Consider the following 102,741-nt stretch of genomic DNA (forward strand, 5'->3'; position numbering starts at 1 on the left):
TACTACAAATGTAATTTTTCTTCCGTAACATTTTCTTTCCTTTCTCCAGCTTAATTTATTGTAAGCACATAGTACATAACACATAGGACATACACAATATGTGTTAATCGACTCTTTATATTATCAACAAGTAGGCTTTTAAGTAGTTCCGTTGTTGGGAAATCAGAAGTTATACACAGGCTTTTTTATTGCACTAGGGGTGGGCAACCCTAACGCTCACTTTGTTTAAGGGTCACCTGTATTTGGAAATAGTTGGCTAACCCATGTACCACAGAAAGGGAACATGTCAGCTTCCAGAAGCATCCAGGTGGTAAAGCCTCCTGGGCCGCAGCACCAACCCCACAGCCTACTGGAAGGGTGATGTGTGAGGGGCTCAGAGTTCCCCAGAAACAGAAGAAGCAAGCATCTCTCTCCTGTTACCTTTGAAGGCCTTTTCTTTGCCTTCACCATCACCATCACCATGTTTGTGACTCTCTGGATTGCCAGAAAAGCGTGGCACCGGATTAGATCTCTAGTAGCCAGATTCTTTAGGAAAAAGTTTTTTCTTTAAACAAATTAAGTTTATTAAAGAGTATGAAAAACAGCAAATGGTTCTGGACACAGGGTCTGTTGAGGCTGAAAGAAATATTTCCGCCGGAGAAAGATTTAGGGGTCTTCACAACAGAAAATAGAGCATAGCTAATATCTGCAAAAAAAGACTCTCATGCTCTGGTATTTCGAATGTTGGTAACTGTTCGGTTGAGTTGGGTTTTGCTTACTTGGTGTCATTCCTGCAAAGCTGTATGTCTCTGATCTGCTCATCCCCTGGAACTGAGACTGATGAGGAAAAAATCTAAGCATTTGCAAGTTCTTTTCTATCCATTCCTCAGCTTTACTGAGTTAGAAGACACAAAGGATAAGGAGATGGAAGCAGGAGGTAGTCTGTACACATTAACTTCTTACCCAACCAAGGCCCAAAGACAGTGGTTCATCAGCACCAATGTAGGGAGACCTCATTTCAGCCTCGAGGTTCCTTGGCCAGCAGAGAGGGCAGAAAGGGCTTTGTGTCACTCTGGTGGGTGATCCTGCCATACGTGTCCAGCCTGGCAGCTACTGGCAGGTGCCTCACTTACATGACATGACCAGATGCCCGAAGATCCAAGGCCAGGCTCCAAGCTCCCACTCCCAGTTGGCTACAGCCTGGCCTTCTGCATGAGGAGCTGTCACACAGCCAGTAAGGAAGTTCAGGGACAGTGGGTGCTGTAGAAAAGAGGCAAACACCCATCTTGGTGAAGTCAGGACTCTCTGCTCTTCTACTCTCATCAGAGGGGTTTTTTTAAATTTTTTTAAAGATTTTATTTATTTATTTGACAGAGAGAGAGTGAGCACAAGCAGTGGGGAGGGGCAGAGGGAGAGGAAGAAGCAGGCTTCCCGCCGAGCAGGGAGCCCGACACGGGGCTCGATCCCAGGACCCCGGGATCATGGCCTGAGCCGAAGGCAGACGCTTAACCAGCTGAGCCACCCAGGCGCCCCTCTCTTCAGAGGCTTTAAAAAGGTCTCTGGCCTGGGGCACCTGGCCGGCTCGGTTGGAAGAGTGTGTGTGACTCTTGATCTCAGGGTCGTGAGTTTGAGCCCATGATGGGTGTAGAGATTACTAAATAAAATAAATAAACGTAAGGCACAAATAAATAAACAGGTCTCTGGCCATTAAGGTCTTCTTTAAAGTATGGACTTTAGGCTGTACTTATACACAAATATCTTTTAAAGACTTCCTTAAGCATAAAGGATAACTGGAAACATAAGGACTTACTGCAAGAAGCGGGCTGGGGTGGAGGCTCTTGAGGAAAGTAGAGCTGCTGTGCCAGGACCAACTGGTGTCACCAGACGGTGAGCCTGAGCCCACCTCAGACTGACAGGCAGCTGGGGGGCAAAGCTGGGAGAGGAAGAGTGTGGATGGAGTAAGACACACAGGCAGAGGCTCCTCACTTAGGAGGCAATCAGTCAATTCTGATCATGGGTCATTAACTGAAAATAAGGCTAGGAAAAGAGGGAAGAAGAAAGCTAAGCAGCTGCTAATTCAGCAGTTTCCCACCTTAAAATGTTGAAAATAGCCAGATGAAGTAGAAGGCTCCCTTCCTTCAAAAACATAGTAGAAAACAGGGAAGTCTATTTTATCAATATACGTTGAAGAAGGCCGTCCGATGAAAAAAACAAACCCAGAAGCCACAAAGGAAAAGACTGGCAGATTTAACATTAAACATTTGAGACTTCCTTGTGTGAAAAGACCACATAAGTGAAGTTTAAAGAGTGGCAACTGGAATAAACTGTTTGCAAAGTATGTAAGAGATAAAGAATTAACATGCATAATAGATAAATTATTTATATTGGTAGGAAAAAGACAATTAATAGAAAAATGAACAAAGATGGGGTGCCTGGGTGGCTCAGCCATTAAGCGTCTGCCTTCGGCTCAGGTCATGATCCCAGAGTCCTGGGATCAAGCCCCACATCGGGCTCCCTGCTCCATGGGAAGCCTGCTTCTCCATCTCCCACTCCCCCTGCTTGTGTTCCCTCTCTCGCTGTGTCTCTCTCTGTCAAATAAATAAATAAAATTTTTAAAAAAAAAAAGAAAAGAAAAATGAACAAAGAAAATAAACAGGCAATTCATAGAAGACAGACAAAATACAAACACACACACAAGTGTGTGTGTGTGTATACACACACATTTTTTTCCAACTTCCCCCACAACTGACAACTGAGGGAAACAAACTGGAGAAATGTATATGCATTTTTACCATCGAGTCTTGTTGTTTGCAGTAATTATGTTCTATAAAGTCACCACAAACTCTGAATTAGTGAAGACTAAATCATTGTTCCCAGCAGAAATACCAGGGTCAGGTTCCTGTGACCCTCTGGTCACAATATTTTCAACAACCAATCAATATGTCACCCTGTCTTAGGTGCATTTCTATTCAAGACATCTTATTTAATATTTATTGTTGACTCGTGAACATTGAGCTCACAACCAGCAGACCTCTAACTCAGGCCTGGATGAACCATCTACACACGTATTTTCTCCACGAGGCTCATCACAGTCTTTTTGTACTTAGGATCGCTAGACAGCACTTCAGCACTAGGCTTGAGGGCCACTTTAAATGATCACCAATAAACGCACAATCACCAATAAAAAGCACAAAAATGTGAAAACGTGGCACTAACTAGGTGGCAAAAAGGATCCTTCTTTACAGCGAGAGCTGAAACAGGAAGGCAGAGTGTCACCTGGTTCCACCTCAGCTGGGAGCATGCACACGGCTGACTCACTTTCCCCAGCTCTGCTCTTGTCCCTTGCGACCACGGGGTTACAAAGAAGTCTTAGCAAGCAAGCAAATGCACAAATACAGCATCAGTGAGTAATGAGAATTGCCTGTACTCATGAGTATGTGTACACGTAGTCTCTTTGCGTGTAAATATGAATTTGTACACAAATGCAGGCTTCACTGGTTTTTAGTGTATTGCTCTACACTGGTGTTTGTTCCAAACACTGGGACAGAGTTGCTGCCTCCAAACGGTTTAATCTAATGGGAGAAACTGATTATCCTCAAGTGGTATGAACAAATAATTGCAGATGGTGCTAATTACTAGGAACACAATAATCAGTTTGCTGTGAAAAAGAATACTCAGACAGGGTAGCTGAGAGAGATAGAAGCTGATACCTGCGGAGCTGAGGGACGCTTTTCTAACAGCATGAATACATCCCATCTCAGAAGGGAGACAAGCCTGGGAAGCTAGGAGCCTGGAGATATGGGGTGGCCTGAGAGCTACAGACCCAGCATGCAGTTAGTTCTGGAGAGAATAAGGCTGTATGTGAGTGGTTAGTAGAATTTTGACTCATCATATAATCATGGACTCCTTTTCGGTGAAAAGATATCTCCATGCAGTGTAATATAACATAAAAGCCAAGTATTTCCAGCTTTCTTCAAGAGTAGCCTTCTGATCCCTGAGAATCATCCACAGCTAGAAGATGGAGAAAAAAGGGGAAGGTACACAGGAGCAGCTAGTGAAACAGGAGAAACACAAGGGAATATGGCATCACCAAAGCTAAGACCAGAGGTTGCTTCAAAACAGAAGGCAGTGGTCAAGCAAGAGATTTCTTCATTAGATTTTGCCCAAGTAGATCAAAAGTGCCCTGACGAAAACACTTCAGGGGTTAGAGGCAAGAAAGAAGGAACAGGAAAGGAAGAAGTGGGACCAGCATTTATAGAAAATGTGTTTGGGAAATTTGACTATAAAGAGGATTAGTGTAAGGAAATAGTAGCTGGAAGGGAATTGGGGGCAAGAGAGGTTCTCTTGTTTCCTTGTGATGGGATATACAAGAGCACATTAGTTTACTGGTAAGAATGATCAAGTGCTGGGGCGCCTGGGTGGCTCAGTCGTTAAGCATCTGCCTTCGGCTCAGGTCATGATACCAGGGTCCTGGAATTGAGCCCTGCATCGAGCCCCGCATCGGGCTCCCTGCTCAGCGGGAAGCCTGCTTCTCCCTCTCCCACTCCCCCTGCTTGTGTTTCCTCTCTCGCTGTGTCTCTCTCTGTCAAATAAATAAAATCTTAAAAAAAAAAAAAAAGAATGATCAAGTGCTAATGAAAGATCAATTGTACATGACAGAAAAGGGAATAATGGAAGGAAAGACATCCTAGACAATGTGAGAGGGAATGGGATCAAAAACTTCTGTAAAAGGATTGATCTTTGTTAGGAGGAAAGACACTTCTCCAGTTATATTAGGATGGCATAAAGAGTGACAGGTGTAGATAGGGTTATAGATTTGGGAGTAGGAATATGAAGGAAGTCTACTGTGATCTTATAATATTTTTTCAATCATGAGTGAGGCCATCAAGGCAATACTCAACTGGAAGATGAAGTTGGAAATACAGGCAGGGGTCATATTATACAGGACCCCATATGTCATGCCAACGATTGTTCTAGATGCTAGGGAGCTTTTTAAAAACTAATGAAGATGCAATAATAAGAAAATAAACAATTTATTATAAAAATAAGCAAAAGATTTTCAACATTATTAGTCATTAGTAAAATGCAAATTAAAACTACAATGTGATACCACTACACACTTAGCAGAATGGCTTAAAAAAAAATAGTGTGACAATATCATATGTTGGTGAGATACTGAAACAACAAGGATTTTTTCTACCACTGACAGAGATGTTAGAATCATCTGACAATGATTTTTAAATCATCATAAAAATGCTTCAGCAAGCAATATAAATGCACTAAAAATAAATGGAAAAAATACAAAATCTCAGCAAAAAAATAGAAGATATAAGAAGAATCAAATGGAAATTTTAGAACTGAAAAAATACATTAAAGAAATAAAAAATTCAACGGATGGATCCAAGGGCAGAATGGAGGGGATAAAAGAAAGAATCACTGAACAAGAATATAGAAAAATAGAAATTATCCAATCGTGGCACCTGGGTGGCTCAGTCGTTAAGCATCTGCCTTTGGCTCAGGTCATGATCCCAGGATCCTGGGATCAAGCCCCACATCGGGCTCCCTGCTCCACGGGAAGCCTGCTTCTCCCTCTCCCACTCACCGTGCTTGTGTTCCCTCTCTCGCTGTCTCTCTCTCTCTCCCTGTCAAAATAAATAAATAAAATCTTTAAAAAAAAAAAAAAAAAAGGAAATTATCCAATCTGAACAACAGAAAGAAAATAAGTTTTTTTTTAAAAAACAACAACAACAACAACAACAGAGCCTCAGGGACCTGTAGGACCATAGTCAAAGATCTAACATTCATATCATTGGAGTGTCAAAGAGAGAGAAGAAAGAGGGTGGGACATAAAGTACTAAATGATGATGATGATGATGATGATGATGGTTGTTTCCCAAATTTAGCAAAAGATATGTAAATCTATAGATTCAAAAAGTTAAGTGAACCCCAGACAGGATTACCCCAAAGAAATACACATCAGGACACACCATAACTCAACTTCTGAAAATTAAAGAATAGGAAAAAATGTTGAAAGCAGCAAGAGAAATGACACCTTACCTATAGGGGAAAACATTTCAAATGACAGTAGATTTCTCATCAGAAATCAAGAAAGCAACACATTTTTCAAGTTCTGAAAGAAAAGAACTATCAACCAAGAATCACATATCCAGAGAAAATATGAAGGGGAAATAAAGACATGCTCAGATGAAGGACCATTAAGAGAATTTGTTGCCAGCTGACCTATCCTAAATTAATGGCTAAGGGAAGTTCTCTAAACAGATAGGAATGAAGAAAAGAAGGAATCTTGGATCGTTATATAAATAATGTAATAAGTAGAAACACTATATAAAGAGACACAATTTAAAAAATTTATATAGACTAATCAAAATGGAATTGTAAAAAAAATGGTAATCTACAAAAAGTTAAGAAAAAAAAGCAAAGAGACAAAACACAGAGAGAACAAACAGAAAATAAAAAATAAGCCGGCAACTTAAACCCTAACATCAACAATTTAATTACTTATAAATGGTCTAAACACTCCAATTAAAAGAAAGATTGGTAGAGAGGATTAAAATGCATAACCTCACATTATGCTGTTTATAAGTACTTCAAATATAATGAAATAGGCAGAAAGTAGAAAAGTTGAAATATATATATTGTGCAAATAGTAATCAAAGGAAAGCAGAAGTGGTTATATTACTATCAAATAAAGTAGACTTCAGAGCAAAGAAATTACCAGAGCCCAAATAAGTCATATATATATAATGATAAAAGGGCCAGTCCACCAAGAAGACATAGCAATCCTAAACTGGTATGTACCAAACAACAAAGCTTCAAACTATATGATGCAAAACTTTTAGAACTGAAAGGAGAAACAGACAAATCAACTATTACAGTTGGAGTTGAGAACATCCCTCTCTCAACAACTGAAAACCAGCCAAGAAGGTTTAATCAATATTTATACAACAGTCCCACCAACAACAAGAGAATACATGTTCTTTTCAAGTGCCCATGGAAGATATACCAAGATATCTGGGAGGGAAAAAAGAAAGAAAAGACCTCAAGAAATTTAACAGATTTAGTTAGAAGCATACACATAAATATGGTATGCTGTACATCATTTTTATTTAGATCAATGTATTTGGTTTATTTTCCTTATGGCTTCATCTTTGAGATTTTCCTGTTATTTTTCTTTTTTCTGTTATTGATTTCTAGTTTGAGTCTACTGTGTTTGGAGAACACGTTCTGTATGTCTCAAATCAATCATCTAAGCTCCCATTTCAAGAACCTAGAAAAGAATAAAATAAACACAAAGCAAGCAGGAAGAAGAAAATAATAAAGAGCAGAAATCAATGAAATTTAAAACACTAGGAAAAAAACCATTAAGACAGAAACTTATTCTTTGAAAAGATCAATAAAATTGTCAAACCTTTAGCAAAACAGAGAGAGACACACAAATTACCAATATCAGGAATGAAACAGGCAATGTCACTAAAGACATCAGACATCACATAGATCAAAAGTAACACTATGGACAACTCTACACACATAAATTTGACAATTTAGATGAAATAGACCAATTCTTAAAAAACACAACCTCCCACAACCCATTCAATATGAAATCAATCATTTGAATAGCCCCATAACTCTTTTTTTTAGATTTTATTATTATGTTCAGATAGCCAACATATAGTACATCATTAGTTTTTGATGTAGTGTTCAATGATTCATTAGTTGCATAACGATTAGCTCTATAACTCTTAACTTTGAATTCATAATTTAAAAACTCCCAAAGAAATCCCCAGGCCCAGATGGTTTCACTGGATAATTCTACCAAATGTTTAAAGAAGAGCTAACACCAAATCTGTTCAATATCTTTCAGAGAATAGAAGAGGAGGGAACACTTCCCAATTAATTTTATGAATCTAGTATTTCCCTTATTCAAAAGCAGATAAAGACAGTACTCAAAAAATGAAAATCATAAACAAATATCCCTCATGAATATAGGTGCAAAAAGCCTTAACAAAATATTAACAAATAGAATTCAGCAATACATGAAAAGAATTATACACCATGACCAAGTGAGGTTTATTCCAGAAATGTAAGGCTGGTTCAATACTAAAAAATTAATAATTTAAAAATATAATTTAAATTATATCAATTATATCAAATTATATCATTTTTAATTTGAAATAATTCACCAAATTAACAGGTTCAGAAGAAAAGTCATACTCTCATATCAAATGATGTGGAAAAGCATTTGAAAAAATCCAACACCCATTCATGATTAAAAGGTCTCAGAAAAATAAGAATAGAGGGGTCTTCCTCAACTTTAAAGAACATCTACAAAAAAACCTATAGCTAACCTACTTCATGGTGAAAGACTAAATGCTTTCCCTCTAAGATTGGAAATAAGGCAAGAATGTTTGTTCTCACTACTCTTACTCTACACAGTACTGGAAGTTCTAGCCAGTGCAATAAACCCAGAAAAGGAAATAAAAGGTATACAGGTTGAAAAGGAAGAAATAAAACTATCTGTACTTACAGACAACATGACTGTTTACATAGAAAGTATCAAGGAACCTGTAAAAAGAAACACCTAAAACTAATATGGGAATTCAGGAAGGTTGCAGGATACAAGACAAATACACAGAAACCAATAATAAGTTCTATATACCAGATATGAATACTTGGACACCAAAAGTAAAAATACAGTACCATTTGCAATCACTTAAAAAAATTAAATACTTAGGTGTATGATTCCATTTATATGATATTGTGGAAAAGGTGAAATTAAAGGAATGGAAAATAGATCCATGGTTGAGGGAGAGGTCGCAGGGGATTTTTGTGAGGAGAAGCAACTCTTCTGTATCTGGATTGTGGTGGTGGTTGTTACTAAGTGTATGCATTTGTCAAAACACATACAAGTGCACATAAAAGAGTTAATTCTATTGTATGTAAATATTTTAAAGTGAGTAAAAACAAGAGCCACGAAGAATTTCAAGGAGGGAAATGGTAGGTCAGATTTGCATTTAAGCAAGAACACACCTGTTGCCCTGTGGGGAGCAGAAGGGGTGAGGCAAAGATGTGAAGGCCAGGAGATTGGTGAGGAGATTACTGGAGTCATCCAGGTTCAAGACAAGCAGGGTCTGCACTAGAACTAAAGTAGCAGTGGAGACAAGGAAGAGAAAATTGTTCCCATAACTCCTCGGACCATTGTAGGCCTGGGAATAGAAAGATGGATTCCAAGAAAGTGGATTTTTTTTTGTAGGGGTGTGTGTGCATGTGTGTGCGTGCGTGTGCGTGTGTGTGTGTGTGTGAGAGAGAAGCCTCTCATCTAGCAAACCAGTATGCAAAATGGTAACTTACACATGGTGGGTAAAACTGGAGAAGACATGGGGCTCCTGGGTGGTTCAGTTAGGGGTCCGACCCTTGGTTTCAGCCCAGGTCATGATTTCAGGGTTGTGAGATCGAGACCTGTAGGCTCTGTGCTGAGCGTGGATTCTTTCCCCTCCCTCTCTCTCCCCCTGCTTATGCTCACACTCCCCACCTCCTTTCTCAAATAAATAAATAAATGAAATCTTTAAAAAAAACAAAACGAAAAAGCCATATGCTTGGGAAAACTGATTTCATGAGATACTGAAGGATAAGGACCCACAACTAGGATTTTATCATTTTAGTTCAAATACAAGATTATTAAACACCAATTAAAAATGAAGTTTTGGGGTCTAAAAACAGTCACCATATCATACTGGATCATTTACTCCATTTTACACATATGGAATTTTAACTGCTAAACAGAGGCAGAAGGTTGAGAGGAGCTGTTCCCAAATCTCAAGACTGTAGGCAACAAAGTGACCCCAAGGGACCTTAGGGAGTGGCCAGGGGCTGGAGGCCAGCTCAGAGAAAGCCAACAGGGGCGCACGCCTGCTGGAGGGGGGACGCTGATTCAGGAAGGGTACTGGTCAGCTGCAAAGCCCTGTATCCTAACCTTCTGTAGCAGCTGCTGCTCCCTAAGCTCAGAAACAAATGCTTAATTTGGAGATCAAGCTTCTGCTGGGATGGGAGGAGATGCTAGCTCAGTAGTTCCTCAAACTTTCTACACCAAGAATTCTTTTTATCTTTTCCACCCCACCCCCACTGATCCACACAGTGTTGGGTAGGGTTTTCCTACAGAACTGGATTTAGTAACAATGAATTCTTCAAGAATCAAAGACATTTATAGTTGCCAGCCAAAGCTTTATCCAAGAAACCACTAAATTGATGTGATTAACTGGTTCAACAGTATTTATTAAGCAATAATGGTGGACATGGATCTAGAGCCAGGAGTGCAAAGCAGGTGAGGTCCTTGCCCTCTGGGCTGATGGTGGACAACACATGCAGGGTCACCATCTGCAGAGCATCTGCACAAGAGGAGAGAGGCAAGTGAATTAGGAGGTGGGGAGGGGTCAGAGGTGGCTGCCCTGAGCCACAACTTGAGGGATTTGAAGGGTACATAAGAGTTTCCAGGCAGGTTGGGGTGGGGAGGGCTGTAGTCCCCTCTGGAGGGCAGGAATACTATTGAGGTCCTAATCATAATAAATGTAATTCCCCGAGTATGTACTACCATGTGTCAGGCCCCGGGCCGAGCACTTACACACATTAGTTCATTTACTCCTCACTCTGAAGAAGTACCCAGAGATATGGGGATATAACCCCATTTCACAGGCGAGGAAACCACAGCTTCCCCACGTCCAGTACTTTGCCCAAGGCCACCCAGCTGGGAAGTGATAGGATTGGACTCCAGAGCCTACAGCCAGCAACCCTGCAGGTGTCTCTGGGCAACAATAAGCACGGTGTTGCCAGAAAAGTGAGTGGGAGAAAAGGCACCGCAAGGTGAGCTTGGCTGCAGCACAGCAGTTCTCAGTGTTCAATGTGGCAAGTGTGTGAGGGGCAGACCACAGCGCAAACCTGAGGAGAGGAGCCCCAGGGGGACTGACTCCACCACAGTTCTTGGGCCCTATTTCATGTAAGTGTCCAATCTCTGTTAGATTTTACAAAATATTGCCTGGACCCCACTCTAACCTGATAGCTTATAAACACCCAGGAGCTCATTGGACACCTTGAGCTCCTCTTGTCGTCCAAGCCTGCCCAGGCTGCTGAGTGAGCCCAGCTCAGACTCTCTGGATGGAAATTCGCATAAATTCACTTCCAATCTGAAACTTTTCTTTGTATCCTCCCTAATTTGACCTCCTGCCACATGCATTTGTCACAGCTATAGTGTGGTAGAGAAATGGAGTGTGGCTGTGGCCCAGCCCAGGTCATTGGCCACATTTGCATGGAATATTCTCCCTATAAAAGCTTATTTTGGACTGTAGTCATGAAAGTGGGATAACAATTCTTTGAGATGGAACTACTCCAAAAGGCAAGATACTTAGTTTCTGCCCATACACTGAGGTCTCATGGGTGACCTGTGTTCCCCTCCAGTACACCAACTGAAGGTGTCTGTGACAGTGAATGGTCACCCTCAATGTCAGCTGGACCCTCCGAGGTACATTCACAAGTTGATGGGACTCATGACATTCCATGTAGTCCCAGGTCATAGAGGCAAGAGGACAGCCCTAAAAGTTAAAGACAGCTTTAGTTTTAGGAAAACAAGGGAGAAGAAGAACAAAATGGCTCAGGAATGATAGTTTGAATTCATCGGCTCTTCCTGGTGGCACCAAGATAAAATATAAATAGGTTTTCAGTGGCTTTACATAGATTGTGGGTGATTGATTCATGGCAGGCTATTAGGGAAGTTCAGGACAGCCAGGCTATTTTGAGGCCAGGCTCTGGGAGGATGCCCTCTCGCGCCCATGAACCGTTCCCTTGGCACTGCCCTCAGGGAGAAGCGCCGGCCTGTGCAGCCCGCGGTCTGACTCAGGGCAGCATTTCCCAAGTCCTTTCCTTTTAAGGCCGTCAGGGATCCGAGTCACCGCCGCCAGCAGGGAGCAGGCGTGGCAGCTGGAGTGTGAGGAGTCATCACTACGAATAGCTTGACTCTGAAGTCTCTAAAAGGGAATCTGGACCACCTGAGCCTCCCAGAAGAGGTACCAGTCACACTTACCCTGTTGCCACTTGTGCCCAGGCAGAGCCACATACAGAAGCTGGAACATGAAGGGCGTTCTGTCAGACATTTCAGCAGGTTAAATGTGTCCCACAGCTGTCACTGAGGCACTCTCCCGAAATAGTCCCAACACAGCGGTAATACAAATAATGGCAGAGCTGAGATGAGACTAACGGGGCCTTATTACTACCACCCCTTAGGAATAAAACGTGTAAATAAAGGTGCTAACCAAAAGCAAGCTCAGGAAACACTGTCGAATAGAGGGGCTGAACTGTAAGAGGACTCACAAGATCAGGCAAGTGGATCAGATAGGCTGGAAAGTTTGCTATTTGAGAAAGCAAGTGACTTTTTTTTAAATTTTATTTTATTATGTTATGTTAAAGGGACATTTATATTATTGACACCGAGCAGGGTAACAAGATAGAGTAGAAACCATGTTTAAGAGCAAAAAGCAAGAAACCTTGGAAGGAAAGGCCCTGCTGGGAAGCAGCAGCTGAAGGGCTTCCTGCGTAGCGCGGGGGACTGGCGCAGCGAGGAACTGCTCCTGCAGAGGCCGAGTGCCCCCCCAGCCCCCCTCCCCCACGAGGGAAGGGGCATCCGCCCTGCCTGCGGGGGGTGCCACCTGAGAAGGAACCGAAGGCTATCTTATCATGGCATAAACTGAAAAATCAGTAGTACTCTGAGATATGTGTCATATCACTTGTTATAATGAAGATAATGGAAAGTTGAATACTTCAGTAAGTCACTACAGGAGGAAGAGGGGCTGTTTTTCAGTACCGCCTGTATGTTCACTACGAGATCTTTCAGAAAGCCTGGTAAACTCAGCAGCTGGAGAGAACAGGTCTTATGTTCCAATATTAAGAACAAACATACGTGCTCCTCTCGTTTCTGTGATGTCCCTTTGGTCCTGGGCTTTTGAATCCTCCCCCTCCTTGGCTGATGAGCCACCCTACTAAGAGGTCAGAGTCTCCTGAGTAGTGCTGGAAACTTGTTGATCCATTTCTGCCAAAATTGCCTGGAAAAGTGACCAGTGGCCCAGGTACACTGGTGCATTAGTTTAATAGAAACATCTAATTTGCTCATCTAAGCAATAGTAAGACTCATAAGCGTCTATTGCTCTGTTAGTGGAAAATTGAACTGAATCTGATCAAGCCTCTAAATGTACCAATTTACAAGAAAAGACATTTATAGAAACTACAGAATTGCAATCAGTAATGTCCAGAGAGCAGGGAAGTCAGCAGGACAAACCACCCGGCCTCTTTGACATCTAAATTTCAGGTGAATGAGAGAGAGAGATGTATTTCGCTCCTGACTTGAATGAACTATAAATAGACATTTATGAAACAATCAAGGAAATTTGAACATAGACTGGAAATTTGATTGAGGAATCAGTTAATTTTTAAAGCTCTGATTGTGATACTGTGGTTATATTTTAATATATGGTCATTATCTTTTTACCTTTTTCAGGGCTGAAATATTTACAGATGAAGTTTTATAGAATTTCTGAGATTTGCCTCAAAATAATCTGGGGGGTGGGAAGGATGAAATAGGCTGGCCATGAGGAGTTATTGAAGTGGGTGAGGGGCACATAAGGTTTCACCGTACTGGTCTCTCAACCTCTTTTGTGTGCATTTGAAATGTTCCGTAATAAAATCCATGGATGAATGGATGAAGCAGTGGAGGAATTCAAGGAAAATATAGCTTGTACTTCATAATAAACCAAAGCATGCAGTCACTTCAGATCATAAACAAAGATAAGACCTTGCCCTCTAGGAAAGTTCCTAATTTAGGACAGACACATCAGCACCCAGGCCCACAGCAAAGGCAGTGTCAGAATGAGAGGGGTTGAAGTATCAGGAGGGCCTAGCTCCAAACTGGGTGTAAATTTTGAGCCACTGAACAGCTACTTAGGTTTTCTCTGCTGTAAAATTCCAAAATTATTTTTCTTATAGCATTATGAGGGACACGGAACGATGGAAATTTATTACAGGGATAAGAGAAAGTAAAAGTGCCTCCAAACCTACACCAAACTTCCTGATAAGTTTTGACTGGTCAATGTTTCTGTCCAATTTGTGAAAACTGTAAGAAGGAATGTGACATTACTCCAGGCTTCCAATGGAGCAATTTCTGAGGGAAATTCTCCACCCTTCAGCATCATTTGCCTTGTCAGAATTTTGTAATGTGCGTATAGGTTAAAACTCCTTTCACCTTCATGAAGCCCAAGGGAAGTCATAATTCTCTGTGGTTTTCTCCAAACAACCCAAAGACTGTGTGCACATCTGTCTAGAAAGTCTGGGGTTTGAGGGGCACCTGGGTGGCTCAGTCGGTTGACCGTCCAATTCTTGGTTTTGGCTCAGGTCATGATCTCGGGGCCATGAGATCAAGCCCCCATGGAGTCTGCTTGAGATTCTCTCTCCCCCTCCCTCCACCCCTCCCCACAAGCACACACGTGCTCTCTAAATATGTAAGTAAAATCTTAAAAAATAATAAAATAAAAAGCCTGGGGTTTCAGTTTCACAGTCCGGCAGACAGTTGCTCTGGCCAAGCCACCATCTAGCTGTTCCACAGTCTTTACACACAGTAGGCAGCGCCAGCTGGGCTCATGCCCTCTGCGGGGAGCAAGTCAACACAGCTCCTCCCAACCTTGTCCATGCATTGCCTGAAAATACTTGTGGCTTATGGAGACAGTACTCACTTTATTTCTTACTAATTAGGAGATGATCAGGTATATGTATTGACGTCATCATGGCTGGTTAAAAGTGAGATACTCTGTCAAACAAACTGATTTTTTACTAACTCAAACCAAGTTACCCCTTAGATCTTTTTTTCTATTAAGTTGATTACTATGTTGCATCTACAATCAAAATAAAATATTTTGAGAAGTTTGACAAAAAGGGAAGAGGAGTGGGGCACCTGGCTTGGCTCAGTCAATGGAGCATGCGACTCTCAATCTCAGGGTCAAGCCCCAGGTTCAGCATAGAGATTCCTTAAAAAAAAAAAAAAGGCAGGGGAGAGGAGAGAAGAGTTATTAAACTAGAATTCTAAACTACAAAGCTTTGTCCTAAAATTAAAGATAAATAAATAATAAAAGTCCATTATGGAGATCCATAAAATAAAGAAAACCACACATATCAGGCTACCCTGCTGTGTTAACGTGGATGTTTTTTCTTCTGCATTATGACATTCATTTTTTCACACACCCATAGTGTGATGCACAAACAATGCTGTATTCTGTTGATTTTCAGTTAGTGTTCTGTCCTGATATTCTGCCATGTTACTTACAAGGACTTCATAGTTACCACTTTTTTTCTTTTTAAGATTTTATTTATTTGACAGAGAGAGACACAGCGAGAGAGGGAACACAAGCAGGGGGAGTGGGAGAGGGAGAAGCAGGCCTCCCGCCGAGCAGGGAGCCCAATGTGGGGCTCGATCCCAGGACCCTGGGACCACGACCTGAGCCGAAGGCAGATGCTTAATGACTGAGCCACCCAGGCGCCCCTGAATAAATAAAATCTTTATTTTTTAATTTTTTTTTAAAGATTTTATTTATTTAACTGACAGAGAGAGACACAGCGAGAGAAGGAACACAAGCAGGGGGAGTGGGGGAGGGAGAAGCAGGCTCCCCGCGGAGCAGGGAGCCTGATGCGGGGCTCGATCCCAGGACCCTGGGACCACAACCTGAGCCAAAGGCAGATGCTTAATGACTGAGCCACCCAGGTGCCCCCATAGTTACCACTTTTAATGGCAGGGTAATATCCGATGTACTGAGTATTTCAAAAACTGCCTAACCATTTCCCAATTGTTGGTTATTTAAGGAATTTGAAACTAAAACACCCTCTCTTGTGACAAGTTTTTATTTACCCAGATGTGCTGCATGTCACCACCAGCGACAGCGCTGCTAACTGATGAGCCCCACACAGGCTGTGTCCATGCCCTTTCGTCAAAGAGAACCAGGAGCACAGCAAGGAGCCTAAGGCAAGGAACGGTTTCAGTGTCAAGACTTCAATCTCTTCTGAGCTATGCTTCTGTCTCAGAAAGAATCAGAAGCATCGTCTCATTTCTGTTCAGCTGGAGGAAGTTCCTTCCCCAGATACCTGCCCTACCCACCCCCACCCCACAAGACCCCTGCCTGTTTTGTCTTTCTCCCCAGCACGCATCACCTGGTAAGTACAACACACTAGAACTCTGTGAGATACACTTTCTCTTGTGCTGATTGTCACACTTTCCCCACTATAACACGAGCTTCCCGACAAGAGGTTTGGAGTCCATTCTGTTCAGGTCCGGACCCCAGGGCCTGGCACAGAGACGGTACTCAGCTGGTATTTAGGGAACAAATGTGTGTTGCAAGCTCATCCCCATGACCCTCAATTCCTTGGCTTGTTCTTGTTATCAAGCCTCAGTTTGCATGTCACCTCCTCCATAACCCCTCTAAAGTAGACACCTGCCCACTCTGTTACCTCACAATTTTGGTTTTCCTCATAGACACCTGAAGTGTTCTGGCTATTTGCTATCTACCTCAAGAGAGCAGGGACTTCATATTTCTATTCACAGCTATATCCCCAGGACTTAGAAAGTGCCTGGAACATGATAGGAGCTTGAAGACTACGGTCAAAATAATGGATAGATTGAGCACAGTGAGTGTCTCAACAAATATCCTAACCCCACCTCTAATAAACAACATAAATAAGCAAATTCTGATTTCTCAGAAAAATCATACTTTAGTGTCTATGCTCTCATAATGTATCAGTGCCAGCCCTAATGCTGACTTATATTCTTTTGAGAGCCTACAGAAAGGATAGTTGCGAAGCACACGGGCTCCTCAACACTACCCAGGTTATCCCCGGCCCTGTTCTTGTCCTCTGTGCCTTTCTAGGCCCACATCTTCCCCTCAGAAATGCTGGCCTTGCTAGTGATGTTGTAAATAGCTTTCACAGGGAAACCACAAATGGGGAGGGAATACTTTATGACATGTAAGGCTTTCAGAGTCTCAGTGTCCAGGATCAAGACTTCCCTAAGCCTGACAAGGTTTCAGAGAAACTGTAAATAGCAGCACTCCCAGGAAGCAGGAAGAACAGAGCAGGTACAGTCCAACAGGTTGGCTTCCCGAGAAGCTCACCAACATCTTGGTGTTTGTAGATGATTATTCTTAAAATTGTAAATGAGAAGAAAAGCAGCAACACCAACACAGATGGACCAGCAGTGTCCTCACCTTCTAGGCCACTCCTATGGTTCTCAACAATCAATTCTAATAGTAAATGAAAAACTGCCAATATGAGAGAGTCAAGAACATAAAGGAAATCATAATCCAGTTGTAGCTTTTGAAATAATTAAAAATAAACATTTAGAAAGAAAAACAAAATTAAATAGGGACTCCTAACAAGTCTCTTACAACAGTTAATATTTCAAAGGCAGACTTAAATTCAAATATTTGGTCAGATCCTGTATTATAGCATGTTTCAAACTTTGGTGTAGGAAATACAGTCATAAATAAGGACTTTCCGTTTATCTCCAAGTAGGGTAGGTCTGTCTTGGACTTACTTGATTTCTATTCTGAGCAAAAGAGAAAAAAGGCAGAATTACCCGTGAGACACAAGAAAAATACATTTACGTCTTGCCAGTGGTAAATGAAAGCAGTACAGACCATATCCTTTTGAGTCAAAAGGCATTGAGTTAAATGCGAGAAAAGCAAGTCTTCTCTTGGGAGACAAACCATAAGAGACTCTTAACTACAGAGATCAGGCTGAGGGTTTGCTGGAGGGGAGGCGGGCAGGGGGATGCGCTTGATGGGGGATGGGCATTAAGGTGGGCCCTTGCTGGGATGAGCACTGGGTATGTGGGTGATGAATCACTGGATTCTGCTCCTGAAACCAGTGCTGCACTGTATGTCAACTAACTTGAATTTAAATTAAAAAAAAAAAAAAAAAGCAAGTCTTCTCTTGCATTTTCTTGGAGTGTAACAGAACACTACATGAAGCAAGCAGCCTGCTCGCTGGACTCAGAACTCCGTTAATCAGAGATTAAGCCTCATGATTTGTGGATAAATTCGACTATAGCATCCATACAAAATCCTCAACCAAGAATCTCAATGGCATTCATAGACTTGAGTCCTCAGCTCTTCATATGATCAAGATTCATTTGAAAGGAATTTACCAAAGTACAAGAAACAAGAAGCCTTGCTGGTAGAAAACAAAGAAAACCCAGAGAGAGAGACCAGTAGAATAAAATGAATACTGAGTCTTAAGCTCATCTCTGCTGCCAGTCAGTCGCCTGGGAAAACCCCATAAATTTCTCTTCCAAAGAAATTGTTTTGATTTTTGTTTCTCCAAACCACAACCCTTCTCCCCCCTTTCTCTTTCTCCCCCCACCTCATTACCCCGATCCCATGCACACACCCAGGATCTCCAACATGGATTACCACTTACCAACTTTTTGGTTTATCCCCTCTAGTGTAGATTACTACCAATTTTGCTGGGTTTACCCCCTGTCCTTTCCACTTTGATATGAGGATGATCTGAGATTTAGAACACCAACAAGGCATCCCTCCTTCCAGGTATGAAAGAGGATTTACAGTTAGGCTCAGGGCTCCTTCAAAAGCTCAGCAAAGTCTGTGCACTGGCAGAGCACGGACCAGCAACCTGCTTCCTTACAGATCAGATCTACGGCGGGTTGGCTAGCCTGGGCAAGCCAACACTGCCACCTGGCGGCCCCTGAGAGAGTGATCTCCGCTGAAGAACGTGTGTTGGACCTCTCTCTTCCCTGGACCACAGCCAGCTCCTCTTCCAACCCCACAAGCTTCCAGCAGAATGCTCTCCAGAAGCAGCTCACCACAGAAGAGGCACAAGTTGTAGGTCTGCTTGAGGACAAAGTGGTATGAGATCACACTCTGGATCACCTATACTTCCTAAGTCAGCCCCATGAACATCAATCCACACCACGTTGTGTTTTGAACATTTATTTCAATGAGAGAAAGAGAGCGAGCACACAGGGGGGGAAGACAAAGAGAGAATCTCAAGCAGACTCCCCATTCAGTGTGGAGCCTGACGTGGGGCTCAATCTCAGGACCCTGAGATGAGACCTGAGCCAAAACAAAGAGTCAGACGCTTAACCAACTGCACCACCCAGGCACCGCCCCCCATGTTGTGTTTTGAATGGAGATTTTCCCATTATCGAAAAAATGCTTTTCAAAGATGATTCCAAGCTCCAAGAAGCCACTCAGACACGAGAACCACATGGACACTAATCTAGCGCTACAGGATAGAGGACAGCACATGCCTGGGAAGCACCTTCAGGACAGAGACGATAGGCACCTGTTCAGAGAGGGTGATCATGGTCCAGGCAGGCAGGGTCTCTCCCTTCGTTGGACATACCCAGACTCATCACCTCCGAAATGCACACACATGCTGTAAGCCCTTCCCTGTCGAAGACAGAAAACAAGCCCCAGGATGTTTAGACAAACCCTAGTGATCCTGTGGGTGAAACTTCCCTTCAAGCCATTTTCATATCCTCTGTCCTGGTGACAAACGAGCTAACTAGCAGAATGCAGGAATGAAGTTCCTGTAACTCCAAGTCACCCTGCCTTCAGGCTCCAGCAGCAGTCCAAATTACCCACGGAATGAGCTACCACCACCTCTGTAGAAGCAACAACATGGGAAGGAACCTGAAGCTCCTTCCCAAGTTTAGGTGGGGCCTGCTGCTGGGAACCCTGGAGGAGGGCTGGCAGGTGAGGGAGCTGAGGCATCAGCCATCCTGCTTTTGTGCCCGCCTGGAGGGGGCATGGGCAGTGCCTGGGCTCACAGCACCTTCAGCTCCTGCCTTACTCTAGCTTCTCCCCAGCTGCTGGGCCAGGTGAGTGTTTAGCCCGGTCCCTTGTCCCCATCCCTGAAGTGGGCTATCTGGAGGTAGTGAGGCTGGCACAAGTGTCCTCATGGCCCAAAGTCACAAATTCCAGTGCTCCTGCAACCTCCGTTTCACACCTGTCATCCCTTCCCAACAGCCTGCACTGTGGAGTTTAGGCTCCAGCACCACACACAGACCAGATCCAGCTCCTCTTAATCGTACCAGGTCAAACCCTGTAATAATTCCCTTATTATTTGTCTCCTAGAAGTTGTTTCCCTGATTGAACCTGTCTGAAAAGGAGTTAAGGGAGTTTTTTAAATTGTGTATGCATCACCTGGGTATTTGATTTAAAATATTTTTAGGGCTCAGTTCAGAGACTACAGTATGTCTGGGGTGCGCCCAGGAATTAGTTTTTAACCAGTGTTCTATGTAATTCTGATACAGGAGATTCCACCAGTCGTACTCTGAAAGTCACAAATAGAGGGAATGCAGACCTCAAGTCCGAGAGCAAATTCGTAAATGCTGTTGGCCATGAGGGGCGCTTCTAGGTATTAGGTACAGAAAGGCAGGGTCAAGACATTTTGGTAATAAGGACACTGTCCTGGTAACTGGTCCATATTACTCTCAAGTAGGCTTGCAGTTGGTCTCGTAGCCTGTTCTTTCTGCAATTCGAGCAGAAAACGAGGCTGTGTGTGAATCATGGAGGCCTGCGTGGCACCTGCCAGTCACAGGCTCAGGCAAGCCAGCACAGCCCCACTGGGGAGTTCCATGGAGCAGACTTCAGAGAAGTATTTCTGCCCTTTCTGATTATTAAAGAGAAAACAAAGAGGGGTGCCCGGGTGGCTCAGCCATTGGCATCTGCCTTCGGCTCAGGTCGTGATCCCCGGGTCCTGGGATCGAGCCCCGCGTCGGGCTCCCTGCTCCGCGGGAGGCCTGCTTCTCCCTCTCCCGCTCCCGCTGTTTGTGTTCCCTCTCTCGCTGTATCTCTCTCTGTCAAATAAATAAAATCTTTAAAAGAAAAAGATCAGACACATACACAGCACTCCAACTCACTGTGTGTAAATCCAGTGACAGCTACATCCACAGAGTAAGCACTGGTTTCCCAGCACTTCTAGTAGCATCAAATTCTCAGTCCCTTTCATTCTGTGCAGCAGGTGCAGCAGGCAGAGATGCAAATCTGACATAGGAAGGGAAGTCTTAATGTAATGGCCGTTTTTCAACCAAAAACCAAAGGCTAACCAGAAATTAAACCTCTAATCTACCAAAGTGCTAAAGGGCTGCCTTGTTCAGGATGGGAACTGTGGTTAAATGATCTATAAAAGCCACCCAAATAACTAGAGTCAGAGTCAGCTCTGAAAGGACCCACATGACAGTGTGTCCTGGACAAGGCGGTATTGACCCCAGCCTCCTGCAGATACAGGCCTACAAATGAGACCACACCCAAGGTCTAGAAACACCAGGTTACAAGAATTCATACCTGAAGCTGAGAAAGAGACATCATGAATTTGTAAAACTTCCCTAGCAATCTTTGGAGGTGGGGACCTTACAGAAAATTCTAGACTGATTTATATAATTTTTAAATAGAAAGTTGAATCCCAAAATCAATGGAACATCCTTTGAAGAAAAAATATACCTAGCTTATAAAACTGTAATGATTAATTTAATGTCAACTTTCCCGGATCACAGGGTGCTCAGATATCTAGCTAAATATTATTTTGGGGTGTCTGCGGGGATTTCTGGGTGAGATTAGCATTTGAATTGGTGCACTGAGTAAAGCAGGTTGCCCCTCCCAGTGTGGGCATCATCTAATCTGCTAGGGGCATGAATAGAAAAGGTACAAAGGAAAATGTGCTCTCTGACCAACTGTTGAGCTGGGACAGAAGTCTTCTCCTGTCCTTGGAGACAGGGCCTTACACATCCTCTCCTGGGTCTCCAGCTTTCAGGTGACAGATCAATGGACTTCTCACCAAATTTTAAAATACGTATCTCGGGGCACCTGGGTGGCTCAGTCGTTAAGCGTCTGCCTTCGGCTCGGGTCATGATCCCAGGGTCCTGGGATCGAGCCCCACATCGGGTTGCCTGCTCAGCGGGAAGCCTGCTTCTCCCTCTTCCACTCACCCTGCTTGTGTTCCCTCTCTCGCTGTGTCTCTGTCAATTAAATAAAATCTTTTAAAAAAAATAAAAATAAATAAATAAATAAAATAAAATACATCTCTCTTAGGGTTTTGGTAATTTTAATTAAATTAACAGTAAGCCAACAGGAAAACCCCACTGTTATTAATATGCCACAAAACCAATCACACCCTCTAGGTCACACTGTATCATCTGACTTGTTCGACATCAAGGAAATTGCTCCACCATTTTATGGAGTGGAGATAAAATGTATTTAATAGTCATAAAACAGAAACTACTTTAGCTCTATCAAAATTTACGTCTTGAGTATTTTTTTTTTTTTTCAAAGATTTTATTTATTTATTTGACAGAGACACAGCAAGAGAGGGAACACAAGCAGGGGGAGTGGGAGAGGGAGAAGCAGGCCTCCCGCCAAGCAGGGAGCCCGAAGTGGGGCTCGATCCCAGGAGCCTGAGATCATGACCTGAGCCGAAGGCAGACGTTTAACGACTGAGCCACCCAGGCGCCCCTGTCTTGAGTATTTTTTAAGTAAGCTCCACCCCACATGGAGCCCAACACAGGGCTCGATCTCACGACCCTGAGATCGAGACCCGAGCTGAGATCAAGACCTGAGCTGAGATCAAGAATCAGACACTTAACCAACTGGGCCACCCAGGCGCCCTCGGATTTAATATTCTTCAAGTGTTTATAAAAATTCTTCCTGCTGATGTCTGGCTAAAGCCGATCTAAAGGGCTATTTCCTTTTGTAATTTTCTTCTATTCTGGTTGATGTGAACATTTTTCTCCCAAACAACGATTTCAGACTGCTTAGCAACTCCAAGGATGAGAAATTTTAAGACAGTCCATTCACATTCGTTAATAAAACTGAAATGGTTTTAAAGTTAAAAGTGGTAATACTCCACCCTTCAATATAATCTGGGTGGACTTAATAAATTCCAAAAACACTCCTCCTAAGATGGGCTGGCAATCATGCAACGAGAAGCTGACCGAAACAGTCATCTTTTCCAGATAAATTTCTTGCTCATAAATATAAGGAAAAGGGGCGCCTGGGTGGATCGGTCAGTTAAGCGTCTGCCTTCGGCTCAGGTCATGATCCCAGGGTCCCACATCGGGCTCCCTGCTCAGTGGGGAGTCTGCTTCTCCCTCTCCCCCTGCTCATGCTCTCTCTCTCTTTCAAATAAATAAATAAAATCTTAAAAAAAAAGAAAAAGAAAAAAGACAAGAAAATGAAAGGAAAAAGAAATTCTACTTTCTAGATCTGTCCTGCTTAGAGAACACAAGTTGTAACAAATGATTACTTCAGCCTTTATTTTTTAATAAAACACATTAGTCAAATAGTTCCAAGATACAAAATTAACCAATTCTGAAGTGATTAATGATAACAGCACACAAATCAATCCTTCCTCAGGGGAACAGTCTCCTCCCTGATGCCCTCCTTGGTCACAATGCAGATTCTGAGTGCATCCCCAGTGTATACATCCCTCTCAGCCGCAGAAACGAAGACATCTTTCACAAGCCGCATGGCTCTGTCCAAAGACAGTGGGACATGCTCCACGTTCTGCATGTTCTTAAAACCAACCTGGCGGGACAGGAAACTTGGATGAGGCATCATGTGACAGTACAAAGGTGGTTCCAGCCTCCCCAAGGCCTTCACATGTCTGAGGATTCGTAATGAATAGCTCACACAAATTTGAAATGTCTCCTAACTGAAAAGCTTCCAGACCTGGATGAATTACACATTCCTAAAACCAGACAAACATGCACTGAGACAAAGCTCCCGATCCTGAGAAGCATGCATCATCTAGAGAGGAGAACATACGAAAGCAGAGTACCATTACACAATGTGCTACCATTAAGAAGAAAAAAGAGCCAGGAGAGCCCCTAGCGGGCATAACTAAGTCTACCTGAAGAGAAAGGCTTTGGCAGAAGACACACTTGAGTATAGGAGTGTGAAGGATGAGCCAGAGTCAGAGGGGAGTAACGCTGCAGACCAAGGGTGTGCTATGACCCCAGGCCTGGTGACAGGACAGGCACACCACACTGGAGGTTTGGGTGTGAAGGAGAGTGACGGGAGAGGAGGCAGATAAGCAATACACACAAGTTGACTACACATATATAATACATTTCAGAAACACAAGGAAGGAAGCTTGGAGGCAGAAAGGATGTTGGGAAATACAAGGCCTGAATGCAGGCAATAGTAACAGAAAAGGGGGTAAATTAAAAATGTACTGGGAAGTTAGAATACAAAATTAGATGACAGAAAAATGGTGAAAATGGGGAGAATTCAGGTAAAGATGGCAAGAGAACTGAAAACATGGACCAACCATTGTAGACACGAGAGGCCTGGACATCGCGAGGACACAGGAAGATGCTAGAGCCATGGGAGCAGGTGAGAGGCCACAAGACAGCCAGCAGAACACAGACAGACCAGAAGATTGGGGTAGGGAAAATCAGCAGGGACATACAAGAAAGCCTGGATTTCTCCACTCTCCTCAGCGGGTGAATAGGAGAACTCAGAGGAAAGCACTTTATGCCAATGTCACAGCCAGCGTGGATGCAGTCTCATTACCTGGTTGTCAAGCAGGGGCTGGAGCATGGCACTTGCTGAGCCTCCGGCCTTGAAAGAGTCTCTCTGGTAGGACCCTACCGGGTCAAAGCTATACACAGCTCCCTTCCCTGAAAGAATAAAACAATCTCCATAAGGATGCATCCTGACCACAATCCCAAATCACAGTAAAAATAAATCAAGTTGAAGTGTGACACAGAAGAGACTATGAGCTAAAATTTCAGCCAAATTTCACTGTTCTACCCAGCAGTCTGCTCACCTCCTCTCAGAATTTGATCAGAGGCACACCTGCCCACTCCTGTCTCCTTACATGCTTTTGCCACCTGGAGCTTCATGCTCTCATCAGGCTGACATCATCGACCACCACCCAGTGGCCTCACAGGCACACTGGTTAGCAGTCACAGGTTCTGCTCTGAGTTCTGCACCAAGCTCCTCACAACATTCCTAAAAAATGAACTAGTGTAGTTCTAGCATAGACTTGAGTTTAAAATTCTCCTACTGCTGAATGTGAACAGTCACAAGGAAGATTTACTGTGTGTTTTTAAACTTAACAGTAAGCACGCTCTTTAGCATCAACACCATAAAAAAACCAACTGATTTAATAAAGGTAAAATTCCAGAAAAACACAAATGCCACATGCAAAAGGTTAGTTCTGCCTAAAATGTAATCACTTGCTTTGTACTACCAGAGTTAAGAATCACTATTGCAAAAACAAAAAATAACAACAAAAAAACCCACCAAACCAGAATCTGAATGTACCCATTCTTTTTCTTTTTTTTTAAATATATTATTTATTTGAGAGAGAGAAGAGAGCACATGCACATGAGCAGGAGGGAGGGGCAGAGGGAGAAGCAGGCACCCCGCTGAGCAGGGAACCTGATGTGGGACTCGATCCCAGGACTCTGGGATCATGACCTGGGCTGAAGGCAGATGCTTAACCAACTGAGCCACCTAGGTGCCCCTGAATGTACCCATTCTGAACAGTTACAGAGCACCATGAGGAGAAGGATAAATGGGCCTCTCAGGCTCTCCTGAAGGGTGCATACATTGCTATGCCTTTTTCAAGAACAATCTAGCAGTATAATCTATCAAAATGTAAAGGTACAAACCCTATAACCCAGTAATAATCTCACTTGTAGATTAGATCTACCTATAAGGCTTATTTTCACCAGCACAAACTGGAAGGGAAGAGGAAGATGGGACTGCCCCCAGTCCCACAACCACAAGACAATATAAAATGAAGAGCTCTGTAATATGTATGACACAGTTCTATACTGTTCAAAAGCATAAGAAAAAACATACATATTTGTATAAGCACACAAAAAAGTATGGCAAGATAAACTGCAAACACAGTTATCTCTGCGGGACTGGAGGCAAGAAAAGGGAATTGCTTTGTAGGCTTTGGTACTGAATCTGTTACAAAGCACACATGCCACTGTAATTTTTTAAAAAACAAGTGTGTTTTGGGTGTGAGAAATCATGGGTCATTTATGACACAGGTCTTAAAAGTGATATAACTCATCTTGAAAACATATTATATCATAACTCAAACACCTCAGTAGTTAACCTGGGAGATGTGAGATGAGGACAGTTGTCTTCCTATCCATGGACCTCTGCTACCCTTAGCTGTGTGTGCTTCTTCTATTGCAGAATTACTTAACAATTCTCTGCTGAGAAGGCAGCATCTAAGGTGCTGAGGCTGCCCAGGAGAATCCAGGGAAGTGTTTTTGTTGGAAGCAACTATGGGACAAGATCGAGATCCCAGTGCGCAGTTCACTAACCTCAACACACAGAAAAGGGACAGGCAGTACAAAGTGAAAAGAACAAGTGATCTCTCAGGATGCCAACAGGCCACAAGTAAAACGAGGCCCAAGTTTTAACCAAAGGCAGAACCAATCTTAGAAAAACCACACACAATACATTTGAGGAAAAGAAGAGTGGAATAAATTGAAGACCAGAGCTTCAAAGACCTTCCCCTCACTTAGCAAAGGGAAAAGAGACATTTGTAACATCAGAGCAGAATGGCATGAATCTTGACTGTAGACATAGAGTGCTTTTCCTCACCAAAATAACTTTTTTTTTTTTTTAAGATTTTATTTATTTACCTGACAGAGACATAGCAAGAGAGGGAACACAAGCAGGGGGAGTGGGAGAGGGAGAAGCAGGCCTCCCGCCGAGCAGGGAGCCCGATGTGGGGCTCAATCCCAGGACCCCGGGACCATGACCCGAGCCGAAGGCAGACGCCCAACAACTGAGCCACCCAGGTGCCCCAAGAATTCTTAATTTTAAAAAAGCACAATGGCTTCAATGTAAAAAATAAAGTCAAAACAAGTCCTAGAAAGAAATACAGGTAAACCCTGGATGGGAGAGTCCTTTCTAACAAAGTAGGACACTCAATGTCATAAAGAAAAGACCATTAGCCTGGACCCTATGCAATTCAGAAAATTCTGCCATAGCTAGACACCCCCCAAAATGTAAGAAACAAAAAACATTCCTGGGAGGCATCCACTGCATACATTACAGAGTTAACACAGTTAGATGGCATTCTTATAAATTTTTAAAAAAGACTAATGTGCAGATAAGGAAATGAGCAAAGGTCAGCACATAGGTCAGTCTCCAAAAAACTGAAAAGGTCAATAAACACAAAAAAATGCCCAACTGGAGTATACAAAAACTATACGTAAATTAAAACCACAAAATATTAACTGGGTAAAGATCTTTAAAATGTGTTAATTCTGATAGTGGTAAAGGATGCAAAAAAGCCCAGGTACTCATACCCCAGCTAGGAGGCCCTTTCTGAAGGGCAAGCCAGCGATGGAATCAATATGCCAAAATTATATATTCTCTGACACAGCAACTCAACTTCTGGGAATGTTTACCAGGGAGGTACACATGGTTGAAGAAGTATACAAAATTGTATGTACAAGAATGTTCATCATATTGTTTCTATTAAGGAAACTACAAACAACCTAAATGACCTTCAGAGGACTGCTAGGCAAACTATGGTGTAACTACATCCTATGCAAGTCAGTCACTGAATCGTTATGCATCTTTACTCACTGGCATGAAACTACCTCCGTGACAATACATCCCATGTAAAGATGCATACACTATACATTCTACTTACATAGCGCACAAGCACGTATGACCACCAAGATACTTGTAAGCATGTTCACCAGAAGTTTAATAGTAATTATCTCGAAGTAGAAGGTTGGGGTGATTACTACTTTCATTTTTGTATCTTCTTGTACTATTTGAAACTTCTACAGTACTACTGTTTTTGTTACAGAAAAACTAAAGCCATTATTAACGGGGGGCGGGGGGGGATTTTTTAAAGCATGACTGTAAGTAGAGAGTTAAAGGCACAGAGGTCAAAGCAGACAGCTACTTAACCGGCTACCCTGAAAGGCAGCTGTTGGACCCACTGTTCTAAGGATAACCAATGATCCCAGTGTCCTGAAGGACAGCTATTGACCCAACTACCCTGAAGATCTCAATAAGGAGCACTGCTCTCCAGGTCTCCATTTCCACAAGGGAGGAAAAGAGGAAACAAGGTCTCTTGAGACATCAGTGGAGACTCTGGATTTGGGGACACCAGGCTTATGTATAGGCTGTGTAAAGAGCAGGAATGAAAACAGAAGCATAAGATCTGAAAAGTCTCAAAAAAAGGCCTCCTGATTTCTTTTCCAGAAATATCTTGAGAGATGTACACCACCAAAGCAAGGAAATAAACCAAGAAAGAGGAAAGCACAGGTAAAAGCTGGAGTATCTTGGGGAACAGACAAAAAGGACTGCTTTATTATAGGAATTTATAAATTCCTCTAAGAAATAAAAATAAACATAAAGGATAATCAAAGCAGACCAGAGAAGATTTAAAAAGACAGTTGGAAATGCCTGAGAATACCACCAGAATATCAAAGAACAGGGCTTTGAACTCAAAACAGATCCAAACCCAAACCTGAGGTTTGCCCTTTAGCAGATGTGAGCATTCCTAAATTGGTGTCTCTGTCTCTCAGTAAAACTCAAAGGACATTGTCTGGCCTCCTAAAATTCAATTGTAGCTATTATTAATGTTGCTAAACCTGACTTTATTTATCTGACATTCAAGTCAGACATAATTTAAGTGAAAAAAACGTGACCAGCATGCTGGGTTAGGCAAGGTAATCTTACCTTATCAAGGGTAATTAATTTCTTTTGACTATTTCCATGCTTTACAAAATTTTCTCTTAGTTTTCAAGTAAGGTTGAAAGCCTCAAAATACACTGTGTCAACCTAATTTGTCTACATCTAAATCACTGTAGATAAAATGACTGGAATGCTCCCAGAGGCCCATTAAGACAGAGAGAAAGAACAAAGGAAAAGCCTATGGAACAGAAGGGACAGCAGTAAAAAGTGGAGAGAGGAGATGAGAGGAGCCCAACTCCTTACTATCCAGAAATTTTCCCTCTCAGTTGATATATTTCAATATATTGTTATCAGCCAGACATTTCTATAACTTCTTTTTTCAATGGGCTACTGTAAATGGTGGCACAGATCTGTCCTGAGACAGAGTATCTGGTTTTTGGAAGCAACTGAAAATCAATCCAAATGAGACCCAGTGAAAACCATCAGTGTCCCTGCTCCATTAACAGAGCTTGGATCAAAAATAGGATGGGCATGTCAAGTAACAAGACTGATTTTCTTAGGCCCTCCTGGTTTGACTCTGACAGGAATTCAAAGAGGTGCTTCAGAATGTCCTGAATACACTGTTGGAAATGCATACCTTTCTTTTAAGGCATCGCTTTTTAAAAACTTAAGTCAAATACGTTTGTTATGTAGAATGATAATTAGGCTAAGCTTCTCCAAGTCAGCTTTCTTTCCATAAGATTGAAATGCTATTTATCTACTACTGAACTCATGCAAGATCTTCAGAAAATAGTAAAATAACAGCCTGCCCATCAGTCATTATTAGAGCTTTAGTATACAACTTGCAGCGTGCCTTTGGATCATCTCTTTACTTCCCTTTTAGCTTCAGTTTCTTATTGTTTTAATTAACAAATATAAGACTGTTGGGCAAGACAGTGTTTATGGTTCTTTTCAACTGTAGATGGAAACACACATATCTAAAATATGCCACCCCTCCTTCATTTTCCAGAAAGAAAGAATTCTACCTTCTTCATCCAGTCCCCCGATGATGTTGTAAACGTAGTAGGGAAAGAAGCGTCTTGAATAGAGGATTGTAGACAGCATTGCAGCAATCGCCCCGGTAGTCATGGTTTTGTTATTAGAATGCTTATACATCTGCAAGTATTAATGAAAGTAACAGGCATTGAGAGGCAGAATATATTACAGACTAGAATAAGGAACAGTAAAGTTAAAGGGTGAGCAGCTATCTTGGTGAAAGGATGCCTACTTCTTTCGTGATCACACAAATAATACTACCATACCATTTGGGGGGCTATAAAAAATTTTTAAGGGAAAGAATGTTAAATTTGCCCTCAGCTCTCTATTTTCCATGCTACCTTTATCTCAAGAACTGCTCATTCAAGAGCAAATGCACACACATCAGGCATAAGTGTGGTGACCTGGGAGGATGATTTAAGTCCAGCTCTCCTTTACCTCCGCCTCTAGACCAGGGTCAGCACACTAGAGCTCATGGACCAAAACCAGCCCATCAACTGTTTCTGCAAAAAAAGCTTTATTAGAACATAGTCTTATTCATTCATTACATATATCTACATCTGCTTATATATTACAACAGCAGAGTAAATGGCCCATAAAGCTGAAAGTAATTACTCTCTGGCCCTTTACAGGTAAAGTGTGCTGACTCTTGATCAGACCCAGATACAAGCCCTTCTCTTTGCACAGTAGATACCTGTGAGAACAGAAGGTTTGAGGACAGGACCCTTATTCTGGGAAGTGGTCTTGCTCCTTAAAGCATCTATAGTGGAGAACAGAAGTATCCAAAGCAAACCTTATTATGATTTTTGAATCCTAGATTTACTGCAGCCTTAGGGAATCCTAAATTATCCAACAGAGAAATTCTACAAAAATTACAAACATAAAATAAATTTAAGTTCACCAATTTATCAGCCACAGAGCAAGCATCTCTAAAGATTTACTTAAGAATACAGGCTAAAATGATTAGTCAAAATACCAAAAAAAAAGATTAGGAAAAAAATCTTCATTTCATTTCAAAACCAAGCATCAACACTTTAATAACCACACCATTTATGTGATAATGTATGAAAGAAAAATTTCAAGGATTGTGTAATTATGTTGAATTCACTGTTTCTTGCTATATTTTATTAACACAGTACTATTCTGTTGGTCGTGTACTTTTATACTGTAACTTTCATTTACAAAATATGTACCAGGAATCGTATAAATATGTCAATAAATGTATGTCAATGAAGCTTTCAATGTAAAGATTTTAAATAACTATTAACAAGTGATAACTATTGAATGAAATCATTTTTACATTCTAACAAGCAATTTCAAAATTATTCAGAAACAGATGTCAGTTAAATTTATTAAATATTCCAGTACCTACAACATCATTAATAAGTGCATATAATCTCAAGTGTTATTCACAAACAGGCAAAGACAGAATGTGACCACCTCTGCTAACTTCTTCACATTTTAGGTGTCTTTACCAACTATATAAAAATGTGACACATACCGTATAAAATTAAATCCTACTCCAGCCTTGTATTTTTGCCAGCTAAGAGTATGTATTTACTAGTTATTATTACAGATAAAATCCATTTTATTTATTTTTTTTAGAGAAAAAGAGAGCATGCACACACATGCGGGGTGGAGGGGTTGGGGGTGGGGAGGGGAAGGGTCGGGGAGAGAGAAACTTAAGCAGACTCCCTGCTGAGTGTGATCTCACGACCCTGAGATCATGACCCGAGCTGAGTCAGACACTTAACCAACTGCACCACCCAGGGGCCCCTAAAATTCCATTTCAATACAGTCTACATTACTCCTAGCCTACCTCCTTGAAATTACTGGAAGTTACATTATGCTTAATATACACAGGCCACAATAAAAATCCAGATGTGCCTCTGCTTTCATTAAAAGTTGGTATTCCTTTATTCCTCATGCCTACCCATCTAGCACAAAAGACATGCAGGCAGTGACACTGTCAGCCCCTTTAAAAACTGCAGAACAGGTGAGAACGGCTCTTCCTCTCACTTCCTCCTCATACCACCCTTTCCTGCTGTTCCAAGCCCACCCATCACGGGTCAAAACTTCCTCAGCTGGCAGTCAACCAAAGCCTACCAAGGTGTTAGGTGATGACAGCTTCGGTTGTGCCTCTCATCCAAACTCCTGCCTTATCTATTCTGGTTGCTGCCCACGTGTCCTGTTGACTAAGAATGCAATGCTGTAAAGAGGGAAAGCATGTCAGCTGGTGGTATTCCAAACCAAGCACCTGTCTAAAAGTTTGCCACCTCCACAGAATTTTTGTTTTTGAAGGAAGATTATCTTCAGAAGAAACCCTTTGCATGCTACCTTGAAAAGGGTAGAGAACCTTTATATTGTATGGAGATTTTAACAAAGGGAATATCCTGCAGTTTCACATTATGCTACTTTCATATAGCTGTATTAACAGTATCATTTCATTTCTAGAATGGGCTGTAGTTTCATCAGCTAACCTAGAGCTTCTCCAGCTATTCTGTACAACAGTTCTGCTATATGCTTCAAACAATCTATGAATTGTTATTAACTTTCCATAGCACAGACATGTAACAAAAGCATCTACCTTTAGTCTTGCTTCAATAATCTTTGTCAGGGTCAGACAGTCTCCATGAAAACCGCTGCATCCAATGACTGTTTGGTCTGTTCTGTAAAAAGCACATTTCGGGAAACTGAGCTGGTTAGACAATAAAGTAAAACATGCCTTGGGCAATTTTAAATTTAAAACTCCTATTCCCATTATTTACCCAATGGTAATGGGACCAGTTAGCCCTTTGTTGGCAGGGGCGGGGGGGGGCATCACTTTATTCCCAATACTAAATGAATTATAGGCAAGATCAAAGACTTACAGAAAAATGAAAGAATGAATGGCCTAAAGAAAACACAGTTGAGACAATCTTGGGTTAAGAGCCACCTATTTAAATATGATACAACCCAATGCCCACATAGAAAAGTTTCATAAATTTGACTATGTACCAATTTAAAACCTTTCTTTTTAAAGATTTACTTATTTGAGAGAGCGAGCGAGCGAGCGAGCAGAGGGAGGGGCAGAAAGAAAGGGAGAGAGAATCTCTGGTAGGCTTCCTACTGAGCATGGAGCCTGATGTAGGGCTTGATCTAATGACTCCGAGATCATGACCTGAACGAAAACCAAAAGTTGGACACTAAACCCACTGAGCCACCCAGGCACCCCCCAGATTAAAACTTATATAGAGAAAAATGATAAAAAAACCCACAAAACTGTAGTAGATATAACCAAAGTCTAATTTTAACTTCCTTAGTCTAAAAGGGCTCTTATAACGATGGACTCTGAAAAACAAACAGGGTTCTAGAGGGGAGGGGGGTGGGAGGATGGGTTAGCCTGGTGGTGGGTATTGAGGAGGGCACATTCTGCATGGAGCACTGGGTGTTGTGCACAAACAATGAATCATGGAACACTTCATCTAAAACTAATGTTGTAATGTATGGGGATTAACATAAGAATAAAAAAAAATAATAAAAAAAAAAAGTACATAAAAGGGCTCTTATAAATACCAAAAGCATTAACACAGTGTATCATGGGATGTAATGTATAACATGATAACTACAATTAATAATACTGTATCAAATGTTTAAAAGTTGCTAGGAACAGATCTTAGAAGTCTTCCACAGGGGGGTGGGAGGATGGGTTAGCCTGGTGATGGGTATTAAAGAGGGCACGTTCTGCATGGAGCACTGGGTGTTATGCACAAACAATGAATCATGGAACACTACATCAAAAACTAATGATATAATGTATGGTAATCAACATAACAATAAAAAATTTTAAAAAAAAGTCCTCCACAAAGAAAAAATTTTGTAATTACGTATGGTGACAGATGTTAACTGGACTTGTTGTGGTGATCACTTTGCAATACACACAAATACGGAATCATTATGTTGCACACCTGAAACCACTGTTATATGTCACTTATACCTCAGTTTAAAAAAAAAAAAAAACCCACAATGGAAAGACTGATACAGTTATATGAGTCCATAAAAAGAGACACAAGTCACCATAAACATGAAGAGCCTTCATGTTGTTCACAAATCCAAATCTACATTTCAATATATTAGACTGGTTAATAATGCCTAATGCTGGTGAGGTTGTGGAAAATGGATATTCTTAATAAATAACTGGGCAAGAGTATACATCCATTTAACTTTTTAGAAGGGTCATTTGGCAGTATCCAGTAACATCACTTTTACTCCATAATTCCACTGCTAGAAATTCACCCTGTAAATATACTCACTTAAGTTTGCAAAAATATACTATAGGCTTACTTGTGAAAGTGTATGTATTATGTTAATGGCTCCCTAAAACAAAACAAACAAAAAGCACTTAAATGCCCACCATTGCAGAACTGATTAAATTTTGGTATAGCCAAACAAACTGAATTAGGTCTCAAAGATTTCTAAACTTTAATACCAATCTATAAGGAAACCTACACCAATCTCATCAAGAAACATAGCAGAAGTCACATGATAAACTCTTCCTTTCAGAAATTTATGATTCACACAAACCATACCTGTCCAACTAGGGGGACCACTGACAGCCCTGGGAGCATCACCAGCATTTCCTGACCTATCCCTACAACCAATCTCACTGCACTGAGTTAAAGAGCTCCGATCTCCCATAAGGCTGCAGTGCCTTTAGTACCAAGATGGGTGAATAATACCAATAGGGAGCTTTAAGATGCTCTTCCCAAATATTCAGGTGTACATATAAGGAAGAGGAGTTTGCATGCAAAGAACAAAGACTAAATGTAGAGTCTCAAACAGGTGGGGAGGAGGCAAGTTTGGCTCTAAGTCAGCCCCAAAGGGTTTGGGATTAGGTGTATATAGGCAGCTTCAACTCTATGTATGGTTTAGTGCCGAAGATGGATGATAAGGACAGAGGAAGTTATTAATTTGCTATCTATATGCCTATAATGTTTCATAATAAGAAAAAAGAACAGGTACTCCCTTCAGAAACACACACACTAAAGTAGAACATTACAAAGATGAGCAGAACCTTGCGTAAGAATAGTATTTGTAAAGTTATGTTCTTAAATTTTATCTGTGACATTTACTACTTCCAAATTATGAAACCCATGCAATAATTTTTCTTCTCCTAAGAAGAAAAAAGGTAGCATCCATGCACTGTGAAGCAGAGAGAAGGGGGTATCGAAAGATGGAAGAAGAGTACGTAAAGAGGGGCGTCTGGGTGGCTCAGTCGGTTAAGCGTCTGCCTCCAGCTCAGGTCATGATCCCGGGGTCCTGGGATGGAGTCCTGAATCTGGTTCCCTGCTCAGTGGGGAGCCTGCTTCTCCCTCTGCCCCTTTTGTGTATGCTCTCTCTCATGCGCACATGTGCACGCGCTCTCTCAAATAAATAAAATCTTAGAAGGAGAAAAAAGAGCATATGAAGAGAACTGGGAAGATGACAAACATCAACTGTACTCTAGGGTAGGGTGTGGGCTAGCCCAGGACCAGGAAAGAAGACAGAGCCCTCTTCTTTACCTACTCATAACACAGGGCCCTGTCCAAGGGACTTGAACCCCATCAATCCACTCCTATTACAATTCAGGTTTAATAGGCTCTTGTGGACTAATTTAGGAATTAACCACCATTTGCAACTCTTTCCAAAAATGTTAACTACAAACCATCACTTATCAGTGCATATTTCATTTTCATGTTTTAGAAAAAATACAGCTAGCCCATTAAGACTGTGGCTCACAGATATAGCTGCTTAGGTGATGGCTAAATGTTTTGGGTAAAAAAAAAAAAAAAAGTGGGAGATTAAAAAAAATGCAATGGGGCGCCTGGGTGGCTCAGTTGGTTAAGCGACTGCCTTCGGCTCAGGTCATGATCCTGGAGTCCCTGGATCAAGTCCCACATCGGGCTCCCTGCTCGGCAGGGAGTCTGCTTCTCCCTCTGACCCTCCCCCCTCTCATGTGCTCTCTCTCTCATTCTCTCTGTCAAATAAATAAATAAAAAATCTTTAAAAAAAAAAAATGCAATGGATTAACAGATAAAAGAATGCAAAGCTATGTGGTAACATAATTATAGTAAATGCTAACAAGAGCCACGTGATAGCATATAGGTGTTCACTACAAAATTCTTTTACCTTTGTTATATATTTGAAAATTTTCATGATAAAATGTTAAGGTAAAAATATTTCCTGCCAGTACAGCAAATATCATCAAGACAACATATTGAATTATTAGGAAATACTAATTCAGAAAACAGTTTTCTAACAAAAAGGCAAACTAAGCTCAAATACTCAATCTAAAAACTCATGAAATAAACTGTTTAGAAGTGAAATCTCTTACAGCAGTAAGTCATCACAAGATACTGGGAAATGTATCCCTAGAAATATTTACTTACAATTTGTAACACTTGGGGCTATCCCGGGTGTGAACTGAATACCCTTCACTCAATCGAGTGTCAGAAGCAACAATCGAAAAATCTTCTCCAGCGATTGCCAATACAGTACTGAGGAAAAAGAATAAAAAAAAGGAGACACAAAAATGGTCAATAGCACCTCTCTCTAGGGGAGAGTTATCTATAGCATATATTGGAATAAAACCCACTAGATTTAAGCAAGAGCAGGACTCAGATGAAAGATGAAAGATCAAAGGGAAAGGATCCCTGGCCACAAGTCAGCTGGGGGAAAAAATTTAAGTACTCCCTAAAAAACACAAGCCTAAGTCAGAGCAAAGGTCACTTAGCAGAAGGTAACAGAAAAACCACGGAATTATCATAACATCACCAAAAAATTAAATACTGACATTGTGCAAGGTACTGAGATCACAAAACTGGACCATACCCTGCCCATGGGGATCAGGTATAGACAGGGGTACCACAACCAAAGCTCTCTGAGCTCAAAGAAGGGTTTAATGTTTTTCATTTCTTTATATCCAAGTCCTTATCTACCACTCAGTAAACACCCAAACAGCTGTTGGAAATGAATGAATAAAAACCAACTTTTTCTTTTGTTGTTGTATGATTTATGCTAACAGTGTAGTGAAAAGGCTTAAAGCATGAATTCCCAAAGAAGTTCGTCCAGTTCTAAATTTGAGTCTCTCACTTACTAGATATGAGACTGTAGGTAAGCTGTTTAACTTCCCAAGATCTCAATGTCCTTATGTATAGATCGGAGATCCTAACAGTAACTACTTTATTAGAATTTTACAAGAATTAAATGAGCTAATAATTGTAAAGCCCTTTTACTTGTGCCTGAAACATATCTGGTCCTCCAGTATTAGCTTGATCGTCGTGGCACAGGTTCAAGACAGCAGAGTGTGATCACTGAGAACCTGGGCTCTGGAGTTACTGGAGACCTGTCCTTGCCACTTCCCAGCTCTGTGACCGCAAATTATCCAAATTCACGTTATTGGTAGTAACAGTTCCTGTGTTACAGGATGACCGATAGAGCTGAATGACATAGATCACAAAAGCACCTAGCACAATGCCTCACAGAACACAAGCATTCAGAAAACTTTATCCATTATTTTTACTGAGGTGGGACGTGCACTAAAGCTCTGCAGTGCAAAAGGATGGCACTCCAGTTAATATGGACAATGAATAAAAGGAAACAGGTAATAACCCAAATAATACATTCAAACAACTTATTAAGGTGTTCCTTTCCGTGTAAGCTAATGGAGGAACATAAGGCTAATGTGATGGACAGGGGTCTGACTCCGAAAACCCCTAACTAAAGATTTTAGAATGAGAACAGTTCCATATGCAAAGTGGAGTGGAGTTTTAAGAAGGCTACTCTGACAATAACACAGTATGTGAAATGGGATCAAAGCACTGTTCCAGTAAGATTAATGTAGTAGCACAGCGGCAGTGTGAACTGCAAGAAACGGGGATTGAAAAAAAACACAAACACACAAACTGTAGAAGTTTTTGTAACTACCAAAATGTGACAGAAGTGGGAAGAGCCAATTGTGATGTCCAAGATTTTAAACCTGGTTAAGCAGGATGATGGCATTAATTATGAATGCAAAGAAGAAAAGATGATTGAGGAATAATTAGCTTGATTTTTGTTTTCGTATCTTGAGTTATGGTGACGGCAGAAATGTTTCATTTAAGAAGCCCAGAAGGAGGAACTCATGAGAGGTAAAACTGAACAAACACATCTGGGAATTATCCTCCCATGAATGAGATGTGAGAATGTTTATAATGGGGTTTAGCTACATTTAAAGAGACAGAGTAGAAGATACGGAATTAAGCCTTGCTTTGTAGAAGCAAAGGCTGCCCAAGAGCCAGCAGCAACAAGAACTGAAGAAAACGAAGAAAAGACTGAAGAAAGGTAACTTAATAATCACAAAATCATAACTCACTAACGGTTAAGGCAGTAATGGCTTAAACTGGATTACAAAGGGTTAAAGAGTAATGAGTACTGAATACCCAACACCCTGAAAAGTCTTATACTTTATAACTGCCTCATGAATTGGGTCTAACAACCCACCTCGTCACAGAAAGTGTTTAGAAGTGCAATGGTAAATGCATACATAAAATCAGTGCAAAGAAACGACAGATTCAAGTCTTGGCTCAACCCCACATCTGCTCTATGACTCGAGCAATGTACCTTCTAAGAGCCCTGGCTCCTTTGTAAAAATGGAGCAAATACCACCTAACACTCAGTTATCCTGAGAATTGAAAAAGCTAACTGTTTACAATGTACAGAACGCTTCTCTACTGCTGACTAGCTAGGGAAGATAATGAAATCTGGGTTCAAGAAGTTGAAAGGTACCTGAACTTCAGTGGCAGAAACAAGGCTAAAATCGGAGCCTTCCCCTCTCTTTCCAACATACTTAAAAAGTCTGCATTAAAGTTTCCAATCCATAGGACATGATTACTTAACCTGGTTATCTCAAAGAGCCATCTGTTTGTTTGACCTGGGTGTGTATGTTTTAATGTACAAAGTTTGGGTGGTAAGCTACAACCACTGCTTCAAGAGGCTCTGACCTCTCCATTGGTCCGAAGTCCTAAATGCACGGTCTTCTTACATAACCACCTCTTTCAGTGCACTATGAAGGAAAGTGTTAAAGATAAAACTGCTAGTTTAAAAAAAAAAAAGACAACTTGAGTGTAACATGCAAGAACACACATATTAAAAGGTCTCTCTTCTGCCTACTTTCTCCCTGAACTTAAGCTAAACCTTGAAAACAAGCACTGATGTACGAAACTAAATCTGGCCAACTAACGCTGCCTTCTATTTAAACTAACAGAAAATGATTACGTTGATCAGACGTTCTAGCTGCAGACACAAACGTGATCAAGCACCTAACGACACTAACCAATCAATCCTAACTTTTTAACACCAGATGCTAACCCTGTGCCCGCGCCTTCTGGCAAGAGAAACCTACTCAGACCGTACGGAAAGGTTAGGTCTCCCCTAAAGCTCCTCCACACCGGAGCCCAGGTCTCAATGTCCATCTACTGTCTCACTGCAACAAAGAGCAGCCCACGCGCAAGTGACGGGCCTGTGCGGTGAAGCGCTTAAGACCGAAGCTGCCCCCGCAACCCACGGAAAGGGAGGCCTGCGGCTGGAGGGCCAGCGCGGGCTCCGCCGCGACCCCCAACAGACTTCAGCAGGGACGAACGACAGCCGAGGCTCTCTGCTCGTTACCCTCCGTTGAAAGCGTAGGGCGAGAAGCGCAGCCGCAAAGGGCCCGCGGTGCTGTGAGGCTCCATCGCCAGGTCTCGGCCGGGTACCCAGCACCCCACGACGGTCGACGACATCGCACTGCTGCGGCTTCGGCTGCGGCTGCTGCTGTCTCACGGCGAGATGGCGCCCGGCCGGAAGTCCCGCCACTTCCGGCTTCTGGAGACGCTCCTTCCGGCGCTCTATCTCGCGCCTGTCGTTGCTCCTGTTGTTGGCTAGCGCCCCCTATTGCAAGGAGACTGACAGATTTTTTTTTTTGCCTAAGAAAGGTTCTGCTTTCCTAAGAAAACATTCGAATTCACGCCTGACGGACAAAAATTTTAAAGTCTGACCATATAAAAAAAATTGGCAGAACTGTGGAGTAACGGAAACTCTATGGGAGTCGCCTAGCATAGTTGAAGATGCATGCAGTTTATGACCCAGCAATTCCCTGCCGAGGTTTGTATCCTAGCCAGAAGACAAGTGCAAGAATGTTCATATAGCATTGTTCTTCATGGCCCCGAGCTGGAAATGAGCCAAATGTCCGTAAACAGCAGAAGGGATAAACCAATTGAGGGATATGTCACAGCCAAGAGAATTGACTGACTTCACCTAGAGGGGGGACGCAGCAACGTGGATGTGTCTTACAAGGCTGTGCATAAGATACATGTTCCATAACTTACGAGTACACGGTGAGTAGGAAGAGCCTGTTTGGCTGGACTATGGAAGGGAGGTTCTGGCGCTGCAGCACTACGTTTCTTGATGTATAATCATCTGTTAATCTCCACATGTGTTTATGCACTTCCTTATATGAATATTATATTCTATGATCTTAAAAATAACATTTGAAAAAACAAGCTAACAAGCAATTGGCTCACATAGAGTGGACCACCGGATGCATGTAATTTGGGGACCAGAAAAGATTTTTTGAAAAGTATTCGTTTAATTAAAAGTTTCCCCATGTTTTACTGTAAACAAGGGATAAAACAGGATTTTCTTTTTTGCTATGGACAGAAAATTATTATACTTATTTAGATGCTGTCCTGAATACAAAACATGTATACAACATTTTTTATCCTTAAGGAGTTCACATCCTTACTGATTATATAAAATAGAGTTGATGCTTAAACAACACAGGTTTGAACTGCACAGGTCCACTTAGATGCAGTTTTTTTCGATAGATATAGTACTGTAATGTATTTTCTCTTATGATTTTCTTTTTTTTTTTTCTTTTTTTTTTTAAGATTTTATTTATTTATTTGACAGAGATAGAGACATCGAGAGCAGGAACACAAGCAGGGGGAGCGGGAGAGGGAGAAGCAGGCCTCCCGCCGAGCAGGGAGCCCGATGCGGGGCTCGATCCCAGGACCCTGGGATCATGGCCTGAGCCGAAGGCAGACGCTTAACGACTGAGCCACCCAGGCGCCCTCTTATGATTTTCTTAATAACATTTTCTTTTCTCCATCTCACTTAATTGTAAGAATCCAGCATATAGTACATATAACATAGAAAATATGTGTTAATCAACTGTTCATGTTATCAGCAAAGCTTCCCAGTCGACAATAGGCTGAACGGAGTCAAAAGTTATGTGTGCATTTTCATCTCTGTGGAGGTTGGCGCTTCTAGCCCCTACCTCGTTCAAGGGCTAACACTGCAAATGGAGCCAATTACAAAAGAATACGTAATTGTGCTTAAATGAACCATAGGAGAGATGGAGATACTCGGGTCCCACCAGGCATCGGGAAGTGAACGGAAGGAGAAGAAACGAGATGGAGATACTCGGGTCCCACCAGGCATCAGGAAGTGAACGGAAGGAGAAGAACCTACTGATGCTCTTGAAGGCACCTGGGCCCTCCTGGGCAACCTAGTACTCGGAGCTTTAGCAAGCACCCTCAGCCCGCGGGATTAACCTTTCTTTGTATATCTACACACCGTGCATCCTTTTTTAGAAAGAAAAGAGCACCTCTGCACGCCAGTAAAGAGAAACCAGACCCTCTTGCACAATCCCGGCCACTGGAACCAGACCCCCTTGTGCAAACTCTGAGCACTGCGATATTGTCGGCAGCCAGCAGCATCGAGTCTGCACCTAACCAAGAAAGGTTACGGACCACTGCCCTCCCTTTACTGATTACCTGCTCTAAACTCCTTTAAAAATCCCTGGGCCAGGCAGAAACCTTGGAGTTGGCCTTTGGACAGGAGTCTTCTCCCCAGGTGGCGGGCCTCCTGCATAAAGCTCATATTCCTTTCCAATCAAAGCTCCTCTCTTGAGTATTGGTTTTTTTTTTTTTTACTAGGCTCCACACCCGATTGGGGCTTGAATTCACAACCCCAAGATTAAAGGTCGGATGCTCTACACTCTACCGACTGAGCCAGCCAAGTGCCTCTTGGGTATTGGCTTTTCAAGCCAGGGGCAGCCAACCCTGGTGTTTGGTGGCAAATTTTGGTGAGCCACCCAGGAGCCAATGCTCCTGTGGCATCCAGATCCCCTGGGGAATCACAAGGCAGAGCAGTTTGGCCTTGGCAATGTGCCATGGCTTCCTTGGTAGTTTCCTGGGCTAGTAACTTGGAGGACTGCAGGAAGTTAGCTGCTTGGGGCTAGCTGGTCTCCAGGAGGAAATCTGAGGGATCTGTCCCTGCAGCTGAGGAGACTATTTTTGTCTCAGGGAAACTCCCTGCTGATTCCCTAACAGTCTAGTAGCCAAGTTCATTTTTTGTTTTGAGTGGAAAGGGAAGGAGCATTTGGGGAAGCTTACAAACTTCTGGACCAGTAAATCCATCGAAGTGCATGCTGATGCAAGTTTCTCATTTGCGAAGCACAGAGTGCTTCTGTTTCATTGTCCATGCTTTTTCCTTTTAGAAAGGCATGGCTTTCGGGAGAAACTAAAAGGGACTTGAATAACAGTCAATTTATTAGGAATTTGGAATAGATCTGATTTTGTGTGTGTTGGTGGGTTGTGTTGTGTTGTGTTATGTCAACTTTGTGTATAATGGGAAATTCCATCTCTATCCCACCAAATAGCCCACTGGGCCAAATTTTGAGTAAGTGAAAGGAGTATAGCCAGGAACTATGACTGTGAAAAAGATTATCTTTTACTGTAACACAGTTTGGCCAATGTACCATTTAGAGATGAAAGATGGTCACTAAATGGCTCCCTTGGATTCCTTCCTCCCATTCAGTTGCCTCTAAATAAAGGGTCTTGGTTTGGCTCTCTTAGGAAGCTGTTTGGTTCAGTTGGTGAAACTCCAACTTTGGGGAGAAACCAGAAACTAGGAAGCATTCAGTTCAATTGGTGAAGCCAACTTTTAGGGAAGAACAAATGCTGACGGAGGTACTCTAGGCTTCATTTAGTCATAGTCTTGTTTCTTCTGTGTTCTTTCTGAACTTTTGCCCAGGAAGATGGGGAATACTCCTTCTGTTCCCCAAGAAGGCCCACGAGAGCATATTTTATTTATTTTATTTTTTTTTAAAGAGTTTATTTATTTGAGAGAGAGAGAGAGTGCGTGTGCATGCTCTCACACAAGCAGGGGGAGGGGCAGAGAGAGAGGGAGAAGCAGACTCCCCACTGAGCAGGGAGCTGGATCCCAGGACCCTGGTATCCTGATCTGAGCCCAAGGCAACCATTTAAGCAACTGAGCCACCCAGGCGCCCATAAGGACATATTTTAAATAAATGGTGCAGAGAGCTGAAAAGCAACCAGAGAAAAAACCTGTTTTGCAGGAGAGAGAGACCCAGAGACAGACGGGGGTGGGTGGGTGGGGGGGGGTGTTACTCTAAGCTTTGAATCTGCCTCCAGCCTTTCTGGTGACACCCTTGCACCTCTGCCTTCACCTCCTGCTCCTCCTGTTTCTGCACCTCCATGGGCACCGCTCACATAGCTAGCTCCTCTACCATCCTCGGTGCCTGGGGTGCCATTGGCTTCTGCTCCTCCTACCCGCATTATCAAGGAGCGAAAAGCGCCCCAAATTGTTGGGTCCCCTCCTTATGAGGTTCAAGATAAAGCACCTCCCAAATCAACATGAAGGGATCCAGGGGCTCTCTGGACTTAAACTGCTTGCCTCAGATTTCCCCCACAGGTGCCCCAGGTAAAAAGTGACAGTGGGCAACAAATTAATGGTCTTTTAGCAGACACAGATGTAACATGTTCGGTATTAAAGCTAATTCATTGTTGTTGGTTTAATTAAAATAAACATGTTTTTGGAGTTATCTACATGGAATATGATACAGATAATCAGCTTTTATTCTACCTGAATTTATTACTTAAAATCATGTTGTGTCTGTTGCAATTTGTCAAAAAAAAAAAGACTTAAAAGGATGGTTGCTTTTGTCTGTCTCATAAAGTTTTCATAGGTAACTGTTAAGAACAAGTAGGTTGAATAAATAAAAAGGCATGTAGCTTTCAAAGTCTTTGGTAACCTGAAACTTTTGCTAAGTTAAATGATAAATTGGGTTGAACTCATTCGATATCTAATTCTTTTCCAAATAACATAAAATACTGAAATATTAATTGCTAAACATAGGCTTATCTGTTTCTGGCTTCTTAATGTGGAGAAACTAAAGATATTTGGGTCTGCTAATAAACACAGTTAACTGAAAGATTGTGGTATAAAACATATGTTTTTAGAAATTATGAAATGTACTCAAAAATTTGCCTCCTACAGAATCCTGGTGTAACAGACAGTTCACAGTTGGTTACTACTTAATTTTCACTGGAGACTAAGGTTTCTAAGAGTTAAAATTCTGCTAAATGTAATTAAGACTGATGGAAATAAGGAAAGCAACTCTGTATGTAGGAAAGAAAGAGATGTATAAGAAAGGTATAAGAAATGAGAATAGGGGTGCCTGGGTGGCTCAGTCGGTTAAGCATCTGCCTTTGGCTCAGGTCATGATCCCGGAGTCCTGGGATCGAGCCCAAAGTCGGGCTCCCTGCTCAGCGGGGAGTCTGCTTCTTCCTCATCCTGCTCGTGCTATCTCCCTCTCTCTCAAATAAATAAATAAAATCTTTTAAAAAAGAAGAAATGAGAATATGTTTTTGTTGAGGTAAAAGAAATTAATTTTGTCCTAAAATGAGACTGGTTATTTAGAAAGAAAAGGCTTAGGACAAAATCTGAATGAAAAAGAAAGTTGTAGAAGGTTTGTGAAGGGAAAACTTTGGGAAAGAATTTTACGTGTGCTCAAAACTAAGATGGAAATGAATTCTGCTTTTCTCTCTGTTAAAAAGACAGTTTTCTGGGATTGTTGGTCAGTTCTTGATAAGAAAGTATAAACAAAGTTTTTTTTTTCTTTTTCTATGCAGAAAACCAAAGTTTCTATGTTTTCCCTTTATCAGGTCTTTGATTACTTAAGAGAACTAAAACTTCTCAAATATTGGACTCTGACTACTGGCTAGCAAAGGGTTGCGAGGGAGGAATAATCCCCAAGAGACACGAACTGGTGAGGGGGCCGAAGAAGGTTGAGAAGGTTGACAAAGATGATGAATTAGAGGCCCAATGGAACTATTGTACTCTAAGTCAAGAAATATTAGGGCGACCAATAGTTGCCTGTGCTTGGCAGACTTTACAACAAAGATGCCCTCATCGAGTTTCTATTGGACAAGTCTTCCAAAAAGGCTCTTGGGAAGGCAGCATCTCACATTAAAAGCAGTAAGAATGTGACAGAACTAAGGCTTTCTGATAATGCTGCCTGGGAAGGGGACAAAGGAAACACAAAAGGTGACAAACACGATGGCCTCCAGCGGGCACGTTTCACCTGCCCCGTTGCGGGCTTGGGGATGCAAGGCCGGCACAGGTTTTGCTTCCTGCGGTGCTGTGGTTGTGCGTTCTCTGAACGAACCTTGAAAGAGATCAGAGCCGAAGTTTGTCGCACATGTGGGGCTGCCTTCCAAGAGGACGACGTCATCGTGCTCAACGGCACCGAGGAGGACGTGGGAATCGCCGAAGAGGAGGGTGGAGGAGGCCGAGGGCGAAGCTGGGGAAGAAAGCAAAGAAACCCAAGGCGGCAGAGCGTCTCAAAGCCGGGTGTCAGTGAAGAATCTCCAGGGCCCTCAAAAATGAAGACGGGCAAGCCGAAGAAACCAGCCTTGATTCCAGAGAGAAGAAAGCCAGCGCGGCTCCCAGAAGCGCAGCGGCAAACGGGAGCTCTTCCGGGAAAGTCGGGAAGCCTCTGCGCGGAACCCCAAAGAGGTCCGTGGCCGACAGCGAAGAACCGGAAGCTCACCAGCGCCTTTTCACGACTCACAGCTCCGCCCGGCGCTCCGAGGAGTCCGCTCCTGGGCCACCCAGCCGTCCTACTGTTTCGGAAGCCCTTGCGGCGCTCCACGCGCGCCGGCGCCGCCCGGCTTCCGCGGGCAGGTGGCGTGGGCGTGGCTGTGCCCTGTCGGCCGCCGCCTCTCCCTTTGCGTGCTCCCAAACCTGCAGCTTGCTTGTGAGGCGCGGGGGTTCCCGCGGCGCAGCGCCGGCCCTGCCGCCCCTCCCACGGGCTCATGCCCGCCCCACGGCCCGGAAGACGCGTTGGCTGCGCTTTTTGTGCTTGACCTAAAGACTCCAGATTCCTTGGGAAAACAAAACAAAACCAAAAAGCTTCTTAAATATTAAAGGAGCTGAGTTTTGCTAACTATATAACCTTGTGTAGCATCTCTTGTTGCCACCTTGGTTAAGTAGGTAATTAAATATTAAGTGTCATGATAATGCTCCTATTTAGGCCTGTGCTTTAGAACTTTCTGAGGTTTTTTAATTTATTTTTATTTACTTTTTTATTTTATTTTATTTTAAGATTTTATTTATTTATTTGAGAGAGAGAATGAGAGAAAGCACATGAGAGGGGGAAAGGTCAGAGGGAGAAGCAGACTCCCCGCTGAGCAGGGAGCCCGATGCGGGACTCGATCCCGGGACTCCAGGATCATGACCTGAGCCGAAGGCAGTCGCTTAACCGACTGAGCCACCCAGGCGCCCCTGAGGTTTTTTAAAACAAGCTTTCCCAGATTCAATTTCTAAGTGAAGTCTTTTCGACTAATTAGGCTTTTTTATTTGGTATGTTAAGTTACTGATAAGCCTGGTTTGAAACACTGCTAGTTCTCTAATGTTTGCTCTTCCAAATTTAAGGAAATTTTCTCTTAAGATATCTGTGAATTACGGAAATATGGTAAAATATCCCTTTGTGAACAAATTTAAACATTTAACTTTTCTCCCTACCCAAACCCTCGTGAATTCAGAAACTCTCAGTATTCTTTTTTTTCATGGCAATTATAATTATTTGCATAAGTTTGATAAAAATCTGTTCTCCTTGTAACAGGACACCATTGGAAATATTGGTTATACTACCAAGGGTTTGACTGGAATGTCATATTTGAGAGAGACATGCACAGAATCAGATATGACTGGGCAGCTTTAAGGAACTAAGGTTAACTTTATAGAGTCAATAAAGCTCCTTAGAGAGGTCAATGGGATACCCTGCTTACAAAGTCCCCAGCAGCCTTACCAGATGAGTCAAGAATGTCACTTTCTGGCAGGTGCAGGAAACCTCAGGATATTTGGGGGACCTCAAGAAGAGGAATTCACCCAAATCTACAGGTATTACAGGCAAATCTGATGACAAGTATTTGGCTTGGCGTCTGGCCTCAAGAGGCTATTAAAAGTTCAATCTAGGAGTGCTTTGGTGTCTCAGTGGCTCAGGTCATGATCTCAGGGTCCTGGGATCGAGCCCTGCATTAGGCTCTCCGCTCAGCGGGGAGTCTGCTTCTCCCTCTCACTCTTACTCTGTGCTCTCTCTCTCAAATAAATAAATAAAAATAAAAGTTCAATCTAGAGATTCCTTATAAAGAGTTCTAGCATAGCAAGTATTAAAGAATTTATATGGTCAGTCACTATTCTTGCTCAGCTTATGTAAATAATTAGGCCAAGGTTTTTAAAATTGGACTTGTTTTTCAAATGAATTAGTCTCAATTTGGCTATCTTTAGAAATAAGGGTGACTTTAGGGAGAAAAATTATGTTCCAGTAACACACTTTTGTGGATGTTAAATTCTAGTAATGATTATCTTTGAGTGTTTGTTGTTTGCCTATGCTAGACAACTTAAGGTACACTTCAGAGAAACTGTCACAAGAGCTCATGTATAGATAGTCTTCATGCTTGCTTCTCTGTGGGGATAATAACAGGACCCCATAGGACTACTTGAACAGTTGGACAATGGGATGGATTCCCCAACAATTGTATAATTCAACTATCACCTTGACCAATTCTATGTGGTTGGGATGACAAAATTGTTCCTTTAAAGCTGGAGCATACCCCATTCCATGGGATTAACTATGGGCTTGTGTAGCAATAATGGATCAGCCCACTTTCCTTATGATAGGATCGGATGATGCACTTGGGGATACCCTTATTTCCTGGAACAAGTCATCTCCCACTTCCCAGCAATTCCTCCTAATTAGGGTATTATTAAGGCTAGACATCCAACAAAGAAGGCTTCTTGATGCTTTTATCCCCTTAGCTATATTTGTCCCAGGAGCTGCCTCTATTGAATTAAAATTTCAAGTAGAGGCTTTAGCCAAGCATACAGCATCACCTTTAAGCAAACCTCACGCTCAGTCACTCACAAATTCAGAAGGTGGCTCTCTAAAACCAAATGGTTTTTCTTGATAGTTGACTGCAGCTCAAGGAGAACCTGTGCTCTCATTAAAAGAGTATTTGTTGTGTATATGTCCCAAATTACTCAAAAAATGTAACTGATGTTATGAAAGAGTTAAACACATCACCACCATAGATGCCCTAGCTGTAGATCCTTTTACAAATTGGCTAAATTTAACTCCTAAATGGAAACATACCCTATTAAGTACTGCTATATTTCTTGTTCTCCTTGTCTTTGGTTGTTTGACTTTTTGCATCTGTCAAGCAGGAGCTCACCCTATTCATACTAGCTTGGAGACACCTTTAGTGTTCCCCTAAATGGAAATGCCAGAAACAAGATCCCCCCACTCTGTAAAAAAGTCTTTACTCCAAAATCCTTACGTGGTCCCCAATCAGGAGGAAGTAGCTACAGAAGACGACCTTGACCTTTAATCCCACAGATATGGAATGATGAAATTGACAGTGGGGAACTGAAGCCTCCTCTGCCAGTCTGGCCAAACTACTACTCTTTGAGCTTTAGCAAGCGCCCTTAGCCTCATACCCCATGCATTCTTTTTTTTTTTTTTTTTTTTTTAAGATTTTATTTATTTATTTGAGAGAGGGAGAGTGAGAGCAAGAGAGCACAAGCAGGGGGCAGGGCAGAGGGAATGGGAGAAGCAAACTCCCCACTGAGCAGGGAGCCCGATGCCAGACTCAATCCCAGGACCGTGGGATCACAATCCCAGCGGAAGGCAGATGCTTAATCGACTGAGCCACCCAGGTACCCCATACACCGTGCATTCTTTACTAGAAATAACAGAGCATCTCTGCACGTCAGGAAACAAACCAGACCCTGGTGCACAATCCCGGCCACTAAGGAACCAGACCTCCTTGTGCAACTTCTGAGTAGCTGGTATCATCGGTCTGCACCTAACCAAGAAAGGTTACGGACCACTGCCCTCCCTTTACTGATTAACTGCCCTAAACTCCTTTAAAAATCCCTGGGCCAGGCAGAAACCTTGGAGTTGGCCTTTGGACAGGAATCCGCCTTCTCCCCGGGTGACGGGCCTCCTGAATAAAGCTCCTCTCTTGAGTGTTGGCTTTTCCGGCCACGGGCAGCTTAACTTGAGGTTCCCTAGCAGTCTCATTGTGGCAAGCGTGAAAAGAGTGCCTACGATGGTAGCAGCGTAAGTAAAATGTAATTGAATTTGTAAACCAGGCGCATTCTTCACTGAGAGCTTACCACGTGCCAGGCACTGCTCAAGCATTTCCTTAATCCATCTCGCAACTTCCTTAGAGGGTAACCGCTATTAGCGTTCCTTTCTACTGACTGAGGCAGAGAGGTCAGGTAACTTGCCAAGGGTTACACCGCTAGACAGTTTAAAAAGTCACCGTTTGAAAGTCCTTATCTTGCCTCCCCGCAGCAAGGACCAATTAGAAAATGCGCCGGTCAGGCGGCCTCCGCCCGGAACTCATGAAAAGCTCCGCCCGCCCCTTCTTCCCCTTAAGCCGAGTACCAAGGAGACAGCGGAAGTGCCCGGGCGCCCGCACTTCCCATGGCCGCCGCTCCGGTGTGGGTAGCTTGTTGAGGCCGAGGCTGGAACTGGCGGAAGTGACGCTATCAACGCGCGCCAGAAGTTTAGTCGGGTCGGGAAGGGGCGCCGGGGCGGGCGCTTAGGCCGCCTGCGGCTTAACTTCGTTTTCGCGGGCCAGCGGTGGTCTGCAGGGACTCCAGGTAACAGCCCCTTTTGCTTTTCCTCTTCTCTGAGGATTCGCGCAGGGGCGACCCCCTCAGCGAGGCCTTGGAGCCATGGCGGGGGAGACGCCGAGTGGGCGCAGGCCGCGGGGGGAGGGGAGCGGGGACGTTCCTCTGGCTCGTGCCGCCGCTCGGGCCTGTACCGGCCGCCCACCCAGCCCGGCCTCCTGCCCGACGCCCGGTGCCCTCGGCGGGTGTGCTTCGGAAGCGGCTTTCCACCCTTGGAGGGCCCGGGACAGAACAGCCCCGCACATCCCAGAGCCGGAGTCGCCCTGTCCTGCCGTCCTTGTCTCCTTGTCGATGTTGGAGGGCAGGTTCAACGTGGCCGGTGTCCACCTGCTTTGCCACCAGCCGGGGTGGTTTTATTACAGAGCTGTGCTTGAGACTTGCACGTTTTGTCAGAGGCCAGAGATTTCAGGCACGATAGAGCGTAAGGTGTAAATACCCAGCTCTCTGTTTACCAGGCCCTAGGTTTCTAATTTAAAAGCCTAGATAGGCTTCCGTGCGAAGAAGAATGTGCTTGGAGGCGATACAGAGTTGATGGATTCTTTTCCCTTATCAGCGATTGCCTTTTAAAAATATCAGATTTGGTGCTTCAGTTTCCAAAATGGGAACACACTCTGCAAGCAACTCTCTTTTTGACGGATAAGTTAGTTTTATAGGATAAGTTCCGAGTAATAACTAAGTATAGTAACTGCGGTTTAATGGCGAGGAAAGATGGTCCGTCCCATCACTGGGAGTGAGAGATGAGCTCTGAACAACCATAACATCAGGCCCCAACCTAGTGCCTCTACACCTAGTGTAGACTTGAGTTTGCCAAATGGGGTCTGGAGCCACCAGTTTCTGGATAAATCTCTTGTCATGTTTATGAGTGCTTTAAACCCCACTCTCCTTTCTTGCCTCAACCGTAGCAGCGACTGCTTTAAGCTGAACTTCCAGCCTCCAGTTTTATCTCTTCGAATTCATCCACACTTTTGCCAAAGTAGATCTGTTCACGCTGCACTTCAAAATCTTGTCACTGCTCTTTTGCCAGTGTAAGAATGGGTAAAACTCAAAAGCAGTGTGACCGCACTGGTACTTGGTATCTCCTCTCTTAAGCTTGTTGCTTGCATACTGCATGCTCTTTCAGTCTTTGTCCTCTTACGATTGATCTTTTGCCTGAAATTCTGATTTGTAAATTTCTGCTTACCTTGCTAGACCCAAGTTAGACAGTGCGTGCTTTGTGAAAATATTCCCCTTCAGAAACACTTGGCAGTTATTCTCTTTCCATAGCATGTATACGAACATGCTATGGAAAGAGAATGCGTTTATTGTATGTGTTTATTCATGTATGTGTTTATTCTTGATTACGTGCTATGTGCAAATAGAGATTGCGAAGACATTTGCTGGATTCTGCATTCAAGAACTTAGCATAGTACACCTCTGTTATTATAGCACTTCAGTTTGGCAGTAATTATTTGCATACCCTTCAAATTGAACTCTGATGCTAATGACTATATCCTCATCATTTTCATATTTGTAGCACTTCTGTTATAGGATAACAATTTTAAAAATATACTTTTTTTATATCTGACATTTTCTGAAACAGACTGTTCATTTTTTCTCTCTCTCTCTTTTTTGGTCTTTTACAGTGATGGGTATGTAGGATATATGATTTCTCTCATTCATCCAACAAATATCTGAGTGCTTGCTTTGTACCAATACATGCTTGAAGATCATATGTGTCTTTGATATATCAGCAAGTTCTATATGTGACAATATCTTAGATGATAATGTTTAAACTGAAATCTAATAATAATAGCAGCTAACATTTATCCTGTGCTTAGTATGTGATAACTAGATGCTGATCTTGATGTGTTAATCAGCCGGTCCTATTTGATTCAGTCAGTTCTTATAGCAATCCTCAGCAAGTTAAGGATCCATCTGAACGAAACTCAACAAAGGGTCTATCAGTAGTCACTTGGTTTTTTGGTCTAAAAGAAATAAAAAATGTGTAGCCAGTAAAGAGCTGATGAGTTAAGGAAAACTAGATAGAGCACAGTTTATATTTACAGGTTTTAAAGAGATCAACTAATAAAACATGTTTTATTTATTTTGGGGTCTGTAAAGCTTCTATCACAGTGTTCTATTAAATTAGTAGATCAAAAAATGATCACAACAAAGTGTATTGGATCCAATTCAATATTTATTGAACTTACACCCAAGACATTGTGGAGGATATAAAATATCTAATAGCACTGTGTATACAGTGCCCAATAAATATTTCTACTCAGATATGACAGTTTGCTTAGGAATTTGTTTTCCCTGAGTGTTTTTCCCCAAAGGTTTTTAACGTTGATTATGACACCTTAATTTTGAACATTCTAAGTATTTAAATATGTAATGAAACAATTTTTGTTCTATTGACAGTTTTACATGCAGTCACAATAAACATGGAAAGAATAACATTTCAGCATTATAAGGTTAAAAAAATATATTCCTAAATAGCTTCATTGTTTTTTTTTTTCCAGTTTTTGTGTAATCATGGAACTGGTTTATAAGACTACAGCCTGCCTGTGTTCTTATATTAAACTTTGAACTTTTTTCAAAGCAGATTGCTGTTTCTTGGTGTACATGAAGATAACGCAAACAGTTGAGGAAGTTGCTAAGAAGCGCGTACTGGGGATGCTCTAGGAAAAGACTGAATGCCGAGGCGAGTTCCAGTCCAAAGGTATTTGATTTACCAAGAAGAAAGTGAACATCATGGATCAGAACAACAGCCTGCCGCCTTATGCTCAGGGCCTGGCCTCCCCTCAGGTAATACAGCTGGAGGGAGGGTGTAGATGGCACAGAATCTGCATTGTTAGAGACAGTGTAAAAAGGAAGGAAGGGAATTTAACCATTTATTGTTGAAAATGGATTTATATGGTTTCAAGTTTCTCTTATTCTGTTGAGAAGTTCTGTTAGGCTTTGAGTAGGCATGATAGTGTTAAATTTTGGGAGTTTATTTGGAAGTTAAAATATGTATTTGTCTATAAATCTTAATCTTTCCATAAATGTTTATGAAACGTTGATTATCGGTTCTCTGATTTTGAAAGTAACTCTAACCAAATTATTTTCTGGTTTTATCTTTTTTATGTTTAAGGTTCCAAATAACATGCCTACTTTTATTTTTTATTTTTCTTAAGATTTTACTTATTTATTTGAGAGAGAGAGGTGGGGGAGCGAGAGGAAGAGAATGTCCAGCAGACTCTGCACTGAGTGCAGAGCCCGACACGGGGCTCGATCCCTTGACCCTGAGATCATGACCTGCGCCGAAACCAAGAGTTGGCTGCACAACTGACAGCTCATACCCAGGTGCCCCAAAACGTTACATTTTTTTTTTTTTTTTAAGTAGATATGGTATTTGTGGGGTGCCTCGGTGGCTCAGTCAGTTGGGCATCTGACTCTTGGTTTCGGCTCAGGTCATGATCTCATGGGTCGTGGGGTGGAGCCTTATGTTGGACTCTGGGCTTGGCGTGGAGTCTGCTTGGGATCCGCTCTCCCTCTCCATCTGCCCCTCCCACTCGTGCTCTCTCTCTCTGATAAATAAATCTAAAAAAATATATAGCCTATAAGTCAGAGAAAGGCAATTATCATATGGTTTCACTCATGTGGAATTTAAGAAACAAAATAGAGGATCATAGGGGAAGGGAGGGAAAAATAAAATAAGATGAAATCAGAGAGGGAGACAAACCAAGAGATTCTTAACTCTAGGAAACACAACTGAGGGTTGCTGGAGGGGAGGTGGGTCAGGGGATGGGGTAATTGGGTGATGGGCATTAAGGAGGACACTTGATGTGGGGCGCCTGGGTGGCTCAGTCAGTTAAGTGGCTGCCTTTAGCTCAGGTCATGGTCCCAGGGTCCTGGGATCAAACCCCACATCGGGCTCACTGCTTGTTGGGAAGCCTGCTTTTCCCTCTTCCACTCCCCCTGCTTGTGTTCCCTCTGTCGCTGTGTCTCTCTCTGGCAAATGAATAATAAAATCTTAATCCCCCCAAAAAAGGAGGGCATTTGATGTAATGAGCACTGTGTGTTATATGCAACTGACAAATCATTAAACTCTGCCTCTGAAACTAATAATAAACTATATATTAATTGAATTAATTGAAACTAATAATACACTATATATATAATTAATAGAATTTAAATGAAAGTTTTAAATAACCTTTAGATATAATTTTCATAAAATGAAAACACCCATTTTAAGTGTTTCAATAATTGTATGTATCTGTTTGTATACACCTGATCTGCTAATCCATAGCTAAAGATAGTTTTGCCTTGCCTAGAATTTCATACAAACTGAATATCAGTATGTGCTTTTTTGTGTCTGTCTTCTTTCCCCAATATTACATTTGTATGTCTGCAGATTCCTTTTTTTTGCCAAGTAGTACTCAGTTGTATGGATGTACCACATTTTGTGTATCCATTCTCCAGTTGCTGACATTAGGGGGGTTTCTAGTTTTGGGCTATTATGAATAAAGTTGCTGTAAACATTTGTGAACAGGCTTTGTGTATACGGTTTCTGTCTCTCGGGTAAATACTTAGGAGTGGGATTGCTAGGTCCTATGGTAAGTGTATGTTTCACTTTACAAGAAACAGTCAAACCATATTCTAGTTCCCCCAGCAGCATGTGAGAGTTCTGGTTGGTCCACATCCTCACTAACACTTGCGGCCTTAACTTTTAGCCATTCTAGTGGTTGCTTAGTAGTATTTCTTCGTGATTTGAATTTGCATTTTCCTGATGACTAATGATCTTGAGCATCTTATCAAGTGCTTATTGGCCAATTACATGTCTTCATTTGTAGAATGTCCTTCTCATCTTTTGCCCATTTGTTTATTGGATTATTTGTCTATCTTTTATTGAAGTGGAATTGCTCTTCATGTATTGTGGATACAGGTTTTTTCTCAGGTGTAGGTACTGTAGATGATTTCCCTCAGTCTGTGGTGTGCCTCACTTTTTAATTTTCTTTACTGATGTCTTTCAGAAAGTAGAAGCTCTTATTTTTTTTCTGAAGTCCATTCATCAGTTTTACTTCATCGTTAAGTGCTTTTGTGTTCTAAGAAATCTTGGCTTACCCAAAGTCTTAAGGATTTTTTTCTTCATAGTTTTAGCTTTTACATGTATGTCTGTGATCCATTTTGAGTTCATTTGTATATGTGACATAAAGAAAGGCAGACTTTTCAAAGTAACACAACCTGAATGTTTTCTAGCCAATATTTTATAGACCTGTTACATGCAGTAGAATAATGCCTATAATCTTAGGGCTGCAGTATACTTTTGATCCTCCTCCTCTCACATTCTTTCTGCCACTATGTTGGTTAAACAATTTAACGTAAATATCTTAGACAGTTTTGGTTTCTGCTTTCTGCCAGATAAAGTGGGAAAGGATCATGGCTCTCTTTTGGATCTTGCACCCATTTGAGAATCTAATGAAAACTATGGATTCCTTCATGCAGAAATATTGGATATAATTTTTTTTTTTAAAGATTTCATTTATTTATTTGACAGAGAGACAGCGAGAGAGGGAACACAAGCAGGGGGAGCAGGAGAGGGAGAAGCAGGCTTCCTGTGGAGCAGGGAGCTTGATATGGGGCTCGATCCCAGGACCCTGGGACCATGACCTGAGCCGAAGGTAGATGCTTAATGACTGAGCCACCTAGGCACCCCAATATTGGATATAATTTTCAGAGGTCCACAAAGTCACTGCAAGCTCTGCAAGCTCCATTGGCTCCATGGATTTTGGTGTTGGGTGAGAGCACTGGACTGGGTCTCAGGAAAACTTAGCTGTGATTGTGGCTTCTCTACTAGTGAGATCTGTGGTCTTAGGAAAGTCATTTAGCTTCTTCTGCTGGTGTCAGTTTTCTTGTTCTTAATGTGGGATGAACAGCATCTATTTTTCCCTTTACCAAAGGGCTATTTTGAGACTCATAAGTTAATAAATGTAACAGTGTCTGGAAAAGTTAAGCATTTGGAAAAATAAATTGATATTGTTCTGATAGATGCGTTGGATTTTCTTGATTTAAACTTTTTGGAGAGCAAATGATCCACCTTTTTGAATAGTAGTCTAATAATTGTCGTTATTGTTATTAACACTTCAGTGTTTTCTAGTGCCTGTCATTGCGTTGAATGAGTTAAGTGACATCTCTAGGGTAAGCATATATATCATCCAAACTTGGACAGATCCGTTGAGAGTGAACAGGGAACTCCCCAGGCAGTATACTAGGGTAATAGTTTAAACACGGACGGGCAGTCACTCCAACTATTTCCTTTATTCTAACGGTATTAGAACATTATTATCCTGTAGATATGCCTGAAGGGCTAAGCAACTTTCTCGAGTTTTCACATGTAGTAAGTCGCAGGGTTGGATTTCACACCTAGGTATGTATAACCCCACATACTGAGGTTTTACCTACTATGTTATGGTGAAGAGGAAAGTGATATGTGTAAGAACAGCAAATGCCTTTCTATTAAGGCGTCATAACGCCATTTATATTGGGAAGGCATCTGTCCTCATGCCTCTCACCTCCTCTTCTACCACACAAGTGCCAGAAACACCCAATACCAGCTGGCCTAACTATACTGTTCTCCTGACTTTGCACAGGGTGCCATGACTCCTGGAATCCCTATCTTCAGTCCAATGATGCCTTACGGCACGGGACTGACTCCACAGCCTATCCAGAACACCAGCAGCCTGTCTCTGCTGGAGGAGCAGCAAAGGCAGCAGCAGGCCCAGCAGCAGGCGCAGCAGCAGGCGCAGCAGCAGGCCCAGCAGCAGGCCCAGCAGCAGGCCGTGGTGGCGGTTCAGCAGTCGACATCCCAGCAGGCAGCCCAGGGGGCCTCGGGCCAGACACCACAGCTCTTCCATTCACAGACTCTCACCACTGCACCCCTGCCAGGCACCACTCCCCTGTATCCCTCCCCCATGACCCCCATGACCCCCATCACCCCTGCCACACCAGCCTCCGAGAGCTCGGGGATCGTGCCGCAGCTGCAGTGAGTACTGTGTGTTGTGTCTTCCCCCTCGCCCTGGAGGGGTGCCTCGACTGGGTGCTGCTCTTCTTTGTTTTCAGGTGGATTGGTTTGTTTCAGGGTGTAGTACCAGTGGTAATTGTGTGTCAGCATCTGCTCTCTCTCTCGCATGAGAAGGGGATGCTAAGCTGCCTGAGGGATTGGGTCCCCTCAGTAAAAGGCTCTCATAACATCTTCAGACATTTGGTGGCTTGTGTTTATAATTGGGGCCAAATACGTAGACACAAGCTACCAAATTGTTACAGACATTTTCCTGAAGCTGATTTGCTGACTCAAGCCTTATGTAGTCTCCTTCCCTTGTGAAGTTTCCGGTTTGGGGGGAGGGAAAATTAGTTACTTAGTCTTTGTTAGTTCATAGTGGTCCTTGTTTGTCTTCATCGGTTATTATGAGGGCTGCTTATAACTCTTTGGAGAGCTGTGTCCTTTCCACAAGCTGAGGATGTCTGTTCTTGTCCTAAATGGACTTTTCTCCATAAATGAAATGGGTTCTCTATGTGACAGCATTGGGTGCTGGGTGGGTGGGATGGGAAAACAATTCTGGAAAACATAAAATATTCTCATGCGATGAGAAGTACATAGCTTTTGCTTTTAGGAAACGGCCAAATGGAAGGGTCATTTGCAATAACTACATCATCCAGTTTTCTTTTAAGCCACCTCTGGTCATTTTTAGGACTAATAATATTTAATTGTGGATCCTGTTATCCAAATCTGGCCTTGGGTGTTTGACCTGACACAGTTTTAAGAATCAAACAGTTTTCATTTTACTGATTTAGAGAGATAATCACTTGTGAATTCACCTTTGTCAACACCACTCCCTGTTTTGCACGCTTGTCTGGGTCTTATGGGCATTTAAGTTTGCACCTTTGTTTAAATCATCAGTTATAACCACTTGTGATGGGGTGTTTGTTTCTTGCTGGCACCTTAAACTTTCTGGTATTCTACAAAGCATCTAGTCAGCCACATTACTGAGTTTCCATATCCACTAAGAGCCCTTCTGGGTGGGAATTTCAGTGGCCTCTAAATCTTACAGGCTTATGAAGATTTGGGTAAATAATTAATGTATAAGAATACATTTTTAAGGGGCTGGCTGGCTCAGTTGGAAGAACATGTGACTCGATCTCAGGACTGTGAGTTCGAGCCCATGTTTGGTATAGAGATGACTTAAATAAATAAACTTAGAAAAGAAAAGAAAGAAAAGGATTCTGGGGAGATGGCAGAGCAGGGGAAATGCCCTGGACCAAATGGCTTTGGTGAATTCTTCCAGACATTTAAAGAAGAACTAACACCAATCCTCAAACTTTTCCAAAAAAATTGAGGAGGGAATGCTTCCTAACTCATTCAATGACTATGCTGACACCAAAGCCAAAGACACTGTAAAAAAAAAAAATCTACAGACCAATATCCCCATGATCATTGATGGAGAAGTCCTCAACAAAATACTAGGAAACATCATTAAGCAGCATATTATACACCATGACCAAGTGGGATTTTTATTCTTAGAATGCAAGGGTGGGTCCGCATACAAAAATCAACCAGTGTAATATGCCACAACAATAAAATGAAGAAGAAAAGTGATCATCTCGATTGATGCAGAAAAAGAATGGACAAAATTCAACACCCTTTCGTGATAAGAACATAACAAAATAGGAAAAGATGGAGACTACCTTAACATAGTAAAAGCCATATGTAAAAAATCATAGCAAGCCTAATATTCAATGTTGAAAGATTTAATGCTTTTCCTGTAAGATCAGGAACAAGGCAGGGATGACCTCTTTCTCCACTTACATTCAACATAGTACTGGAAGGTCTAGTCAGAGCAATACTAAGAAATAAAAAGCATCCAGAGTAGAAAGGAAGAAGTAAAATTACCTCTCTTTGCAGGTGTTATGATCTTATACATAGAAAATCATAAAGACTCCACCAAAAAAAAAAAAATGTATTAGATATAATAAGGAAATTTATTTAGAAAAGTGGCAGGATACAAAGTTAACACTCAAAAATCAGTTGCATTTCTGTACACAAACAGTGAATAATATAAAAAGGAAATTACAAAAGCAATTCCCTTAACAACATGAACAAAAAGAATAAACCAAGATTAACTGAGGATGTGAAAGATTTAGAATGAGAACTATAAAACATTGCTGAAAGAATTAAGACCTAAATAAGTGGAAACACATCTCATGTTCATAGATTGGAAGATTTAATATTGTCCAAATCTTAATACTACCCAAAATGATCTATGTTTTCAGTGCTATCCCTATCAAAATCCCAATGATGTTTTTTGCAGAAATGGAAAAACTCACTCTGCAATTCATATGGAATCCTAAGGGACCCTGAATAGTCAAAACAATCCTTAAAAAGAAGAGCAAACCAGAGGACTGACACTTCCTGATTTCGGAGCTTACTACAAAGTTACAGTAATCAAACAGCATGGTCTTGGCATTGACACACACATATAGACCAATACAGTAGAACAGAGAATCCAGAAATAACCTTTGCATATATGGTCAATTGATTTTTGTCAAGGGTGCCAAGACTGTTCAATGGAGGAAAGATAATCTTTCAACAAATGGTGCTGGGACAACTCGATATCCGCATACAAAAGAATGAAGTTGGGCCCTTAACTAACACCACATACAAAAACTAACTCAAAATAGCTCTCTGGTGGTGACGACCTCCCCATGAAAGCATGCCTCTTGCGAAGGACCTCCTTTACCCGTTCCCGGAAGAGGAGAAGAGGAAGTACAAGAAGAAGCACCTGGTGCAGGCCCCAACTCCTACTTGATGGACGTGGAGTACCTGGGATGCTACACAATCACCACTGTCCTTAGCCATGCACAAATGGTGGTTTGGTGTGTGTGTTGGCTGCTCCACTGTCAGCCCACAGGAGGAAAAGCAAGGCTTCCTTTAGGTGGAAGCAGCACCAAAAGCACCAGGAATCAAGACGAGTGGGAAACTATCCCAATAAACGGGGCACCTGGGTGGCTCAGTTGTTGAGCGTCTGCCTTCAGCTCAGGTCGTGATCCCAGGGTCCTGGGATCGAGCCCCGCGTCGGGCTCCCTGCTCTGCGGGAAGCCTGCTTCTCCCCTCCCACTCCCCCTGCCTGTGTTCCCTCTCTCCCTGTCTCTCTCTCCGTGTCGAATAAATAAATAAGATCTTTAAAAAAAAGAAACTGTCCCAATAAACAGATTTTGGATATAAAAAAATAAAATAAAAACTAACTCAAAATAGATGAAAGACTTAAATGTAAGACCCAAAACAAAACTCTGGAAGAAAACAGGACAAAGGCTTCACGACATTGGACTTGGCAGTGTTTCCTTGGATGGGACACCAAAGGCACAGGTAACAACAGAAAGAAACAGATCAGTTGGGCTACATGAAAATTTTAAAAACTTGTGTATCAAAAGACACTGTTCACAGAGTAAAAATGCAACCCTCAAGGTGGGAGAAAATGCTTGCAAATCATGTAACTGATAAAGGATTATTATCTAGATATTTAGAGAACTACTAAAAACTCAACAACAAAAAAAGAGCCTGATTCCAAAATGGGCAAAGGACTTGAATACACATTTCTCCAAAGAAAATACATGACTGACCAATAAGCACATGAAAGGATGCTTGACATCACTAAACATGTAAATGCAAATCAAAACTGCAGAGAGATACCACCTCATACCCGTTAGGATGGCTACTGTCAAAAACAGCATATAGTAAGTGTTGGGGATGTGGAGAAATTTGAACCCTTATGTACTATTGGTTAAAAAAAGAGAAGAAGAATACCTGTAGCAATTATATGACTAAATTTGTGGTAGATGTACCACAACTTACTTGATTCAGTTTGTAAGGAGAGAAATGCTAAAGGTAGGTGTGTATATAAAATTGATTGGGAGAAGACAGATGATATAGAAATGAAAACATTCATTGGGTTGATCATTCTAATTGGTCTTACCGTTGTGTATTGAGGTACACAGCTATCCTCTTACCCAACCAAATTGTGAGCCATCAAGTTTTCAGAGTATTGCATTTTGACAGGACAGGAAAAGAATCAAAAGCAGCAATGAACTAGAAACAATTGGGGATGTATTTGCAGTCTGGAATCAGTATTTACAGGACAGTGATGTTCCGTGCCCATCCATGATGGTTTATGGGCAATTAGTTTCATTCAAAGGGCATATAAGGGCTTCACAAAAGGCTAAGGCATGGCTCTAGGGATAGATGGGTGTAAATCCTGACTCTACCACTTAGGAACCATGATTATCTGGAGCAAGTTAACTGTCCCATTTAAGCCTCAGCTTCATCTGAAAATGTGAGTATTAATAGTTACTACTTCATAGTACATTGTTAAGTATCAAGTGGGATAACCTGTGTAAGATGCTCACCGTGGTGTGTGGTAAACAATAAATGTCAACAAATTAAAAAAATTTAAAACTTAAATTGGTTTAAATTAAACTAATGTAATTAAATTTGTTCTAGTAAAAGAATCAGATTTCTAGATAATTATCTAACATCTCAACCTATAAAAGTTAAATAAATGATGTTTTCTTTTCAAATTTCTTGCAGAAATATTGTATCCACAGTGAATCTTGGCTGTAAGCTTGACCTAAAGACCATTGCACTTCGTGCCCGAAATGCTGAATATAATCCTAAGGTTAGAGCAATTTTAATGTATTTCAAACTATAATAATACAGGAATTTATTGTTAAAGGTCCCTAAACCAAAAGATGTCATGCTTATGTTCGTTGACACCAACAAAATGAGGAATTAAAGCAAAATGTGTATCTTTTTTTTTATCGAATAGCTACCATGTGAGAGACCCTAGAGTCATGGTAGTCTACAAGTTAAACTACTAAAATTTATGTACCCATTGTGATGGGGATCCTGTGACATTAAAGAACAAAATATGTGGTATGGTTTCATTTATGTTTTGAAATTGATGTAGAAGGGAATGATACGTTCTCTGGAATTTACTTCAAAATAATCCAGTTGGAGAATTGGGGAAGGGCACTTGGGTAAAACAGGATTGGCCAGAAGTTAATAATTTTCAGAGTTGGGTAGTAAGTACAAGGGAGTTTATTATATTTTTCTGTATTTGTATAACTTTTAAGCTTTTTATAATAAAAAGATTATGAGGTAAAAATACAAGATTTTTGATGTTAAGATGGCAGCTTGAGTACATGGTAAGACTCAGCATTAGTAGATAAGCTATTTTTTTAAAAAATAGTAAATATTTGCATTCACAAATGAGTGGACATTCTTTGAGGACTAGACCAGACAGACCAGGCATTTGAGTGTAGAAGATGATCAGATTGAAGACCTTCGGGACAGGGCCCTGCAGAAGACAGTTCCCCTAAAGTTGAGAACGTCTATTATTAGCATGCAGTTAACTTTCATACATGGGGAGCTGATAGTAAATTTATTTTGTCTAACAAAGGAAGAATAAGGTTTTATATAAGAAAGAAAAAAGCAAGCAGAAAGAAAAACTCAAGAATTTAACTGAATTATATGTGACAGGCTGTCTGTGTAATGTGTGTCAGTGTCTGCTTAGTGCCTCTCATTTTTGCCAGGTTAGCACCATTTCCTTTACCGAAATCTCCCATGTCCCCCCTTTGGTTAAATTCCCAGTCTAGGTTGCCCATGAGGGTTTTACTCCTTTTCTTATTTGGTATTATTTGAATGTCATCTTGAAAGAGTGGCCAAGTGGCAGCATTTTAGCACCGGATATTTGACAGTGGAAGAGTAGCAAAGAATAAGAAGCATCTTAAGTATCATAAGAATTAAGTGAAATTCACTTCATATATCCAGTTTTTGTTTTTGTTTTTGTTTTTGTTTTGTTAAGTTTTCTTATGCCTAACCAGAAGAATTAACTCCCAAGAATCAGTTGGGTCAATTATAAGAATGAAGTCTTCTTCTCAAGTGATTGTTCTGTTCTGCGTCCCCCCTCCCCACCCCCAATATTTATCCACTTAACTAGCAATTGTACCAGTACTACTTGGCTGGCCAATAAAATAGTTGAGGACAATTTTATTATCTGACTCTGTTTTAGCCAGTGAATTTATGATTGTTGGGGGAGTGGTTTCATTTGTTTTTTGAGCCACAATCCAGGAGCTCCTGTCTTAGTTCAGGAACTCCCCAGTCAGGGTAGAAATCTCATACACAAAGTGAAATCATGTTCTTGTACCACATTTTGCGAACAGCACAAAATGATTAAAACCAAGGGGAAGAAGTGAGAGAAAGAAAAGGCAGTAAATATACAAAGTCTGTTGTCCTGTCCTTGATTCAGAGAAGTCTTGGGAGGAAGCTGTATTTTCAGGAGTCATCACTTTCTGGAGGCCTTTTAGTAGATTTGGGGTTAGTCTTCAGGCAGAACCCATATCCATTTGGATTCTGAGTACATGCAAACTGGGGAAGGTATCCATGCATCTATTCCTGATGCTTGAGAATAGTATTTCAGGGAGGAGAGTCTGAAACACTTTCTTCTAGACAGTTTGAAGCCGACTTCCACTGATGTCTCTTTCCTGTTTCTGTCTGCCTGTATATCACATGGAGATGTGTGCAGTGATGTTTCCTCTGGAAATGTAGCTTACCTGTAAGTGGGCACAAGACTTTGTATATGACATGGGTTTGACCAGTCCAGATTTCCCATGCTATCCAGAAGTTTGCATTAAGTCACTTTGCTCTTATGAAGGACCTACATTAGTACCTGTTTTTGCTAACAGAAAGACATCTGAGAATTTTTGCTTTTACAAAATGGTAATTGTTTCCTCACTTTACTCCATTTTAGCGTACAAATGTTTCACAGGAATACTCCACTTTCCAGTAGCAGGGGAGACCTGTGCTTGACAAGACCAAGATACAGCAAATTAGTGGACCATTAGTGGTAGCCAGGACAATTTTCCTAGGTCTTTCAGGAACAGTGTCATAGGGTGAGAATTTGTGGGGATTTTGAGGTGTAACTCACCTCATCATTAGGGCTAAGAATGTAGGCCAAGGAAAATAAAACTCTTTTTGGAAACTTGGACTGTTTTAGCATTGGCCTTTAAACAAAGGAAAGCTTCAATCAACAGGAGAACTACAGACACGCTATTACTAAGCATATCTAAAGTTTTTGGTTTGGCTACTAGGTCACATCTAAGTGAGAGTTCAGAGTCTTGCCCTCTATTACAGTTTTTGTTGGCTTGTGAAGCAGCCTTTTGAACTTCTCAAGTTAAATATCCTCACCAATATTTCTGTAAAGTTTGAATCAATGTACATATTTGTCTTTGTCTTTGCTGGTGGCTTTTTGTTTGTATGCACATATGTGTGTGCACATGCCTAAGTATTAAAATTTGAAGATGATTTTGAGTGGAACCAAGCCATTTTGAGATATTTAAATAAAACAAAGAGAAATACAATGACTAAGTTTCTGCCTCCCACCTCAACTTGAAAACTATATATATTATTCTGTTGTCAGTGGTGGCTAACGCTAGTAAGAGCTGCTGTTTGCATATAGGATAGTGAAGCCCCTTTCCCTAGAGTAGGGTGTAATCTTACAGTGGATGTTGCCTTCAGAAGTCTGATTCTTCTAGTAAGTCACCAATTTATGTTTAATGATTTGAGATACTCAAAGATTGAAAACTCTTATTTTCCTCATGACATAAACCCAGATCTTATTGACTATTAATATTTACTCATGAACCTCTACTAAAATAACTATTTTAGTAGAATGAGCTGTTGTAACAGAGTGTTTCATAACAATATTTAGAAGTTAAACTGTATCAGTATAAAGTATACCTTGATTATGTTAAATATATGAATCATTATTGAATGAGGATGTCTAGGATGTATCATCAGGGTAAAACAGTCAGAATGAGGCAGGTTTAGATTTATTTTGATAGTTTACTAAAATAGTTTATTTTTTTTTAAGGGAAGGGAAGTAAAGTAGCTGGGTTTAGATTGGAGCATTATTTAACAGTTATATAGGAAGCAAAGTAATATTACAGAAGTGTAGGGGTATGTTTGTCAGCTGTAACAGATAGCTAAGTTGGATGGATAAATATTAGCTGTGGGTTGAGAAAAATGTTAAGTAATGGTCTTGGAGTGAGTTTCTAAATCTCTAAAACATAACCTTGTGTTTTATATACAAGTGAGAAAGATGTAGCCTAGGTAGAAATGTCCAAGATAAAAATTGCTGTAATAACTGGCCAAGAACAAAAATGACTCATTTAGCTATTGAGACTTTTTGGTCAGCTTGGTTGAGCTAATTAAAATATGGAATATCAAATGTGGCCAATTATTTTAGAACCCCTTCTTTTTATGGTACAAGAATAAATCTTTATGTTTACCCAGTGGCCACTTAGGAAACCACAAAGATATTTCGATGTAAAAACAGTTCTTTTTTGTTTTTTTAATTTAGAGTAAGAATATAAGAAAAAGGAAAAGTCAGAACTTTTAACTTTTTTCATCATTTAAAGCATTTTACCTTTGACTTTGAAATGTAATATCAGCATATTAAGTAAAATGATATATATGTAATGTTGAATTTGTGATGTTAATAAACTGTAACAATTTCCTTAATAAGAAGGTACAATATTTATTACCTATTGTGCCTAGGGGTATAGTCTTAACTGTTTATATTAGTTATTACCTTTAGCCAAAGCAAACCAGTGTTGTTGCTTACAGACACAAGGAAAAGTAGAAGGTAGATGACCAAGAAATGTCTCCATTGCTGTCTCTCCATCAGTGCACGATATATATCCCTTCTATAATTGTTTAAAGTGGTAAACATATATATCAACATTGTCCTTCCACCAAGAAATTGAATGGTTATTTATATAGCAATAAAAACTGTTTATTGACCTGTGTTTTTATCTTTAAGAACTTACCTAATATTAAAAATTTTTTTAAGTATTTGTCTAAGATCCCAAGGTAACTAAGGTCTGGAAGTAACCGTTTATCCATCGTGGCAAGCCTGTATAATGTGTAGCTTTAGAATAATTAATCTTTTATTATATTATTTACTTTGAATACATAATTTTACAATTTTATAGTCTCCAATGCAGTGATACTCTTTGATCAATAAAACCAGTAGAGGGGATTTAGGAAGTGCTAAATGAGTAAGCTTTTCCTGGGACTCATATAAACTAGAATATAGTGCTAGGAGTTTTGCATGATGGTAAAATCTGAGGGAAGACAGCAGTTTTAAACTAAAATTGCTAAAGCAGTCTAATTTGTTAAAGGGTCATCTTGATTAGAAATATATGAATTTTTTCTTATGTAATTACGCTAGTAATGGAGGCCATTAATTCAACCCATGGCTGAAATACGTTCCCCTTGAGTTACAATGTTAGCAATAAAAACATTGTTAAAACTTAAAAAGTAGAAATTAAAGATAAAAACTTTTTTTTCTTAATTTGTAATTTTGTAAGTGTTAATACTTTAATACTGTTTCTAGAAGCCAGTTGGAAACAGAAGGTCATTTTACTACATACTGGTATGTTTGTAATCTGATTTACTCCCTCTGGAGGTAGAGGTTTATCTTATCTATTTGCCGGGCTCCTGGGTGGCTCAGTCGTTAAGTGTCTGCCTTCGCCTCAGGTCATGATCCCAGGGTCCTGGGATCGAGTCCCACATCGGGTTCCCTCCTCGGCGGGAAGCCTGCTCTCCCTCTCCCACTCCCGCTGCTTGTGTTCCTGCTCTCGCTATCTCTGTCTCTGTCAAATAAATAAATAAATAAATAAATAATCTTTATCTATTTGCCAAAAAAATCATTAATAAAACAGAAAAGTTACAGTTTAGAAGCTAGCAAATCTAAGGTAGGAAAGAGACACTGGTATTTATTAAGGATGTAATAGGTAAGGTAAAAAATTTGAAAATATATTTTTTTTTATGGGGGGCAGGGGCAGAAGGAGAGGGAGAGAGCGAATCCCAGGCAGGCTCTGTGCCTAGCGCGAAGCCCGACGCGGGGCTGTATCCCACAACCCCCCCCACCCCCGCCCCGAGATCATTACCCGAGCTGAAATCAAGAGTCACTTGCTTTACTGAGTCACTCAGGCACCCTGCAGATATTTCTTGTTGCAATGTCTGAAAGAATACACAGATCTTGGCTCAACTTACTTAGTAGTTACTGTTTATTCTGCTCCCTGTGCAAAACCATGCATGCTGCATGGTGATGTAAGGGAACCCTGATAGGAACATATGTCAGATATTATGAGAACTCTGTGTGTAACAGGTCCTTCTTATCAGTTGTGATGTTGTTTGTCATTTTCTTGTTCTCCTAAAGGAAATCAGCCGTTTGGCATGACCTCATTAATGATTGTTTCTGACCATTTTAGCGATTTGCTGCTGTAATCATGAGAATAAGAGAGCCCCGAACCACTGCACTGATATTCAGTTCTGGGAAAATGGTGTGCACAGGAGCCAAGAGGTAGGTTTAAGGAGTTTATTCTCCTGGTCATATATTATTATGATTATTCAGTTGCATTTTATGTATGTTTGATGAAATGTAACATCCAAGCTATTACTAAGGATCCCTTTATGTAAAAAATTCTACATATAGCACAAATTCATCCCCAAGTGAAAAAAAAAATTGGTCAGGAATCACAGAATTTCAGAGCTGATGGTGTGAGAGTGTACAGATCTGCTTGGTCCTGGCAGTGGGACAGTACCATGTGTGTTGGTTACGGATGCCTGCTGCCCCTTGTTGTAAATAGTCTGCCTCATGAGGGTCAGGGTTATGCAGGTCTTAAGGATTGTACCCTTTTCATAAAATGGCTGTTGCCTACATTCTGCATCTGTTTGGAGTGATCCGGTCTATGAAGGTTAACGCTCTGGATCCTTGACTTTAAACCTTGTCTAACGGACTCCATGTAATTGGTAGAAGGCAAAGGTTGGGGAAAGAGTAGATATATCAGCTTCATAAAGCTTGAACAAATGAAGTAAATTAAACTTTTAAAATAAAAGATAATTCATATGACTTGGAGTTGTCCACACACGGGGCGGGGCGGGGGGCGCTGTGGATGCTTTTGCTTATTGGATGAAGGGAAGGCTATTGTAGATATTGTGGTTCCCAGTCTCTGAGTTTTTTTCAGAAGGCAAGATGTGGGTCTATCCCTGGCTTTCACATAAGTCTTCATTTAGGAGACTTGCTTGTTTCCCCTGGATGGAGCATCGAAAGCTTCTGGTTTATCAATAAATGCTAGATGGTTTTTTCTTTCCCAGACATGCTTTTCTTTCTTTTTTTATTATTTTTTTAAAGATTTTTATTTATTTATTTGACAGAGAGAGACAAAGCAAGAGAGGGAACACAAGTAGGGGGAGTGGGAGAGGGAGAAGCAGGCTCCTTGCTGAGCAGGGAGCCCGATGCGGGGCTTGATCCCAGGACCCCAGGATCATGACCTGAGCTGAAGGCAGATGCCCAATCTGCCGCCCAGGTGCCCCCCAGACGTGCTTTTCATGTGCACTGTTTAGCTCTCTTTGTCCATTTGCTACACACTGAATAGTGTGTATCTAGTTTATATCAAAATAGGAAGCTGCAAATAAATTTATTGTCCTCAAGAAAAAAAAAATCATTGCATGTATGTATGCTTAATTTTTGTCATTCCTGATCCCTGCACTTGAGAGTCTTTTGTTCATGATGGTTTTATTGCTTTTATTTTGCTTTTCTTACATAAGCTCTGTATTACTAAACCATAGTTTTATCTAACTGATGAGTTATAAGAATGGATGAGAGATTTGACGTAAAAGAGGACAGAATTAGTATATGCATTAGACAAGTATAAATCTCATCACTATTTTCCTATCAAAATGAAGTTGTTAGTTGTTAGTTTTCATCTCAGGATTGTGGGCTAAAATACAGTAATAGTAATGATAGTGGTGATGATGAGATACTCCACTTTTGTAAAACCTGGGCATATCAGTAATTTGGTGCAGGCCTGTAGTTTTCTGTCAAGGACATAGGAGTACTTTATAATAAAATAGTTAATGTCTTTTGTTCTTTTCTCTTACTGGAAGGGGGGTGACATTTTGTACTTTTTTAAAAAATAACTTTTCTAGTTTTGACTTTTTATAAAGTTACTCATCTGAATAATTATTTTAGGTGGCTTTGACTACGACTATCTGACTTTTTCCTTTCCCTAGTGAAGAACAGTCCAGACTAGCAGCAAGGAAATATGCCAGAGTTGTACAGAAGTTAGGTTTTCCAGCAAAGTTCTTGGACTTCAAGATTCAGAACATGGTGGGGAGCTGTGATGTGAAGTTCCCTATAAGGTTAGAAGGCCTTGTGCTGACCCACCAACAGTTTAGCAGGTGAGTCTGAAATGTATTGCCTGTGGTAACAGTTCATTTATGATCTGTGTAAACATTGTTCATGATAAAACATGTGCAAAACAGTATGTAAGCGCAAATGATGTAGTGACAGATGTATTTAATGTTGAAGTTTCTCCCTTATGTCTTGGAAAATATATTATTCTCACCATTCTCCTACTTCCCATTTCACTTATTGACATCTATAACTCACCTTGACTGGGATGAAATTGATACCCTGTTATTTTACTGCTCAATAAATGCATTTTAAATGCATGAATTAAATCCACAACCTCACCTATCAATTTTTATCCCCAGTTTTTTTAATTATTTCTTCTAGTGAACATTATATGAGCTCTACCTGCAAAGTATAAACTTGAGTGAAATGAATATTCTTTCCTCTTCTTTTCCCTGCCACTTACAAGGCCACTGCCCACCTCTCCAGCCTTTCTGCTCCCTGCACCCCTCAGATTTGCCTGGCCCCTCTTGGGCCAAGGCTTTTGTATAGCCCAGTTTTGTTTTGTTTTGTTTTGTTTTTTAAGATTTTATTTATTTGACAGAGACACAGCGAGAGAGGGAACACAAGAAGTGGGGGTGGGAGAGGGAGAAGCAGGCTTCCCGCCAAGCAGGGAGCCTGATGTGGGGCTCGATCCCAGAACCCTGGGACCATGACCCGAGCCGAAGGTAGATGCCTAACGACTGAGCCACCCAGGCGCCCCTAGTATATCCCAGTTTTATACCTGGCACCCTCTTGTTCCACTTTTCACCTAGGAAACTTCCACTTGCATTTCAGATGTCCACCCAAGTGTACCTTCCTCAGAGAAGCCTGTCCTGCATTTCCCACTAGGTTAATCACACATATCGTAACTGGTTCAGTCTGTCTGAACTGGGGAAATGAGGCTGCTGGGGTTCGAATCAGACTTGCCACTCACGACCCTTGATAAGGGTCAGACACTGCAGAGTATTAATCTAAAGGTCTCGTTTTTACAGCAGAAAATCCAGACTCATTAGAAATATAGAGTTTGTTAGTCTTTAAGTACTGATGACAGGTTGCCCTCACTGTCCTTAAGTTCTCTCTCCTTTGGGTTCACCTCCCAGTGAGTTTGTGGTTTAGTCAGTATTTTCCCTGTGCAGGTCCTCATTTTACCTAAAGCATGGGCAGATTTTAATTTCTAAACTGTTTTTGCCATTTTCCTCCTAGTTACGAGCCAGAGTTATTTCCTGGTTTAATCTACAGAATGATCAAACCCAGAATTGTTCTTCTTATTTTTGTTTCTGGAAAAGTTGTATTAACAGGTAAGTTGTAACAGGAAGTAGTGTCCGAAGGTTTGAAAGAGTTTCAAGAACAGCATTTTCTCAGTGCTGAGAAGTAATTTCAAAGACTGGGGACAGGTAGCTAGCAAGTGAGATGCCTTTGCCCCTTTCTTCTCCTCCACCCTAACACTCTGATGAGAAACATATCCACCAGGGGGAGTGAGAGCAGGGAAATCAGACCACAGCAAGACCTGTAGTGGGGAGAGCAGGGAAGGTGGCCATTACATTGGTTAAGAGATGGCATTTTAAGGTGGAAACCCTTCTGTAACTCTGAGATTCATCAGCAGTGCCGTTTGGAGACAATAGGGGAAGGTTCAGAAGAGCTTGCTTAAAGGCAGCAAGTGGGAGAATAATGGATGAGAATTGTGCTTATGGTTTTAAAGTAATTTTGTTTTAAAGTAATTTTACCTCTTTAACATGTTAAGAAAAGCTATTTCAGACTCTCTTCTCCGACTTGTCTTTATTAGGTGCTAAAGTCAGAGCAGAAATTTATGAAGCATTTGAAAATATCTACCCTATTCTAAAGGGTTTCAGGAAGACGACATAATGGCTGTTATGTACTCCTGCCTCTGCACCCACTTGTTTTTAAAACAAATCAGTTTTGGTACATTTAAATGGTGGTGTTGTGGATGGCCCCGATTTGGTGAGAAGATGGATGTTCTGTGGGTTGTAGCAGCCGGTGAAGCTCTCCAGCGTGCGTTCCCCGTAGGGATGCCGGGAAGCGGTCTTACTTCTGCACGGAGAACTCACAGCGCTGTGTAAGTTGCTCGTACTGTGCTCCTGTTTGTGCAGCGCTGCCCGTTTATTTATATTTAGATTTTAAACACATACTGCTGTCAGCAAGTTGGTTTGAGGTACAAAACTTCAAGTGTTAAAGCCACCTCTGCAATTGATTGGACTTTTTCTTTTGTTTAATTTCTTCCCCATAAACCACAGTTTTTATATTTCTACCAGAAAAGTAAAAATCTTTTTTAAAAGTGTTGTTTTTCTAATTCGTGACTCCTAGGGGTTATTTTTGTGCCAGACACATTCCGCCTTTTCAGTATTGCAGGACAAAGTAGCCGTATTAATGAGAACGAATGGCTGTACATATTTTTCTTCCTTCAGAGTACTCTGTACAATAAATGCTGTTTATAAAATTGTTAGATGGATGTTATAAATGATACCTTGTAAGATTTGTGTGATCATACTGTTAAAGCTGTATTTTAGATATAATTGCCTGGAACCATTTCAGTGTGTGCTTGCTTGCTCGTTGTTTGTTTGAATCAACATTGCATTGTATGTCGCAGTGATAATGGATAACTACCTGAAAATTTAAGGTTGCTCATGAAACATGGATTTATTATGTTCCATATATCGAGCACCTCCTGTTTCCCAGATACATTGCCTGTAATTCTCACAAAACCTATAATTCGGTTTTGTTCCTCTTTCCCAGGTGAGCAAACTCCGGCCTCAGCTGCGGTATTTGCCCCAGGGTACATAGCTAGGGAACGCAAAACCAGGCTCTCGGCCAGAGTCCTTCAGTATTAAAGCTGGGTATGTGTACAGCCTGGTGAGGTGTTTGTTTTTCTCATGAATATTACCTGGAAATTTGTAAGTTCTTGGATTTTATTGTTTGGGTTAATTTGTCAAAGTATATTTTCAAGCAGTTCAGAAGCACATAATCAGAAAGGAAGAGTTCTTTCCTTCTCTCCCTTCTGCTTACTTCCCCAGGTATCCCCCAAGCCCCGTTCTGTGCAGCTTCTTTCCTTCTGGGCTGCTTTTGATCCCAAATTTAGAAAATACTAAAGCATTTTATATTTTATAGCTTTGCTTTTATTTTCAGTCAGTATGTCGTGGAGTCTGATAGCATCACAGATGTACAACATCTTTTACGTACCTTTATGTATTCACCTGTTTCCTTAATTATCAGCAGTGTTTCAGCTGTAGGAAGCACCCTTATATGCCTGTTTGTGGTTCAGTGCAGACATTTCTGTAGTGAACATGCCTAGGAGAGGAGCCACTGCCATCCATCGGTCCAATATTATCTCCTTCCATCTGAAAAAGAAGTATCTTTCCACATGTAGGTCTTCTCTTAGTCAAGTTTTATAATTTTTTTCACATAGGGCTTATACATTTCATAAAAGTTAATTCCTAAGTGTTCTCTGGTTCCTGGTATTAATGTAATTTTTCATTACCTTTCAAGTCTTATTGACATATTTATCTTATTCCCAATCGCTTTACGGAATTCTGAGGCTTTCCCCTGTGAAACGGTACACACAGAAAACCTAACAAAACAAATATTTAGCAGAGTGTATTACTCAGTAGACATCTGCAACCATCACTCAGAACCTTGCCCGTGTCCCAGGGGCCTCTCCTTCTAGTGCAGCCACAACACCCCCGGACCAATAACCATGATCTTGAACTTTGTAGTCATTTTATAGTCATTACCTAAATTACTAATATGGGTTATTCTTCCATTTAAAAAAAAAAGTTGCTTTTCTGCCTGTCTTACTCCTTATATTCCCCCTCCCTGTCTTTTCCTTAAAATGTTAGGCCAAATTTACAGCTGGTAGTTTCTTACAGTATGTGTTTTGCTATTTTCAAACTCATGGTGTAGTTCAGCATGTTCCTGTGTTCGATTTCCTGCAAATGAGCAGCTACATCCAGAGGCTTCTCATTGATCTGTGAATTCATTAGTGGGTTGCAAATGATGAAATTCTACTTATTTTCCAGTCGTTCATTGGAATACTTTTATAAAGTGATACGCTTCATATAGCAGGATAAATGCTGCTTTCCCTTTGAAAGTTTTCGAGATTAAATACCTCATGAGTTCACATTGATATATCCAATTCAAATTCAAGACTACGGGGGTTTCATTTAATCACTTATTTTTTTTACACCGAGAATCCTTAATTTTTAGACACACGGAATGATGTTAGAAAATCCCATGGTCATTTACTTAATCTTACGTTATACATGCAACAGTCTTAGATTGCATTAACACCAAGGTGATTATCAAAAGCACTTAAACATACTTATTTTGCTGTTATCTCTGAATTGTCAAGGGATGATGAGACCAGCGTTCGTGTCTAATAAAAGGAGGGGTGAGCAGTCGGGTCAGGCAGCGTCTGAGCCAAACAGAAGTTTTGGTGGAGTACGTGGATGGGCAATAGTGAATGACATCCTCTACAGGAAGTTACTGGGTGAGACATGATCATTTTAGGATGTTTTTAAATGCATCTTGGCATTTCCAGAAGTAACTGAGTTGCTCAATGTTTTTATGTAAATTTTTGGTTTTAGGTTATTTTTATTTTGTATTATTTTTCATATGATGGATTATTTTTCAACATGGATGCTAGTTGACATTGTGACATTTTCTTTCTGTTGATTTGGACTAGTCTGTAAGTGGAAAGACCCTGTGAACCCTCACCCCAATTGCCAGAACTTGGTAGGGATACATACCTAAAGGATAGCTTGGCTGGTTATTCCCAACATACCTGCAAGAATGTCCACAATCATCTGGTGATGTCTCCAAACAGACCCTAATGGGTTTGCTTAAAGTCCTTAGCAGTCAGGGCACTATTCTGCTTTGGAAAACTTACTATAACATCTCCTGACTTTAAGAATCATTTACAATTGGCAATGTGAAGACCCCACACTAGTCCAGTTTTCTAGAAGCCACTGAGCTTCCTACCAAGTGTTGATTCTTGCCACCAGATGATGACAACTTATAATGTGTCCTCCAGTAGCAATGGGCTGTATCACCATAGTTGTAGGTCATTCTCAGACTTCACTCTCGCAGCTTGAAAACTGTGACACTATCCTCCCTCTTTACAGGTTGTATTTAAAAGTAGCCTAGTAACAAATCTCCCCGTCAGAATTCCATACTGGTTTCCCATATAGAGCTATGTTTCACTGTATTTCATACACATATCTCTATGAATAACATATATACCTATAATGTGGGCTAATAGACCAGGACTTTCTCATAAAAATGTAGTAAAATAACCAGGTAGTCAGTGACATTAATAATGGTGTTATATGCAAGAAAGATGCCCTTATGGGAGAACATGAGCCAACTTGGATTAGCTGTTGGTTTTTAAGCACTGATCAACAGCAGTGTCCCTTCAGGCCTCCTTCAGTGCTGGGCAGGCGTCACTGGTGTTGAAAGAACTGGGAACTGTCACAGCGTAATCGTGAAACACTAGGGGCTGGAAGGAGCCTTAGCACGGTTAACAGATTTAGCTGACCTCAGGGCCAGATTTCCCTAGGGAAATTCTAATGGCCAATTCCTGCCTCCTTACTTGGGTTTACTCCCCATGTGTACACTGGCATGAGATGGGGGGCGGGGGAGAGAGAAAGACCATCATTCTTGCCTTGCATCTCTCATCTGTGAGCAGTGCTATTGGCAGATCAAGGTCAGTTGTGAAGTAGAGCTTCTCTTCGAAGTCAGTTATTCATCACATTCACCAGCCTACTGGGGTTTTGTATTTTTCCAGTGTTCTGGACTTCCATGTGTCTTAGAGCCCATGACAATGACCTGATTACCAGTCACGTCTCTTTGGGTTTTACCCAAATAGTTTTCTCTTGGTTTTAACATTGCAAATGTTAGGAGGAAAAATGCTCTGAGTAATGGATTGTCTTAATGAGGAAATCAACCCATTTTTATTGTAGAAAGAAACAAACACATAGGTAAAACGATCATTTCATAGTCCCACCATCCATAGTTAACTAGTTCCCACCGAGTAGGTATCTTTCCAGATTTCTGTTGACATACATATGTATAAATACTTTTACAAAAATATGAACATACTATGAATATCTTGGTGTCAGTTTAAACCTGTATCTTGTACATATAGGTTTATATCATTAAGAGTGCATTACCTTCTGCTGTAGGAATTCACCAAAATTTCTTTAAATACCTGGTCACCAGACAATTTTTGTTGCACTAATATTTACACATTGTAAACTCACCTAAAACAACGTCTTTGTACCTTTGTCTCTGCTATAATTATTTCCTTAGGATAAAGTCCTAGAAATGGACTTGCAAGGTCTAAGAGATTATGAGCATTTTTAAGGCTTTACAACATTGTCTTTAGGGTGTATTTGTTATATCTTGCTTCCAAACAAATTCCTCTGTGTAGCCAATCCCCAGTCTACAGCTTTCAGCACAGGTGAAGACAGCCAGGACACCCCAGTCGACACTCCTGCCCAGTCTGTCGGCCTTTAGGTGGTTGAGCAGCTGAGGCATGACCTGAGAAGAGGATGACAGAATTAGAGCCCTGCGCTGAGGCAGGGAGCACTGTCCGCTTTCAACAGACCTTCCTTGCCAGGGCGATTGCAGGGACCCCGGTCTTTTAATCTCCAGCTTTGACACTAAGAACCAATTACTGTTGGATATAGTCTTCACAATTCCTTTTTTTTACCCTCAGCAACAAGTATTACCTACCACTCTGTAAGGTTAGCAAATCCACAGTTCAAGAACATCTCTACCCAACCCAAATGGATTGTGATCCTAACAATTCCTTTTGAAAAACCATTTCTCTTAATGATTATATCCATCTGTTTTCCTAACAAATCCACAAACTAAGACCAAACCTCACTAAGGCCTCTAAAACGCTCCTGTCACAAAGTACAAAGACCTTAATTGCCATAACAAGAAAAGAAAGAGTATTTAAAATTACAAGGTAATAAAATGCAGACACTAAAAATAACGATGTAACCACCCTGGGAGGTGGGAAGATGGTCCAGATGGTATAAGAAACTACATTTAAATCCTCATTATTGCACGTGCCAGTCAATGGATAAGGTCTAAAAACTAGTAAACTGACAAGTTACCAGAAAAAGCATGTTATTTAGAGAACTACCAGATAAAACTGTAGACCGTTCCCTCCAGGGAATAAGCTCTTAGGTGGGACAAGGCACTTTCTGTAGTAACAACAGGACCCATGTGCATATATTACTTCGGTAAAGTTTTGGAGCATTTAATAACATAACTTAGGGTGATTACACATATTAAAATACTCATTTAAGGTCATACCTGGAATTCAAATGTTCTCTTGGCACCACAGGGGCAATATGGAATATCCTTTTCTTGAGGGATATTTTCACCAGAGATCCAGATGGGTGCAATCCCTCTGCCGTATCTGAGAACCTAAAATCAACCAGGACCATGTGCAAATCACCCACATCTCACCTAAATTTCCAGTGGTAGCACGTGATTGGATAATAATCTGGAGAGCCTTGATGGAACACTCATCCGAAACACAGTTTATACTGTTCCCCCCCAACTCAGACCTGGCACCGTTAATGCTTTTTCAGTGTCATCAAATCAGTTATTTTAGCTTATCTGACTCAGGATATCAAAATCCTATTTCATACATGGTAATATGGTTAGAATCTGAATCCTAGGGAGTATTTTGTGAGGGTCCCACTATACTCCTGTTTCTCCATTACCAGTTTCTAAATCCAAAATGCAGCCCAGAGTCTGTGCTTACTTTCACAGATAAAAGGAACCTCAGTTAGGGACCAAGGGTGTCTGGGTGGCTCAGTCGGGTTATGCGCCCAAATCTTGGTTTCAGCTCAGGTCATGGTCTCAGGGCCATGAGATGGAGCCTCCACACACTGCATAGAGTCTGCTTGTCCCTCTCCCTGTCTCCCTCCCCCTGCTCAGGCATGCATGCACGCTCTAATAATAAAATCTTAAAATTAAAAAAAAAAACTCTTCCTTTGCTCCCCCGCCCCCACTTGTGGGCGCTCTCATATATTATTTTCATTTTAAAGAATTTTAAAGGGACAAATACCAAGTAATACACAGTTGTTTAGATAAATACTACAGAGATAAATCATCAACAGAGTGGCTTTCCTATGTTTTGTTAAAAGCATATGCATTGCTAAAAACTACCTTCACAGTGTTTAGGACCTAGGTCTATTCTTAAAATATTCTTCTCCTGGATATTTATTTGACTCAGTGACTGCTTTATAGGAGTTGAGCTGAACTTTCTTGAGTGATTTAGGTTTACGGTGAATGTCTTTAAGGGGAATGATATTAACAGAAGAACAGGGATGAAGAAGGGAAACATTTGCTGAGCAGTTATTATGTACCTACATTCTTCCTTCATCCTCACAACTGACCTCTAATTTTTTCACATTGTAGATGCAATTACCTCAGAGCACTTCGTTTAACTCTAGGATCCAGGCTTCTTCCCAACCCCAAAGCCCATTTTTTTTTCACAAAACCAGTGTCTGTGTTAACATGTCATGTTGGTTTTACAAGCAAAAGGTTCCTATTGGATAAATGGGCAAAAATATCTGTTCCTTTCTTTCTGCCACTGGTGCAAACTTCCTGTATTACAGGCAACATCTTACTCATCTGTCTCGGATGCCTTCTTTAAAATACAGACCCTACGTGATAAACAGTATAACCTGTAGTTTTTCAATAACTACTGACAGGATCAGCAGCCTATCTGTGTGAAGGACTCCTATAACGAGACTAGCTTTATAGTAGTTACTTCTCACGGACTGTACCCCAAAACCACCACCTGAAAAGAACACAAGAAGGAGTTGCAGGAGTTCTAGTTTACCTGTTCTGGCTCAAGGGCTATTTTAGTTTTAAACTTCTGGAAAATTTTATCTTCCTTGGATTCAAGTTTTGCCATGGAATCCAATTCTTCCTCAGGTGCTTCACCTGAAAAATATCAACACAACCATTACAGCAATAGGACTAGTCCCCATGACTTGACATTTCCTACATGCTGAGGGCAGGACATTTCAAATAACCAACTTAATGTTAAATCAGATAGTGAAAGCCAGATGTTCCCAAAGGCTTTCCCTATTTTAATTCATTATAGTGTTTCAAGACCATCTGATTTTCCAGGTACCCCACTTTACTGGACAGGTTCCTAGTGAGTGCTTCTCTTTAAATCTTCAAATGAAAAGAACAGACCCAAGTCCTGGGTTTAAGACTTGTGCCCGGTAGATGACAGGACACCCAACAAATGCTGAACCTTTTATTTTCACTACTGCCCTTAAGCTGCCTGGGACTGCCCTGGTTCTTCATGTCTCACACATGTCTTTTCCCAGCTGGTACACTCATTCAGCCATCACTCACTCACTGTGGACCTACCAGCTTGTTCTCTGCACACTCCTGCACACTCCTCTCCTGGAATCCCAGCTGTCTGAACCCCTGCTGTTCGCAACAGGATTTAGTCTGTGTTACATGTACCAAAGTATATTTTTGATATCACCTGAATATGAACTATAAACCAGTAAGCTGATACTGTAAAGTCTGATTTAGACTCTAAAACACAATTTTGTGGTAGTTAAGAGTTCAAATTCTGGAGTCAACAACATGGGAGCTCAAACTGCAGTTCTAAAACTTTACCAACTTTGGTTACATGACCAAACAAGTTACCCAGAAAACCTCAAATTCCTCACTTCAAAATGAGGTACAGTTTCTAACTCACTGTACTGCCTTCAGGATTTCAATGAGATCATGCACACATAGCCCTTGATGCAGAATAAGTGCTGGATAAATGTTGGCTACTAATCCTTCGCTTAGCTATCTGGCAGGCCTAGGCACTACATTAGCGTACCATCATCTAGATAACCTGTAAAATTGGGTATCTGAAATTAGCTGATGAAACATTTAAAGGGCCCCTGTCACCCGCCAAACACTATGCTAAGGGTCTCACATATTCTATATTGATCTGAGAAACAGATCTTGGATCTAGATGAACTTACCAAGTTTCCAGCATCCTGTGGAGGAGCCCTACCCAAATGACCACCTGGATACTTACCCTGACATGTCTTCATCAGAACCAGAATCTATCTGATATATATGCCACGGAGGAGAGGTACAGGAAGGATACTGTCAAATGACAGTGTTTGAAAATCATAGGCTACAGACTCCAAAGTGAGTTGACTTCCTGTCAGTACCTACCTCTCTTTTTGACATACTGAGCCTTCTCTTTCCAGCACTGTATTTAATCACTTAATGAATAAAGTTCTAAAAGTGACTCCTTACCCATGCTCCCTGTAATTTCTGATTCATTTTCTTTTTCAACAACTTCAGATGTAATTTCATCTTCTGTTTCTATTACAATTTCAAATTCTGGAAAAAGGAAGCTGTGGTCTGGAATTGTTCCATCCAAATAATCTGAAACAAGAAAAGGTAACTAGCATCACTACTAATCCTTTAGGTTTAAAAAGGATCCAATAATTTCCCATTTCTAAGCTATATTCTATGCAGTAACCCTAGTAAATTAATACACGTGGTTCCAGCAATTTAGGTCATAAATTAAACATCAAAATTAAAGCAAGTCTGGGGCATATCTGAGCAGGCAAGACCTCACAGCTCCTCTTTCATAGAGGTGTTCATGTTACCAGTTACTAAAATTTTGAGAAGTATAATACCTTCTCTAATCTTAACTTTTATCCTCAAAGCAAAAAACTTGGGTTGACAGATGCTTTGAAACTGAGCTAAGACTTAAAAAGAGTTGACTCACCCGATTGTGTACAAGCCTGCTTATGCCCAAATCTCCAGTCTAGAGTCTGATGCTCCTTACTGCAGTAATGTGCCTTGTGACATCTGGAGCATGTTTTGGGGCCTAAACAGCCGCAGACCCTGCAGAGATGAGCACCAGACTTGAGCTGGAGGCACACAGACTCTCCCGTCTCTGGAGGATCCTCACAAGGTGGCTCATAGGAGTAAAAGTCATTTTTCCTGGGCAGCTGATTTCTAAAAACTAAGAGAAAATGAGAAACGTTGTAAATATCGTAAATAATACAGCAATCCAAATATTCGAGCCTCCAGTCCACACAGGACTGAAAAGACACTAAATTCTTAAAAAGAGAAATAGAAGGAACTTTTTTATTTCAGGGATCTTATTTTCTGAAAGGGGAGGAAAAAAAACGTGCACAAGCACAAGAAACTAGTTGGGTACCCACAACAACCTGAATCGGGTCTTTGAGCTTGTTCAAAATAATCAAATAGTGAGACTCACAGTTAAGTCACACTGACTGCAGAAATTCGGAAACACTACGTGGGCCCAGCCTTCTAGAAACCAATCTGTATTCTGCTGGTATAAGCGCGCACTCTCCGCACCCACTGGTCAACCCAGAAGCTGGGGCCCCGTAATGCGCCAGGCAGCGCGGCGGCCGGAGGCAGGGCGGCGGGCGCGGGCGCGGCGCGGGACCACCCCCCACTGGCCCCGGGCGCGGCGGCCGCTCACCGCGCAGGCCGGCGCAGCACGGCGGCGCCCGGCAGCAGAAGAGGAAGAGGCCGCGGTGGAAAGCGTCGGCACGGTCGGGCAGCGGCGCGTACAGCTGCAGCAGGAAGGCCAGCGGGCGGCCGCACAGCGCGCAGGCCAGCTCCTCGGGCCGCGGCAGCCCGGCCGCGCCCAGCCACGCCGGCCGGCCGCCCACCTTGCTTGGGAACTGCTCGCTGCGCAGCCGCCACGCCGGCGCCGCCTCCACGAAGCCCAGCTCAGCCGGCCCCGCACGGGCGGCCGCCATAGAGCGAGGGGAACCGGGCGCTCCCGTGGTTACGCTTCGCGGCCGGAAGGCGGAAGTTGGCCACCGGAAGGCGCGCAGAACGGCGTTTGCAGGGGGAGGAGGCGGGACTAAGGAAATGGCCGGACGTCAGCTCGCTGCATGCGTCCCTAACTTCCGGTCCCGTGAGGTGGGGGCGGGGTTAGGGTTTAGGGGTTGGGGTTAGGAATTTACTGTAATGAGCCCGGAAGAGACGTGTGTATGTTCACCAACTCCTTAACTGTGTCCTTAGTTTTGTTTTTTCCTCCTCTGCCTTTTGGACATGGCTGCCTTTGTCACATCAAACACTGAGAGGTTTATTTTTTTAAGTAAAAATTGCCAAAGAATTAAAATTCTAAATGCAACAAGTCTGAAACTTCGCACTCTCCAAAGGAGCCCTTGTCCCCTGCTCCTTTTCCTGCAGCCTCCTCCGCCTCGCACGTGGCACGTGGCGCCGACGTGGCACGTGGCGCCGAGGCTGCACGAAGCGCTGCTTGGTGGGCCGGGCCTGCGCCCCTTCTGCGCGGTGAGGATGTTATTGGCCGTTTTTTTGTTTAAGTCTCAGTGAGACGTGAGCAAGTGTAGCTATGGCCCGGATGCTCCTATTTCCAGTAATGAGTTTATAGCAGAATAACATCTAACGTTTCCTTTCTTGTAAAACCTAAGAACAATCTCTTTCATCTTAGTGTTACCTCTGTGCTGTTGTTTCCCAAAGCACATGTTCATCATTCTTAGATTCTGAAGCAACTAAATTCAGTTCTGTTTTACTGAAGGGAAAATAATATGAGAATTAAAAAAAATTTTTTTTAAAGATTTTATTTATTTATTTGAGAGTGAGAGAGACAGAGCATTAGCAGGGGGAGGAGCAGAGGAGAGGGAGAAGCAGACTCCCTGCTGAGCAGGGAGCCTGACATGGGCTCAATCCCAGCACCCTGGGATCATGATCTGAGCTGAAGGCAGGTGCTCAACCCACTGAGCCACCCAGGTGCCCCCAAGAATGTTTATTTTAAAAAACTAAGTTCTTGAAATTGAGTAAGCCACATCCCTTATAAGATAGGGTATTTGTAGATGTGAATTGTGTTCTGAGGGAGAAAAACTAGTTTCTTCTCGGTCTGTTGAAGTCAGGAAACAGTGTGTAAAAGCAGATTGTGGAGGAACGTTCTGTTTCACTCCAGTGACAGCCTGCTCCAACTGAGTTTTACTCAACAAACATTTCTTTCCAGCAGTGGAGTCCCAGACTGCTTAGAGAATCCAGGGACTTTTTACACCTCAAGTCTGTGAAATACTGTTTTCTTTTGTGACACCCATAATCCAATCATATGAAGATGAGAATGCCAGAGACCCTCCTTCAAAACTGAAACCCATTTGGGAGATCTGTTTCAGTTCCAACTGTAGATCCCTCTGCGTTTTATTAATTACTGAACATTTTTTACTTGGAATCAATGTATTATGAATTCTAGCATATGTTTAGTGGACGAATGTTCAAATCTCTCTGTGTCCTTCTTTCCCCTGACTTACTGTCAGATCGGTTGTAGCCTATGGCTCAGCTTTAGTTCCTGTCTTTATTACAGTGGATCTGAAAACATCAGTTTTCATTTCAGGGATCAATACCACCTCCACTCCTCCCTCTTCCTAAGTCTCCAAGTGGATGTTTTTGGCCCTTGTGCCTCCTTCCCACCCCTCTGCTGAGGTACACATCTCCCCTCTGGACGTAATCTAGCAACCCCCAAACTGTTGTCTCAAGGCAATGGATTTTTTACGAGTCTTTATTTTGCTGAGGTTCAGCTGATGCCCCTGTGACTCACTTCATCGCCCCCTAGTAAAGGGAGCAAGCTGGCAGGTCAGTTCCTATGAGTCAGAATATCTGCATTGAACAAGCCCAGGCAAGGATGAGTCATTTTGCTGCTGAACACATGTGCTCCCGCACTGCCATTGGCGTCAGATTGCCTAGGCACTAGACTCTTCCACCTGCAGAAGGGAATTTACAGGGACCACTTAATAATTTTAGATCTATAAAGCACAAAAGATATTTTCCCAAAACACTGAGGAGAAAATGAAGCTGAGCAGAACTGCACGGAGGTCACAACTATAGGACAGTCTCTCATTGTGTGCTGCTCTTGGTGGGAATGGCTGGTTTATCCTTTGGAAGCCACCCAGAACAGGGACTCTTTGGGCCAAGTCTCCACCCATCCCTGGATGAAAAATTGTCATATTAGATATCCTCACCTTTGCTTAGGGTCTTTAGTGGTTTTGCTCAGCCATCACAGCTCCAAATGCTCAGCCAGACATTTGAATCTCCACAATACAAATTGGACCTTTCTTTTGGAGTCTAGTTTCTCATTATTCTCACTTGATAAACCTTATTTGTTGGACAGTATCAGGGTCATGGTTGAGGGTCAGGGTCAAGGACAGGATCTGGGTCAGGATCTTGGCCTGGGTCCAGGTCAGCCTCACATTCTGGGTCAGAATCAAGGTCAGTGTTTAGATCAGGGCCTGGTTCTGGGTCAGGATCAGGGTCAGGGTCAGGGTCAGTGTTTTGCTTGATCATAAGTGGCCCCCTTCCCTGTCTTTGTCTCTTCTCTATTTTCCTCTCTCTCAGCCTCTAGGATGGACAGGACTGTCATGGTCACATAAGCATCAGGAGATGGTCTGGGGAGCATAGTTTTTATACCCCTCAGTGTTGGGCTCTAAAAGCAGAGTAAAATGTGTGCCCTGGTCACTGACTTTCAAATCCAACTCAACCAGCTTTGCGTAGTGGCAGTCTCGTAGCCAAGGAGGTTTATCCGAGGCACGATTATTGCTAATCAAATCCAACTCAACCCAAATCATGGGTTGTGGATGGCCTCAGAGGTCATGCAGGATCCTCCCACCCTCCCACCTGGAAAGGGTGCTTCTGGCCCCACTCTGCCTGGGGATTCCCAGGTTCCAGCACAGGGCACTCAGTAGGTATGTGTGGATTTATATAGGATGAGGTGTGGTGGCCTACCAGCCCCTTTGTGCAGCTTTCTTGTGGGCTGGTGGTGCCCTCCTGGCACTGGCTGGATCCTTCATCCCATCCATGTGATCAGCAGTAGACAATGAAGTCTCAGACAGAACAGCCCTTGGCCTCCGACCATCCAGGCAGGCATCGGTGGTCCTCCAGGTCAGGCCAGTCTGGATCTTGACAACCTCCAGCCAGTTACTGAGCTGACTTTGCTCCTGGCAACATAACAGGTCCATAGACGGTGTAGACAGCTCCTTGGGATGTTTTCATTCCCAACGTCTGTGAGGTTGAGAAAAGTGCCTCCTCCTTCACAGCCTCTGAGCCTGCTAAGAGAGGTAATAATCCTCCAGATACAGAATGTGGCTCTGGCCACAGCAGCCAAACAGCAGACTGGCCCTGCAGTCCTTTGGCCTCCGGGTTATAATGTAAATATTTGAAATGCATACTTGTTAGGAATCAAGGATGTAGGAACAACTGTGTCTCCCAGGGGGTAGTATCTCACTGAGCCTGCGTGGTCTCAGAGAGCCTCATGCATGACCCAGGGTCTGTGGCCTTTGAACAGTGTGCCAAGTGTGGATTCCATGCTGTGGAATAATCTTGAGCCTCCCACTGCTTCAATGAGCAATCATTTACTTACCAGCCTCACATTTGGTCTCTGCTCTTTGTAAAGGTGAGAGAAGAGATTGGAAAATGGGCCAGTTTGTTCTTTGGGGATGGGTGATTAATGGTGTGATTAATGTGTGACTCCTGGGCTCCCTCCTCCCAGGGACACAAGTGAGGTCTGTGTGCCTTCCAGTCTCTGGGATGTGAGGACCCAATGCCCAGGGCAGGAATTTCCCTTGAGTTTCCCACCAACAGCAAACTTGCTTTTTCAGCAAGTGGAAGAGTGTCTTGCCATCGTGGGAGAACAGCAAGAACACTAGATGGGCGGCTGCAAGCCCCTGACCCTAAGAGACCTCTTCCTTCCTTGGGCTTCAAATTCCACAGCCGGGCAGTCAGCCACCAGTGATGTGGAATCCGTTGCCTTACCAGCCCAGCATCCATTCTCATGCTCAAGTCCAGCACTTCAGCTTGTCTTTGGGAATCACATCTCACCTGCCTCCCATCCAAACAGTTCCAGAAGGCAGACCCCACTTTCCACCCACCTCAGAGATGGACGTATGATCCAGGCCTACCCAACCCCTTCCTCCATCGGCTGGGTGCTCTGATGGCTTCAGGGATGAGAATGTGAACCAAGCCAGGCCAAAGACACTTAAAACCATGACTTTTCATGGAACTCCAGGGAAAGAGAAACCCTTCCCGGTAGAATAAATGGATGGTGAGTGGGTGTCAGCCTGGAGTTGTGGGAGGCCCCAGATGCAGTGAGAGAGACTGTGCCTGTGAATGGGGCCACCCCAGAGCACTTAGGATGGAGGGTTGGAGAGGGTCCAGGTCACATTGTGAGAGTGTGAGCCCCTGGGCCTGCCAGGTCCAAACCCACTCTTGTCTCTTGCAAGTATTAATGTATTTCTACCATTAAAAAATATTAACTTCTTTTAGTTCAGTAAGTGTGTCCAGTCCCTTGCCAAAAAAGAGCTAGGTGACACCATCAGGATCAATAATCCCTTAGACTCCCCAGGCACGGTGTCCTCACTGGGCAGGGCATGGCTGGGGGAGAGGAAGACAGTGAGTGGGGTCAGGTCTCAGGGCAGCTCCAGAACAGTTCTGTCCCTGTTCCTTCTCTATCCTGGGAGAGGAAAACCCCAGACCAGTGAGGGGAGAACCAACCAGCAGGAGGAAGAGGCCCTGGATGGCTAATTGGTCTGCTTGTTTTTTCCTTATTTTAGGGTCCATTTTGTTAATGTGCATTTTTATTAGGAAATCACCCATTTCCTGTAGGCTTCCAGTCTGAAGCAATAGGTTTCTCTTATTTGACCTTTAATGTCTACTCTCTTTCTCTTTCTTTCTTTCTTTCTTTCTTTCTTTCTTTCTTTCTTTCTTTCTTTCTTTCTTTCTTATTTTTTATTTCATTATGTTATGTTTTGTCACAATTAATGAACAAATATTGATACATTATTATTTACTCAAGTCCATACTTTATTCGGGTTCCTTCTGTTCCACCTTTTCTGGCTCCAGGATCCCATGCAGGGCACCACATGACAGCCTAAGCTCTCCTAGGCTGTGACAATCCCTCAGACTTAACTTGTTTCAATGACCTTGACCATGTTGAGGACCATGTTCAGGCATTTTATACATAGACTTGCATTGGGATTTACTTATTTTTCTCATGGTTAGACTGGGGTTGTAGGTTTTGAGGAAGCAGATCAAAGAAGTAAAGTGCTCTGTCATCACTGTACAACAAGGGAACACTTGTCACTGTCCGTGACCATGTTGGTCACCTGGCTGAGGCAGTGTTGGTCAGGATTCCCCGCCATGAAGTTACTCTTTCCCATGTGCGTATGGTGTGTCTTTGTGAGCAGGAAGACACTGTGCAGAGCCCACACACTTTGGGAGGGGGAGTTTGTTTCTCCTCCTTGATGGGTGGCTGAGTGTCTACATCTATTATTTGGAATTCTGTTAGGACAGGTCTATTTAACCCCAATTGTAAAAACCTGTGTAATCTGTTAATAAAAAATACAACTGAGTAATTTAAAAGATCACACTGGCTTTATTGAACAATTCATGAATTGGGCAGCATTCCATCTAACAAATAGAAAGGACCTCCTTTGAGCTGCGTGGAAGGAAAGGCTTTTAAAAGCAGACAGGGAATTGAAAAATGTAAATTATTAGCAAAGGATGCACTTTTTTAGGCAAGGTCACCCTCCTAAGGGGAACAGAAGGGGCCATTCAGTACATTTTCCAGGTTGACTGGTTAAAGTTTACATGGAGGTGGGGGGGTGTGAAACTGAAGTTGGGTTAGGAAGTAAGTCCTCGTTTGCTGACCTGGATCTCTTAACATAAGTGACTCCATTTTGGGCCTGTGGTTTCTTTTTAACAAATCATTCATTTTTACTAGCGCTTTCCATTGGCTCCTGTTTTCCATTGACATAATTCCATCTTTCTGGTTTTTTTCTTGGTACTTCCTTACTTTCTGATACTTCGAGGTTATCCTGGCTCCTACATTTACTGTCTCAGTCCCAGTGTCAGCAGTTTCTTCAAAGAAGCCTGGTTCCTTTTATTAGAGAATGGTATTAAAGTGTCACCTGTAGGAATTGAATGTGCTCAGTGGACAATGCAAGGCAATATATGCATGTATTCCCACCTATGTAAACACACCTAATTAAAGATTTCCATGTGGAAATGTCTGTGTCCATATTAAGCTAATGACGAGTTTATACTGATGTCTCCAACCTGGTCTGTCATCACATGGATATTGTGATTTTCTCCCTTTGCTGATGTGTAACTTCCTACTCCAACAGTGACAAACTGGCTCTCACCACCTGCCATTTATTTAATTCACTGCTCCATTCCAGATTACGGATGTGGTGTTTTCAGATCTGTTAGCTACCAGCCTGATGGGAAAGAACTTTATGAAATAGAGTTCACTGGGTACGTATAGTACATTTTTCCTTTAGTCTACAGATTCCACTCATTTCCAAAGTTACTTAGGTCGGCCTATTTTGCCATACAACCTGCAGTGAGTGTTTTTTCATACATTTCCAATACAGTTAGATTATTTGTCATGTTCTGTATTCCACTGAAGAGGCAGAAGAAATTTTGCGCATTTCAAGGTTCTTCCAGCTGGACTAGGAATTACATTGACATGAGACAGATTAATATGTACATGTGATTAAATGACCAAGGTAGGCAGGTTTTATACTTTGTGGATAAAGAGAAAATAAATCTGTGAGGAATTCACAGAAGAAGGAAAACAACCTTGGGAGCTTCAATTAGTAAGAAGTTCTAAACAGAATTTGAGCTGGGGTAGTAAATTAGTCAAAAGTAACAAGGGTTGTTTATGCAGCCTTCTGGGCTCTAAATTTCCCATCTCTGGTGATTAGGAAGTCTCTTCAACTCCTGGTACAGGGAGATCTTCACGTGGAAATTGATTTCCTACTTGCAGGGGGATAGAGGAGGGTTTTATTGTCCCTCCTACATAGACTGTCTCTCTCTTTTTTTTTTTAAAGATTTTATTTATTTATTTGAGAGAGAGAATGAGAGAGAGAGCACATGAGAGGGGGGAGGGTCAGAGGGAGAAGCAGACTCCCTGCCGAGCAGGGAGCCCGATGCGGGACTCGATCCAGGGACTCCAGGATCATGACCTGAGCCGAAGGCAGTCGCTTAACCAACTGAGCCACCCAGGCGCCCCATAGGCTGTCTCTTAAGTAGCTTTTATTTAAAATGATCAGCATGCCAAAGTGGCACATTTGGGGCAGTCTACCTTCGGCCCCAACATCCCACATCCTAAATGTGACACTCCCACATCCTAAATAACTTGAGTAGGTTATGATTTACTCTTTGAGATGTGAAAATGTTTGGGTTTTGACAAATGCACAGTGGCAGGTATCCAGGACTTAAATATCATGCTATACTTCAAACTCCCCACCCCATGATCCTTTTGTCATCTCTGTAGTTTTGCCTTTTCCAGAACGTCCTATAAATGGGGTCATACAGTGTGTAGCCTTTTCAGACTGGATTTTTTCACTTAGCAAAATACACATAAGATTCATCCAGGTCCTTGTATGGGGTGATGGTTCAGTCCTTTTTTATTGCCCAATAGATTAAGAGGAGAAAAAAGAAACAGAAGTTTAATAACATGCATACGTTCTGTATTCATGGGAGATACCCAGGAAAATGGAGTAGTTCCCCAAAGTGGCCCAGCCATCACCCTAAATGCCATATTCAGCTAAAGACACAAAGATTTTGGGCAGTGGGAAGGCCAGTTAAGGGACATTATCAGGCCAAGCACAGTAAAGGAGGGTATGGCTGTTATGCAGATTTAAGTCTGTGCCTTTTCCTTTGGTAAGAGTGTCTTGAGATTTAGTCATTCTTCTAATCCTGGTACAGACAGGGAGATACCCTTACAAATGGAGCTTTCCTTTATAAGTGTACATTTCACTCACCAAATGGCAACCTCTGTTCAGTTTTCAGAGATTCTCCTCTGTCTGCTGAATCTTAAAATTAATCATCCCCAAATAATCCTTGTGCCAAAGAGGCATATTTGGGGTGGCATATTCTGCTTTCTTCACATGGATGCACCCCAGTTTACTTATGGATTCATCTATTGAGGTACATCCTGATTTCTTTAAGATTTTAACCATGAGATATAGAGCTGTGTGCATAACTGTATGAGAGATTTTGTCTGGAAATAGCTTTTCAAAGCAGTTGTTTAAATACCAGAAGCATAATTGTTGGATCCTAAGGTGAGACTTATTTAGCTTTGGAAAAAAACCTGCCAAACTGTCTTCTGAAGTGGCCCTACATGCATTTCCCCAGCATGAAGGACAGTTGCTGTCAGTCCTCACTTTCTAGTAATTGGAATTTTTGTTTTTTGTATTTAGCATTTCTAATAGGTGTGCAGTGTTCTCATTGCTTTTTTTAATATTGTAATTATTTATTATTTTTTAAAGGTTTTATTTATTTTTGAGAGAGAGAGCCCATGAGAGAGCATGAGCACGAGCATGGGGTGGGGAGGGGCAGAGGGAGAAGCAGACTCCTGGCTGAGCAGGGAGCCCAACGTGGGACTCTATTCCAGGACCCTGGGATCATGACCTGAGCCAAAGGCAGATGCCTAACTGACTGAGCCACCCAGGCACCCTCATTGTTTTGTTTTTTAAAAGATTTTATTTATCCATTTGAGAGAGAGAGTGAGAGAGAGAGCACAAGCGGAGTGAGGGGCAGAGGGACCCCAACCCGGGGCTTGATCCCAGGATCCTGGGATCATGACCTGAGCCGAAGGCAGATGCTTAACCAACTGAGCCACCCAAGCACCTTGGTTTCTCATTGTTGTTTACATTTATAATTTCCTAATGATAGAGGATGTTGAGCATATTTTTTGTGCTTATTTATTATCTGTACATTGTCTAGGCATCTATGCAGATATTTATCCATTATCGATTAGGTTATTTCCTTTTTGTTGAGTTCCAAGAGTTTGTTTGTATCTTTTGAATACAAATCCTTTTCAGATATGTGTTTTGCAAATATTTTCTCCCAGTCTGTGGTTTGTCTTTTAGTTTTCTGAGTGAAGTTCTTCACAGAGTAGAAGTTTTAATTTTAGAAAGTTCATGTTATCAATTTTCTTCTTTTGTGGACTGGCCTGTGGTGTTGTGTGTTAAATCTCCTCACCAAACCCAAGGTCATGTAGATTTTATGTTTTCTTTTTGATATTTTTGCATTTAACATTTTTCTACAATTTTGAATGAATTTTGGTATAAGTTGTAAAGTTTGTATCTGCATTTCATTTAATTTCATGTAGTTTCCGATTAATTTTTCTTATTTCTGGAGATGTCAGGGGATATTGGGCTCGATTTAAGTTTGGATTTCCAAAAATCCAAAATAAATCCAAAATGTAATGGATTCAGCTGGGCCCGGGGAGGGGACAGGTGCCTCCACTGAACCCAGTGCACCACATATTGCACTGCCTCCACTGCCCGCAGGGGGGCGCCCGAGCCCAGCTCCCCGACCCGTGGGGGGCATGCGCGTCCCTTCTGACAGGAGCCCGACCTCCTCAGGATCCTCTGTGCGGGCCTGGGGAGGATATGGGGCTGCGACCATGCTGACAGGACCGGCGGTGGAGGACAGGACTCTGCGGGGGCTTCTGGAGGACGTGGGGCCTGTCCACAGTGATAGGACCCGGAGTGGAGGATGTGGGGCCGTACCCATGCCGAGAGGAGCTCAGCCTCTTCAGGACCCGCTGTGGAGGCTTCAGGAGGACGTGGGTCCGCGTCCACGCTGACGGGAGCCTGGCCTCCTCAGGACCCTCTGTGGAGGCCTGGGAATGATATGGGGCTGCGTCCACGCTGACAGGACCTGCTGTGGAGATTGTGGGTCCGCGTCCACGCTGACAGGACCGCCGCGGAGGTCGTGGGTCCGCGTCCACGCTGACAGGAGCCGGGCCTCCTCAGACCTGCTGTGGAGACTTCAGGAGGGCATGGGTCCGCGTCCACACTGACGGCAGCCGGGTCTCCTCAGGACCCGCTGTGGAGACTCTGAGGACGTGGGGCCGTGTCCACACTGACAGGAGTCCGGCCTCGTCAGGACCCTCTGTGGGGACTTCGGGAGGACGTGGGTCCGCGTCCACGCTGATAGGAGCCGGGCCTCCTCAGGACCCGCTGTGGAGACTCTGGGAGGACGTGGGGCCGCGTCCACGCTGACGGCAGCCGGGCCTCCTCAGGACCCGCTGTGGAGGCTTCCGGAGGATGTGGGTCCGCGTCCACGCTGACAGGAGTCCAGCCGCGTCAGGACCCCCCGGGAGTAGAAGGTGAGGAGAAGCCGCCTGAGCCGGGACTGCGGGGGAGGGGGGTGCGAGCTCCCGGGACCCCGCTGGGGAAGGGCGCGCTGTGTAGATGCTGGGGCTTTGTGTGCGCTGACGTGGGGTCCCTCGCGGGCCTGGGCGCGGGGCTGGCGGGTCTCCCCTTCCTGAGCTCGGATCCGCTCCGAGGTCCCGGGGTCGGTGTTTACGTGCCACTCGGATTCGGTTCCTGGGGCTGCTCAGACAGTCTGCAGGCAGGGAGGGGACACCCGCCGCGGGGCTCGTGCTCCTTCCCGCGTCCACGCGGTCAGGATCTGGGTAGGGCTCCGGCTCCGGCTCGGAGGTTGGCGTCTCTGCTTCTCTGGGAGGTGCTGACGTGGGTGTTCGGAAGAGTAACCGACCGCGGCGAGCCTGTCCCAGCAGCACAAACACTCGGTCTCCGCACTCAGACCCCCAGCTGTCGTTGGCTCAGCACATTTCCCACCTCACACAGGGCGCTTCGGTGCGTTGGACCCCGAACAGGGACGCCGTCCCACGGAACCGGCACATGACCCTAAGTGCGGAGATCATCCGGTTTCCACACTGTAACCCAGCCCGCAGGCCCGCTTCCACTGTCACCACCTGCCCCACTGTCTGAAGCGTCCTTTTCCACTCGCGTCCAGTTTTCTTCTTCTGGAACTGCTCCCGACACGTTGCCTTATGCGGGTAACCTTGGCGGATGTAAAGAGCAAGATGGTTGCAATCTGGCCTTTTCTGTCTGGCTTCTGTCACTGCGGCTGTTTTCAGTGTCCACCCACGCTGTGACCTGCCTCAGTCCCTCATTCATCTTTTCACTGCGACTAAACATAATAATATCGACCACTTACAACATTTCAGGTGCACAGTTCTCTGGCCTCAGCCGAGTTCCCCCGGTTGTCCATCATTCTCCAGCACTCTTTCCTTCTCCGCGAGGGGGACTCTGTGCATGAGACACCAGCTCCCCATTGCCCTTCCCCCTCGGCCCCTGCAGCCACATTCTACTTCGTGTCTCAGGATACTTCCTGTAAGTGGGATCACACAGTGTCTGTCCTCCTGTGACTGGCTGATTTCACTCAGCGAAACGACTTCCAGGGTCAATCCGTGTTGTAGCCTGTGTCAGAACTCCCTTCGTTTTTAAGGCTGAATCGAGTTCCACACTGTATATGCCACATTTTGTTTATCCATTCATCCGTCAGTGGGCACTTGGGTTGCTTCCACCTTTTGGCTGTTGTGAAAATTGCTGCTCTGAATAAGGGCACTTCTACTTTCAATTTTGGGGGGCATATATGCTGCAGTGGAATTCTGCGTTCAATATTTTGAGGAGCCACCCTATTTTTTTCTACAAATGAACCATTTTTCTTCATTCCTTCATAGGGCAGAACAAGATTGCCATTTATGGATCTACCTCATTTTGTTTATCCTTTCCCCATTGAAGGACATTTGCATAGTTTCTGGGTTTTGCCTATTGTGAACACTGCTGCTACGAATATTTCTGTACATTTTTGTTTGTATCAGTGTTTTCAATTTTGGGGGTATACATCTAGGAGTGTAATTGTTGAACCATATGGTAATTCTACTTTGATCTATTTGAGGAAATGCCAAAATATTTTATACGTAGGCTCACCATTTTTCACAAGCAAGGTGTAAGGGTTTCAGTTTCTCAACATCCTTTCCAAAATTTGTTATTTTAGTTTTCTTGATTATAGCGATTCTATCGTGTGTAAAAGGACATCTAACTGGTTTAAATCTTCATTTGCATAAAGACTAAGGATGCTTAACATCTATTCATGTGCTATTCACCATTTGTATGATTTCTTTGGAGGAAGGTCTATCCAAGTCCTTTGTCTATTTTAAAAAATGGGTTGTCTTTTTGCTGAGGAGTTGTAAAAGCTCTTTACATATTCTGGGCAACAAACTCTTATTAGATAAATAATGTACAAATATTTTCTTCCATTCTGGGGGCTTTCTTTTCACTTTCCAGATAGTATCTTATGATGTACAGATTTTTATTTTTTTTTACATTTCTTTTTTAAGAGTGAGTGAGAGAGAGTGTGCGAGTGGTCAGGGGCAGAGGGAGAAGGAGAGAGAATCTTAAGCAGGCCCCACACTCAGTGTGGAGCCTGACGTGGGCTTGATCTCATGACCCTGAGATCATGATCTGAGCCAAAATTAAGAGTCGGACGCTTAACCAACTGAGCCACCCAGGCACCCAGAACAGATTTTTAATTTTGAGGATATTATTTTATCTATTTTTTTCTTTCCTTTCTTATGCTTTGGTGTCAGATCTAAAAGCATTGCTAGATCCAAGCTTATGAAGATTTATCCCCATTTATTTCTTCTAGAGTTTATAGTTTTACCTCTCACATTTAAGCCTTTCATTTATTTTGAGTTAATGTTTATATGTGGTGTGAGGTAAGGGTCCAGTTTCATCTCTCTGTACATGGATAGTCAATTGTCTAGCACCCTTTGTTGAAAAGACCATTCTCTCCCCCAGTGTAATGTTGCCACCCTTGTCAAAATTCAGTGGACCACAGATGAAGGGGTTTATTTCTGGGCTGTCAGTTAAATCCCACTGATCTGTATGCATATCTTTTTAAAAAAACTATTTTATTTATTTTTAAAAACGTTTTAAATTTAAATTCAACTAATTAACGTATAATGTATTATTTGTTTCAGGGTGAATGCATACCTTTATGACAGTATCACAATGTTTTATTTACTGTTGCTTTGTATTAATATTTGAACATTGGAAGTATGACCTTTCACCTTTGATTTTCTTTTTCAAGATTGTTTTGGCTATTTTGTGGTCCCTTGAAATTCCATATGACTGTTAGGATTAGCTTGTGCATTTCTTTCCAAAGGCCTTTGTGAATTTCCTCGGGAACACATTGAATTTCCACATTGCATTGTGTACTATTGCCATCTTATCAATAGTATGTCTTTTCATCACCATGGGGTCCTCAGATTTATTTAGGTTTCCCTTTCTTTCAGCAATGTTTTGTAATTTTCAGTGTACAAGCCTTGCACCTTGATTACATCTATTCCTGAGTATTTTGTCAATGTTAATGTTCCCTAAAATGGAATTGTTTTCTTAAATTATTTTTTGGATGATTCATGGCTAATGTATACAAATAAGAGAGATTTTTGTGTGTTGATATTAACTGGCTGTAATCATTTTTTGTTGATTGTTTAGGAAGCTCTCTATATAAGATGATGTCATCTCTGGTCTCTGAATAGACATAGTTCTACTGTTTTCTTTCACATGTGGATTTCTTGCCTTATCATTCTGGGTAGAACTTCCAGTACGATACTGAGCAATGAGTGAAAGCCAGTATGATGGACTTGTTTGTGATTTCAGAGTAGAGCTGTCAGTCCTCTAAATTGAGCATGATGTTTGATTAGAGTTAGGGTTGGGTTAGGGGTTAGGGTTAAGGGTTAGGGTTAGGGTAGGTGACCCTGTGACCCATGCAGCCCCACAGTCAGCATGTTGGAGCCAGGAAAACTCCCCCTGTGCTGAGCTCCCGGGCAAACCCTGCGGGTCCCCTCCCCTGGCTGACCCCCTGAAGGTTCTGTCCCCACCTGCCATGAGTTGGAAGTCCCCACAACCTCCTCTTCAGGTTTGAATAATCTGCTCCAGTGGCTCATGGAACTCAGAGAAACATGTGTGATTCTTGGGCACAGCCATGAATCTCAGCTTCTTCATGATGGGGGGCAGCCCAGCAGCTGAGTGACCATGCAGGGCTGCCTCTGCTTTTATTTCATTTTTTTATCAGAAAAGCAAGGGCAGTTGCCTCAAAGCGTGGGAGAGGAGGACAAAGGGATGGCAAGTATCCTGAAGCTGTAAAGCAGTCCTGCATCCTCCCCTAGGGGCAGGCACGCAGGGAGGCAGTCATGGGATAAGGGAAAAGCAGGATGTTTGTGCTAGCAAACACCAGGTGCAGAAAGGGGACCTGAGGGTTACATTCTTTCCTAGCTCCTAACCTGTGCCCTGCCCCTGGGGATCATGGGATCCTGCTCCTACTGGGCCCTTGCGTTCAATAGTCTGAGAACAGGAACGCTGTTGACCTTTCAGCTGCTTCCACAATCACTCCTGAGGGCTTACAATATATTTTCTAAGAATAATTCCACACTTCCTCCGTGAGGTGGACTACCTGGTATGCACAGAGGTGGACGTGAAGTTCCGCGACCACGTGAGTATGGAGATCCTGTCCCCCCTCTTCGGCACCCTGCACCCCGGTTTCTACCAGGCAGCCCGCAAGGACTTCAGCTACGAGCATTGGCCACAGTCCCAGGCACACATCCCCAGGGACAAGGGCGACTTTTACTACATGAGGACCTTTTTTGGGGGGTCGGTGGTAGAGGTTCACCGACTGACCTTGGCCTGTCACCAGGCAATGGGGGTCAACCTGGCCACTGGGATTGAGGCTGTGTGGCACAATGAGAGCCACCTGAACAGGTACTTGCTGGACCATAAGCCCATTAAGGTGCTGTCCCCAGAGGACCCGTGGGACCCTCAGCCGCTGGGCTGTCCCCGAGAGGACCTGTGGGACCCTCAGCTGCTGGGCTGCCCCTGGAGGACCTGTGGGATCCACAGCTGCTGGGCTGCGCCCCATCATGAAGAAGCTGAGATTCATGGCTGTGCCCAAGAATCACCAGGACATCAGCAGTGGTTATTACTTGAGGAGTCATTTTGGTGCCCACCGGGTCTTTCACTTGAGTTAACAGATGAGCCTGAAGGAAGGACGTCATCAGTTAGGAAGTACAGACGAAGGTCAGAGTGGAGGTGGGCAAAGTCCTCTTTAACTCAGAGAACGGGGGAGCTCCGAGCTTCTTCTACACACCTTGCCCTGCTCATCGATTCCAGCTGCCTGGCTCTGAGTTCTGTCCTTTTAATGAACTGGTCATCTAGTAAGTAACATGTTTCTCTGAGTTCCATGAGCCACTGGAACAGATTATTCAAACCTGAAGAGGAGGTTGTGGGGACTTCCAATCTGTAGCCCATAGCTCAGAAACAGGGGTGACCTCTCTGCCCAGCCACTGGCTGACCACTAAGGTAACAGCACAGGGATTCAGTAGCCACACACAGCAAAGAATACAGACTTGACAAAGTTAATTCAGAAAAGTCACTAAGCCAACAGTAGCAACTACAACGAGCAGCAATCATGAAGCCTGGAGTGGGGAAGGTCTGATGTTCAGGATGCTTCCATTATAATATTCATAATCACATCTTGGACTTGTCACTGGGGCCAAGTCCCCCAGCTGGGGGTCAGGTAGCTCCTACATGTTCCACGTGCTTCTCTCTGGCTCCCCCAGCCGTGCACAGTCCTGTGCTGCTTCCCAGCAGAGGTCGGTTTTAACTAAAGCCAGGGAGATGGGATGGGTTTTCCTGACTCCCCACCCCCTGCCCCACAGTGCTGCAAGAGAGGAAAAAGTTTTCCTCAACCCTGTTAAGGTCCCCGGCTGAGTCTGGAAATTGACAAAGACAGATGAACAGGAGAAAAGCAAGCAAAATGTATTGATTGTTTTGGTGGGAGCCTCACAAGACCATGAAGACCAGCAGAGGTGACTGGAGCAGACAGCTCTTCTACCTTTTAGACAAAGAAGCAGTCAGTGTGTGAAGAATTGACAGACGCAGGGGTTTGGACTAGGGCTCGTAAACAGTAAAGAAGTAACTAGGAAGATAAGGGTTCATTTAACCAGGTGTGTTTGTATAGACCCCGTGGTCCTAAATTCCTTGACTCTGGTGATAAGCACGTCATCCCTGTGGTCCGGGGAGAGAAAGTTCCACATGGGAGTCTTCTGACCTGCTTAAGGGAAAAAGGGCTGATGGCTGGGGGTCAGAGAGACCTTCTTGCTTTGCTCTATGCAAAAGTTCTTTTAGCTTCTGTATTTATTTTGCCAAGGTGCCATATTTGGGGTAGTGTGTCCTGACCCTCACTGGCCTGGTGCTGTACTCTGTCTCCTAGTATCCAGGACATTGGATGTGCTGCTGTGGAGACCTTCCAGCCCTGGGGTAGCCCCTTGTCCAGGGAGGCACCTGCCTCAAGGGGAGGGTCGCTAAGGGTGGCCACCCCTCCTCAGGGAGATTGGGTGGGAGAATGCAGATCTTACTTCGAGAAACTGACTTTATTTCCTGAAAAGGTCTACCTGATAGTGGAATCATACAGGAGTTCTATTTTTAGTATTTTGGGGAAGCTTCATCCTTTTCCCAGCATGGTTGTGCCAACCAAAGTCAATTCCAGATGATTTTTACCTATAAACCAGAGATTTTGCAAGAACCTCTCCAGCAGAGAACATGAGGAGAACAGTTTCAAGACCTTAGACAGGCAGAGATTTCCCAGGATGCAAGGTATACTAACCATAGGAACAAACCGGTGACTTAGAAACTATGAAATGAAGAACTGGTTCTCCTTCTTCCATTTCTGGCTAGTGTGCTGGTCTGTGGCTCGATCTCACCTCAGGCAGCTGAAAGGTTGACCTCCCAGGTCAGCTACCACTGAGATGGCTACTGTTTCTAGAAATTCTTCGGGGTGTGGCCGGTTTTCCCCACCTGTGCACTGATCAAGTCGGCGACCTCAGACAGTGGAGCCACAGGTCCTCCAGGCATGGTTCCTCCCCAATGCCCCAGTAAAGCCATTCCACTGAGGGTTTAGGGGGACCGGAGCTGCCCCTAGGCAAAAACACCAGAGATTCTCACTGTCGCTACCTGGCCTTCAGATGCTCCTCAGTTACTCCTGTGCCTCTGGTGTCTTCCTGAAACCCTGACCTGGCTGTTTTTGGACAGTTTGTCCAGTGGTACCCTCACTTTCTGGGAGGGGGATTTGCTGGAATCCGCAGTGTGTCCTGCAGCCCCACCAGGATCACTTTTTGAAGGCACATCGCCTGGGCCATCTGAGGACTCAAGACTGTGGGTCTGTGGCTTGGAGGGATTCTGAGCAGCTGGTGGGATTCTGAGCGCTGGTGGGATGGGAGGGCTGCAAGGCCCAGAGGCAGGTTTCCAGAAAGCTGTCTGGGGTCCCCGGCATCCTACCGTTTTTGAATCAAAGCCCTGAGATCTTTAAAATGCCAGCAACATTACAGCATGGGCCAGAAAAACAAATGTCCCTGTGCACCCAACACCACCTAAACTATTGGCCATTTCTTGTCACTTGAGCTGAGTAGAAAGGATTGGGAGTCAGGGCTTGAGGGGGGTCCTGGGTCAGACTTTGTGTTTGGGGGACAAAGGTCATCCAGACAAGCTTGTGCTGAGGCTGAGGAGGGGGTCTGTGTGGAGACCCCAGCTGCAGGCACTGCTGTCCACTGATGCCCCCTCAGCCTGCCCAAGTGCACCTGCTGCTGGGGGAGAGCCTGCCCCCTCTTCTCTGCCTGAGGGCTCTGTCCTGCACCAGGTGCGCCTCCTCTCCTGCCAGCCACTGCCAGCCTGCAGTCTGGGAGGGTGGCTACCCCGAGTTCCTCCAGCTGCTGGGGGAGAGCCTGCCCCCTCCTCTCTGCCTGAGGGCTCTGTCCTGCACCAGGTGTGCCTCCTCCCCTGCCAGTCACTGCCAGCCTGCAGCATGGGAGGGTGGATACCCTGAAAACCTCCAGCCCTGTGGACAGAGTCAGTGCGATGTGGTCTCCCAGCAGGTCTGAGCACCAGGCCCCCACATTGTTCACTCTCGTCCTATGGGCTCAATGTGCCACATCCTCCCTCAGGCTCCCTGGGTCCGAGTCCTCTGCTCGTGGACCATCCTTGGCCCAGGCTCCACACGCTGTGACTGGGAGCGGGTCGTCTGGACGTTCTGGACTCTTGCTTCTGTTCCCATGACACGGGCACAGGCCGGCTCACAGACTGCTCAGAGGAGACTCAGCACAGGATGATGCAGGTCGCTGTAAGGGGAGATGCCAAGTGACCCCAGAGGGAGCGCACAGGCCTTGCAGAAGGCACTGGGCTCATGGGGCTCAGTGTGGGATGCGGGCGCCCAGCCAAGGGGCATGGGGAATCCTGGTGAGGGCGGCCCTGGCAAGTGGGGGAGGGGGAAGCCATGGAAGGGTCTCAGAAGAGGCAGGAGACAAGGAAGAGGACAGGACAGAGCTTCCCAAGGAGGTCGATGGAAGGATCAAAGGATGACAGAGACCCTTGGGAAAACTCGGAGGCCCTGGAGATGTTGGCTGAAATGCTGTCATTTGGTCAGAAAAGTTGTGTCACAACTCCCCAGTTGACACTGGATGATTTACTCTTTGTTGGTTCTAGGAATCAGTGCGTACCTGCCATTAGAACTCACATGGCATGAAGTCTAGGAGATACTTTTCATCACTTTTCAGGACGAGATTTTTCTAGAGGAGGTGCTAAACACGGGTCTCTCCATTCTTTTCTTTGTGCGACTGGCCTGTTTCCAGGAGCAGATTCCTAGTGCTCATCGCCAGAGCTAGCCGTGAGGACTGCCCCCATCACCTCCCACAGTGGACGTGACCATGTGGGTTGGGGGGTGCTCACTGATGAAGCCCCAGTGTTCAGTACCCAGCAGGGACCCCAGATCCTGTGCTGAATGAGGGAGGATGGGAGTGAGGGAAAGAGAGAGGGAGGGATGATGGGAGAGAAGGAGGGGAGAGAGGGAGAAGGGAAGGAAGGATGGGAGGGAGGCAGGATGGGGAGAGGGAGGGGAGAGAGGCAGGAGGAAAGGGAGGATGGGAGGGGTAGAGGGGAGGGAGGGAGGCAGGGAGGATGGGAGGGAGGCAGAGAGGCAGGGAGGGAGGGAGTGGGGGAGGGAAGGGAGGAGTGGAGGGGAAGGAGAGAGAGGGGGGAATGAATGAGTGAATAAATGACGTAGGGAGGGAGGGAGTGAAACCACAGAAGCTGGATCTGTACCTCAGGAGCCATTATTTGGGGTGAGGTCCGAGGGCATCACAGCCTGGGTCCTGGATGGTGGCTCAGGGCACGTCCATCTGTCCTCCCAGTGCTGACATTCCTTCTCCTTGGACCCGGTGTCATCCTGGATCCTCTCCACCTCCTCCTCAAACAATTCTCAATGTTCCCAGGAACAGGGTGGCAGGAGGGAGTCTCAGGAGGGGCTTCCCGGATCCTGTGCCCCGAAGGACAATGTGACAGTGGCTACAGGACATTCTATCATGAGGACTGGGACCATGGATCCCATCCATCTCCTTGGGCATTAGTGTTGTTCCATTCCCTGCTCTCTCCACCACCGCTGTGATGAACACTCCTGAAAGCAGATCTGTGAAAAACCGAGCCAGAGTTTCTGGGGGTGAGTCCGAGGCCGAGCATGCCAGGTGATGGGTGCGCCTGCGGCCTGGGGTGGGTGCTGATCACTGTTCTCCCAGACAAGGGTGCCCGTCACCCTTTCCTCCAGGGGACCTGCATTGGACCTCCGCTTCCTCACGTTCTCCCCAGACCAGACACCTGCCAGTCTGAGGGTGACCAGCACTGCCTCCATAGGGTTTCCTTTGCCGGAGTCCTTCCCCAGGAGCTCCACATCTCTGACACATATTCCCTGCATGCCTATCCTCCCCCTTGGACTGGCATGTGTTTGGTCTCCATCCCTGTGGAACCCAGTGACTTGGAGCGTGGTTTGGACCAGAGTCAGGTGAAACCTTTCTCTGGCCTTGGGTTGTGAGCAATGCTTTTGCCCTTTGTGGTGTGTCTTCCAGCTTTCTGCATTTCCCCGGTTTCTGTGCCACAGGAGGAACCAGCCCTGTCCTGTCTGGGGTCAGGCTGTGGTGTCCCAGCAGGAACAGGGGTCTCGGCCCTGAGATTGTGCCCATAATTCCTAAAGCGGCCTCTCTGATAACATCTGATCTGTAATCCATCGGGGATTTCAATATCGAATAAGGGAAATTTTATGACAAATAAACACAGAAGAAAACAAGTCCCCTTTGAAAATAGGTGGGCAGGGCTCCTGGGTGGCTCAGTTGGTTAAGCGACTGCCTTCGGCTCAGGTCATGATCCTGGAGTCCCTGGATCGAGTCCCGCATCGGGCTCCCTGCTCGGCAGGGAGTCTGCTTCTCCCTCTGACCCTCCTCCCTCTCATGCTCTCTGTCTCTCATTCTGTCTCAAATAAATAAATAAAATCTTAAAAAAAAAAAAAAAAGAAAATAGGTGGGCAGACACAAAGGCACCTATTGCGTGATTCCACGTACAGAAACATCAGGAATAGGTAAAGAAACAGAGAGAGAAAGCAGCTTAGGGGTTTTGATGGTGTGGGCTGGGGGAGAAATGGGCAGGGAGGGCTTCTGGTTCGGGGACTCCTTTGGGGAATGAGATATTCTGCAGCAATGTTCTATGGTGTGCTGGCACAGCGTTGGGAATGTACTTAATGCTCATGACGTACTCAAATGAAAACAAGTAATTTTATTTAAAACAAATCATAAACAGTATATAGGACATGGAAGGATAAAATAACAGTTAATATGTACCAGAGAGAAAGAACATAAGGGGAAGGGATGAAACAATCTGGTGGGGCGTCAGGGTCCGGCGATGGAACTAAGGGTAATTGTACAAGGAGCTCTCCCCGCAGGGCTGTGGGCTCTGGATGTGGCTCTGGGAGCCCTGCGGGAGCAGGAGCAGGAGCAGGGGTTGGGATAGGGGCAGGGCCTGGGGCAGGGCCAGGTGTAAGAGCAGGGCCAGGGGCAGGGGCAGGGACAGGTGTAAGAGCAGGGCCAGGGGCTGGGGCAGGGACAGGTGTAAGAGCAGGGACAGGTGTAAGAGCAGGGCCAGGGGCAGGGGCAAGGGGAGGGATGGGGTCAGCAGTAGTGGCAGATGCAGGATCCAGGGCAGGACCTGGGTAAGGAGCAGGAACAGGAGCTCCGGCAGGTGCAGGGGCAGGGGCAGCAGCAGGAGAAGGAGCAGGAACAGGAGCTCAGGCAGGGGCAGGGAAGGGGCAGCAGGTCTGGCAGGGGAAGGGGCAGGAGCAGGGGCAGGGACAAGAACAGGAGCCCAGGAAGGGGCAGGGGAAGGCGCAGCGGGTCTGGCAGGGAAAGGGGCAGAAGCAGGAGCAGGAAAAGGAGCAGGAACAGGAGCTCAGGCAGGGGCAGGGGAAAGGGCAGAAGCAGGGGCAGGAACAGGAGCTCAGGCAGGGGCAGGGGAAAGGGCAGAAGCAGGGGCAGGAACAGGAGCTCAGGAAGGGGCAGGGGCAGGGGCAGGGGAAGGGGCAGGAGGTCTTGCAGGGGAAGGGGCAGAAGCAGGGGCAGGAAAAGGAGCAGGAACAGGAGCTGAGGCAGGGGCAGGGGGAGGGGCAGCAGGTCTTGCAGGGGAAGGGGCAGAAGCAGGAGCAGGAAAAGGAGCAGGAACAGGAGCTCAGGCAGGGGCAGGGGAAGGGGCAGAAGCAGGGGCAGGAACAGGAGCTCAGGAAGGAGCAGGGGCAGGGGAAGGGGCAGCAGGTCTTGCAGGGGAAGGGGCAGAAGCAGG

The 102,741-nt window shown here is 43.2% G+C and overlaps 3 protein-coding genes, 1 long non-coding RNA gene and 2 pseudogenes across 7 annotated transcripts; 3 read left to right on the top strand and 3 right to left on the bottom strand.

The window, feature by feature from the left end:
* Positions 1-652: 652 nt before the first annotated feature.
* On the bottom strand, positions 653-5,624 carry LOC135365654 (uncharacterized). The gene is made up of 2 exons (XR_010413856.1): positions 5,582-5,624; positions 653-1,239 (listed from the first exon to the last, which is right to left on the bottom strand). It is a non-coding gene; the product is annotated as an uncharacterized LOC135365654 (long non-coding RNA).
* A 17,705-nt stretch (positions 5,625-23,329) lies between these two features.
* Positions 23,330-39,616, bottom strand: PSMB1 (proteasome 20S subunit beta 1). Its single transcript, XM_045865928.1, has 6 exons — positions 39,426-39,616; positions 36,170-36,277; positions 32,350-32,431; positions 29,753-29,882; positions 24,606-24,712; positions 23,330-23,615 (listed from the first exon to the last, which is right to left on the bottom strand). The coding sequence occupies exons 1-6, from the start codon at positions 39,536-39,538 to the stop codon at positions 23,430-23,432; spliced, it is 726 nt and encodes a 241-aa protein (XP_045721884.1). The 5' UTR covers positions 39,539-39,616; the 3' UTR covers positions 23,330-23,429.
* Positions 39,585-46,236, top strand: LOC123836556 (replication termination factor 2-like; annotated as a pseudogene).
* Positions 46,237-49,616: 3,380 nt separating this feature from the next.
* On the top strand, positions 49,617-75,224 carry TBP (TATA-box binding protein). Of its 4 annotated transcripts, XR_010413855.1 has the most exons (10): positions 49,619-49,775; positions 52,390-52,592; positions 56,420-56,811; positions 61,408-61,495; positions 67,158-67,249; positions 68,962-69,129; positions 70,328-70,422; positions 70,908-71,198; positions 71,876-71,976; positions 73,488-75,224. XR_010413855.1 is itself a non-coding variant. In XM_045865930.2 (8 exons), exons 2-8 carry the CDS (start codon positions 52,539-52,541, stop codon positions 70,985-70,987), a joined length of 969 nt encoding a protein of 322 aa, XP_045721886.1. In that variant the 5' UTR covers positions 49,617-49,775; positions 52,387-52,538; the 3' UTR covers positions 70,988-71,670. The 4 variants fall into 4 exon arrangements, 2 of the variants coding, with proteins under 2 accessions (XP_045721886.1, XP_045721887.1); XR_010413854.1 differs by having other exon boundaries at positions 71,876-75,224; XM_045865930.2 differs by lacking the exons at positions 71,876-71,976; positions 73,488-75,224 and having other exon boundaries at positions 49,617-49,775; positions 52,387-52,592; positions 70,908-71,670.
* PDCD2 (programmed cell death 2) lies at positions 75,060-80,997 on the bottom strand. Its single transcript, XM_045865929.3, has 6 exons — positions 80,655-80,997; positions 79,929-80,168; positions 79,448-79,579; positions 78,006-78,109; positions 76,463-76,576; positions 75,060-75,676 (listed from the first exon to the last, which is right to left on the bottom strand). The coding sequence occupies exons 1-6, from the start codon at positions 80,935-80,937 to the stop codon at positions 75,518-75,520; spliced, it is 1,032 nt and encodes a 343-aa protein (XP_045721885.1). The 5' UTR covers positions 80,938-80,997; the 3' UTR covers positions 75,060-75,517.
* Positions 80,998-83,695: 2,698 nt separating this feature from the next.
* On the top strand, positions 83,696-83,804 carry LOC129045580 (U4 spliceosomal RNA; annotated as a pseudogene).
* The last annotated feature ends 18,937 nt before the right edge of the window (positions 83,805-102,741 follow it).

The sequence above is a fragment of the Mirounga angustirostris genome, unplaced genomic scaffold (assembly GCF_029215605.1).
Source record: "Mirounga angustirostris isolate CCGP_5_RB_7025 unplaced genomic scaffold, mMirAng1.0.hap1 SCAF_8, whole genome shotgun sequence".
NCBI classification, from domain to species: domain Eukaryota; kingdom Metazoa; phylum Chordata; class Mammalia; order Carnivora; family Phocidae; genus Mirounga; species Mirounga angustirostris.

Coding starts and splice junctions, on each gene's coding strand:
- PSMB1 (XM_045865928.1), bottom strand. CDS start 39,538: ATGTCGTCGACCGTCGTGGGGTGCTGGGTACCCGGCCGAGACCTGGCG. Junction 29,883..32,349: donor TTATTGAAGCAAGACTAAAG/GTAGATGCTTTT, acceptor TAATACTTGCAG/ATGTATAAGCATTCTAATAA. Junction 24,713..29,752: donor CGGGGGACTGGATGAAGAAG/GTAGAATTCTTT, acceptor TTATTCTTTCAG/GGAAGGGAGCTGTGTATAGC.
- PDCD2 (XM_045865929.3), bottom strand. CDS start 80,937: ATGGCGGCCGCCCGTGCGGGGCCGGCTGAGCTGGGCTTCGTGGAGGCG. Junction 78,110..79,447: donor AGAAATTACAGGGAGCATGG/GTAAGGAGTCAC, acceptor GATATTTTTCAG/GTGAAGCACCTGAGGAAGAA. Junction 76,577..78,005: donor TAGCCCTTGAGCCAGAACAG/GTAAACTAGAAC, acceptor GGTTGATTTTAG/GTTCTCAGATACGGCAGAGG.
- TBP (XM_045865930.2), top strand. CDS start 52,539: ATGGATCAGAACAACAGCCTGCCGCCTTATGCTCAGGGCCTGGCCTCC. Junction 69,130..70,327: donor ACCCACCAACAGTTTAGCAG/GTGAGTCTGAAA, acceptor TTTTCCTCCTAG/TTACGAGCCAGAGTTATTTC. Junction 70,423..70,907: donor TGGAAAAGTTGTATTAACAG/GTAAGTTGTAAC, acceptor TGTCTTTATTAG/GTGCTAAAGTCAGAGCAGAA.